The sequence below is a fragment of the Aotus nancymaae genome, unplaced genomic scaffold (genome assembly GCF_030222135.1).
Source record: "Aotus nancymaae isolate 86718 unplaced genomic scaffold, 86718_ANA_hifiasm-v0.15.2.pri h1tg000002l, whole genome shotgun sequence".
Taxonomy (NCBI): domain Eukaryota; kingdom Metazoa; phylum Chordata; class Mammalia; order Primates; family Aotidae; genus Aotus; species Aotus nancymaae.
The window spans coordinates 432,182-541,444 of NW_026988413.1; the positions used below are offsets into that span (position 1 = coordinate 432,182).

Genomic DNA, 109,263 nt, shown 5'->3' on the forward strand with positions numbered 1-109,263 from the left:
TGCAGCCTTGATCTCCTGGGCTTAAGTGATCCTCCCACCTCAGCCTCCTGAATAGCTGGGACTACAGGCACTTGCCACCATGCCAAGATAATTTTTAATTTTTTTTGTAGAGAGGGGGGTCCTACTCTGTTGCCCAGGTTGGTCTTGAATTCCCGGGGTCAAGCGATCCTCCTGCCTCAGCCTCCCAAAGTGATGGGTTACAGGTGAGCTACCACACTTGGCCTTGGACATTCAGTTTCAACGTGTGAATTTTGGAAGGGACACATTCAAACCATAGCACCCCAAATACTCCAAAAACAAGGATCACCTCCACTACACAAGCCTCCCAATGGAGAAATCAGTATTGATACTATACATCGTCCAACCCATAGTCCCCATCCAAGCTTCATCAACTGTGCCCACACTACTTGTCCCATGTCTGGGACCTCCCAGGAACATACATTGCATGCAGTTATGTCTCTTCAGTCTTGTATGATCTGGAACAGTTCTTAGTCTTTTCCTGTCTCTTACGACAAATTTATTTATTTATTTGTGGTTTCCCTCTGTCACTCAGGCTAGAGTGCAGTGGTGCAATCATAGCTCACTGCAGCCTTAAATTCCTCAGCTTAAGCAATCCTCTTGCCTCAGCCTCCTTAGTAGCTGGGACTACAGGCTGGTGCCACCATGCCAGGACAATTTTAAGATATTTTTATAAAGATGGAGTCCTACTATGTTGCCCAGGCTGGTCTTGAACTCCCAGCCTCAAGCTATCCTCCTGCCTCGGCCTCCCAAAGCGTAAGCCACTGCTCCTGGCTCATGACAGTAATAAAAAAAACAGAATGGCCTTCCTTCTGGGTCTGATATTCCCTCAGGCTAGATTGAGGCGGTGGTTTCTGGCAGAAGAGCGTCAGACATGCTGCTGTGGTCCTCTCAGCACACTGCATGAGGATTCAGTTTCAGTTTTTCTCCACTGATGACAGGTACCTCATTACCTGGCCATGCTGGTGTCTGCTGGCGTTTCCCACCAGAAAGTCTCAATTTTCCTCTTTGTAACTTGTAAGTATCCTGAAGAAAGGTGTTCACTCTCACTCCTCCTCAAATCTCCACCTACCACCCTGAACCTCCATTTATAGCTCACTCCTGCAACAACCTGACTACAGTCATTGATAAATGGTGATTTCAATTTTCATAATTCCTTCTCCATTTATGAGTTCATATTCCATTGAAAAGAGCTTCCCCTTCCCCACTATTATTTTTCCCGCATTCATCACTGGTTTGTTAATATACATCATCAGTATGGACTCCACTCATGGGTTTCTATTTTGCTCACTCAGTGGCAATCTGCCAGTATCATTGGTACTGGGGTACCATTGCATCCAGATGCTCAGCAGACAGAACTATGTTACATGTAAATTTTCTGTAGCACCAAAGAAGTAGCACTCGAATATAAACTTCCTCAGCAAGGCAACTTACTTCTATAGAAGGGTGTGTCTCACAAATGGAGCAATAGTGAGCACATAACTACACAAGGGAGGAGAGGAGGTTCTTATTCCTGATGCAGGTAGCCCCTACTGCTGTGTCACTCCCCTATTGGCTAGAGTTAGACCACACAGTCTAAGCAGATTCCAAGTGGCTACTTTAAAAAGAGCAGGGGTACAAGCCAGAGTGGCAGCGTGGGTAGTTCGGTGGGAAGGGCAGTTAGGGAACAGGTCAGAACAGATAACCAGAGCAGGTGACTGGAATGAGTCAGGACAGAGCATGGGACCGGGGGAACTGATGTGAACTACTGATTAGAACTGGTGGAAAAGGTTGTTTACTGAAACTATAAGGAAGTTAAACTTTAAAATGGAGAATTAAAGAATAAGAGAGATGAACATATTGACATACTGAATCTTAGAAGAGAAACTTGGAGTTCACTATATCTAACAACTAGAGAATATGTGTTTATATGCACATATATCTACATACATGTGCATACACATGGAACTATCTCTATATCTATATATACGTAATTTTTAAAATGAGTTCACATTAACACTTCCAGTTCCAATCCAATACTACAGTGTTCTCCGTAGCCTTCCCTCTTCCATGTTTCTACCTTCTCCAACAGCAAGCAACCTGGCTTTCACTGTCCCCATTATATTTAATTTGCTGGTATAACCTCCAAAAGGGAGCGGCGCAGAGCACGTGCTCCCACACTCCACAGTGAGACGTATTTAAGGTATTGGGGAGGATCCGAAAGCAGGAAGAGTTGAACGTAAGCAGAAGCGAGCGCTTTCCTCTGAAACCAGAAGACTAGAACTTTGCAGTTGTGCACGGGAGCACTCGGAATGACACTCCAGAGAAAGCAGCACGTTTCCTTGTCTACAGACTTCTTCTTGTCTACAAGAATGAAAGGATGGAGGGGTCATAAAAGGTCACAGGAGACTGAGGGGTATAATACTAGCAAAAATCTAAGAGCCAGGCAGGACCTACAGTTAGACTGACCTTGTGAGAGTGAGCTGTGGCAGGGCCTTAGGCTCTGCTTTCTGCAGGCATTAACCACAGGGAGGGGCCGGAAGCCCCAGGCTCACAGAGAGGGACGATGAGGACACTCGGGGCTGACTGGTAGGCAACATGGGAACTTCTCTTCAATCTAGTTTACATTGTTGGGTCAACCACTGGATGGCACACGGTACAGGATTTTTTATGTGGCTTATATTTACGCAAGTCTCTGTAGGATGCGGTCCTACAACTTTCCAGCAAAGTTGCAAAAGGGCTCACGTTCCCTTTCTGTGTCAACAAGGCAAGTACTTGCTTTTGTGTTGAGATTTAGTTTGAATGAAAGGTGGCCTTAGGAGCCTTAACCGGTTGCATATTCACAATCAACATAATTTGGTGCTGTGGCAAACCAGGGACTGTGAAGAGGAAGAAAAGGGAAACCACTCCCATCCCTTGCTTGGGGTTTACCGCCCTTGCCTGGAGTCGCGTGTTTTACGTATGTGATATAATCTCCACATACATACGCATACAAAATTACGCAGACATAGGAACGAGGGGAGAGAGACTCCTATGTAAAGGTGACCCTGCTTCGGGGCGTTTGCTTATTCATTCCGTACCTGCCAGTGCCCTACTTTGTTACAAATTCACTAAACATTTCCTTGGAATTCACTGAATATGCTCAAAAACAGTCAAATGGGATGTTCTCTGCTACTGTTTGAAGTTTCCTTGAGACTATAAAACAAATACAATTAACTCGATTGAATTCACTGGAAAATAAAGTGATCGATTAGTTGTGTTTCTGAGTCAACTGAAAAATGATCCCAGAAAGAAATCACAGGCAAGGCCTACATGAGTCGTCCGAAACAGCTATTAATAAGGGCCACAATATTAACACCTTTGGCGAAGCCGCGTGGTGCGCGGGGTGGGGGTCCCGAGGGTCAGCGGCGCCTCCTGCGCGCTCGCGGTTGTCTCTGCCCGGCTCCACGAGAACCCCTCAGGGAGCGCTTCTGTGATCCGAGGCATCTTCAGTGCCGGCTGAACCGTGTGAGAGAGGTCAGGCTCACGACGGAGTCGTTAGCGTTCAAAGCCCTGACGAGCAGCGCAGGGAGGGCCACTGGCGCAGCGTTCTCCCGCCGGGACGCCTGGAGCAACATCATCTCGCGAGACTCTGCGAGAGCCGCAGCCTCACCCCGAAAACACCAAAGACTGCCGCCAACAACGCCCGCCCGCCTCCGGCGGGTGGGGCCCTCGTCACCGGTCCTCGTGGCCGCGGAGTTACCGCAAACGCGGCCGCCGCCCACTCATCAGCCCGGCTGCGCTCAGCGGCCGCGCCCCCGCGCCCCCTGCCGTGCCCACCCTCACGCCGGCCAGCTGCTCCCAGAGGCGGTCGGCCTTTGGGTTTGACGACGGCAACTTCCCGAGCTTTGGAGCTCACACACCCGGGAGCCGCCTCGGGAGTCCCAAGACGGGGCGCGACCCAGTGTCAGAACCGCCCGCGGGCCCCGAGGCCACCGGGGAGTGGGGCCAGTGCCCCGTGGGGCTCGGAAGCCACGCCCGCTGACGCCGTGCGCCTGCCCCGCCCACTCCAGTAGTCGTCGGCCCGGCACACGGCCCGCCTCGCGCGATGACGCCACACGCCCCGCCCACTCCCGGTGGCGTGCCCAGCCCCATGCCTACGCCGCGCCCGCCCCATGCCTACGCCGCGCCCGCCCCATGCCTACGCCGCGCCCGCCCCGCGTGATGACGTCGCCGTCCCGGGCGGAGGCGGGCGTGCGGCGGAGCCGCGTCCCCTCAGAGGGGCGCTGGCGCGGACCTGAGCCGCCCGGGATCCGCGCGAGCACCCAGCCCGCCTCGGCCGGGAGGGCGGCGCGGCACGGCGGGGCGATGAGCGGCGCCCGGGGCGAGGGCCCGGAGGCGGGCGCCGACGGGGCTGGGGGCCGCGCGGCGCCTGAGAACCCCGGGGGCGTGCTGAGCATGGAGCTGCCCGGGCTGCTGGCGCAGCTGGCGCGGAGCTTCGCGCTGCTGCTGCCCGTGTACGCGCTGGGCTACCTGGGGCTCAGCTTCAGCTGGGTGCTGCTGGCGCTCGCGCTGCTCGCCTGGTGCCGCCGCAGCCGCGGCCTCAAGGCCCTGCGCCTGTGCCGCGCGCTGGCGCTGCTGGAGGACGAGGAGCGCGCCGTGCGCCTGGGGGTGCGCGCCTGCGACCTGCCCGCCTGGGTGAGTGCAGATCCCGGCCCGCCCTGACCCCTGACCCCTGACCCCAGCCCCGGGCCGCGATACCCCTCGTCCCAGGCGCTCCCCTCCCGGCGACCTGTCCCCGGCCCTGCCCGGGGACCCTATTCCCCACCTACCCCGGTGCAGGCAGGCGCTTCCCTCCCGCCTGGGCGAATGCACACCGCGGCCCAGCCCCGGCCCTCGGGCCGGTTCCCGCGACCTGCCCGCCTGTGTGAGTGCAGACCCCAGCCCTTCCGCGGCCCCCGACCCCCCCCCCGCGAACCTGTCCGCCTGGGGCCGTCGCCCGCTGCTCCCGCCCGAGTCCTGAGCGGTTGGCGCCCTCCCGCTGTCCGAGTTGCGTCCCCCCGTCTGCCTCCCCGCCTGCCCAGGCTCCGGCTCCGGGGCGCGTCTGCCCTCGCGAGGCCTCCCCTCACCGTCCCGCGCATCTTCCCGGAGACCCCTCCTTACAAAGCTCTCTTCCCTCTCCCGGCCCGCGGACCCCGCGGCAGGTACCAGGCATGGCGCCCCCTCTTCGGCCGCGACCCTGCCCAGAGCGCGCGCTCCCTCTTGGTTCCTTCCAGGGAGTCTCCTTAGGGTCCTGAGCGCCAGTTCGGCTCTCGGAGCGCCCAGGGCTGTTCTCGTGCCGGTTCCCAACGCCCTGCGAGCCTGGACATGCTCCGGTGGCTTCAGCTTTTCCTTCTCTCTGTTTTAATAAAATGTAATGACAGCTGGTAGGGGAGAAGTTAACTTTTTCTTCTAGCCAGAGAAAACTCACTCCTGTCATGGTTGTTTCTGACGTAGTTCATGGGCTGTGAGTGACTCACGAAAGGTGGAGATAATAGATAATTGAAAGATTGTTTCACTTTCTTGCAAGTGTTAATCGTGAGGCTGAGCATTTTTATGCAGAGTCGACCCGAATCCAGCGTGAATCTGTGTGTGCGTGGCAGGAAGCTTTGGAAGAGTTGCAGTAATAGCGAGAGTCATAGTATTATTTTATTTTTAACTCCGGCAGTTCTCTACTTCATGTATTTATGGACTACAGACACGGAGAGTTGGCTTCATGTTTTTTTTCTTGTCATTCCCTAATTCTTAGCCATGACTTGGCGTCACAGCTTCACATTGCAAGAAATGGGATTTTAATGATGTTTCCATTAGGCTTAATGTAAACTTTGGGGTGAAGGTGGCCAGCAATGGGTTTCGGAAGGGTCATCATTTTCCCTTAGAGGAGAAAAGGTCCCAGTTTCCAGTCAGGAGACACATGAGAAGTGAGGCATGACACAATGGCAAACAAGAATTAGAAAGGAGGCGTGCGCAAGACAAGAAGATAGTAGATGCTGCTTTGTGACGGCAGATTCCAATTGGAGTAAGAATATTAACAGTAAGGGGCTTGGGAATTTACAATTCTGCCCATGCGTGGTGAGCATGTGGGACAGTAGTATTTCGAGAACCAAAGTAACTGGCATGGTACAGCTTTTAGCTAGCAGCGACAAAAACCCGAGGGGCCTGTAGAAAACAGGAAGTTTGAGGAGCCAAGGTGGGAAAACCCAAGAATAGAAGAGGTGCACTTTGCAAATGCAAAAGGACTTTAATTAAAGTGATGTTTTGTGTCTATATTACACTCAGATACATAATATTTGAAAGTAGCTAAAAACGGAGTCCATTACCATCCATTACCAAAACAGCAGCGTAATCAGTGCTGAAATTTGCAGGAAATGATGATGCTGATTTTCATAGATACTTGGTTTATTGGCTAATATCAAATTTGCTTGTAAAAATCTTTGTGGGCTGGGCGCGGTGGCTCACGCCTGTAATCCCAGCACTTTCGGAGGCCGAGGCGGGCGGATCACGAGGTCAAGAGATCGAAACCATCCTGGCCAACATGGTGAAACTCCGTCTCTACTAAAAAATACAAAAATTAGCTGGGTGTGGTGGCGTGCGCCTGTAGTCCCAGCTACTCGGGAGGCTGAGGCAGGAGAATTGCTTGAACCCGGGAGGTGGAGGTTGCAGTGAGCCGAGATCATGCCACTGCACTCCAGCCTGGTGCCTGGCGACAGAGCAAGACTCCGTCTCAAAAAAAAACAAACAAACAAACAAACAAAAAAAGACTTTGTGAAATAGACTATTTTCTCATGATGATAAATTAACAGATGCAATTGCTACCCTATTGAAGAACTGAAAATCTTTTTTTTTTTTTTTTTAAAATACAAAAGTAATTTAGCCAAAGAATCTTGCCGAGTTTTTTATCTGTGTGACTTCAACTGATGAATCATAGTGTTCATCTCGTGAAGAATTTATATTTTCTTGTTGCTCAGGCTGGAGTACAATGGCATGATCTCAGCTAACTGCAGCCTCTGCCGCCCAGGTTCAAGTGATTAACCTGCCTCAGCCTCCCGAGTAGCTGGGACTGCAGGCGCGTACCACCACACCAGCCTAATTTTTGTGTTTTTAGTAGAGATGGGGTTTCACTATGTTGGCCAGGATCCTGATCTCAATCTCTTGACCTTGTGATCCACCGCCTCGGCCTCCCAAAGTTCGATTACAGGCATGAGCCATCATGCCCTGCCAAAAATTTGTATTTTCTCCAGAATGTTTTACTTGTTTATTCCAAATTTGTACCTGAGCTCATACCACACATGTGTAGACTTCAATGTACCTATGTTGCTTAAGACAATTTTTGAAGGATTCACATGAAGCTTGACAGTGAGTGTGTTCAGAGTTTTAGAGAGGTTTTTAAAATATCTTTAAAATTGGTTGGGCATGGAGGTGTGCGGCCTGTAGTCCCAGCTACTTGGGAGGCTGAGGCAGGAGAATCGCTTGAACCTGGGAGGCAACAGTTGCAGAGAGCCGAGATCCTGCCGCTGCACTCCAGCCTAGGTGACAGAGTGAGACTCAGTCTCAAAAAAAAAAAAAACCATATGTATATATCTCTTTTAAGTTATACTATGTATTTTATTATATTTATTAAAAGTGTAACATACTTTATTTTAGTAATAAAAGCAGCAGGTTGCGTGGTCTCGAAGTGTGCCTGAAATTGCGCTGTGCCGCAGGGGCTGTAGGGTGGTCAGAGCACATGAGTGGCAGAAGAAACCATGAATGAGAAAAGCTAAGGTTTCAGTATGACTTGCACTTTGGCTTTGTTTCTGTTTTCATTTTTCTTTCCTTTTTGTTTTTTTGAGACAGCATTTCACTCTTGTTGCCCAGGCTGGAGTGCAATGGCATGATCTCAGCTCACCACAACATCTGCCTCCTGGGTTCAAGCGAATCTCCTGCCTCAGCCTCCCGAGTAGCTGGGATTACAGGCATGAGCCACCATGCCCTGCTAATTTTTGTATTTTTAGTAGAGACAGTGTTTTGTCATATTGGCCAGGCTGGTCTCGAACTCCTGACATTGTGATCTGCTCGCCTTGGCCTCCCAAAGTGCTGGGATTATAGGTGTGAGCCACTGTGCCCAGCTGTTTTCATTTTTCTAAAGATAAGTTCTTACCATGTTGTCCAGGCTGATCTCAAGCTTCTGGCCTCAAGGGATCCTCCCCCTTAGACTTCCTAAAGTGTTGGGATTACAAGTGTGAGCCACCATGCCTGGCCAGTTTTACTGGCACTTTGATTTTTACCGTACATACATAGATTCTTGGGGTTTCTGAACTTTGGGCTGGCGTTTTACCTTGAACGGGATGTGTTGTACATCCGAAAGACTGTACTCATTTTCATAGTGTGTCGTTGCCAACTGTGAATTCACAGCAGAGTGGAAACATAGGAAAGCGTGAATTAATGAGATACTAGTTTCCTAACCTCACCTTTGGATATAGTCACTGACAGCTTTTCTTTTTTCTGAGTAAAAACTTAAGCTGGATATGGAAATGAGATAGAGTATTAATACTTTGCGAAAAACTATATACTGTTTTTTATTGAGACTATTAGGATATGAAAAATGGCTCTCGCTTAACTGTGATAATTCTGTAGGAGTTTGGTCCTGCAGCTTTAATATAAACAGTGTTATTATTATTCACTTGTTTTCCCATAAACAGTTATGTTCCAGCCGTTGAGGGGAAAGGCCTGGCAGGCTGGATGCATTGAGGACAAGGCTTTTTGTTAAGTGTCTACCCTGGGTTAATGGGCCCTGGACAATTAGACTACTCTGGGTGAAGGAAGAGAAGATTTTTTTTCTTATTTATTTTTATTTTATTTTATTTTCAAGACCGAGTCTCACTGTCACCCAGGCTGGAGTGTAGTGGCACGATCTCGGCTCATGGGTTCAAGCCATTCTCCTGCCTCAGCTTCCCAAGTAGCTGGATTGCAGGTGCCTATCACCATGCCTAGCTAATTTTTGTGTTTTTAGTAGAGACAGGGTCTCACCATGTTGGCCAGGCTGTTCTCAAACTCCTGACCTCAGGTGATCCACAGCCTTGGATTCCCAAAGTGCTGGGATTACAGATGTGAGCCACCCAGCCTTTTTTTTTTTTTTTTAAGAGAGGAGGTTCTCGATATATTCCCCAGGCTAGTCTTGAACTCTTGAGCTCAAGCAATCCTATGTGAGCCTCCTAAGTAGCTGGGATTACAGGTGCATGCCACCATGCTCAGGGCTGTGCAGAAGATTCTTGAATAGTTTTTATAGGGATAAATAAGGGCAATTTATCATTGCTGTTTTTGTTTATTTTTAAATACTAGATGTTGATAGGATACTGTTGCCAATAAATGCTGATTCTATGGCTGCAAGTAAATACCCACACCTGTCATGGATAGTACTCCTTAACTGTTCTGACGGTTGGTCTTTTATTACCCTCATACTTGGATTATTGAGAATTAAAGCATATTAGCTTCCTTGGTTATGTTGTTCTGTACTTTGGTATACAAACTTTCTCTGGGGAGAGCTTTCTTCCCATTACCTTTCTGGGAAGTTCAAGAGAATTCAACTCTAGCCAAAATAGTTTAAGAACCAAATGAATAAAAAAAATAACGCACCGTGGTCTCATGTAAAGAAAGGGCAAATATTTATTTTTTATTCTCAGTGTTAATCATTGACTTAATACTTTAATAAAATGTTGTGAAGACTTGTAACTGAAAATAGTTGGCACGGCTAATTCAGGAGCCACAATTTAGCTATTTTAAACGAGTGCTACTTTAACACCTGAATCTCAGAGTGATCATGTGGTTTGAGGAAATACCAGAGTCCTCATCATAGATGCTGCCCTGCATTTCGGACAGAGATGCTGCTGTGGGTTTCTTGTTTACACCCACACTGCGGCTGCATCACAAAGGGGAAAGGACGTGACCATTGCATTGCTTCAGTTCTGTGGTCTCAGTGCTTCGTTCAGTTAGAACATTAATGCCCCAAGATGGTTACAAATAAAGCAGTAAATATCTGGTTTTTAGTTTCAGCTAAAAAATAGATTTAAATTCAGGATATATGCATCCATCAGCCTGTATGTGGTGGATTTAGTAAACCTTCTATTTAAGATAAATATTATCTTCATTCTATGTTTAAAGATGGGAGGATATAGAGCTAGGACTGAAATATAGTTTATATGAATATATACACTTGAAACATAAAATATTTTATAAGTACGTATTCATAAATATAAGTTTCCATTCTGTGAACGTCAGTTATGAAATAGTGTTGTTGTTAGACCTAATGAACCTGTGATCTTTTCTGTAGGTTTTCATGATTTCCACATTGGTCACAGCTTTTAACCTTGAATTAGACATTGTGAATGTACTAAAAGCCATCAAATTTTATGCTTTAAGTGAGTGAATTGACTAGTATGTGAATTATATCTCAGTAGCACTGTTAAAAAAAATATAGACATGGGATTTATTTTAATAATGGATGAAAAGTGAGTCGGTGATATTGCAAAATGAGTTAGTTTTACCTTTGCTTACATAATTCTAGCTAAAACGGTAAAAATTTTTAAGGAATGTTGTTCTAAGTTAAGTTTGGGGGCATTTACATTTTAAGGGATCTTTAATGAAAATGTTCGGTATATGAATAAAAAATCTAGGTAAATATTTTTTAACTTAAACCTGATACTACTTTATTTATTTATTTTCTGAGCTGGAGTCTCACTGTGTTACCCAGGTTGGCCTCGAACTCCTGGGCTCGAGGGGTCCTCCTGCTTCAGCCTCCTGAGGTAGCTGGGACTACAGGTGTGAGCCTTTGTACCCAGCTCTAATATTACTTTATTTTTTAATTTTATAAATCTATTTGAATATTTTTAATACTTGTAGTAGAGCCGAGGTCTTGCTATGTTGCCCAGGCTGGTCTCAAGCTCCTGGGCTCAAGCGATTCTCCCATCTCAGCACTTCCAAAGTGCTCTGATTACAGGTGTGAGCCACCACATCCAGCCTATAATATTACTTTAAGCACTGACACTATACTATGTTGGCTTAAACAAATACAAATTTTAATTGCATAACAATAGAAATCATGCTTCAAAAATATAAAAAACCTAAGTCTGTTTTTCTGTGAGTTATTCCAAACTCTTAACTCTGATTCAAGGTGTTAGTATATAATCATCACATACGTTTGAGTAGTTTAGCTGATGGATTGGTTTGTTTCCTGTCAGGTACGTTCTGTTAGAGCATGTTTTTATCATGTGTTATATAATACATTACATTGTAGTCTTTTGTGGTTTCTTGCATTTTGTTATGGTTTGGCAAGTCATTATCTTTTTCAGTTTTCATGACAATTCTGTCTCAGAGGAATTTTATTTTTTCCTTACGGACACGTTAGGGAAGGGCTTCTATTCCTATCCAAGGGCATGGCCTTATGTTCAGTGGCAACGGTGAAATACAGACTGCATGAGGTGGAAATCATGGGCATGTTCTGTGGGTTGAAAGCATCACAGCCTTGTGAGCAGCTGTGTAGAGGATGGTTGCAAAGGTGGATTTCTGAGCTGTCTCATCTGGAGGGAACTCCATGGAAGTTCTGATAGGGTTGTAACTCCTCCACTTGGTAGGAGGCTGCAGTGAGCTTGTGACTTACTCTGGGCCCAGCAGTAAGGAATGGAAGTGGTCCCACTAGAGCCCAGCCCAGGTCCCCAGGGGTGAGGAGTAGAATGCTCCTTCTGGATGGCTGGCCCAGGCCCTCAGGGCAGTTCTGATCTATACGATGTGAGGACTTGGGCGTGAATACTATTATGCTTTTAAGAAAGAGTTTGGGGCCAGGTGCGGTGGCTCACGCCTATAATCCCAGCACTTTGGGAGGCCGAGATGGGTGGATCACGAGGTCAAGAGATCGAGACCATCCTGGTCAACATGGTGAAACCTCATCTCTACTAAAAATACAAAAATTAGCTGGGCGTGGTGGCACACGCCTGTAGTCCCAGCTACTCGGGAGGCTGAGGCAGGAGAATTGTTTGAACCCAGGAGACGGAGGTTACAGTGAGCCGAGATCGCGCCATTGCACTCCAGTCTGGGTAACAAGAGCGAAACTCCGTCTCAAAAAAAAAAAGAAAGAGTTTGGACATAATAAGGGGTGAAAGCAGTGATGTATTCAGATCTAAGCTTGTGAAATCAGAAAAGGAAAGCTACTGTGTAATGCAGTGTAGTTCTGTTCTCGCTGTAGCTACCAGAAAACTCATAGCCAGAATTATTGCTGGGTTGTTGGGCCCTGTACTACTGTAATAGCTGGGAGTACCCACTGCACCTTTCTTCAAATAGACGATCTTCTTTTACTCTCAATGATCTTATTGTTCCTTGAACACTGAGTCACCTCATGTTCTCTTGGAATTGGGTGGGGCATAGTTCTTACGCAGATGGTGAATATGTTGGTAGTTGTCTTTTGCATGGGATCATTTTTCCATAAAGCATGTTTTATTTACAGAGGTATTTCCTGAGTCTTTCTCCCTGTCACTGATTTTTTTCTTCATTTATTTTTCTTAACTGTTTTCAAAGTTCTATAATGTTTGTTAAAGCAAACTATTTATTTTTCTAAATTTTTCCTGGATCACATTTTAAGAAACTAGCCCAATTTATATGTAAGGATTAAAAATGAGTCTTTATGAATTTATGAACATTTATTAGGAATTTGCTATGTTCTGGGTGCTATGTTCCAGGTACTGTGCTAGGTACTGGTGACACAAAATATGTGTCAGACAAGGCCTTAAACTCAGAAATTTACTAACTGGCAATAACACAACAAATCTGTTTAATCCTAGCTTTAGTCATAGTATGAATTGGTGGGTTTTTTAAAAAATTGTTTTTATTTACTTTTGACACAAGGTCTTGCTCTGTTGCCCAGACTGGAGTGCTGGTGGCACAATCGTGGCTCACTGCAGCCTCAAACTACTGGGCTCAGTTACCCCTCCCGGGTCAGTCTCCCCAGTAGTTTGGACTACAGGCATGCACCACCATGCCTCGCTAATTTTTTTAAAAATTTTTTTCTAGAGAGGGGGTCTTGCCATGTTACCCAGGCTGGTCTTGAACTCCTGGGCTCAAGCGATCCTCCTGCCTGTACCTCCCAAAGGTCTGGGAATACAGGCGTGAGCAATTGCATCTGGCTTTTGTTATTTTTCAGCTGATAAAAGTATTATTTTTATTGTGTTCAGCCTGTTTTGAAAATGTATACATTGTGGAATTTGCTAAAGCAAGCTAATTCACAAATGTATTATGTCACATGCTTAACCATTTTTTGTGGTGGAACACTAGAAAATCTCAGTGATTTTTCAAGAATGTATTACATTGTTGCTAACTATAGTTACAGTGTTGTACCATAGATCTCTTGAACTTATTCCTCATAATTGAAATGTTCTGTCCTTTGACTAATATCTCTAGATTCTCCCCCATTCTTTTAGTAAAAGTAATACATATTCATTTTTTTAAAAAATCCAGGAAAAAATGTATTAACATCACCTAAAATACCAAACCACCTGTAATGGTAGTTGGTGGAAAATTACAAATTGAATAGGGTTTAATGGATTATAGCAGTGTCTAGATCAAAGTATCAATACATGTCTGGGCGCAGTGATTCACGCCTGTAATCCCAGCACTTTGGGAGGTTGAGGCAGGCAGATCAGGAGGTCAGGAGTTCGAGACCAGCCTGGCTAACATGGTGAAAACCCATCTCTACGGAAAATACAAAAATTAGCCAGGTGTGGTGGCGCACGCCTGTAATCCTAGCTACTCGGGAGGCTGAGGCAAGAGAATCACTTGAACCGGGAGGCAGTGGTTGCAGTGAGCTGAGACTGTGCCGTTGCACTCCAGCCTGGGTGACAGAACAGAAAAAGAAATGAGGGACGGAGGGAGGGAGGATAAAGTATCAATACAAAGCAAGAAGCACAACCCACATGCTCTTGTGTATCCACAGCAGCAGTGTCATTTTGGGTAACAACTTTAGTTTTGTGCCTGGTGACTGCATACTAGAATTAGTGAATAACCATACCAACAGCAGCTGTGGAAATACTAATATGATGGTTTTCATTACACTTTCTTTATGACTTGTAACATTGTCGTTGAAACAGCTTGATTCTTTTTTTAAAATTTGTTCAGTTACATAGTGAAGTCTCCTATCTTTCTATTTTTAATGAACATGCAGTTGTATTTTTCTTCATTTCTTAGCTTATGGCTAGACAGGTTTTAAAAACATAGTTTTTCTGATTTGAGAAGAAAGCATGCTCATTGAAGAATAAGCTTTGGAGAAGAATGAAGGGGAGAAAAGTCACCTGCAATTCTATTAACTAGTGATCACCATTAGCAACATTTGGTGGATTTTGCTCATCTTTTAATGACATGTTTGGATGTATATGTGTTGTGTGTATATATCCTCCTTTCTTAAATACTATATTATAGATATTTTGTTATTCTTCAGTAATATGAGTTTGACTATTGCGATATCATCTGTCTTATGGAACTATCAGGCTTTATTTAAATGATGTCTGATAGACATTTGAAAAACTAGATTGTTAGATACTATATGATGAGAAGAGATAAAAATAGAATTTGAGATATTTAATTTCCTACTCTTTTTAAGTTATGAAAACTTATTTACTTGAGCTATTTATTAGATCTGTGTCTAGGATGTATGAATTATTTTTGAACTCATTAGACTGGCATGTTAATTTCATAAGCAAAAGTCTGGCCATGGAAGGCAGTGTTTGTTTTTGCATGGTATGATATTAAAAGACAGAAGATTTATTCCCATCGCTTTTTATCCGAATAACCTTTGGAAGAAAACATTCCCTCCATAATGAGTCACAGATTCAGATGGCTTTTCTTCCCTGTGCTGTGTTGGTATATTAAAATTTGTTAACAGTTACAAGTATTTTTAACTGCGGTGGTTTTGTGTAGCACAATTGAGTGATGGCTACTTTGAGGTTCCTGAGATGACTCGCTGAATCGGTTTGTCCTTGCCTGGACGTGACCAGTCATGTGGCCAGCGCCCATTTGAGTGGGCTGCCTTCATCCCTGTGGGGTGTGCTGAGGCGTGGCTGCTGGTGTCTCGTTAGCTTTGAGGCTCCCACCATCTCTGCAGAGCCCACAGCTCGGCCCCTAGCTCTGGTGTGTGTGGGTTCTGCCCTGAGACCCACCCCTTTCTAACACCCTGCCCTTGGGTGAGTCAGGCACAACTCTTTAACTAACCTTGTTTCCTCTCCGGTTTCATGGGGGTTGAGCCTGACTCTGTGCTGTGGTTATGAGGCTGGAATGGGGGGAAGCCAGTGAACACACTGGACACGGGCGGACGGCGGGCAGCGAGGCATGTCCTCAGGTCAGCCATCTGAGTCACAGGCCCGAAGATGCACAGCTGTGACCGATGCTCCCCTTGCAGGCAAGTCCTGGTGTGGCCTTTGCTACCTCCCTCCCCCACTTCTGCTGAAATGGAACAGATGAGCCCTGGGGTTTTTCTTTGTTTCTGTTCCACTGTGGTTTGTTTATGTTGTTGCTAAGAATTTATCTACCATAATGCTTTGTTATTATTAACACTTGCAAGTATGTATACCTTAACATTGCACTTTCTCTCACTTTTTCTCTGTATATCCCTAAAATAATATCCAAGGAGCCTACATTGTCACTCTTCTTCCTTGCCTTGATTTGCTCTGTGTCTTCCTCCTTAAAACAAATACTGTTCCAAGGACATGACCCATCCTTCTTGGCTCCCCTTCCAGGAGACACCCTGATGCCATAGATAATGATAGTTAATTTTACATTTTGTACGTATATATAACATTTAATTATTCTAATATTCCTTAACGTCCTTCTGCGAGTAAGTGCTGGTTAGTGACTAAAAAGTGGGGACTTGAAAGTGCACATCGTATTTCGGGGTGGGTTGTAATAGTTTAATTTTAACATGTATCATGTGGAGTTGTTTCCTTCTCTTCATGTCTCAGGGATTGATATGTTTTAAGTTTCCCAGAGTAAGGTAGATCTGTAGAAATTAAATCCAGTGGCAAGGGAGGAGAACATTATCTGACTTGCTTTACGCCATAAATATTATACTGGAGTATATATTATATGCTAGTTTTTGGTTATGGTGCTCACATTTCTGGAACCAGTATCAAATTGCTAAAATTATTAATCTGAATGATACTTTCACCTTCTTTTTCTCATGAAATTTTGTTACATATTTTTTAAAGCATGTAGTTTAATCTGTAAATCAAAAGTATCTGAAACAAGTCTCAATTAATTTAGTGTTTCATTTTGCTAGGGTTAATGTGCCCAAGGTGGTTGACCTGTAAGTTTCAGGGATTCATAAGATATGAATCAATACACGAACGCTGTACGTTGGTTTAGAAACGTGGGACAACCGGGAGCCAGTCTGTGGCGGGGGCGCTCCAGATCATAGCTGGACTCCTTCTGATGGCAGTTGGTTCAGTTGCTATCTAGAGACCTGGAATCAACAGAAAGGAATGTTTGGGTTACCTTGTGGAGACCAAGGTTTTACTGTACAGATGAAGCCTGCTACCTGCAGGCTTCAGAGAGAACAGATGATAAAGGTTTCCTGTCAGACTTGGAGTCTCTTGTGTCAGTCTTAATCTCTGTGTTGATGGTGATGGTAATGAGGTGTGTCTGATGCTCCCTCCCCCCACCGTCATGGCCTGAAGTAGTTTTACAGGTTAACTTTGGAATGCCCCTGGCAGAGAGGAGGGGCTGTTGAGTTAGTTGGGGGCTTAGAATTTTATTTTTGGTTTTACTTCTTACCCAATTTGTAAGTTGTTATATAAAGCTGATGTTGACATTCATACACAGTCAGAAGTGAAGAGCCTACTGAGATCATTAACTTGTTTCATTTCTGTTACAAGTCTTTAAATGGCTACTAAGTGCATAAGTAAAATTTGTTAACACTGTCTACCTTAATATCTGAGTGCTGGAATTTTGAAACCAAAACCCCAAACATAATCCAATACAAAGTAACAATACTATTCCTACTTATTCCTCCCCCTCCCTCCCGCATGTATAAAGATCTTGGAATTTATCCAGGAATTGATTTCACTTAATAACGAATGATGTGTATGAAGCGACGTTTTAAAAGAAGTGCTCCGTAGATGTTAACGTCATTCCTGGAGCAGTAGGGAAACGATGACATGGTCAGTCTTGCTCTGTGTTGGGGCCACTGTGACAAAGTGCCATAAACTTGGTGGCTTCAAACAACATACTTATATGGTTCTGGAGGCCAGAAGTCCAAAATCAATCCCTCTGGGCTAAAATGAAGGGCTGGGCAGGTTGTGCACTCTGGAGGCTCGGGGAGAAGCTTTTCCTGCTTTTCTAGCTTCTCAGCCTGCCGCATTCCATGGCTGCAGGCCCTTCTCCCTTCAGAGCCGGCAGCTGCTTCCAGCCTCTTAGGGCCTTTCTGCTTTCTGTTTTGTCAAACGTCTGTTCCTCCCTCTTTTCTTTCTTCTCCGTAGACAAGGGTCGAGGCTGCAGTGAGCTGTTTGCGCCCAGGCTGAAGTGCAGTTGCATGATCATAGCTCACTGCAATCTTGATCTCCTGGACTTGAGCACCCCTTCCACTTCAGCCTCTTGAATATCTGGGACTACAGACCTGCAGATAGCTTAGATAATTAGCAAATTAGATTAGATTAGCTAATTTGCTAATTTTAAAAATTTTTTAGGGAGACGGAGTCTCACTGTGTTGCCCAGGCGGAATTTCCTCCCTTTTTAAGAATACTGGGGATGGCATTTAGGGCCTCCAAGGGTAATCCTCCTCCACCGAAGAACTTTTATTTTATCACATCTGCAGCATTGTTTTTTGCCATATAAGGCGACACTCACAAATTCCAGAGATTAGGACGTGACCATCTTTTGAGGGCTGTTACTCAGCTTCCCATACAACCCTGTAGCTTGGAGCATTCAGGAGTCAGGAAGGCTCAGTTCTAGCATTTTTCCTGTGCCTTAGCGTCTCAGAAATCAGATTTATTTTACAAGGGTGTCATTGTTAATGGACAGTGCTCTTAGTGGCACCTAAAGTGTTGGTGCAGCTTATAATTGGTCACATCTTGGATTCAATACTGAGGGTTTTTTTTCCCATTTTTGGCTGTAGCCCCCGTGCCTGAGGTTGGGTGTGGTCTTTCAGAGGTGGAATAAGCGAATCCACACAGGATAAGGAGGAGCTGTGCAGTGGGAAGAAGGGTTAGGAACTGTTGGGAACTGAGATGACCACAGGAAGCAGCACCGTGAGTTACACGAGGGGAAGAGTTGGGGCTTGATCCCTAGACACAGGGCAGCATCCAGGTATCAACTAGAGGGATGTGTCCCTATTTAAAAGGGGGATTTAGCAAGATACTTTTGGCAGGGATATCCAGAGGGACTAGGGGTACAGATCTAAGCGTGAAGCCGAAGGAGCACCCGAATCTCATGGGACTAGCTTTGGGGAGGAAGGAAGATAGATGAGTGAGCCGGGGATGGGAACGACAACCCCAGGGTGTAGAAATAAAGCTAGAACGATAGGAGCAGTAGTTTGAAGCTGAGGCTGGGGCGGGAGATTAATTTAGTCTTTAATGTTGGTGTAAGAAGCCCAAGGAAGTTCCAGGAGGACTCAGCCCAACAGCAGCCAGAGCCTCGCTGGCGAGACAGGAGACAGGCAAGGGAGAGGAGGAAGATCGTGCTCGTAGCTTCACAAGGGCTGACTGCGCTAGGAGGAGTGTAACAGAAATCCCGTGGAAAAACAGACGGGGAGTGTGCTTAGCACTCATTGCAGGCTGTCTTCTAAACTCTTAACACAGAAGTCACTTAAACCTCACAGCTAACCTGCCACCTTTGCTTTATAAGTAAGGAAACAAGCCCTGCTAATGTCAGAGGTGAGCAGAGGCAGCCCTTGACCTGTGAGGTCTGAGACTGCTGTGCATTCTGTGCTCTCCTCTCTCTCGATGGCAGTAGAGGAGGAACCGGGGGTTTGGCACCATCCAAGTCATTTTTACAACCCTGAGAGAATTGTATGTCTTTTCTGCTGTTAGAGAAGGAGCTAAGGTCTGAGAGAGACTGCAGTCACCCCAGTAGAAGTCAGGTGACCCTGCCTGGCCGTACTCAGTGCCCCGGGAGCTGGGCCCAGCCCTAACACCTGTGCTTGTGGAAGGCACCAGAGATGCCAGGGTGGTGGTGGGTTACTGTTTCCAGAAGAGCAAAACCATGCAAGTGAATGACCCAACTGCTTGTTGGCCAGTGGGAGCTTCTCCAGGTGTTTTAAGCTTATATACTGTCAGCATTCTTAAATGCATTATGAGGTGACAACCAGACTGCCATATATTTTTTAAATGTTTTTGATGTGTGAGAGTAATCAGGACTAGTAACAGAAGGGCTGTCCCTTGTCTTTGTTTCTTTCTTGCTGTTACACGTTTTGTCCAGGATTATTTTCCTCCTGCCTAAAGAACTAACTTAAGTATTTCTTTTTTTTTTTTTTTGACTCTTTCTTTTTAAAAGGAAGAAAGAAAGGAAAAAAAGAATGAAGAAGAGGAAGAAAAAGGAAGAGAGAGAGAATGGGAGTACTGCTTTCTTGCCCAGGCTAGAATGCAGTTTAGAAATGGATATCGAAAACCTCTTTTATACCAATAATTATACTTAATGATGTAGACAGGAAGGAATAAGGGAAGAAAATAACAAACAAGCAGCCAACCAATAATTCATTTAAACCTATGAAATGCTATGCGATTACTGAGGAGTGATTTACTTCCAATTATGTAGTCACTTTTGGAATAGGTGTGAGGTGGTAATGTATGTTTTGTGTATTTGAAGTGGAGAGTTCTATGAATGTTTATTAAGTTTACTTGTTCCGGGTCTGAGTTCAAGTCCTGGATGTCTTTGTTAATTTTCTGTCTCGTTGATCTATAGAATTGTTAGCTCTTCTAGTTGCATTGATCCTTTTGCCATTATGCAATGTCCTTCTTTGCCTCTTTTGATCTTTGTTGCTTTAAAGTCTATTTTATCAGAGGTGACAATTGCATCTCCTGCTTTTTATTTATTTGTTTATTTTTACTCTCTGGTTGGTAAATCTTCCTGCTTCTCTTTGTTTTGAGTTTTTGTGTATCGTTGCATGTGAGATGGGTCTGGATGCAGCATACCGATGGGTTTTGGCTTTTTATCCAATTTGAATATATATGAATTTAATACTGCCATTTGATGCTAGCTGGCTGTTTTGCCCATTAGTTGGTGTAAATTTTTCATTGTGTTGATGCTCTTTGCTTTTTGATATATTTTTGGAAAGGCTGATACTGGTTGCCCCTTTATATGTATAGTGCTTCTTTCAGAAGCTCTTGTAAAGCAGGCCTGGTGGTGGTGAAATCTCTAAGTACTTGCTTATTTGTAAAAGATTTAATTTTTCCTTCGCTTGTAAAGCTTAGTTTGGCTGGATATGAAATTCTGGGTTGAAAGTTCTTTTCTTTAAGGATGTTAAATATTGGTCCCCACTCTTTTCTGGCTTGTAGGGTTTCTGCTGAGAGATCTGCTGTAAGTCTGATAGGTTTCCCTTTGTGGGTAACCTGATCTTTCTCTCTGGCTGCCCTTAGTATTTTCTCCTTCATTTCAACCCTAATAAATCCGGCGATTATGTGCCTTGGGGTTGGTCTTCTTGAAGAATATCTTTGTGGTGTTCTCTGTATTACCTGGAGTTCAATATTACCCTGCCTTGCTAGGTTGGGAAAGTTTTCCTGAATGATATCCTGAAGAGTATTTTCCAACTTGGATTCATTCTCTTCATCACATTCAGGTACACCTATCAAACGTAGATTAGGTCTTTTCACATAGTCCCATATTTCCTGGAGACTTTGCTTATTTCTTTTTATCCTTTTTTCTCCAATCTTGTCTTCTCGTTTCATTTCACTGAGCTGGTCCTCAACTACTTATATCCTTTCTTCTGCTTGATCAATTCGACTGTTTAAACTTGTGCATACTTCGCGAAGTTCTCGTGTTGTGTTTTTCAGCTCCATCAATTCACTTATATTCCTCTCTGAATTGTCCATTCTCGTTAGCATTTCGCCAAACCTTTTTTCAAGGTTCTTAGTTTCTTTGCATTGGGTTAGAACAAGTTCTTTTAATTCACAGAAGTTTCTTATCACCCACCCACCTTTTGAAACCTGCTTCTGATAATGGAACACACTCGTTCTCCATTAAACCTTGTTCCGTTGCTGATGAGGAACTGCGATCCCCTGTAGAGGGAGAGGCACTCTGATTTTGAGTATTCTCTGCCTTTTTAGGCTGGTTTCTTCCTTTCATTATATATGTATCCGTCTGTTGTCTTTGTAATTACCGACTTTCTAACTAGGTCTCTGAGCTGACGTCCAACTTGTTGATTCCCAGTGCTGAAATCTGAGCAATCCACTGCTCCGGCCAAAACAGCGGTGTTAAGATTGATGGTGCTTTTCTGCCCGGGAATCTCCGGACTCTGCACCAAGAACTGCTGCGCTGAGGTGCCAGCAAAACCGCCGCGCCGGCCACAAGAGTTGCCCTGGCGACCCGTGGGGCTCCTCCGCTGGGGATCTCTTGGTCCGTGAGCGACAAAAATTTGTCTGAAAGTGTGGTGTCCTCTCGTTCTCTGTGCTTTCACTGGGAACTACGAGCCTGAGCTGCTAGTGGTCAGCCATCTTGGATCTCTCTCCCAAGTATTTCTTTTAGTGCAAGTCTGCCAGCAATGGATTTTCTCTAGTTTTGTTTGGAAAGGTATTTACTTCACTTTCACTTTCTTAAATTAATAGACTTCATTTTTCAGAACAACTCTGGGTTTCCAGAAAAATTGAGCAGATAATACAGAGCGCCCACATCCCTTCTTAGGATTTCCTATCCTACATTTCCCACAACTAATGAACCCACGTTGATATATTTAACAATATTAACTGAAGCCCACGGTTTACAGTACAGCTCATTCTCTGTATGGAGCATTCTGTGGGTCTTGACAAATGGATAGTGTCACAAATCAACTATTACAATGTCACAAAATAGTTTCCCTGCCCTAAAAACCTTCTGTGTTTCAGTACTTCCTCTCCGTCTGCCTGTGTTCACTGATCTCATCGTTTTGCCCATTCTAGAATGTCATATATTGGAATTATAAAGTATTGGCTTTTTCAGATTGGTTTATTTCACTTAGAAATATGCATTTTTAGGTTTGTCTGTATCTTTTCTTTGCTTGATAGCTGTTTTCTTTGTTTTATTCGTATTGCAGTAAATTCAGATGACGTAAAACCATTTTAAAGGACACAGTTCAGTGCCATTTAGTACGTTTACATGAGGTGTAATTGTCACTTCTGTCTGGTTCCAAAACATTTTCTCTGCCCCAAAAGGAACCCTGTTTTGTGCCCATTAGCAGTCATGCCCCGTCTCCCCTCCCCCAACCCACGGCAACCACGTCTGCTCTGTCTCTGTGGCTTTACCTGTTCTGGGTATTTCATGTGAATGGAGGCATGTTAACATCTGTGTGATCTTCTGTGTGTGGCTTCTTCCAGTTAGTGTAGCTTTGAGGTTCATTTACATTGTAGCGTACGCCAGTGTATCGTCTCTTCCAGGCTCAACATTCCTGTATGCGGCTGCACCACAGTTTCATTATCCATTCGCCCACGGATGGTCATTCGGGTTGTTTCCACCTTAATATTGTGAACGGTGCTGCTATAAACATTGATGTACGAGTTTTTGTTTGAATACTCATTTTCCGTTCTTCCAAGTATACATCTAGGAACAGAATTGCTGGGTTGATATTTACCATTTTGAGGAACGCCAGACTATTTTCACAATGCCTATACCGTTTTACATTCTCACCAGCTACGGATGAAGGTGGAATTCCTCCACATCCTTGCCAACACTTGTTTTTTTCTATTTTTTATTGTTACTGCTGTCCTAGTGGATGTAAAGTGGGATCCGTGGCTCTGGCTTAGATTGCCCTGATGATGAACTCACGCCACCTTCATGTGACTGTGCATTTCTTCCATTTCCACATTCAGTTACATCGTTTGGTAGCTTGAAATTGGCCATGGCGGGAATATTCACACCTTGGAAGTTAGTGGTTTCAGGGAGGTGGCTATGAGCAGGAGCTGGCCAAGCCCATCCCTGCTCAGAAGCCTGTCCTCCTCCAGAGAGACTCCCCTGTCCTCTGGAAGGCAGAGCGGGAGCAGGCTGGCTTCTCCAGGGCGATTCTGAGCTCGCCTGCCACTGTGTTGCAGGCGGAAGCTCTGGCTGCCCCGATCTAAAGCCCAGCCCTACCAATGTTGTGACTCGGAATCTGCAGTGTTTCCTGAGTGCCCCCGGTCTGTCCCAGAGTCCAGTTTGTGCTTTCTCAGTACAACATGCTTTTGCCAAAAGCTCTATTTTGCTCCTTGAAGGTTAGCTTCTTGCCCTGGGTAGCTTAGGAACTTAGCAAATTCCTCTTCAGAGAGTCTGTACGCTTCTTCCCGCTTCCCTCTCTCAGGGATCTGGGCCCTTCACATTCGGTTGTGCAGCTGACCAGACTCCAGTTCTTGTCCCGCCAGTCTCCCAAGACGGCTGTAAGCCCTGCTGGCTTCTTGGAATCTCAGCCACGTTTTTCTGGATTTCTCAACCTCTTGTAGCACAACCTAGAAGGAGAACAGCCACCGAAGTTGACTCCCTACTCTGTGGTCTCCGCCTCCCCTGAGCCCTGCAGTGTTTCCAGTGTTTTCAGGTGTGTGCGTGAGCTTGTGTTCATGTGCCTGTGTGCTTCTGTGTTTTCAGGTGTGTGTGGGGTTCATCTTTATGGTCTCACCAGACAGTTCTGATGTATTTCTCAGTGTTTAACTAATTTGGCAGATAATGTGGGACTCACAGTGGAATGGCTTTGCCCCTCATTTACCATTGAGGCTGAGCCATATGCTCTTTAAGGACCAAATAGATCGCTGAGGCACCTTTGTTGGTTGGTTAAGCCATGAACAAGGAGCTCTGAATTAGGCCACTGATTTACTTCTGGTCCTCTGGCTTTACTTATTTTGTTCTGTTATTATTTGGGGAGGTATCTGATTAAAGTCAGTGGGCCATGGTAAAAGCAGTATGTGTTTTAGAGATTGAGATATTCATTTCTTTTTCATAATTTTAATTTTCTTTCTTTTTTTCTTTTTTTTAAGAGGCAGAGTCTCATTCTGTTGCCACGCTGGAGTGCAGGGTGTAATCACAGCTCACTGTAGCCTTGACTTCCTGATCTCAAGTGATCTTCCCACCTTGGCCTCCCAGAGTGCTGGGATTGCAGACATGAGCCACTGTGCCTTACCGCTTTAATTTTTTAACAGCTGTATTGAGATATAATTCACATGCCATACAATCCAGCCATTTAAACTATACAGTTAACTGTTTTTCAGTATATTCTCATGATTGTGCAACCATCACCAAAATTTCTTAGTAGAACCTTTTGTCTTCCCTAAAGAAGGCCTACACCCGTTAGCCCACAATCCTCAGGCCCCTCCACTGCTCTCCCTGTCATGTCCTCGCTAGCCACCCACTCATTCACTTTGTTTCTATAGGAAGACACCTACACATCCTGTGTAAATGAAATCTTACAACATGCATCTTTGTGATGAGCTTCTTTCTTTAAAAAAAAAAAATTTATTCAAGAAAGGTCTCGCTCTGTCACCCAGGCTGGAGTGCAGTGACGCGATCATAGCCCATTGCAGCCTCCACTTCCCAAGCTGAAGTGATCCTTCCATCTCAGCCTCTTGAACAGTTGGGACCACAGGCGTGCACCACCGTGCACAGTTAATTTTTAATTTTTTTGTAGAGATGGGGTCTCACTGTATTGGGCTGCTCTTGAACTTTGGGCTCAAGTGATCTTCCTGCCTCTCAGCCTTCCAAAGTGCTGGGATTATAGACATGAGACACACCATGCCCGACACACTTCTTTTGATTACTAGATAACGTAACACATATTAGTGTTTTGTTTCCTTGTGTTAACATACAATTCTGTTGTATGAAAAGGCTGCATTTTGTTTAGCTGTTTATTAAGTAGTGATCCTTTGGGCTGTTTCCACTTTCTGACAAATATAAATCCTGCTGCTGTGAGCATTCCTGTACAGTCTTTGTCTGGATGTGTGTTTTCCTTTTTCTTGTGTATATACCTGTGGGTAGAGTGGGTCATATGTACCATATCTGTGTTTACATATTTTGAAGATCTGCTAAATTGTTTTTCAGAGGGTTACCACTGGCAACAAATGAGAGTTTCGATTTCCCCATGTCTTCTTCAAAACTTCTTGTTAAAATGAAAATCTCAGACAAATTAAGTTTAACATAGTTTAATTGAGCAAAGACCAATTCATGAATCAGGCAGCCCTTGAACCAGAAAAGGTTCAAGGAGGCTCCAGTGCATCCATGTGTGGAAGAAGATTTATGAGCAGAAAAAGGAAGCGAGGTTCAGAAACAGCCAGCCAGGTCACAGTCTGCATTCGCCTCACTTGGATGTGGTTTGAACAGTTGGCTGCCTGTGACTGGCTGAAACCTGATGATTGGCATTAGGCTCAGTCTGTTTACGCATCCAGTTAGGAGACCTTTAGGCTGAACTTACAATAATATGTAAGGAGGCAGCTTTAGGCTGAATTTAACATTGTCTATATTTTTATTTTAACCATCCTAGTGGACACAAAGTGATATCTCATTGTGATTTGATTTGTATTTCTCTAACTGATAATGTTGAGCATCTTTTCCCGTGCTCATTGGCCATTTTATATCATCTTTGGAGAAGTGTTTATACAAATACCTTTTTTTTTTTTTGAGAGGGAGTCTTGCTCTGTCACCAGTCTGGAGTGCAGTGGCGCGATCTTGGCTCACTGCAATCTCTGCCTCCCAGATTCAGGCAATTCTCCTGGCTCAGACTCCTCAGTAGCTGGGACTACAGGCATGTGTCACCACGCCCAGCTAATTTTTGTATTCTTAGTAATTTTTGTAATAAGTAATTTTGTAATTTAGTAATTTTTGTAACGAGGTTTCACCATGTTGGCCAGGATGGTCTCGATCTCCTGACCTCTTGATTTGCCCGCCTCGGCCTCCCAAAGTGCTAGGATTACAAGTGTGAGCCACCGCCCCCTGGCCACTTTTGCCCATGTTTTAATTGGGTTAATGTGATCCAGAGTTTACTACAATAGTCCCCCCTTATCTACGGTGGATGTTTTCCAAGACCCCCAGTAAAATGGGGTGGTACCAAACCCAATTGCTGTCAATCAGAAGAGCTGTTTTGTCTTCTACCCACAAAGTTATGTGTTGATTTATTATTTTTTGAGACAGAGTCAGCTGTCACCCAGGCTGGTGTGTAGTAGCACTATCTCAGCTCACTGCAACCTCTGCCTCCCCAGTTCAAGCAATCCTCGTGCCTCAGCCCCTTCCAAGTAGTTGGGATTACAGGCTACCACCACCACGCCTGGCTAATTTTTTTTTTTTTTAAGTAGAGATGGGATTTCTCTGTGTTGGCCAGCCTGATCTTGAACTCCTGACCTCAAGTGATACACCCAGCATAGCCTCCCAAAGTGCTGGGATTACAGGCAAAGTGCTGGGATAGGCGTCAGCCACTGTGCCAGGCCCCAGCCACAAATTTAATGCCTTTTCCATCTTAAAGTTTGACGTGTGACAGCAAAACTAGCATGAAATTATTTTTCCTTCTTGAGTTTCACAGATGGAAGATTTGTTCTTACATCTTAGCAACCTCGTGTTTTTCCTTCGTAAGTCAAGAACTTTTATCTTTTCACTTAAGGGAGGCTAATGGCTTCTCTCAATTGCCAGCATCACTACTCGTATATTTTGGGCCATGATTAAGTAAAATAAGGTTGACTTGAACACGAGCTCGGCAATACCACGACACTTGAGCTGATCACCAAGACGGCTCAGGTGAGCGGGTGGGAGCACGTGCCATGTGAACATGCTGGGCAGAGCAGACTCATGTCTCCAGCAGGATGGGGTGAGATTTCATCACGCTACTCAGAACAGCATGCCATTTAAAACTGATGAATTGTTTATTTCTGGAAGTTTTCCATTTAGTATTTTCTGACCTTGGTTGACTGCGGGTAACTGAAGTCCCAGAAAGTAGCAATGGAGATAAGTAGGGAATGTCTGTAAATAGGTAACAAATTGGAGGTCAGAGGGTTCTTTTCAAACTCTTTAGTTACCCCAATTTTAAGATTATGGAGCATTTACAATAAAAAAAGGAGCGTTTGGCCGACATTTTTCCGCACCTGGAGCTGTGGGGCCTGCTCTGTGGGCGGCTGCGCGGCCCCACCCTGCACTGCCATCCTTCTTTTGCTGGTGTGCACGTGCCCCACTCAGCAGGCAGCAAGCTCAGCTCATGGCCTGGCCTCCTGTTTGTTTTTGTGGCCAATGAATAGCTTTTACATTTTTTAATAGCTGGAGGAAAGTAATTTGTGTCAGGTGAAAATGTTATGAAATTCAAATTTCAGTGACCATATTAAAGTTCTGTTGGAACACAGCCATGCTTGTTAGTCAGCACACCAACTGTGGTTGAGTGGTTGTGACAGAGACCTCACGGCCCGCAAGTGCCCCGTATATTTCCTTTCTGACACTTTATGGGGAACGTGTAACAGCAGACAGCAGTGTGGCACACAGGCTGTAATCAGGAAAGATGTTCTGCAACCTGGGTGTCAAACATCCAGTAATGGCCATATCCAGGAAGAGGTCCTAGTGTTTTCACGTGCCTGACTATTTACCGTTTCTTCATTGTGTACAAATAAAGAATTAAAACGGAAGCAGGTTTTAGGGTGGTAAATTTCTGACTTCCTTCTCATAACTTGAGATAATTTACTATCTGCATGAGAATAAAGTTAAGCTCTTAGGAGATGTATAAACTTATTTCTGAAAATATAAAATTCACAGATAAGTTACAAATCCGATGTTACTTCTGAATCCATGTAGATAGATTTTTAGTATTCCTGTCACTTCTGTAGTTCTAAGGGATTTTATATAACCCCGTTTTTACCCTCTCATATAGTTTCTCTTTTTATATGTATATTAGAATAAACTATATATACTATATATATAGAGTGTCACCCAAAGCTGGATTGATTTTAGATAGTATACAAAATATATGCAATTAATTCAGTGCTGCAGTTGCTCATCTATCTTTTAACCCATTCCAGTCAAAACATAAGCGTGTAAACTTGAATTAATATTCATTTGGTTTAAATTTAAAATCAAAGCAGCCAGATTGTGTCAGGTGTTTGAGTGAAGGGGATGAGAAGACAGGTTTCCTACTCATGGACTCTTTTTAACTTGTATTACTGATGTGACTCGTGCTAGAACTTCAGCTTAAATCATCAAATAATTTACTTACGTGACTTTTCTTGCTAAAAGCAGAGACAGGAATATGTCTAAAGGACTTCAGAATGTTGTGAGAATACGCTTCAAATCTTTGAAAAATACTATTCATAGGCATGTGTTTATATGTAAGGTACTAAGTGTGTCGATATTAGTGTTTTCATGAAGAGATATTCTGTTGTTCTGAGTAGAAGCTATGAGGCGTTCTTGTTTTGACTCTGCCATTGAATATTAGTCCTGGCTAAAATTCTCCTGTCACTTCACGCATGCATTGAAAGGGGACTTAACCACTTTCAAAAATAAATGGATAGATGATTATATGTCAAATGTCACATGAAATTCAGCGTATGTTCTCATATGCATTAAAACTAAGAATTGGATTTCGAGTAATTTAGACAGCTTTGTTATGGAAGGTATGCTGGGATAAATGTTTTTAAATTTTCCTTTTACTCTGTTTTCTAATCTACAAAAATAGATAATGGTCACTTGTATAATGAAGAAATAGCAACACAGTGTTGAAAATAGTGTGGAAGCCTTCTTTCTCTAGGCCAGTGCTTCCCACGCAGCGTGTGGAAGCGCCGGCTCTGCTACTGCTGTTCTCCTTCAGCCCAGAAGAGCCTGCGTCCCTGGGGCCCGTGGTGGTCACAGCTGTGGCTCAGCCATCATACCTCTCATTGGCAGGCAGTCCTTATTTTAAACTGTTAGGAGTTTAAGGTGACATAAGAAAGCAACAATTTGCTGTAGCTCTGGTAGACACCATTTGATTTGTGGTGAGGCAGTCAGGGAGTGACTGATCACTGCCTGTGTTCTCAGTTAAAAACTTTAGGGATATTCATGTCTTTTCAGATTTCCTAGTGAAGTTTCTCACTAATGTAAAAAGCACCTGGGAAGAACTTTGAAAATGTTTTCTGTTAAGAAATGACCTTAAACAGATAGATTTTTAAGCAATGTCACTGCACCAAAGCGTTCTTTTTGGTGTATCCAGTGACTCTGTTGCAGTGATCGAAGCCCATAAACCACAGAGAAAATTATAACCTTGTGGGTTTTCTAAAAGATCAGTTGCTTTATTTACTATGTGAATTAATTGATTGCCTGCTTTTATATTTGTGTTTCTTTTTCTTTCTTTCTTTCTTTTTTTCTGAGATGGAGTCGCGCTCTGTCACCCAGGCTGCAGTGCAGTGGCATGATCTTGGCTCACTGCAACCTCTGCCTCCCAGGTTTAAGCGATTCTCCTGCCTCCACCTCCCAAGTAGCTGGGACTACAGGCATGTTCCACCACGACCAGCTAATTTTTTGTGTATTTAGTGGAGATGGGGTTTCACCGTGTTACCCAGGATGGTCTCAATCTCCTCACCTCGTAATCCGCCTCAGCCTCCCAAAGTGCTGGGATTACAGGCCGATTGCTTGCTTTTTATGTACATGAGAAATAGATAAAAACGGTTATTTGGGGTAATTTCCTTTTACTGTTTGAAGTAGTAATTTGACCATACTGTGACAGTTTATGACAGAATTGGCAGATGTTTTTAGATTCCTCTCTACCTTTCTAACCTTGAATACTTTCTTCGTAAAAGCAGCAATTTGGATAAAGCCTTCTAATGTCTTTGAAAAAAATACCATTATTAAGATTTCTGACCTGCTTTTTCAGTTTCCATGAATACTGACCAAAGTCTCTACAGAAGACAGGAGACGGGCAGTTAGGATTTGAGGATCTTGAGGAGGGATAGATCGTTTGGGAGATGAGTAAAGACATTTGATTATACAAAGATGAGAAGGCACAAATTTGTGTTGGTACCAAATTACATTTAAGTCTCCTCTGCTAACTTCAGCAGCCCAGCTGTAGGGGCGAGCAGAGATCCCACTGGTATGGAGAGGTAACAGGTGCTCTGTCAGATCCTCATGGCTTGCAGTTGTAAACATTGAAACACCGTGTGCCTGGAAGTCTTGTTCACTGTCAGGAATTCTGTCCCTAATATTTTTTTCTCATCGTAATCTGATAGTATGAAGAGGTGGTTCTGAGTTGTTCTTCCCAGGCCCCACATAACTGCTTCTCTCCCCTCCAGTGTGGGGCACCAGCCTTCTCAGACAGCACTGAATGGAGCCTGGGGTTTCTCCTGCTCCTCACCTTTATCAGCCGTCCCGAGTCCTGGCTGCTCCAGGAAGGTGTTCTGTGTGTGTTAGAACCTTGGACTCCTTCTGGTTGTGCTGCATGTGAACCAAAATTTTCTGGGCAGCTGTAACTTTCTGCAAGCCTTTTTGACCATTTGCACTGACTTTAATTCATATGCAGACAGAACAATACAAAACATTTTAAATATTTCCCTGGACTGAATTCTGTGAATGCAAGCCACGTCTGTTGAAGTAAACCTGTAGTATGCTGAGCGCTTCCACGTCGGGGTGTGTTGCTTGCCCAAAGGCTTCTAGAAACCAGAGTTTCAGATTTCTCTTGTGATGTAACTAATAAAGAAGAGGCAAGGCGTCTCATGTTCTTGTAGAACCGTGGTTCTCTTGTCCTTTTTGCCTTATCTGTTCTGTTTTTGAGATTCTGTTGATTTTAGACAAGGAAATAAAGCTACCTGCTTAGATTTTTTCATTTTATAGGCTTAAAGTAGACTTGCCACATGGTGTAGGAAGGTTGGTGTTTTCAGACGGCCAGTGAATGGGTGACCCTGTGACTTAGGTGTGCTCTGGGAACAGTGGGGTTGACGCCCACCTGTGCTGGTGGGGCCTGCCTCAGGGCACACTCCGGGATGCTGTGCCAATAACTCAGGTTCCTTCTTCCTTCCCCCTTAGTTGTGGTCCAAGACAGGGAAAGAATTCTTCCCTGCAGCCAGCCATTGCTTCAAGTAAGAATTTTGTGGGTTTTGTTTTTTTCTTTTTAAAATAGTGCCTAAAGGGTTGTGCGGCATTGAGCAAAGCTCAAATCCTTCTTGGAATGAGGAAGAACCTTGAGTAAATGGACTTGATTGGCAAGTTTGTGATTTCAGGTTTAATGGCATTTTGTTTCTAAAAGAATCGTTTTATCAGTTTATGTTTTAAATTTTAGAGTTATTAAATCAGCAATGCCTCAGGTATAATAGAATTAGACATAGCATCTTTGTATTTTCTCACATTACCTATCTAAACTTATTCTAGGTTTCTACTTTAGAAAAGAAATGAATCAACAGGATTAATTGATAACCACATGTTTCAGTGTTACAAATGCTAATGGAATTTTAAAATTACTCTTCTACGTTGCCGTGAAGTACCTTCTGTACTTTTTTTTGTAATTAAAAATGCTTACTTAGACTGGGTATGGTGACTCACGCCTGTGATCCCAGCACTTGTGGGAGGATCACTTGAGGCCAGGAGTTTGAGACCAGCCTGGTTAACATGGCAAAACCCCGTCTCTACTAAAACTACAAAAATTAGCCAGTTGTGTTGGGAGGGCACCTGTAGTCCCAGCTACTTGAGAGGCTGAGGCAGGAGAATCGCTTGAACCCAGAGGCGGAGGTTGTAGTGAGCCGAGACTGCACCACTGCATTCCAGCCAGAGTGACAGAGTGAGACTCTCTCTCAAAAAAAAAAAAAAAAAAAGCTTATATCATGCATTGGACATGGAATTTATGAACAATAAAATCCTATGCAAGTTCTGATTGTTAATACTGGTCTTCAAGGAGAGTGTTGTTTGAAGAAAGACATTTATTTTATTTTAAATGTTAGCTCCCAATTTTTTTTCTGTTTGGAAATGGGAAGAATATGATTTAATTGGCAAAAAAAATTTGACCATTTATGTCAGTTCCATCCTGTATACTTCAGCAGGACATAACAGGAAGGACTCTGGAGTCCTTTGGATCTGGATATCTTTATGCTGCCTGTTCCCCTGAGGCATTTTGTTATCTGTTAGATGGAGCCACTAATTGTTAAAAGGTTCTGGTGAGGATTAAACAAGAGTTCCTGGAGCACAGTTCAACATTCTGTTTTTGTATATTTGTTTTAATTTTTCTAAACAAAACAACTTCAGTAATAGCAGCATATTAGAATCTAAAATATGCCTTTGTTCTTTTAAAAGATAACATTAAAAAGATTTTCACAGGTGGTGTCAACTCAAATAGAATCTTTAATCATACAATGATTATTTCTAGTTCATAGAAATAATAGAAATGTAAAAATTTGTTTTATAATTAGAACTTAAAAGAGTTTTTTTTTAGATGGAGTCTAGCTCTGTTGCCCAGGCTGGAGTGCAGTGGCGCGATCTCGGCTCACTGCAACCTCTGCCTCATGGGTTCAAGCGATTCTTCCGTCTCAACCTCCCAGGTAGCAGGGATTACAGGCGCCCACCACTACGCCCAGCTAACTTACATATTTTTAGTAGAGATGGGGTTTCACTGTGTTGGCCAGGCTGGTCTCGAACTCCTGACCTTGTGATCTGCCTGTCTTGGCCTCCCAAACTGCTGGGATTACAAGCGTGAGCCACTGCGCCTGGCCTTGAGTCTTTTTTTTTTTAAGTTGAAAGATAAGATTTAAAAGCAAATATGTGTTCATGTGTTCCTGTGTGACATAGGACAGTGTTTTTTACGATCCCTGTACATCCCAGTCTTTCTCTGTGATGTTTGTGCGACTTTAGATTCTGTTTTATGCAACATAAGCAAATGTTTATGAATATGTATTAGTGAGAAGCAGATTTTTGACTTAGAATTTAAAATTTGGTTACAGATTTGCCTTGTTCAAATTTGATATATTCTGTTTCTCAATTTCTTTGGCACTTTGGAATAATCACTCATAAATTAAAACTTCAGAACTATTGAATGCCTTGGGATATCCCTACTAAGAGGTGGCTTGATTTTCAAAACCATGTTGTGTAAATTCTAGCACAGTGAGCCAGTTCACTTGTATTCAAAGCTTATTTGTGCAGAGGGTTTCTCTATTTATTCTGGAATAGAATGGGCACTACAGGCAGCTACTCCCACGCTCCTGCTCCATCACTGCCTCACTGCAGGTGTGGGGCCCACTCCTCCCACGCTCCTGCTCCATCACTGCCTCACTGCAGGTGTGGGGCCCGCTCCTCCCACGCTCCTGCTCCATCACTGCCTCACTGCAGGTGTGGGGCCCGCTCCTCCCACGCTCCTGCTCCATCACTGCCTCACTGCAGGTGTGGGGCCCACTCCTCCCACTCTCCTGCTTCATCACTGCCTCACTGCAGTTGTGGGAGCCAACCGTTGCCTGTGCAGTGACATCAGCAGCCCCTGAGTGGCACAGAAAGCACCTGCAGAAAGCATCAGCCTTGACCTGATGTTTCCGCTTCCTCTCCTGTTACTCCTCCCACCTCCTCATCCAGCCACAGTAAATGACTTGTAATTATTTTTGCTTAGAATATTTTCTTTGCCTAGTTTAAGAAATAGGAAAAATCTAAAATTTTCCTACTCTAACATTCAATAAAACACTTCACCTGTAGTCACCAAAATGTGCATGGGTTTTTTCCCCCACACATGAAGCGTTCTTCAGCAGACCCTAACTGGGTGTCCTGTAAATCAGCTGCTTTCTTACACTTTCTATCTGGAGATAGCATCAGATCCCACGAGTAAAGGTTCAGTCCCACAGGACTGTCCCCCACTTCAGGTACCATTCACAAATGTAGATTGTCACCTGTACTTCTGACCAATCGGCTCGAAATAGGGGTTCCCAGAGCCCCATCTTAGGTTTAATTTCCTAGAGGGCTCACAGAACTCAGGGAAACACTTTCCTTACGTTAACTGGATGATTATAGAGGTTATTACAAATGGTACAGATGAAGAGATGCATGGGAGAGGTGGGAGGAAGGGGTGTGGGCTTCCTGTGCCCCCTCCAGACGTGCCACGCTCCAGAGCTTGCCCTCCTGGAAGCTCTTCTAACCCTGTCCTTTTGGGTTTTGATGGAGACTCTGCTGAGTAGCCATGATTGATTAAATTATTAGTCATTGGGGATCAACTCAACCTTCAGCACCTCTTTACTTCCCAGGGGTGGTGTGTGTGTGGGGGCTGAAAGTTCCACTCCTCTAATCACATGGTTGGTTCCCCTGCAACCCGCCCCCATCCTGAGGCTGTCCAGGAGCCCACCAAGAGTCACCTCATTAGAACAAAGGTGCTCCTATCACCCAAGAAATTCCAAGGGATTTAGTACCGCTGTGTGGGGAATCAGGGATGAGAGACCAAATATTAGAACAAGAGATTCTCCTAGCACTTCTACCTGCAAGGGGTTTTAGGAGTTCTATGTTAGGTTCTACGGACAGAGACCAAATATGTATTCCTTATTGTTTCACACCTGGCCAACCCCAGCTCACATATGCCCTGTTTCTGATTTTTTTTTTTTTTTTTTTTTTTGAGATGGAGTCTTACTCTGTCGCCCAGGCTTCAGTGCAGTGGTGAGATCTTGGCCCACTGCAACCACCACCTGCTGGGTTCAAGCAATTCTTCTGCCTCAGCCTCCCGAGTAGCTGAGACTACAGGCGCACACCACCATGCCTGGCTAATGTTTTTGTAATTTTAGTAGAGACAGGGTTTCATCATGCTGGTCAGGCTGGTCTTGAACTCCTGACCTCGTGATCCACCTACCTCAGCTTCCCAAAGTGCTTGGATTACAGGTGTGAACCACCATGCCTGGCCTACGGCCTAAATCTTCCATGCACCCTTCCAGGTAGCAGCAGACTCTCTCTCCTCTGCTGGCACTTTTCTCCCTCCTGGCTGGCAGTCACAGCTCCCCACACCAGCCCCTTCTCCAGCCATGACCCTCCCAAGGACTAGCATTTCTGCTAGACCTGGAGGAAGTGCTTGATAAATAGCTTCTTCAGAAAGAACAGTCAACACATGTGCAGGAGATTAAATATGGCCCAGTAACTAATAAAATCAGAACTCAAAACTGTCAGGGCTTATAACTGGTATATGACTGAGTAGCGAAACTTTATTATTATGACATAAGTATAATTCCATAGGTGATTCTGGGACTGGTAGATGTTTAGCTCTCTGGTGTTACTCAGGCGTTAAGGATGCCAGGATGAGGGGGACTTTACTAGCATTCTGTCAGACCAAATTTGAGAAATATCAGTAAACTTAGAGAAATCTAATGTTAGAGAAGAAAGAATGTTTTCATTTTTGAACATTTTTTACAGGAGTCATTTTAGCACTTGATGTTCTGAGGGCCGAGTGTGGTAACTCACAGCTGTAATCCCAGCACTTTGGGAGGTCCAGGCAGGCGGATCACCTGAGGTCAAGAGTTCAAGACCAGCCTGACCAACCCGGACAAACTCCGTCTTGACTAAAAACTTGATGTTTCAAAAATTTTTCTTTCCAAATCAAATTTGGAGTATATTACTTATGTTGTAAGATAATCCTGTTTCCAAGTGTCATTCTCATTTAATATAATTAAAATATGGTTTAATTTATGGAAATTGCACTTTCACATAATTTTGGTCATTTGTTATATAAAAATAGTACTTCTGTATTAGAAATATTTTATTAATTTTAATCCTAAATTACAGTATTAGTTCATGCATACAAGGATTTCAGAAGTAGAAATACATAGAGGGAAATATAAGAGCCAAGTTTCCTCATTACTAGTTTTGTGCATATTCTTGCAAACTTCTTTTCTATGCGTTTATAAGCATGTGTAACTTACATTAGAACATGTTTCTATATACACATGCATATGCATATGATGTTTTCAAGAATATGTGGCCTCTTAACTTTCATTGGTTGGAAAATCTGACTATATCTTGTCTTTTGGTGTTGTTTTGCTTTTGAGACAGGGGACTGGGACTGCAGGCGTGCACCACCATGTCTGGCTAATTAAAAAATTTTTTTAGAGATAGAATCTCACTAGGCTTGTCTTGAACATCTTGTCTCAAGCGATCCTCCTGCCTCAGCCTTCCAATGTGTTGGGATTACAAATGTGAGCCACCGTGCCTGGTCCACATTTTTTCTAAATAGGTTTCTTTTTTTCCTTTTTTTTTTTTTTTCTTGAGACAGAGTCTTGCTCTGTCACCCAGGCTGGAGTGCAATGGCACAATCTCAGCTCACTGCAACCTCCACTTCCCAAATTCAAGCAATTCTCCTGCCTCAGCCTCCCAAGTAGCTGGGATGACAGTCATATGGCACCATGCCCGGCTAATTCTTATATTTTAGTAGAGACAGAGTTTCACCATGTTGTCCAGGCTGGTCTCAAACTCCTGACCTTGTGATCCACCCGCCTTGGTCTCCCAAAGTGCTGGGATTACAGGCTTTGGGAGACCAGGAGTGAGCCACCACTCCTGGCCACTCTTTGCATCTTTTTTTTTTGTTTGTTTGAGATAGACTCTCCTCCTGTCACCCAGGTTGGAGTGCAGTGGCATGATCTCCACTCACTACAACCTCTGCCTCCCAGGTTCAAGCAACTCCCCTGCCTCAGCTTCCCAAGTAGCTGGGATCACAGGTGTCTGCCACCACACCTGGCTAAGTTTGGTATTTTTAGCAGAGACAGGATTTCACCATGTTGGCCAGGCTGGTCTTGAACTCCTGGCCTTAAGTAATGCATCTGCCTCAGCCTCGCAAAGTGTTGGGATTACAGGTGTGAGCCATCGCCTGGCTCTAAATAGGTTTCTTCCCCTATATGAACCCTTTTCCAGTATCCAGGCCCTACCTGGAGAACTGTAATGGGGATGCCCATCTGGGTGAAGGTGGCAGATGGTGTGGAGAGGAGCCAACTAAGGAAAAATGTATCTTGGCTAGTTTGGGCCAAAAGAGAAAAGCAAAAGGGAAGAGTGAATTTTATTTTATATTTTTTACTTTATTTTACAGAATCTCGTTAATGTTGTCCAGACTAGGGTGCAGTGCTAATCACAAGCATGATTGTTCCACATTGCAGACGAGCTCCTGAGCTCACGTGATCGTCTCGAATAGCTGGGACTTGCAGGTGTGCGCCACCACACTGGCCTGGGAAGGGCAAAACTCTGAGCCTAGATTTCCAGAACACAATGAAAATACTACTGACAGATTAGAAACGTGGTTTTTTAAAAAGGAAGAGGTCAATTTTTTATGATGTTTCAGATTCCAGTGACTTTCCTCTGGACGGTCTGATGGCATTTGTCCACACTCGACTTTTCTGCTCATGGTTCTCAGGATATAAAGAGCTGGGGTGCCATGCATTTCACTTTCCCTCCTTGGAGACCAGTTTCCAAAGCTTTAGAGCAGAGTATTTTAAAGAAGCATCATGTAAACATAGGACATAGGATGAGAATATGAAATTGCTTGCTTGATGTTTTATTTACAGTTGTTGGGAGTTAATAAGTCATATGTGTGTCTTTTTCTCCTAGGTTCATTTTCCAGACACTGAAAGAGCAGAATGGCTAAATAAGGTAAGAGTGGAGTATACCAAATACCATCTATCAGTGGAATTGGAGGGTGAGATACCATCTTTCCATGTTTGGGAATTTGCATGTTGGTAACATTTAAGCTTGTTTGTACTTTAGTGGGTTGGCTTCTGCTCCCCAAAGACCTCAATCATAACTAACACGTTTTTTCCTTTCCAGAGAGTGAGAACTGTGTCTTTGACTTGAGAAAAGTGTAGGCATGTTCATATTTGTATCTCTGGCCACGTGTCTTCTTTTCTGAACAGCCAGGGCTCAAATCTGTTTTGTAATAGTTGTAAGCTTTGAGAAGCATTACAAATAAAGAAATAAGTTTCAAGAAACCAAGTAATCCGTAACAATTTCTCTTTTTTTTGAGATAGAATCTTGCTCTGTTGCCCAGGCTGGAGTGCAATGGAGCTATCTCGGCTCACCACAACCTCCGCCTCCCAGGTTCAAGCGATTCTCCTGCCTCACCCTCCCAAGTAGCTGGGATTACAGGCATGTGCTACCATGCCTGGCTAATATTGCATTTTTAGTAGAGACGGGGTTTTTCCATGTTGGTTAGACTGGTCTCCAACACCCCACCTCAGGTGATCTGCCCACCTTGGCCTCCCAAAGTGCTGGGATTACAGGCGTGAGCCACCGCGCCCGGCCCAACAATCATTTTTTTGAAGGTTGCGGTTTTAGAGCAGTATACCTTGAATGAGATCTCTTTTATCTCTGTATTTGATGCATCTTTAGGGCCACACAGTGAACTCATGTCAATGATCACTTACAGTGCTGGAAGTTCTGCTGTCGTTAAACAAAATAGGTGCTTATTAGTATTTATACAGCTTAAGAAAGTTTTCAGCAACAAATTTAAACCACAGGATTTTTAGCAATCTTTAAGTGTGCTGACATAGTTAAACAGAATATTTAACCAGAATAAGTAGTTTCTGCAGCATATTGGTTAATCAGTCGTTGGTTTTTCTAATAACTTTTTAGCATTTAGATCATGTTGATCTTGTGTAACAAGAAGATCCTCCCCTCCTTTATTTTTAAAACCAGGTTTTGGTCAGCTACGAGCGTTTCTTACGAGCACTTGTGAGTGTCATGCATTACAGCATTTTGTTTAACCTGAGTTCTTTTTCCTTTCCAGACTGTAAAACACATGTGGCCTTTCATTTGCCAGTTTATAGAGAAGTTGTTTCGAGAAACTATAGAACCAGCAGTGCGGGGAGCAAACACCCACCTTAGCACCTTTAGTTTCACGAAGATCGACGTGGGCCAGCAGGTCAGTTTCCTCTCAAGTGTCTTCACATGCGCACACAGTCAGACTACTGTGAAAACATGAAAAACATTTTCTTTTCTATTCCTTTTTTTTTGAGACGGAGGCCTCACTGTGTTGCCCAGCTTGGCCTCAAACTCCTAGGTTCAAGTGATCTTTTCACCTCAGCCTCCCAAGTAGCTGTTGTTTTTAAACAACTTCATCAGGGCACAGTGGTTCACACCTGTGATCCCATCACTTGGGGAGGCCTGAGCTTAAGAATTTGAGACCAGCCTGGGTAACAAAGTGGGACCCCAACTCTACAAAAAATTTTAAAAGTTAGCCGGGTGTGGTGGCACATGTGTGCAGTCTGAGCTACACGAGAGGCTGAGGCAGGAGGATCACTTGAGCCCCAGGAGGTTGAGCCTGCAGTGAGCCATGATCACACCACTGCACTCCAGCCTGAGTGACAGAGGGAGACCTTATCTCAGAAAACAGACAGCTTCAGATTATGTTCTGAGAAAATTGTTCACCAAGAAGGTCTGCGGGGTGCACCTGCAGTTCCCACTCAGGCTCTGCCTCCAGCCAGGGTGCCTTTCCCGTCTCTGTCACTCAGGCTCCGCTCCAGCCACGGTGCCCTTTCCCATCTCTCGGGAGGCCGTCCTGCTGTCTTCTTGCCTGTCCTGCTATCCTCTCGCTCGTCCTGCTGCCCTCTCGCCCACAGTGCCCTTCCCGTCTCTGTCGCTCGGGCTCCGCCTCCCGCCATGGTGTCTTTTTCCCGTCTCTGTTGGGAAGCTGTGCTGCTGCCCTCTCACCTGTGGTGCTGTCTTGGCCATGTCAGCCTCCATACATGGCTTCTCTTTAACTCTGACTTTCTTTCCATAACGTGTCCTTCTGCTGCACGTTCTTCTGTCAGCATGCCCTTTTTGGAAGCAGTAGTTTTACGTAGTCTTTCCTGTGAGAGAGTTTGACCTGTGAATTCATGCTAAATGTGCAGTAATTGACAAGCTTACGGTGTTTATCCCTTTCGGGATGTTAAAAGAAAAAACAGTTAATGACTCTAATGCTGGTATGGTAGGCATAACATTAACTACACAGGTGGAAGGAAAGACAGATTTTGTTAATGGAGTCACGTTATATAAAAAGGAAAGCTGCTGCTTCCTAATAATACTTCTGGAAGAAGCCTCAAGAGTACGTTTAGTTGATCCTGGTAAGTTTTCCTTTTTTATTTTATGTTTTTAAATCGGTATTTAAGTAAGTAGCAATAGTCCGAGGTAACGTTGTTTAATATGCCTACAGACTCCGGACGTCATAGTTCTCGTAAACACACACACAATCCGCACACGCTGGTGCGCACAGCAGAGTCCACACACAGATGTCGCCGCATGGTGCGCTTCAGGGTTATGATCGATGTGGCTGCGGGAGGAGTCTAGCGTGGCTACTGTGTGTTTGCCACCTGTTAGTGGGCGCCAGTGTCCACCCCACGCTCTGCAGGCTGCTGCTCTTCCTGTGATGAGCCTGAGGCGTGGCCATCCTGTGCTAGAGCCCATGTCTCTGCACAGGACACCTGTGGGACACTTTCAGTGTTGACTTTACCTTTCAGCACCTAAAATGGTAACCACAGATGGGGAAAAAAACACAATTAGAAGTTAAAGTGCCGTGTGAATGCAAGTAAAAATCCCAGTGACAAGTTAGATGCTGTAAAGCAAGGGCTGTGTGCTGTGTCTGTCCATGGCCAGGTCATGATGTTTTAGCTCTGATTCCACCTAACGTCTTTGTGGCACAATTTCCTGCTATCCCTCCCTTTTACAGCCCTTTAGCCAGGTGAAAACCATCTTAGCTCCAGGGCTGTAGAGTCAGGCCAAAGGCTACATTTAGCCTGCAGACCATAGTCTGTTAATGCCCTAAGTTGCAGCATGCTCATGTTTGTGGATATTTAAAATTCCAGCCTCAGCCGGGTTTACTTTAGGAATAATTTAATTATGTTCGAGTTCCATCACACACACTTTAAGCTTGATACCAACTCAATAAGAAGATCCTTGGAGAATAGCAAAAGAGTATTAAGAGGAGTACTGATTCAGTAAAGATAGCTTTGGCATTTTCATCTACTGTACCAATGTCTTAAAAATGGCAAAACTAGGCTTTCTGATGAAGGGATGGATAGAATGGCATTCAGAGTCCCGTGCAGGGTCCTTGGCCAGACTGTGTGCTGACCAGACTCGCAGGCAGCTGGATGGTGTTGCCTCCAGTTGTTTGTCCTTCATTAGGTAATGCCCAGTCATCTGGAGTGGGTCGGTCCCTGAATCTCTGTGTCATTTGGGGAGTATGTTATCTGATGCACATGATGCATGCGCCGTTTTCACTTGCTAGCATAGCGTGTTGGTTGTGTTTCTCAGCGCAGTCTGTACATTGCTTAGCTAGTATAAAGAAGAAGCCTGGAAACTTGGGAGCATAGGAGGTGGCTAGACTCTCAAGTAAGGGCTTAGAGTTCCATTTGACAGCTAGTTGAGAGGTGTGATTTTAATACACTCCAGCTTGTCACAGTAAGCAGTGTACTCTAGAGGTAAGGTGTTTCTTTCTTTTTTGAGACAGGGTCTCACTCTGTCACCCAGGCTGGAGTACAGTGGCATGATCACTGCTCACTGTAACCTCAACCTCCCAGGCTCAAGGCATTCCTCCTACCTCACCCTCCCGAGTAACTGGGACTACAGGTGCATGCCATCGTGCCTGGATAATTTTTGTATTTTTTGTGGAGATGGGGTCTCCACTAAGGCTGGTCTCAGACTCCTAGGCTCAGGTGTTTCTTCTGCTTCAGTCTGCCAAAGTGCTGAGATTACAGCTTTGAACCATTGCGCCTGGTTTTTTGCTTGTTTTAACAGGTGGGGTTTCACGCTGTTGCCTAGTCTAGAGTACAGTGGCACAATCATAGTTCACTGCAGCCTCAAACTCCTGTGCTCAAGCAGTCGCCCCACCTCAGCCTCCTAAGGAGCTAGAACTATAAGCCTGCACTACCATCTTAACTAATTTTTTTACTTTTTGTAGAGATGAGGTTTCACCATGGTGCCCAGGCTGATTTCAATCACCTGGCTTCAAGCAATTCTTTGTCTTGGTATCCCAAAGTGTTGGAATTAGACCTGAGTCTCTGTGCCTGGATGTGAAACTCTTAAGAAATAAAAAATCATGAGACATAAAGAATAAATGAAAGGAAGTTATGTTTCAAACACAGTAGTAAGGATGGAGTTGAGGGAAGGGGTGAAGTTAAATGGGAAGAGACGAGAGTAAGAGGCTTGGAAAGAGCACGTGTGTAATGCTGCATGTGCTGACAGCAGCAGTCATACCCAGTGCTTGTTAATTACTGTCAGCAAGCCGTGCACTTCATTCTTGACATTTATTTTGTCACCTAATTTCAAAGTAATCTTATGAAAAAGAGGCCGTTATTGTCTGCAGCTCATGAGAGGAAGCTGAGGAACAGGCGTTAAATAGCTGAAAATCAAGCTGCACTCGGTTTTGAAGGCAGAATTTTAATTCCTGAAATAGTCTGAAACTTAAAGCTTGTTCTCTTTATACTATGTTACAAGGTTTGATTTTTTTTTTTGACCTCTGTATTTTAAAATAAGCTACTTCTTATTTCAGCCCCTCAGGATCAATGGTGTTAAGGTATATACTGAAAATGTAGACAAGAGACAAATTATTTTGGACCTTCAGATTAGGTAAGTTTTTATTTGTTATATTTGTGTCATGGTTAATGGCGTGTAATGTCACTTAGCTGTACCTGTAAGGTGGAGGATACAGTGAGCACACATCATACCTGCTGTGGTTGGAATTTGACTAAATTCTTGTTAGACATCCAAATATTACTTACCTTCTGGGTCCAGTTTCTAGTAGCCTAGATAATTGCTATTCATAAAATGTGTTACATAAAAAGAAGTTAAAGACATCACAAGAAAACTATGGACCAATATCTTTTATGAACACTGATACAAAGATCCTTAACAAAATACTAGCAAACCGAATTTAGCAGCATATTAAAAGGATTTTCTCAGCTCACCATGCCAAAAAATAATTTTTTAAAAAAAGGATTTTACACCATGACCGAATGGGATTTATTCCCAGAATGTAAAGATGATTCAGTGTACAAAAATTAGTTGATGTAATACGCCACATTAACAGGAAGGCAAAAACCAAATCCCGTGATTATCTCAGTGGATGCAGAAAAAGCATTTAACAAAATTCAGTACTCTTTCATGATAAAAACACCCAATGAACTAGGAATAGAAGGAAACTATCTCAACATAATAAAAACCATATAAGAAAAACCCACAGTTAATATTATACTCAGTGGTCAAAAACGGAAAGCTTTTTCTTTAAAACCAGTAAACTGCAAGGATGCCCTCTTTCACTACTTCTCTTCAACACAATATTGGGAGTTCTAGTTGGAGCAGTTAGGCAAGGAACAAAGGGCATCCAGGTTGGAAAGGAAGAAAGACGTGTGTGTGTGTGTGTGTGTGTGTGTGTGTGTGTGTGTGTGTGTGTTTGGTTTTTGGTTTTTTTTTTGAAACAGGGTCTTGGCTTATCATTCAGGCTGGAGTGGAGTGGTGCAGTCTTGGCTCACTGTAGCTTTGACCTCCTGGGATCAAATGATCTTCCCACCTCAGCCTCCTGAGTAACTGAGACTACAGGTGTGTGCCACCATGTGTGGCTGATTTTTGTATTTTGTGTAGAGATGCGGTTTCGCTACGTTTACCAGGCTGGTCTGAATTCCTGGGCTCAAGCGATCCACCCACCTTGGCCTCCCAAAGTTCTGGGATCACAGCCATGAGCAACTGCACCCAGTGGGAGGACTTAATCTTTCTGTTTACAGATGAGATGATCTCATATGTAGAAAACCCTAAAGATTACACACACAAAAAAAGAACTCTTGGAACTAAGAAATGAATTCAGCAAAGTAGCAGGATATTAAGTGAACCCACTAAAATCGGTTGCATTTTTATACGCTAACAATGAACAATCCAAAAAGAAAATGAAACATTTTCATTTATAATAGAATCAAAAAGAATAAAATACTTAGGAATAAACTTAACTAAAGAGAAGAAAGACTTGTAGACTGAAAACTAAAATATTGCTGAAAGAAATCAAAGAAGATACAAATAAATAGCAAAACATTCTTTTTTAATTAATGGATTGGAAAACTTAATATTGTTTAGATGTTAATACCACCTAAAGCAATCCGGGATTTAATGCATTCCCTGTAATCATGAATAAACAGTCATCATCCAGAATATATAGAGCACTCCTGAAACTCAACAACAGAACAACCAAACAGCCCTATTCAAAAATGTAGAAAGAACTTGAATAGACACTTCTCCAGGGAAGATATACAAATGGCTAGTAAGTACATGAAGAGACACTGACCACTAACCATCAGGCAAACGCAAATCTCGACCATAATGAAATACCACCTAACACCTATTAGAATGGCTACTGTCAAAAGAAACCCAGAAAATAACAGGTGCTGGTGAGGTAGAGAAACGGGAGTCCTTGTGCGCTGTCGGTAGGAATGTGAATTGGTACTGCTGCTGTGGAAACAGTTTGGCAGTTCCTCAAAGCCTTAAACAAAATTACCATGTGATCCAGAAATTCCGCTTCTGTTGTACATACCTGAGAGCATTGAGAGCAGGAACTCGAGCAGATACTTGCACACCCACATTCTTAGCAGCATTATTTATAGTAGCTAAAAGGCGGAAGCAGCCCGAGTGTCCGTGGGCCAATAAGTGGATAAGCAAAATGTGGCCTATATGACCTAGCCTTAAAAACAAGGGCCTCCTGCTCCAGGCTGCCACATGCTGGACCATGAGGACCTTATGCTGGAGGAAACAAGCCAGACACAAAGGGGCAGCATCTGCGTAACTCCACTTGTGTGAGGTTCCCAGAGGAGTCTGACTCCTAGACACAGAAGCAGAATGCTGGTTGCCAAGGCCTGGGGGCAGAAGGAATGGGCAGTTAGTGTTTAATGGGGGAAGAGTCTTCGTTTTGCAAGATGAAGAAAGTTCTTGAGAAGGATGGTGGTGATGGTTGCATATTATGGATGTATTCATTGCCACTGAGTTGTACGCTTAAAAATGTTAATGAGGGTAGATTTTCTGTGTGTTTAATTAAAATTTATTTATTTATGTTATTTATTTGAGACGGAGTCTCGCTCTATCACCCAGGCTGGAGTGCAGTTGCGTAATCTTGGCTCACCGCAACCTCCGCCTCTTGGATTCAAGCAATTATCCTGCCTCCCGAGTAGCTGGGATTACAGGCACATGCCACCATACCCGGCTAATTTTTATATTTTTAGTAGAGACAAGGTTTCCCCCTTGTTGGCCAGGTTGGTGTTGAACTCCTGACCTAAAGTGGTTTGCCTGCCTCAGCCTCCCAAATTGCCAAGATTACAGGCCTGAGCCACCGTGCCCAGCCAATTTTTGGTGTATTTTAATACAATATTTTACATCAGAAAAAAAAAATTGAAGATCTGGTAACTACCATGCCTAGCATGATAAAAATAGGCTTCCTTTGCTCCCCCGCAACTAACCCCAAAAGGGTCTCACTCTGTTGCCCAGCCTTGAGGGCGGTGATGCAGCTGTGCTCAAAAGTGGGCTTTCCTTGTCTTTTGTCCTCATCCTTCCTTGAGCTTGCTCAGGGCTTCCTGCTCCGTGTGGGGCCTCACAACACACCGTGTGGTGCGCAGTGAGTGCTGTGCACTCCAACCATGTGGTATCTAGCCCCTCAGAGCTGTATGCTTTTTCAGGTCCTTGACTAAGGATCATTTTATTAAAATGATCATCTTTGAGTTTCCGAAGTGTGTAAATACAGTGAATGTACAGAGTTGGTACCAGGTTACCTTTATTTCAGAAAGAAGCATAGACTTGCTTCAATCTAATAAGAAAAAAATCTGCATCTTTAAAATAGTTGGTGCTAGAGCAAACACCATTGTCATCAGTGGAATAAAAGAAGAGTCCCATGTATGTCTCAGGTCAGGTTATGCTCCAGGAGGGACTGTCCACTGGGCTGCTACTGGGCTTCAGGAGGGTGGAAGCTGTCTAGTGTCCTCAGCGCCAAGCAAGTTTAAATTCATCAATCAGTGGACACCATTCTGAAGTTGAAGTCTGGTTTCATGGTTAACTACCATAACTTATGCAAAGTATCCTCAGATTTATGTGTCTGAACAAATCGGCGTTCTACTTTGTTGTGAGTTCTAGACAAGCACTTTAACTAAACTGGCACTTTAATTGGAAGGAGTAATTGAAAAATACTAGGAAATAAAATGATCAAGGCCGGGTGCGGTGGCTCACGTCTGTTAATCCTAGAAGTTTGGGAAGCCAAGGTGAGTGGACCCCTTGAGGTTAGGAGTTCGAGACCAACCTTACCAACATCTACTAAAAATACAAAAATTAGCTGGTCATGGTGGTGCACACCTGTAATCCCCACTACTCAGGAGGCTGACGTGGGAGAATTGCTTGAACCTGGATGGCGGCTGTTGCAGTGAGTCATCGCACCACTGCACTCCAGCCTGGGCGACAGAGCAAGACTCCGTCTCAAAGAAAAGAAAATGATCAAGTCATAGGATGAAGAAAAGGAAAGTTTTTAATAGTTTTGTAACAGGTTATTGGTGATTTTACCAACTAGGTAGAGAGCAGTTCTCAGTGAGAAGAATCTGTAAGCATTGGCTTTAACACCAGGACAATAAATACTGGAAGAAACTTATCCCAGATTCCTTTTGTTACAATTTTGCTTATCTGCATAGACCTTCCCTTTCTAGGATTTATCAAACTTCTCCACAAACATTGTCAGGGAGCAGTGTGACGTCCTACCTCCGCGAGCCAAGGGTGGGGATCAGCACCTACACTAACCCATGCAAAAAGTATTTGACATTTCATGTTGATATTAAAAATGGATGCAAATCTTGCCTTTAGCATTATGTTTGTTTCATATTAATATTTGATATGACTTAATCATTGAATAAAATTGAGGCCCCAAACAGATGCACTGTTTCTAGTCTTTGATGTTACAGAGGCCTGGGGCACTGTGAGATTTTTCATGTTTTGGAAGCAAAGTGTGAAAGTTATTTGTGTGAAATAAAATTAAACTTTCTAATGTTTTAAACATCAGATTTGTAAGGTAAGGAAAACTACATTGCACCAAAAGACTGCTTCAGAAGTTGCACTTTGTTGTCTACATTTTCTTTTGAACATGGATATTTATGTTTAGTTTTTTATATATAAGACCACCACCAACAACAAACATTTATTTATTAATTGATAAAGAGTATTCCTCCCTGTGTCATAGCAGTGTTGTATCTGATGACGGCCTGCAGACCTGGACCAGTAAAATTCTATGATGTGATAGGCCACATTTTATGGTTTTTACCTACGATCTGATTTTGGTTGCTTTACTGTCATGTTATTCAGATTCTATATCTTGCAGGTCTGTATTGATTAACAAAATAGTTCATTTCACTCACATTATGTAATGCAGAATTTTTTCTTTGTTAGTTTTGTAGGAAATTGTGAGATTGATTTGGAGATCAAACGCTATTTTTGTAGAGCTGGTGTGAAAAGTATTCAGGTAAGGTTAAAAAAAAGGTTGGTAGTTTTCTAAAGTTCTTTAAGCTGTATTCAAAAAGAAAATCAAGAAGTTTTTTTAGCTTGGAGTTTTTCTGAAGTTCAGTTTTTAACTGTAGGTCATAGTTGAGAGATATAAGCCACATGCTCAGAAGTTACTAAGATGCACATGCAAACTCCTTGAGTTAAGTGGCCCTGCAGAATTGTTTTCTATTACATGTTCTGGTTTCCTGTTTTGAGTTTAGATTCATGGTACCATGCGGGTGATTCTGGAACCGTTGATTGGAGATATGCCTTTAGTTGGAGCTTTGTCTATCTTCTTCCTTAGGAAACCAGTAAGTCCATATTTATTTCATTTTTTTTTTCCCCATTCGGGACAGAAATACGTACCCATGGAAGAATATATAAGCAGAGAAACAAAATTTTATCAGCTCATTGTCCCTTTCTGTTGCATGAATCTTGTGGGGTTTTTGGTATCTCTTTGTGCCTTAACTGAGAGCTTATCTCTTGATAAGCAGCTCTCTTTCCTGCTTATAAAAATGTTACAAAAATTTGAACACAGACTTCTTCAGAAGTGTAGGTCTTAGCTCACATTTTATTTAGCACCTCACTTAATATCATTTATAGATATTTTCTCATTTAATCCTAACTGTACTAAATATTAATGTTGTTTCCTTTTACTGTTCAGAAACTAAGACTTTTTTCCCCTTATTTTTCAAAATCATACAACTAGTAAGAGCCTGTGTACAGATCCAGTTTAGTCTGATACAGAGCTCATGTTCCTGAACACTGTTGAGAAGACTCACCTGTAAACCTCCCTCTTTCCCCTCCAGAGATAAGTGCTGCCATCATTTGGGTGCACCTCCTTCCTCATTTGGGGTGTGTTTAATGAACTCTACATACAGTTTTATATGCAGGTTGAATATTTCTTATCGGAGATGCTTGGGACCATATGTGTTTCAGTTTTTATACTATTTGCATTAGACTCCAGTGAATATTTCCTTTGAGCATGATGCTAGTACTCAAAAAGTTTCTGATACTGAAGCATTTTGGATTTTTACATTAGGGATGCTGAACCTGTACTGTGTGTGTGGTTTTTTTTTTTTTTTAAGTAGTTAATACTTACTGTCTGCTATTTCCCACAAAACTAAGACAACAGAACTGTTACTCCAACTAGACTCCTTCCTCCTTACCTGGGCTCCTGCAGCCTCTGGCTGGTGTCTCCCTTTGCTGCCTTCCGTGTTCATTGTCACCCGGGTAATCTCCAGGTGCGCGCTGCCCATCTGGTTGTCTCTGTCGTCCGGGTAATCTTCTCCAGGTGCGCGCTGCCCATATGGTTGTCTCTGTTGTCTGGGTAATCTTCTCCAGGTGCACGCTGCCCACATGGTTGTCTCTGTCGTCCGGGTAATCTTCTCCAGGTGCGCGCTGCCCATCTGGTTGTCTCTGTTGTCTGGGTAATCTTCTCCAGGTGCGCACTGCCCATATGGTTGTCTCTGTTGTCTGGGTAATCTCCAGGTGCGCACTGCCCATATGGTTGTCTCTCCCTCGTGTTCACTGTCGTCCAGGTAATCTTCTCCAGGTGCGCGCTGCCCATCTGGTTGTCTCTGTTGTCTGGGTAATCTTCTCCAGGTGCGCGCTGCCCATATGGTTGTCTCTGTTGTCTGGGTAATCTCCAGGTGCGCGCTGCCCATATGGTTGTCTCTGTTGTCCGGGTAATCTTCTCCAGGTGCACGCTGCCCACATGGTTGTCTCTGTCGTCCGGGTAATCTTCTCCAGGTGCGCGCTGCCTATCTGGTTGTCTCTGTTGTCTGGGTAATCTTCTCCAGGTGCGCACTGCCCATATGGTTGTCTCTGTTGTCTGGGTAATCTCCAGGTGCGCACTGCCCATATGGTTGTCTCTCCCTCGTGTTCACTGTCGTCCAGGTAATCTTCTCCAGGTGCGCGCTGCCCATCTGGTTGTCTCTGTTGTCTGGGTAATCTCCAGGTGCGCGCTGCCCATATGGTTGTCTCTGTTGTCTGGGTAATCTTCTCCAGGTGCGCGCTGCCCATCTGGTTGTCTCTGTTGTCTGGGTAATCTTCTCCAGGTGCGCGCTGCCCATCTGGTTGTCTCTGTTGTCCGGGTAATCTTCTCCAGGTGCGCGCTGCCCATCTGGTTGTCTCTGTTGTCTGGGTAATCTCCAGGTGCGCACTGCCCATATGGTTGTCTCTCCCTCGTGTTCACTGTCGTCCAGGTAATCTTCTCCAGGTGCGCGCTGCCCATCTGGTTGTCTCTGTTGTCTGGGTAATCTTCTCCAGGTGCGCGCTGCCCACATGGTTGTCTCTGTCGTCTGGGTAATCTCCAGGTGCGCGCTGCCCATATGGTTGTCTCTGTTGTCTGGGTAATCTTCTCCAGGTGCGCGCTGCCCATCTGGTTGTCTCTGTTGTCCGGGTAATCTTCTCCAGGTGCGCACTGCCCATATGGTTGTCTCTCCCTCGTGTTCACTGTCGTCCAGGTAATCTTCTCCAGGTGCGCGCTGCCCATCTGGTTGTCTCTGTTGTCTGGGTAATCTTCTCCAGGTGCGCGCTGCCCATATGGTTGTCTCTGTTGTCTGGGTAATCTCCAGGTGCGCGCTGCCCATATGGTTGTCTCTGTTGTCCGGGTAATCTTCTCCAGGTGCACGCTGCCCACATGGTTGTCTCTGTCGTCCGGGTAATCTTCTCCAGGTGCGCGCTGCCCATCTGGTTGTCTCTGTTGTCTGGGTAATCTTCTCCAGGTGCGCACTGCCCATATGGTTGTCTCTGTTGTCTGGGTAATCTCCAGGTGCGCACTGCCCATATGGTTGTCTCTCCCTCGTGTTCACTGTCGTCCAGGTAATCTTCTCCAGGTGCGCGCTGCCCATCTGGTTGTCTCTGTTGTCTGGGTAATCTCCAGGTGCGCGCTGCCCATATGGTTGTCTCTGTTGTCTGGGTAATCTTCTCCAGGTGCGCGCTGCCCATCTGGTTGTCTCTGTTGTCTGGGTAATCTTCTCCAGGTGCGCGCTGCCCATCTGGTTGTCTCTGTTGTCCGGGTAATCTTCTCCAGGTGCGCGCTGCCCATCTGGTTGTCTCTGTTGTCTGGGTAATCTCCAGGTGCGCACTGCCCATATGGTTGTCTCTCCCTCGTGTTCACTGTCGTCCAGGTAATCTTCTCCAGGTGCGCGCTGCCCATCTGGTTGTCTCTGTTGTCTGGGTAATCTTCTCCAGGTGCGCGCTGCCCATATGGTTGTCTCTGTCGTCTGGGTAATCTCCAGGTGCGCGCTGCCCATATGGTTGTCTCTGTTGTCTGGGTAATCTTCTCCAGGTGCGCGCTGCCCATCTGGTTGTCTCTGTTGTCCGGGTAATCTTCTCCAGGTGCGCACTGCCCATATGGTTGTCTCTCCCTCGTGTTCACTGTCGTCCAGGTAATCTTCTCCAGGTGCGCGCTGCCCATCTGGTTGTCTCTGTTGTCTGGGTAATCTTCTCCAGGTGCGCGCTGCCCATATGGTTGTCTCTGTTGTCTGGGTAATCTCCAGGTGCGCGCTGCCCATATGGTTGTCTCTGTTGTCCGGGTAATCTTCTCCAGGTGCACGCTGCCCACATGGTTGTCTCTGTCGTCCGGGTAATCTTCTCCAGGTGCGCGCTGCCCATCTGGTTGTCTCTGTTGTCTGGGTAATCTTCTCCAGGTGCGCACTGCCCATATGGTTGTCTCTGTTGTCTGGGTAATCTCCAGGTGCGCACTGCCCATATGGTTGTCTCTCCCTCGTGTTCACTGTCGTCCAGGTAATCTTCTCCAGGTGCGCGCTGCCCATATGGTTGTCTCTGTTGTCTGGGTAATCTCCAGGTGCGCGCTGCCCATATGGTTGTCTCTGTTGTCTGGGTAATCTTCTCCAGGTGCGCGCTGCCCATCTGGTTGTCTCTGTTGTCTGGGTAATCTTCTCCAGGTGCGCGCTGCCCATCTGGTTGTCTCTGTTGTCTGGGTAATCTCCAGGTGCGCGCTGCCCATATGGTTGTCTCTGTTGTCTGGGTAATCTTCTCCAGGTGCGCGCTGCCCATATGGTTGTCTCTGTTGTCTGGGTAATCTTCTCCAGGTGCGCGCTGCCCATCTGGTTGTCTCTGTCGTCCGGGTAATCTCCAGGTGCGCGCTGCCCATCTGGTTGTCTCTGTTGTCCGGGTAATCTTCTCCAGGTGCGTGCTGCCCATCTGGTTGTCTCTGTTGTCTGGGTAATCTCCAGGTGCGCGCTGCCCATCTGGTTGTCTCTGTTGTCTGGGTAATCTCCAGGTGCGCGCTGCCCATCTGGTTGTCTCTGTTGTCTGGGTAATCTTCTCCAGGTGCGCGCTGCCCATCTGGTTGTCTCTGTTGTCTGGGTAATCTCCAGGTGCGCGCTGCCCATATGGTTGTCTCTGTTGTCTGGGTAATCTTCTCCAGGTGCGCGCTGCCCATCTGGTTGTCTCTGTTGTCCGGGTAATCTTCTCCAGGTGCGCGCTGCCCATCTGGTTGTCTCTGTTGTCTGGGTAATCTCCAGGTGCGCACTGCCCATATGGTTGTCTCTCCCTCGTGTTCACTGTCGTCCAGGTAATCTTCTCCAGGTGCGCGCTGCCCATCTGGTTGTCTCTGTTGTCTGGGTAATCTCCAGGTGCGCGCTGCCCATATGGTTGTCTCTGTTGTCTGGGTAATCTTCTCCAGGTGCGCGCTGCCCATATGGTTGTCTCTGTTGTCTGGGTAATCTCCAGGTGCGCGCTGCCCATATGGTTGTCTCTGTTGTCTGGGTAATCTTCTCCAGGTGCGCGCTGCCCATCTGGTTGTCTCTGTTGTCCGGGTAATCTTCTCCAGGTGCGCGCTGCCCATCTGGTTGTCTCTGTTGTCTGGGTAATCTTCTCCAGGTGCGCGCTGCCCATCTGGTTGTCTCTGTTGTCCGGGTAATCTTCTCCAGGTGCGCACTGCCCATATGGTTGTCTCTGTTGTCTGGGTAATCTTCTCCAGGTGCGTGCTGCCCATATGGTTGTCTCTCCCTCGTGTTCATTGTTGTCTGTGTAATGTTCTCCAGGTGCGCGCTGCCCATCTGGTTGTCTCTGTTGTCCGGGTAATCTTCTCCAGGTGCGCGCTGCCCATCTGGTTGTCTCTGTTGTCCGGGTAATCTTCTCCAGGTGCGTGCTGCCCATATGGTTGTCTCTCCCTCGTGTTCATTGTTGTCTGTGTAATGTTCTCCAGGTGCGCGCTGCCCATATGGTTGTCTCTGTTGTCTGGGTAATCTCCAGGTGCGCACTGCCCATATGGTTGTCTCTCCCTCGTGTTCACTGTCGTCCAGGTAATCTTCTCCAGGTGCGCGCTGCCCATCTGGTTGTCTCTGTTGTCCGGGTAATCTTCTCCAGGTGCGCGCTGCCCATCTGGTTGTCTCTGTTGTCCGGGTAATCTTCTCCAGGTGCGCGCTGCCCATCTGGTTGTCTCTGTTGTCCGGGTAATCTTCTCCAGGTGCGCGCTGCCCATCTGGTTGTCTCTGTTGTCTGTGTAATGTTCTCCAGGTGCGCGCTGCCCATATGGTTGTCTCTCCCTGGCAGATGAGATTGTGGTGATTTAGACGGGCTCTCCCTTTCCAGCCTGATTTCCCCCTGCTGCCCCAGTGAGCATCCCAATCTTCACAAATTATACCCTAGGAATCGTATCCGCCTGCACCTCGCTCCTGCTTCCCTGTGTCTTTTCCTTCGCTGCACAAGGCTTTCTTTGCCCCTTTTGTTTCACTTACTTTCAGCAGTTTCTGCACAGTTATTGTTAGCTCTTTGAAGCAAGGACCATAACTGTCTCCTTAGAGTTTGGTAAATGAATGATGGATGAATTGATCTGTTTCCGAAATATCTCTTCAAGATGTGCCGTTGATGAGTCTTTTATGGAGATACCTTCAGCATCATATATAATTTAAAGGAGGAATATTAACTCATACAATTTGATTCAAGTAACCTATTAAAAAATGTGATTTGGCTTTTAAAATACGGGTTTATCTACACCTGTCATAAACTAAGTTTACGACAGGTTGTACGTTTTCTGTATGAAAACAAAATAATTAAGTGCTGTCACTTCCTGTTATGAGTAAAATCACTGTTCTGATTTTCTTATTACTGAAACAATGGGCTTATTTTGAATCGAATTTAAGTACACAAAACATTGGAAATTCCGAAAACTTCTAGGTCATCTCTGTCAAATTTTACTGTTAAAATTTCAGGAAGTTAAGAGATTCAGAAGATTTAAAATTCATGGTTTGTTTTTTTTTTTCACATGCCAGTCGTTAAAAGTCCAGTATATTTAAGAAACCACCTTCATTATTGACCAAAAAAAAATCCCCATTAATCTTAACTAATTGCTAAGTATTTTTAACTTACCCATTTTTAGCCAGGGACATTTTTAACAATTTAGCGAAAACATTGATTTCAGAATGTAACAAAATCCAAATCTTTAAATCTTCCTTAGCATTTGATAGTACTCTTACTTAGTTTGGAACTTCCATAGATGACTTTACTTTTAAAATAGCATATTAACTTCCAAATGAAATTTCGTGCTCAGAAAAGAAGGATGGGGCTGAAAAGTTCAGAATCACTCATTTCCTTATATGGTGAGTAAAGTAATCAAACATGTGCTTCAGTGAAAAGGAAATTTTTCTGTTTCTTTTACTGGAAAATATGAGAACAGAGTTCACTGTCAGCTGCCAAGTAATTCCTCCTCATCCTGGTGAAAGATATTTCTAGAAGGGTTTTTTATTTTGTGTGCTTCTTTTTACTATCTGGATGATTTAGAAACCGTTAGGAAACCTTTACACATTTTTCTACTTGCTGGTTTGTTTAGCTGTTGCAATGTAGAACTTGTCGAAGAGGGAAAAAAAACCATCAGCATTGCTGAGGTGATGAACTTGGAGCCTAGGTGAAGACGGCAGCACAGTGCCTTGGTTAGGTGACAAGAGTGTGTGTTGGACAGCCTGGCTTTCCATTCCCAGTTCTTTCTCTTACTGTATCTTTTAAACAACTTATTTTATTTCTCCAAGCCTCAGTTTTCCCATCTGTAAAACAGGCATGACAGTATCACACAATTAAATCAAAATTAAATGTCAATAAACGTAAACTACTTAGTACAATACCTAACACGTAGTAAGTCTTCAGATTTTAAGAACTTAAATATTTGTCTACATGCAGGTTTAGCATTCTAGTAAAGTCATGACACTAGAGGTGTTTGGTGTTTTTTTTTGAGACAGAGTTTCACTCTTGTCTTCCAGGGTGGAGTGCGATGACGTGATCTTGGCTCACTGCAACCTCTGCCTCCCAGGTTCGAGTGAGCAATTCTCCTGCCTCAGCCTCCCAAGTAGCTGAGATTACAGGCAACTTCCACCATGCCAGGCTACTTTTTTCTATTTTTAGTAGAGATGGGGTTTTTTCATGTTGGCCAGGCTGGTCTTGAACTCATGATCTCAGGTGATCTACCCACCTCAGCCTCCCAAAGTGCTGGGATTACAGGCGTAAGCCACCACACCTGGCCACTAGAGGTGAATTATAGGTAAGGAGAAAAGCTTGGATAACTGTTCCGATAAGAACCTGAGCAATTGGCATTTGCCATTGGCTGTGCATAGGAAATCACTCTCACTTGGTAGTTGTTGGGCAGCATACAGTTTTAAGGTTGTTTCAGAGCCCTTAGTCTTGTTTGGATTATCCCTCGACTAGAGGGGATCCAGGAGGTCTTTCCCAAAACATCCCTTAGAAATGGTCCTAAGCTACTGGGCACGGTGGCTCACACCTGTAATCTTAGCACTTTGGTAGGCCAAGGTGAGCAGATCACAAGGTTGGGAGTTCCAGACCAGCCAGACCAACATAGTGAAACCCCCATTTCTACTAAAAATACAAAAAATTAGCCAGGCTTGGTGGTGGGTGCCTGTAATCCCAGCTACTCAGGAGGCTGAGGCAGAAGAATCACTTGAACCCAGGAGGCAGAGGTTGCAGTGAGCCAAGATCCATTGCACTCTAGCCCTGGCGACAGTGCGGGACTCCGTCTCTAAAAAAAAAAAATGATTCTAAACTTACTCCAAATATGTTCATCCAGCCACATTCCGGGTCTTCCAGTTGAATGTGGAGGTGCTGGCATCTTTTGAACCACAGATTCCATTTCTTCCTCTGTAAAAATGGAAGCAGTGTCTTCTGTTATGAGAAGAAATTGAATCCTGTTAGCCAAGGACTCCAGAAATTGATGTGGCTTAAGCAGATGGGGGTACAAAGGAGAGGAATTTCTCTAAAAAATAAATAGCATATATTGATGTCTCATGAAACGTATACAGCGGACTGCAGTTGAGTCTCAGGAACAGAATGGAACCAGGAATTTGAAAGCCTTCGAGACTGTCTCCCCCTCTGCGTTCCCCTCTCCCTGTGAGACTCATGCCATCTGGTTCTGCAGTCCACGTGTGGAATAGCATGCCTGCCAGCATTCCAGAGAAAGCATTGAGTCTTCATGCATCCTCAGCCTCTCCCCTCCGCTCCCCATTCCAGCTGGGTCAGATACTGACCCCTGGACCAGCTGTGGGTAGGAATGTGGCAGCGTTTGAACAGGGCTCCCAGAAGCCCATTCCTTACAGCCTTGCAGGTGAGGCAGAAGGAGGGATTTCAGGCTGGCTGGTGGCTCAGGACGTCAGCTCTCCCTTGTGGTCAAGAGTGAAGCTCTCAGAAGTCCTGGGACTTAAAAACAAGAAAAACATTCTTGAAGTTTACTGACAACCCAAATCTGCGAAATAAAAAACTGGGGAAAGGTGGGAATGCTGAGTTTGTATTTCCAACGGACTTCAGGTGATTCTTGTTCTGACTGTGGAGCTTCATGCACCCAGGATGCCAGGCATGTGCTCAGCACGTGCTCAGGTGCTGAGCTGCGGTCCCGGAACTGTTAACATCACCACACCCGTCACAACGGAACATGGAGGGCACCTCTGTGGTCTTCCTGAAATACATGGATACGTTTATGTCCTTTTTGACAGCTGACATTGTTTTATGTTTGTTGACCATAGTACATGTTCTGCTTCTCAAAGAAGAGCCACAACAGCTCAGAGGTGACTTCTCGTCCTTTGGAAATGCGTGTTCCACTGGCTTTTCAGTTTCCTGAAATAGCTTCAGCATCCAGAGGCAAAGGCTCCCAGCATCCTGAGGCGTGTGTCGCGGGGAGGGAGGGGCACGCTAATTTTAGTTGCTTTTCCAAAGGCGCCTTCTAAAGCCCAGCGTTGATCGGGCCCTGCTGGTGGCTTCTCCATGGTGCCCTCGTGTAGAGGGCTGTGGAGCCTCCCTGTCTCACACAGCCATTTTGTCCTTCCCACGCACTCGTTCTTTCTCACGCTCGTTCTCACACACACTTGTTCTTTCCACACTTGTCTGCATACTCATTCTCTCACACTTGTTCTAACACACGTTCTCACACATGCTCATTCACACACACTTGTCCTCACACTTGTCTGCACACATTCACACCTCACGTGCTCGTTCTCACACACTTGTTCTTTCCACACTTGTCTGCACTCATTCATACTTGTTCTCACACTTGTTCTCAAGCTCATTCACACACTTGTCCTCACTTGTCTGCACACATTCTCACACTTGTTCTCATGCTTGTTTCACACTTGTCTGCACACTTACACTTTCTCAGTTCTTTCACACTTGTCTGCACACATTTGTTCTCACATGCTTTCACACTTGTCTACACATTCTCACGCTTGTCTGCACACATTCTCACACTTGTTACGCTTGTTCTTTCACACTTGTCTGGACACTCATTCTCACACTTGTTCACGCTTCTTCCACATTTGCACACATTCTCACATGCTTGTCCACACATTCTAATACTTGTTCACACACGCTTGTTCTCACACATCCTCACACTGGTCTACACACTCATTCTCACTTGTTCACACGCTTATTCTCATTCACACAATTCTCATTTGCACACTCATTCACACTTGTTCTCACACTTGCCCACACTCACTTGTTCTCAGTTCTTTCATACTTGTTCTCATTCTCACTTGTTTCACACTTGTTCTCACGTTTTCATTCTCACTTTCATGCAACACATTTTCACACTTGTGCTCACATGCTTGCTCTTCTGTACTCGTTCTCACACACTTGTTCTCATGCACTAGTTCACACCCATTCTCACACTTGTCCTCACGTACTCCCACTTGTTCTTTCACACATTTAGTCATTCTCACACTTGTGCTTTTGTGCTCTTCTCCATTCCACTTATTCTCACACTTGTTCTTTCATACTTGTGTTTTCTTCTCATTTCACGTTCTCATTCCTTGTCATACATACTTGTTCTTTCACATTCTCACTGTGTTCTCACACACTCTTTCACACTAGTTCTCTCATTCTCCCATTTTCTCACTTGTTTCAATTGTACTCATTTCACACTCCTCACATTATCACACTTTTCACACACTTTGTTTTCATATACTCACACTTATCCCATTCTCACACATTCTCATATTTTCACATTCACTTATTTCATGCTCACTTGTTCTCTCACTCCTCACACCTGTCACACTTTGTTCTCACATGCATTCATACTTTTTGTCACATTCACACTTGTTATTTCACACTCATACTGATTCTCCTCACACCTGTCACTTTATTCTCACATTCTTTCATTCACACTTGCTACTTTACTCATACTTGTTCTCACACTTATCACACTTTGTTAACACATTTTTCTCTCACATTCACACTTGTTATTTCACACTTATACTTGTTCTCACACTCCTCACATCTATCACACTGTTCTCACAGTCTCATACTTTCATATGCAAACTTTACTCACACTTGTTCTCACACCTCACACTTATCACACTGTCACACATCCTTATATTTTCTCTCATTCACATTTGTTATTTCACACACTTATTCTCACACACACCTATCACACTGTTCTCACACATTCTCATACTTGCATTCACACTTATTTCACTCACTTGTTTTCACACACTCCACTCCTATCACACTTGGTTCTCAAACATTCTCATACTTTCTGTCACATTCACACTTATTTCATGGTCACACTTGTTCTCACTCCACACCTATCACACTTCGTTCTCACACATTCTCATACTGTCATTCACACTTGTTATTTTACTCACACTTGTTCTCACATACTCCTCACACCTCACACTTTGTTCTCACACATTGTTTCTCACATTTACACTTATTTTACACACTTGTTCTCACACAACTTTCACACTTTGTTTACACATTCTCATACTTTCACTTATTTCACTCACACTTGTTCTTACACACTCCTCACACCTATCACTTTGTTCTCACACATTCTCATACTTTCTCACATTCATACTTCACACTCACACTTGTTCTCACCCACTCCACAGCTGTCACTTTTCTCACTTTCTCATTTCACATTCATACTTGTTTCACTCACACTTGTTCTCACCTATCACTGTTCTCACACACTTGTTCTCTTGCACTTGTTCTCACATTCTCTCACCCTCGTCACACTTGCTCTTATGTTCTCACACTTTCACACTCTTGTTCTCACACTTATTCTCAGTTATTTTCCCTTTCACACTCATTCTCACATTTGTTCTTTGTCCCTCTTTCTCACACAGCCTCTTACACTCTTGTCCTCTCACACATTCTCTCTCATACACAACGTGTTCTCTTTCTCTCTTCTCATTCGCTCCCTCCTTCATTACACCCTCTGGCCCCTGCTCCTTCACCATTCACCATGCTCAGGAACAGACCTTTTAGTGCCTTCAACATGGGGATCCCTTTGCCTGGTGCCTTCTTTCTTGCATTAAAATCTTTTTTCCTTTCAACACCGAGTCCTTTCCTTCCACAGTTCCTGCTCCTGGCTCCCTGACAAGTTTCTCTGAACTTCAGCAGCACTTAAATGTATCTCAGTCTTTTTAGCAAGGCTCACGTGGGCATGCCCTCTGTCACCTGACAAGCTTATGCTAAAACTGCCTTGTTTTGTGTTTTTAATACTTCGTAGTTGATAGTTAACATTCTTTTTGAGATTTTATTCTAGACAAAGTAATGAAGTTGTTTTTCTGAAATGATTCTAAGATAAGTTGTCGAAAATAGTCCCTGCTTGTTTGGTCAGTTGTGCTTTGATTATAGATGTTCCTCATCTGAGATTAAAGCGGGACAGAACTTCAAAAGTAAAAGGATAAATGTTGGCTGTGATGCTTACGTGGCACATGTGCTAGTCCTTGATATTGGTGAGAAGGATCTTCGTTGCTCAAAGGAGTTTCCGGGGAAGGAAGCCCTCAGGTGGTGACTGCAGTCACCATCACGTTGTCTGGTGGCGATGGGCTTGGAGCCAGCTGGCAGCTTCTGTGCATTGTCTGACTTAGTCCCCACAGGACTGCCTTTAGTCTTGTTCCCATATTACTAGTGAGGAAAAGAAAGTCCAGAGAGTATCTTTAAAATGGAAACTTTGGTAGGGATAGTTCTAGTATTGAAATTTATTTTCTAAAATCTCCAAAATTGTATTTTAAAGTTTAGAAATTTTATTCTTTAATGGTTTCTCTAGTAGGTGGTCATTCTCAATGAGAGATTTGGAAATGGGTATTTAGGGTGTCAGAATAATGGGGGCTGGAGCCCCTATTGCCATTTACTGGCAGAAGCCAAGATGCTGACCATTTAAATGTCTTGTGCCTGTCAGTGTTGTGCAACAGAGAACGGCCCCACTCTAGGGCCAAGAACCCCCTGTTCAGAAGCTCAGCATAGCCTCTGTAAGCAAATACCACCCAAGTCAAGGTAGCTAGGCTTCGAAGCAAATACGGGCTGGGGCTCTCTGCTGGTCATTTCACGGAGAGAGACTTGGAAGCAAGTGAGAAGTCGGTGAGCAAGATGAGGCACAGCAGAGATAGGAGCAGACTGAATGGTTTAGAACAGGAGGGGTCGCAGCACCACCTGCACAGCCATCCTTGAAAACCAGTCGTTTCTTCCCACGTGGGTCGAGTGAACAGATGAGGACCTCATTCTGTCCTGGGCTTACCTAGTTGTGAAGATTACTTACAAGACCTACAGATAAGATTACTTCCTCTAGGTCTTGGTTTTCTTAACTGGAAGACTGAAAGAAATGATTTTCTCAGTTCTAGGACTAACCCTAAATTTGAAGACCCACTCTTTGACCTACTTTTATATGTAATTTTCAAAATGTATGTCTGTTTGGCTTCTTTTTTTTTCTCGACATGGAGTCTTGCTCTGTTGCCCAGGCCAGAGTGCAGTGACTGTTCACGGAAGCAGTCATGGAGTGTAGTGCACTGCTGCCGCCCCAGACTCCCGGGCTCACACAGTCCTCGTGCTGCCACGCCTGCCTCTTTTCTTTGTTTTTGAGCTTGTTCCAATAATCCTTTATGCTCTTTGCTATAAATAGAAACTTCTTCCTACATTTGATGCCTTTGATCTTTTGTTTTGATAGGCAAGAAGGCATCTTTCAGGTTTCTAGATAGCCTTAAGGAAGTTTCATCTAGATACTATGCCTACAAGAAGAGCATTAATACTACCCACTTTGGGAGATTTTACTTGCCAACTTTGGGCAGTTTTTATCATTTAAAATCTAGCAAAACGTTTATGTCAGTGCCCTCCCAGGCCTTTAGAGTCTTCATGTAACAGGAGGCTGTAAAGTCATATCTTCTGTTTCTTCAAACAGAAACATACTTTTTAATCTAAACAAGTGGTACTTTTCTTGGGACCATCTTAAAAAACAGTGGAGGCCAGCCAGTCACATAGTGTGATGTCACTTTTGCATAGCACCTTTATACACCATGTTAAAAAGTAGGTTTCCTGCATCAGCTGCAGCCATGTTTTGTACTCTGTGGATCCGAGTCTTGGTGAGGAATAGCAGTGCCTCCGCAAAAGGCTGATGAGTCAGTTAGCTGGAGAGAGAGCGCCATCATCATTCTGGGTTGTAATTCTGATGAATTAAATGGGATGTTAACACTGCTAATGGAAACATTTTTCAGATTGCTACATGGAATAATAGTATGGAATGTGAAATTTCAGGAATAGGAGGAAATTCTTTCATTATTTTCCTCCATCCACTTTGTACATTTTTAAAAATAGCCTGCAGCTAGTTACATTTGTCTTTTTTTCCCCCCCATTTTTATCCACTATACAATTAAGTTGGGTAAAGCCAGTGTCTGTTTGACGTAAATATATTAACAGGTCCACAAACACCAACTGAAATTAGCTTTATATTAACTTTTTCTAAAGTTGGTCCTTGTTTCACACAAATATTTTAACAAGTCCAAAAATACCACATAGCTACTTGGAACCATATTTAAATCTTATTATAACATGAATTTCAAGTGTTTTACTTTGCATACTTCTCCTTGAACGATAATGACATTGAAAAATGCTGTTAGGAGAGTTGTTAATTCTGTTTCCCAAAACTTCCTGGATAAAACAATTCTGTCTTAATGCTATTAAGACTATATTAGGTGGTTTTTCTTTAAGTCATGAGACTGACGTATATAATACGGACTCGACATTTAAGATGAAAGTGTTCATAGGCACAGCTCGCTTTACTGTGTTTTGCTTTATTGCACTTTATAGATACTGTGTTTTTACTAGTTGAAGGTTTATGGCAGCCCTATGATAAGCAAGCCTGTCCGTGCTCTGAGGTGAATAGCCTGTGCTCACTTCATGCCTCTGTGTCATGTTTTGGCAATTCTCAAAGTATTTCACACTTCTTCTTTATTACTATATCTGTGACTGTGATCTGTGGTCAGTGATCTTTGGTGTTCCTGATGTAATTGTTTGGCCATGTCTGTGTAAGATGGCAGATTAGTCCATTCTCATACTGCTATAAAGATACTCCCTGAGACTGGGTAATTTATAAAGAAAGAAGGGTCAATTGACTCAAGGTTCTGCATGGCTGGGGAGGCCTCAGGAAACAGTCATGGCAGAAGGCGAAGGGGAAGTGAGGCACGTCTTACTTAGTGCCAGGAGAGAGAGAATGCCCAGGAGAAACAGCCACTTTTAAAACCATCAGAACGTGTGAGAAGTCCCACACTATCATGAGAATAGTATGGGAGAAGCCGCCCCTATGCCAGTCACCTCCTCCCATGTCCCTTCCTTGACACGTGGAGATTCCAGTTCCACATGAGCTTTGGGGGCGCACAGAGCCAAGCCATATAAATGGCCGAGTTAACTGATAATGTTGTGTCTTCTGACCGCTGCCTGCTCTTCTGTCTCTCCCTCTCCTGGATTTCCCTGTTCCCTGAGACATAACAATACTGAAATTAGGCCAGTCAGCAACCCTGCAGTGGCCGTTAAGTTTCAAGTGAAAGAAAGTTGCACGCCTCTCACTTTCAGTCAGAAGCTAGAAGTCAACCAAGCACGGTGGCTCATACCTGTAATCCCAGCACTTTTGGAGGCTGAGTGGGGGCAGATCACGCGAGGTCAGTTCGAGACCAGCCTGGCCAACATAGTGGAAACCCCATCTACTAAAAAAAAAAAATAACAAAAATTAACTGGGCATGGTAGTGCATACCTGAAGTCCCAGCTACTCGGGAGGTTGAGGCAGGAGAATCACTTGAACCTGAGAGGCAGAGGTTGCAGTGAGCCAAGATCACAGCATTGCACTCCAGTCTGGGCGACAGAGTGAGACTCCATCTCAAAAAAAAAAAAAAAAAAAGCAAACCTGGAAATGATTAAGCTTAGTGAGGAAGCCATGTTTAAAGCCAGTGTAGGCTGAAAGCTAGGCCTCTTGTGCCAAACAGCCAAATTGTAAATGCAAAGGAAAAGTTCTTGAAGGAAAATAAACGTGCTGCTCCAGTGAACACACCAATGATAGAGAAGCAGCCTTCTTGCTGATAGGGAAGAAGTTGCAGTGCCTGGATAGATGATCAGCCCAGACCTTGTATTTCCTTAAGCCAGAGCCTATTTTTACAGCACAGTCCTTACTGTCTTCAATTCTGTGAAGACTGACAGGTGAGGAAGTTGCAGAAGAAAAGTTTGAAGGTGTTGGTTTATGAGGTTCAAGAAAAAACGCCATCTCTATAACATAAAAGTGCGAGGTAGAGTAGCAACTTATCCAGAAGATTAGCTAAGAGCGTTGATCAAGGTGGCTCCACTAAACGGCAGATTTTCTATGTATATTAAACATCCTTCTGTTAGAAGACGATACCAGCTAGAGAGAAGTCAGTGCCTGACTTCAAGGCTTCAAAAGACAAGCTGTCTTCTCACAGCTAATGCAGGTGATGACTTGAAGTTGAAGTAAGCACTCATTTCCCATTCTGAAAACCCTAGGGCCCTTAAGAATCATGCTAAATCTATACAACCTGTGCTCTATACCTGGAAGAACAAAGCCTGGATGGCAGCATATCTGTTTACAGCCTGGTTTACCGAATATTGTAAGCCCACCATTGAGACCTACTGCTCAGAAAATAAAATCGTCCCTTCAAATATAACTGCTCGTCGGCAGTGCATCTGGTCACCCAAGAGCTCTGATGCAGATGTACAAGATGAGTGTTGTTTCTATGCCTGCTGACACCTCATCCATTCTGCAGCCCAGGGATCAAGGAGAAATTTCAACTTTCAAGTCTTACTATTTAAGAAATACATTTTGTAAGATGATGGCTCCCACAGACAGTGATTCCTCTGATGGATTTGGGCAAAGTAAGTCAAAAACCTCCTGGAAAGGAATCACCACCCTAGATGCCATGGAGAACACTTGTGATTCTTGGAAAGGGGACAAAATATGAACATTAATAGGAGTTTGAAAGAAGCTGATGCCAACTCTCATGGATGACTTTGAGGGGTTCAAGACTTCCGTGGAAGAAGGAACTGCAGGTGGAATGGAAATAGTGAGAGAACTCTAGTTAGAAGTGGAGCCTGAAGATGGGACTGAATTGCTGCTGTCTCAGGATCAAACTTTCAAGACCAGAAGTTGCTTCTTATGACTAACAAAGAAAGTGGTTTCCTGAGATGGAATCTACTCCTGGTGAAGATGCTGCAAACATTGTTGAAATGACAATAAGCAATTTAGAATATCACATAAATTTAGTTGATAAAGCAGGACAGGATTTGAGAGTGTAACTCCAATTTTGAAAGAAGTTCTGCTGTGGGTAAAATGCTATCAAACAGCATGGCATGCTACAGAGAAACCTTTTTTGAAAGGAAGAGTCTATCGATATAGCAAACTTCACTGTTGTCTTATTTAAGACATTGTCACAATCACCCTAACTTTCAGCAACCACCACCCTGGTCAGTCAGCAGCCATCAAACACTGAGGCAAAACCCTCTACCAGCCAGATCATCACTCCCTGAAGGCTTAGGTGATTGTTAGCATTTTTCAGCAATAAAATGTTTTAAAATAAAGGTATGTACATTTTTTTAAAGATATAATGCTGTTTTGCACTTAATAGACTATAGTATAAACATAACTTTTATATGCATTGGGAAACCAAAAAATATGTGTGATTCACATACTGCAATATTCCCTTTACTGCACTGCTCTAGAACCCAGCTCACAATATCTCTGAGGCATGCCTGTATAGGAAAAAATCTTATTATTCTTTTTTTGAGATGGAGTCTCACTCTTTTGCCAGGCTGGAGTGCAACCTCCAACTCCCTGGTTCAGGTGGTTCTCCTGCCTCAGCCTCCTGAGTGGGATTGCATGCACACACCAACACGCCCAACTAATGTTTGTGGATTTTTTTTAGTAAAGTCAGGGTTTCACCATGTTGGCCAGGATGGTCTCGATCTCCTGACCTCATGATCTGCCCGCCTTGGCCTTCCAAAGAGCTGGGATTACAGGTGTGAGTCACGCCTGGCCGAAAAATTCTTTCTTTATTAAATAGCATCTTTGAATTGTATTCTCTTCACTGTTCTTTTAACTACAGTGGCCTCATCTAATTTTATTTAGAAGCTTACCTGCCACTTACCTTGTCACAGCCGTTCTTTCCTGAAGTTCATGTGGCTCTTGTGTCTCATGGCTCTGCAGATGGAGCAATCACCCTTGGATGTCCTCTGATGGTTCGCTGTATGAGGTGCTTGCATTTTAACCTGAGTCGATTGCAAGATTCTGTGCTGTATCTTTGATATATTCTCATTTCCTGAAGTAGATTTGTGATCAGGAGTAACAGCCTTCAGAACTAAATGGTAGAATCCTGTTATAATGCCCTTTTAAATCTTAGTTTGCTCATAACAGGTATTTTTGTATGACCAGAATATTTTGTTGTGGCAGGGAGTACCTGTTCCTTTTTAAGTTCTGTAAGAGAAAAGAGAAAGGAAAATAAGCACTGAAATCAGCGTTTATAAATGTATTCATATGATTTAAAATGTTGAGGTTTAGGCAGGTGGTTCAGTTGGTGGACTAGGGAAAAACATTTATTTTGAGGGGGAGGTAAAGCATGGGTTGATACGATGTTTGCAGTCCAGTTTGAAGACTAGTTGCCTATTTGTTCCTTCCTGATTTTTATATTTGTATTTCATTTCTGTTACGCTGAGAAATCTTAGTCTTTCAGCATCTTAAAAATTGTTGCCTTTTTTTTTTCCAGTTCTTTTTAGTTTTGGTCTATCCATAAGAATGTTGACTCTTCCACTTTGTATTTACTTACAACCACCACTTCCTAAAGGGATTTGAGCAGTTTTGTTACTCAACTGTATGGGGAATTGAGATCAGGCAATTTTCCTTAGAATTTCTTCTACAAATATAGAACACAAATAATTCTATTATGCGCTGTTGCCGTTTTGGTAGGAAAAGCAGTGTTTCTAATCAATAGTTTTCAGCAATCCACATCTACTTAATGGAATCTTAGCTAACTGTATGGGAATCATTCTGAGATAAACACAGATGTCAAACGAATGGGTAGAGCACGGTCTGATCATGGAAAAATACAAAGTAAAACAATGAAAAAGTCCCATTATTTAACCACCAGACTGGGAGGGTTTTAGTATTGCTTTTGGTGAGGAATGTGAAAAGGACATTTTTATACACTTTTGGTGGGAATATAAATGGGTACAGTATTTTTGGAGGGCAGGTAGGTACTGTCAGCATGAAAAATGAACATAAGTCTTTGACCCCAAAATCTCACTTTTTGAATGCTAGTCTGCATATGTATACAAGAACATGTGTGTAAAAAGACAGTCCCTGAATCATTCAAAATTCTAGGTGTCCTTCCATAGGAGAATGAGTAAATAAATTATTTTATGATTTTCCTGGAGAAAACTGTGACTTTATCAAAAAACAAAAAGAGGCAGGTCTCCATGAACCACCAAAGAAAGATGTCCTTGGTATATCACAAAGGATGAAGGGTGTAGGTCTGTGTTGTGTGCTGACCCATTTTGTTTATAAAGAAATAAGCCTGTGTGCACCGGATTTGATAATTGGAAATTGTTTGAAACTTAATATTTTGCCCTTGTTTTAAAACAGCTTTTAGAAATTAACTGGACAGGACTGACGAATCTTCTGGATATCCCTGGATTGAAGTAAGTCTCATGTCCGGTCCCCGAGGCTTAGCCTGTCGAGGGCATCTCGTGCATTTTCTGTGTCTTGACAACAGCATGAGAATGTTAAGACCTGCGTCTGCCAGGTGAATGGGTGCCTTCTCCACAGGCTGTCGTGAGAAACGAGCAGAGGGCACAGGGGCTTTGTTCTGTCCACAGAGAGCTACTTGGAGGCAGCGAGCCAGGGCGGGAGGGCTCTGAGTGCCAGACTGAGCACTCGCCCTTCATTTGCTTTCGTTTACCACAAGGCGCCTTCCTGCCCTTGGCGTTTTAGAAAAGTAGAGACCTTTTAATATTTTGTAAACCACTTTGTAAATGTGGTTTTTATTATCTTCTCAGAAACAATAAAGGATACTTTAAAAGCAAATGCTTTTCAGCGTCTCTCCAGCCAGCAGCTACCCCACCGTTTCTGCCTTTTTTTTTTTAACCTTTATTCCATTCCTATTTGAAAGGGGCTGGGGTCAGTATGGACTTCTCCAGGATTCTTGAGTGTGAGAGGTGAGGAACTTGAAGTTTTGTATCATTTCGCTGGGAGTCCCTTCATTAATGCATAGCAATCTCATGTCTAAAACAGGAGGAAAATGTTCTGTAACAAGCGTCTGAGGCCCTGGAGGGTGTGTCCCTTTGCTCAGAGACAAGGCATCATTCTAGTTGCCATGGTCCCGTTACCTGAAACAGCATGGGGCTGTGGGCGGCAGACCTGCGGATCACCACCAAATAGGAAGTTTCGAAATTACAGCCTCTGAGTGCTTTTGCTGGCTTGCCGTTCTATTTCAAAGTTAAAATGCATCACCTGTGGGTTACAGTTGCATGTTTCTAGTGCTTATTTTCTAGTGTGATTTGTTTTTCCTAAAATAGTTTAGAAAATTTCAGACTCTTGTTTTAAAACAAGAAAATTTCTGCCCTTGTTTTAAAACAGCATGGAGACCTGCCCATGTTTTTTAATTCCTGTATATTTGTTTATGCCTCTGAATTGGACTTTCTAAAGAGTTTTGTTTCATTATTAGGGAAAAATTAGGACTTTACTTATCTGAAATATAGTCATAAGAATAGTCCTTTTTAGGTGCTGTGGTTTACTGGATATAGAAAAATGCCGTAATCTTTGAAAGATCTGTGGAAAGAAAGCACAACTTTAAAAGATTGGTTAGAGTTTATTAAGATTCTGGTTACAAGCAACAAACCTGACTCAGATGGTCTTTACATAGGTAAATAAGTAAAATTTTTTTTTTTTTGAGATGGAATCTTGCTCTGTTGCCCATGCTGGAATGCAGTGGCTTGATCTCAGCTCACTACAAGCTCCGTCTCCCAGGATCAAGCAATTCTGCCTGCCTCAGCCTCCCAAGTAGCTGGGATTACAGGCGCCCGCCACCATGCCTGGCTAATTTTTGTATTTTTTTTAGTAGCAATGGGGTTTCGCCATGTTGGCCAGGCTGAACTCCTTGACCTCAGGTGAACTACCTGCCTCGGCCTTCCAAAGTGCTGGGATTACAGGCATGAACCACTGCACCCGGCCAGTAGATAATATTTTTAAAAGGCAATTTACCACTGTCTACCCTGAGCCAGCCACAGCTCTTCAAGCATGGGACACAGCTGTGCTTGTTTCCTGGCTCAGCAGCTGGAAACCTGGCACGTTTTGTGAGGCATTTCAGGTGGAGCCCGTGTTGGGCGCTGGAAGGGCTCTCTCTCCCCTGCTCCTGACCCACGCAGGGTGGGCGTGTTCCTCATGGACTTGTTTTCAGGCAGGCTCTTGCTGTGCCTGTAGCTACAAGCCTTTAGTCTGCGGACTTAGCTGCCTTTCCCACCAGGTCATGGGCTGACTTGTCTGTCTACCACCCTTGGACAGGTTCCTGTGACTCCGATGATCAGGTTCCAATCTCATGCACATCCCTAGAGAAGGCAAAGAAATGGATTACTTGCTTGAAAAAAAAATCCAGTGAAAGAGGGTATCCCCCAAAGCAAAAATTTTCACTAGAAATAGGGGAGTAAATACTGTGTAACCAAACAGAACAAACATCCACACAGGTAAGTAATAGAAAAAAGTATTTGTTTGATTTGCCTTCCTTCAGCATCATACGAGGAGTGAAATAAGACAGCATTATTGAGCATCTGCTCTGTAAATATCATCAGATTAATACTGGCAACCTGAAAGGGCAAAGTCAAAGAATGTGTTCTGCCCTGACAAGCCTACCATTTGGGGAAGTTGATCCCTGATTCATTTTATTTAAAAGGCATTCACACACACCCGTGTAAATACGGACATGCACATACATATATGTCTCCATTCTAGTTAATAATTTATATGTAGGCTCTTTTTATACAGTAGTCGTTTCTGGCTATTTTATTTTTATTATTTATTTATTTATTTAGAGATCTCACTATGTTGCTCAGGCTGGCTTCAACTCCCTAGACTCAAGGGCTGTTCCTGCCTCAGCCTCCCAAGTAGCTGCACTGTAGATGTGTAGCACCGCACCCAGCTTCTGTTGTCTTGTACGTAGATTTTATATATGTAATACAAAAATATACTCCTGTATGTATATAGAGAATTATGTCATTAAAAATACTTACCTAACATACATACACATACATTATTCAAAAAATAGGCTGTTGTATAAAAGGGAGATGTAAAAACATTTATAAGTTTATATGTATAGCTATATATAATTTATACACAATTATATAGATTTTATATAATACAACTATGTTTACGTAAATGTTACGTACTAAAATTTAATAGATATGTATGTAAAATTGGAGCTACTGGTTCTCAGTCTTTCTATCAAATAAATCACAGCTGTAAAAACCCTTAGGTTATAAAAGTGAATATTAAATAACTATGAGGCCAGGTGCGGTGGCTCACGCCTGTAATTTCAGCACTTTGGAAAGCCGAGACGGGTGGATAACCTGAGGTCAGGAGTTCAAGACCAGCCTGGCCAATGTGGTGAAATCCCATCTTTACTAAAAATACAAAAATTAGCTGGGCTTGAGCACACGCCTGTAATCCCAGCTACTTGAGAGGCTGAGACGGGAGAATTGCTTAGAACCTGGGAGGTGGAAGTTGCAGTGAACCGAGATCGTGCCATTGCCTTCCAGCCGGGGCAACAGAGTGAGACTCCATCTCAAAAAAAAAAAAATAATAATAAATATGTACTTAACATAATGAAATCTTGTCCCAAGCTTTATAAAATGAGCATCCACATGCTTTATTAATTGATTACAAAAAGAAATCCCAGACATTATAGAGTAAGAATAATGCCTGAATTCCTTCACTGCACCATAACTTTGGGCTATCCCTATTAAATATCCCTGTCATGTTTTGATAAGTGGCCCTAAGCCGATTGTTGAAAGTGTAAGAAGGGCAAAGATTATGGTGGAAACAAAATATGGGCGATGAGCGGTTGTGGTTCCAAAGGACACACAGGGAAATAGTGATTCCCAAGAAAGTAATCACTGCAGGTGACGCTTCTGTGGAGGCCTAGGGGAGTAGCATCCACACCCCACAATTTGGGGGCTTGCAGGCCTACTGGGGTGAGGAGGTGCAGAGAGGGGAGCCCCACCAGGGAGGTCTGTCAAAGCTGCTGTGGCCTCTGAGGCTGGGAATCTGTGCAGGAGGAAGGTGGGTGGGCCCTGCCCTGCTTGGTGAACACACAGCCAGTGTCTGCTGGCTGAAGCCCTGCAAATCTCTGAAGGTATTAACTGTCTGAATAACTGACCTGTTCATAAGTAGTGTTATATGTGGTTTTTCTTTTTGGGGGTTTTAGAAGTTTTTTCCCATATTAAACTGAAAAGTCCTTGAAGTTCTGGGTCATCACGTGGACACTTTTCTTGCAGTGGGTGCTCAGACATTGCTTGTTGACTGTTGATGGTTATCACTGTCTCGGTGGGTATTTTTGTGTGTAATTATGTGTGTTAATACTTTTAGTATCTAAAACATTACTGGCGAGAAGTAAAGCACTTTTGCAAGTTCACAGTTCAGCTAAAGGTGTTATACACCAATGAAACTTAACGTTTATAAATGCTTTTAAAAGTGCTATCATATACACATTATTTAATTCTCACATGTACCTTAAAGAATAAGATATATATATATATGCTTGTTAAAGTAGAGATGGGGGGCCTCGCTGTGTTGCCCAGGCTAGTCTCCCACTGCTGGGCTCAAGTGAGCTTCCCACCTTAGCCTCCCACAGGCGTGAGGCAGCACGGCCGGCCAAAAAAGATCTATTAAAGGTGTATCTTTGACCAGGTGTGGTGGCTCATGCCTGTAATCCCAGCACTTTGGGAGACCAAGGCAGGTGGATCACCTGACGTCAAGAGTTTGAGACCAGCCTGACCAACATGGTGAACCCCATCTCTACTTAAAATACTAAATTAGCTGGGCGTGGTGGAGGGCATCTGTAATCCCACCCACTTGAGAGGCCGAGGCAGGAGAATTGCTTAAACCCCAGAGGTGGAGGTTGTAGTGAGCCGAGATTGTGCTGTTGTACTCTAGCCTGGATGACAGAGCAAGATTCCGTCTCACAAAAGAAAGAGTACATTTTTTCCTTTAGCCTACACAATTTTATTCACCTTACTGAGTTTGCTGTGCAGTGATGTACAGTATCAAAATTACTAATGTGTTCGGTACTCAGAAGTGTTGGATAATGGGTAAAGAGAAAGCAAACTAAGTTCTCTCCAGTGGGGGCTAGTGTACAACAACAGAGAAATGGAATGTGGGCATATAAACATGGACGGGGCCAGGGAATGCTATGTTGTTCTCTGTACTTATGTGTCTGTCTGAAATATTTTGTTAAATGAATGAGTCGTATTTTAGTAATTACGTGTAAATTCTGTGATGAAGTCGGAATATATGGAATGTTGTGTAGGAAATTCAACTGCTTGTGCAGTAACTAGAATTTTACCTTATGTTCTATGAATAAATTCTGTTTCAATAGTCACCATAGTGGTGTCACAGCTGAAGTGTTGAAACGCTGGTTTTAAATGTCGCACAGGAGAAATGAGATAACTCCTACACTCTGTAAACAAATGGGACATGGTATCGTATTTGTGATGAGTGTTGTCAAGGGTGAGGGAAGTGCGCACATGCCTGACCGTCCGTTTGTTCTTTTTGTCTCCCAACTAACAGTGGTTTATCAGATACTGTCATTTCCGATGTAATATCAAATTATCTGGTGCTTCCCAATCGAATCACCGTTCCACTTGTCAGTGAAGTTCAGATAGCTCAGTTGCGGTTTCCTGTACCAAAGGTAAGCGTGTCCTGGCATCCGTTCACGAGGCCTGCATGCCTGTGGGTGTGGCGCTGCGTGTTGTGACTCTGTCTCTTCCCAGCAGCCAGCTTGCACCTGGGTCTTGATGCATTGACTGCTTGTCCATCACTCTCCTCGAGAGACTTGACTGACGTGCGCAGACCCTAAAGTTTGTCATGGAGACAACAGGATGGTTCTCACCCCATCGCTGTGTTCTTCAAAGGCGCCGATAGGGATTTAAATCTGCAGAGGTACACAGCACAGACATCTTAGTTACCTCAGAAGGCAAATACAGCATTTGTTTTTATTAAAATGGACAGCCCTCAGCAACAAGCACCAGTTTTCCTGGCAGTCATGATGAGGCTTCATGTAATAATTTGTATATTTTCTCTCAGATGTTAGAATTCCATTGCCTTTGAAGCCATTTAATGGGTAACCTGGTAGAGGAAGCACTTATGTAACAGCTGACCTGGATAAAATGGAAAGAACAGACCTAGATTTTTGTTGCAGCTCTTGAGTTTAGCTATAGCTTTGTTTTTTTGGGCACATTGTTTGTCATGTCTGGGCCACAGTTTCGTCATCTGTAAAACAGGACGGTACCCAGCACACAGCACTGAGTTGCAGATATTGAAGTCACCTGCATTTGAGCAAACTAAATAACTGCAGAGTAGCAGTCAAGAATGTGAAATTCCTTCTGATTATGGAAGGGGTGGGAGGAGTGAAGGATCTCCCACAGGCTAAGGAGAACTTGTCAGCAGCTCAGGTGGTGGATTCCATGTCTGTTTTGGAAGGGGTGGGAGGAGTGAAGGATCTCCCACAGGCTAAGGAGAACTTGTCAGCAGCTCAGGTGGTGGATTCCATGTCTGTTTTGGAAGGGGTGGGAGGAGTGAAGGATCTCCCACAGGCTAAGGAGAACTTGTCAGCAGCTCAGGTGGTGGATTCCGTGTCTGTTTTGGAAGGGGTGGGAGGAGTGAAGGATCTCCCACAGGCTAAGGAGAACTTGTCAGCAGCTCAGGTGGTGGATTCCGTGTCTGTTTTGGAAGGTGTGGGAGGAGTGAAGGATCTCTCACAGGCTAAGGAGAACTTGTCAGCAGCTCAGGTGGTGGATTCCGTGTCTGTTTTGGAAGGGGTGGGAGGAGTGAAGGGTCTCTCACAGGCTAAGGAGAACTTGTCAGCAGCTCAGGTGGTGGATTCCGTGTCTGTTTTGGAAGGGGTGCGAGGAGTGAAGGATCTCTCACAGGCCAAGGAGAACTTGTCAGCAGCTCAGGTGGTGGATTCCGTGTCTGTTTTGGAAGGGGTGGGAAGAGTGAAGGATCTCTCACAGGCCAAGGAGAACTTGTCAGCAGCTCAGGTGGTGGATTCCATGTCTGTTTTGGAAGGGGTGGGAGGAGTGAAGGATCTCTCACGGCTAAGGAGAACTTGTCAGCAGCTCAGGTGGTGGATTCCCTGTCTGTTTTGGAAGGGGTGGGAGGAGTGAAGGATCTCCCACAGGCTAAGGAGAACTTGTCAGCAGCTCAGGTGGTGGATTCCCTGTCTGTTTTGGAAGGGGTGGGAGGAGTGAAGGATCTCTCACAGGCCAAGGAGAACTTGTCAGCAGCTCAGGTGGTGGATTCCGTGTCTGTTTTGGAAGGGGTGGGAGGAGTGAAGGATCTCCCACAGGCTAAGGAGAACTTGTCAGCAGCTCAGGTGGTGGATTCCGTGTCTGTTTTGGAAGGGGTGGGAGGAGTGAAGGATCTCTCACAGGCTAAGGAGAACTTGTCAGCAGCTCAGGTGGTGGATTCCATGTCTGTTTTGGAAGGGGTGGGAGGAGTGAAGGATCTCTCACAGGCTAAGGAGAACTTGTCAGCAGCTCAGGTGGTGGATTCCGTGTCTGTTTTGGAAGGGGTGGGAGGAGTGAAGGATCTCTCACAGGCTAAGGAGAACTTGTCAGCAGCTCAGGTGGTGGATTCCATGTCTGTTTTGGAAGGGGTGGGAGGAGTGAAGGATCTCTCACAGGCCAAGGAGAACTTGTCAGCAGCTCAGGTGGTGGATTCCGTGTCTGTTTTGGAAGGGGTGGGAGGAGTGAAGGATCTCCCACAGGCTAAGGAGAACTTGTCAGCAGCTCAGGTGGTGGATTCCGTGTCTGTTTTGGAAGGGGTGGGAGGAGTGAAGGATCTCTCACAGGCTAAGGAGAACTTGTCAGCAGCTCAGGTGGTGGATTCCATGTCTGTTTTGGAAGGGGTGGGAGGAGTGAAGGATCTCTCACAGGCTAAGGAGAACTTGTCAGCAGCTCAGGTGGTGGATTCCGTGTCTGTTTTGGAAGGGGTGGGAGGAGTGAAGGATCTCTCACAGGCTAAGGAGAACTTGTCAGCAGCTCAGGTGGTGGATTCCGTGTCTGTTTTGGAAGGGGTGCAAGGAGTGAAGGATCTCCCACAGGCTAAGGAGAACTTGTCAGCAGCTCAGGTGGTGGATTCTGTGTCTGTTTTGGAAGGGGTGGGAGGAGTGAAGGATCTCCCACAGGCTAAGGAGAACTTGTCAGCAGCTCAGGTGGTGGATTCCGTGTCTGTTTTGGAAGGGGTGCGAGGAGTGAAGGATCTCTCACAGGCCAAGGAGAACTTGTCAGCACCTCAGGTGGTGGATTCCATGTCTGTTTTGTCTGTGTGGACTTTGGACTCCAGAAGCCAGGTGAGCAGCACTGCTGTGGTGGTGTCTGTAGTAAGCAGTGCACGCCACACTATTGATTTTTACTAACACGGGATGTGGTGAGTTGGTCCCGTTTCAGTGGGTATATTGTTTTTATTTTTGTTCTCTGAAGTAGAAGTAGGTCACTTTCTTCTGATGCCTTTTTACTTTTTCTGGTTTAATTAGCTCTAAGTGATGGTATGCAAATTAACAAGCACGCACAGGCATCCTTACATTTTTTAAGAGTAACAATATGCCAGTTAATTTGGTGCTTAAGTTGGTTATATCGTTGGCATTCAGCAGATTTAATGTGACACTGTACATTAGAAAAGAATGTCTTTTTCCCTAACTTCTGACGCTCGCCTCTGGAAATGCAGGAATCCCTTTACATGTGGAAATTCTTGTGCTCCTCTTAGGCTCTGAGTACAGGTGAGCACCTGAGCATGCCTGGATCTGGCTGCCTTTAGCTACATGGGCTTAACAGCCAGTGCCATCAAGAGATGTGGCCAGATTATCTGAGCTTTAGACATAAGAAAATTTAAGCAAGAGTTGCTTCAGGTTTTTGAAGTGTGTTAATCTGTGGAGGGACATGTATTCCTGTGCTGATTGAGTCTGGAATATTACTGCGTAATTTTAAAAAAGGATGTGTGGAGGCAGAATGCTTCCTACCGAAAGGTGACCTGAGTATCTTTGTTTGCTTTGGAAGAAATGAGTGAATTTTTTTTTCTTTTAACAATAAAACAATATTTTAGGGATAGGACTATATTTGTTTGTTTTGAGACAGGATCTCACTGTCACCCGGGCTGGAGTGCAGTGGCGGGATCTCAACCCACTGAAAGCTCCGCTTCCTGGGTTCAAGTGGTTCTCTCACTTCAGCCTCCCGAGTAGCTGGGACTGTAGGCATGCGCCACCATACCCGGCTAATTTTTTGTATTTTTAGTAGAGATGGGGTTTTTCCATGTTGGCCAGGCTAGTCTTGAACTCCTGGCCTCAAGTGATCTGCCCACCTCTGCCTCCCAAAGTGCTGGGATTACAGGCGTGAGCCATTGTGCCTAGCCAGGACTGTGTTTAGAGTTTATGAATAATACATATTTCAAAGTTTTAGTTTTTTCCTCTCTAAAATAAGTGTAATGACAATATTTCATAGGATTATTCTAAAAATGGAATGGCAGTTACTGCATGTCTAGTGCTTAGTAACAGGTCTGATGCAACCTCTCATGTTATTTCTCAGTGTAGCACCAGGATCTAGTAGAGCTTGGTGGCCTGTGTCACCAGCCCCCGTGAGATAAGCACGGTGCTGTGCTGGGTCCTCTGCACTCTGTGTCCCTCTGCCAGAAGCACTCTTCGGGGCTGCATGGGCTGCCCGTCCTCGTGTCTCTGTGGAGGGGCCATCCCTCCAGAAGCCCATCCCTTCTCATCTGAGCCAGCCCCACCCGGGCATTCCTGCCTTGCCCTGCTCTTGTTTTTCTTAGCATCTGCTGCCTCCTATACACATTGACTGCTTTTTGCTGCTGCTGGGATGTACTCAGCGGCAAAAGAGGGTCTTTATTCCCTCTGCAGCCCCCGTTCTCAAGACAGGGTCAGGCATGTAGCTATCTTCCACGCCAGTTAAACGAGCCAGCCAAGGGTCTAAACTTGAGTTTGTTCTTCTTTTCAGGGTGTTCTAAGGATACATTTTATTGAAGCTCAGGATCTTCAGGGGAAAGACACTTACCTTAAGGGACTTGTCAAGGGAAAGTCCGACCCCTATGGAATCATTAGAGTTGGCAACCAAATCTTCCAAAGCAAAGTCATCAAAGAGAACCTCAGTCCAAAGTGGAATGAAGTATATGAGGTGGGCCTTTGTGTCAGCTCTGTCACTGGGGTGGTGGGTTCAGCCCTGAGCGTGGTGGCCGAGCTCTCATTCCAGGACAGTCACGTGGGAGTGTGACTAATTTTGACCATCATTTAAATGTTCTTTAATTTCCCATCTTTTAAAAAGTGTCGTATCTCCTCTACCTACTTCTCAACATTCTTGTCATGCCAACAAGTAATGTTTTAAACCTTAATTACATAATGCTATTATACTAAATGATCAGCAAAATATTTTTCATAATGTGAGTTGCTTGTCTTTCTAAGTTTAAAATGTTACGTGAGGTTATTAATGCAGTAAATGCAAAAATGAGATTAGTTATATACCTCCTTGAAAGCCTTTTGTTAAATTAATCAGGACATCTTTTGCAGACACAGTTGCCGGTAATAAATAAATAAAAATTAAAATTAAAAAGTCAGGACATCTTCAGATGTCAAAGAATAGAGATCCACATGGGTTTTAATAACGTTCCACTGAACAGACACCGTCACCGTTTGCCCAGGGAGGCCTAGGCTGTTCGGGTCAGCGTTACCAACAGTGCTGTACACGTACCTGAGTGTCTTTACTCACCCACGTTTTCCCCGGATAAAGCTCTTTAAAGTGAAATTGCTGGATGAAGAGGTGTGTGTTTTTAAGGGCTGAACTATCTTTCTAGAATTGCCCTACGGCACGGCCGTAGTAGTGTGATTTGTACCCTACCAGGTTCCTCTCCCCTACTCCTCTGTCACTCTGGTCTCTTGCCAGTTTCTTACTCTGAGTGGTGCTAAGCAGGTAACTTGTAGTTATTCCAAGATAGTATCTGAGTGGAGACACCAGGACTAGAGGGATGTGTCCCGGAGCTTTGGTCCGGCTCATGCCTTGCACCAAGGTTGTGGATGACGTCCTATGACTTTGTTTTGGAGTGATCGAACTTGATCCATTGGGACGCAATCCAGGATCCCTAGAAGCAAACACAGTAGACTGTTACTGTGTGGCAGGTGTTTCAGTGACCTCCTGTCATCAAGAGGTATGTGTGATTCAACAATAAAAAAATAAGTGCTTTAAAAAAGGATTTACCGGCTGGGCATGGTGGCTCATGCCTGTAATCCCAGCACTTTGGGAGGCCAAGGGGAGTGCATCACTTAAGTTCAGGAGTTTGACGCCAGCCTGGCCAATATGGTGAAACCCCATCTCTACTAAAAAATACCAAAATTAGCTGGGCGTGGTGGTGCACGCCTGTAATCCCAGCCAATTGGGAGGCTGAAGCAGGAGAATCCCTTGAACCCGGGAGGCAGAGGTTGCAGTGAGCTGAGATTGCACCATTGCACTCCAGCCTGGGTGACAGAGTGAGACTCTATCTCTAAATCAATAAATAGGATTTACCACCAGAGAAAAGTACATGGTCATATTTACTACAGTCATCATACTGTGTGTGTGACTATATTAGTAAAAATGCAATTAACTACCACCCATTAATGTTTTAGGCTTTAGTGTATGAGCATCCTGGACAAGAATTAGAGATTGAGCTCTTTGATGAAGACCCAGACAAGGATGACTTTTTAGGAAGGTAAACAAAACCCTTGCTGATTATTGGAGGAGGGCCTAGGGTTGGTCTTGGTTTTTTTTTTAACAATAATCAAAAATATGTTAAAATATGTTTGTATACTTGTTATGTGTTAAATGGTTCTTAGATATAACAATTGTTTCACTTTTAAGAGAAGAGAATCTTCTAGATCTGTGCTGACCATTACTGCAGCCACTAGCCTTAATTAAAGTTAAATTAAAAACTCTTTCAAAGTGGCACTCTCTTTGTTTACAAGGCTTAATAGCTATATGCAGAACCTGCCCCTGTACTGAGCTCTGGTGGATACATCTTCTATTCCAGATTGCAGCAATGGGTTTTTGAAGTTTCTCGAGTTGCTGGATTAATTTTTGTCAGGATATAGTAATTTACGTTGGGAAAATAAATATTGATTTGTTCACTTCAATTGAACAACTAGTATAGCTTTAAAAATAAGCTTTTGGCCGGGCACAGTGGCTCACGCCTATAATCCCAGCACTTTGGGAGGCCAAGGTGGGTGGATCACGAGGTCAAGAGATCGAGACCATCCCGGTCAACATGGTGAAACCCCGTCTCTACTAAAAGTACAAAAAATTATCTGGGCATGGTGGCGCATGCCTGTAATCCCAGCTACTCAGGAGGCTGAGGCAGGAGAATTGCCTGAACCTGGGAGGCAGAGGTTGTGGTGAGCCGAGATTGCGCCATTGCACTCTAGCCTGGGCAACAAGAGCGAAACTCCATCTCTAAATAAATAAATAAATAAATAAGCTTTTAAAAAGATTATTGTTTGACCACCATTTATTAATGATGTCAGTTATTTCTAATATATTTAACCTAATTAAGTTATTATTTGATTGGATTTATTGTGACAGAAAAGATGTAGAGATTGAATACGTTGGAGAGGTTCATACCTCGTCAAGAATGGCCTTGCGTGTTGTGGCCTGACTTCAGAGTTTTGTGAGATTTCCTAGGACAACTAGGAACAATTGAGAGATTTTAAGCCGGACAGTGATAGATCAGCTGCGCCTTCTAGAAAAATTAGTGTGTGGATTGGGTTGTCGGGGGCTGAGCTTAGAGACTGGCAGACCAAATAGGAGAGCGTGTCCTAGACCAGGACCAAGAGAAGGTGGTGTAGACATACATTGTCGGGCGGAAGAGGCTACAAGTAAAAGTGGGACTATAATCATCCCATCTAGTCGTGTGTGGTGTCTGGGGGTGGTGCCAGTCTTGGAAGTAGAGGAGGTTTAGGGAACTGGAACGGGCGTCTTCTCAGACTTGCCAAGTGAGGGCCTCCATTAGGCTTGAGGCAGCACGGGTCTAGAGCCTGGGAGCAAGGACCAGAGAAGGTGAGATTAGTGTTCACTGTGTGAGTGATGGAGTCCACAGCAACGTGCAGCCCTAGCAAGAGGACGTATAAAATAAGAGGGTCAAGATGCTTTTAAACACTGTAAGGAAAATGAGTTGTTTTTGTTTTTTACAGCTCTAACCTCAACTGGGCCAAACTCAGTATTCTGAGCTCACAGAAAATCCCACCTCACTCTCCTTTACTCTCCTGACACTGGGGTGAGCTGGAGGAAACTTGTGCAAGAATAGTCTGTTCCTTCATAAGTTACGAGCATTTTGTTGTGTTTTTGGAGTGCTTGCTCATAGACAAATAAATGCTTAAAGTTGTTTCAGGAAGAAATGTGTTTCAGTGTTCTAAAGCTATTTCAGTAAGAAATGCGTTTCTATGTTCTAAATTGTTGTATTATTATTTTTATAGTCTTATGATTGATCTTATTGAAGTTGAAAAGGAGCGCCTTTTAGATGAAGTAAGTTTCCCTGGAGTGTTGGTCTATTTACAATTGTTGACTGAGTCCCTGCCCTGTGCTGGAGAAGCCACGAACCACCACTTCAGCATCGCACAGTGTAGGAATGCCAATTAATATGACATGAGCAGCAGTTTCTTCACAAACACTAAGAATTTAGACCTTTTAGACATAGCAAATGAAAAGAAATAAATTTAAGAGTCCAGTGAGGTGTGTGTCAAGTACCTACCATATGCTTGGGATTCTTACTGATAGGAAGCATAAACTGACTTTATTGCAGACAAACGTGATCCCTTGCAGGAGTTAGGGCAGGGCTGTGCGAGACGCCCCCTAGCGATGGAGATTTTCAGATGGTTGGAGGGAATAGTGGAGAAGGCACAGTGTGGTCAGTGAGGCGTCTCATGGGACAGATGCCTGTAGAGATGGTGGACATTCATGGCAAGGAGACTCAACTTCCACCTTCTATTGCTATCAGAATAGAAAGTATCAAAAAGGAAACATTTGTGGTGGCCTCTAAAAGATGGGAAAGATTTAGATAAATGAAGCAAAATTAAACAAAAGCGTTGAATTCTGCTGCTTTCATAATCACACGTTTCCCTCCCTTGAGCGTTCAGCATTCGTTGGCCGTGATATCTCCTTGTCTTGGGAGTGCCAGGCACTGAGTGGATTGTCCTGCTCATGACTTCTCTCACTTAGCATTTCAGGAGCGTCTTCAATTAATTATTTCATGGCTTTTAAGCTGATATAATTGTATACTATTTTGTTAATTAGTATATAGTGATGAATTCAAACAAACAGATTATTTGATACTGAAATTCAGTGTTTGGAATCATTATTGTGTTATCTCTTGTCCTGTACGTTCCATTCAAGGCCATTTGGTGGGGCATGCTTGCCCACACCTGTGGTTCTAGCTGCTGAGGAGGTTGAGGCAGGAGATCAGTTGAGCCCAGCCTGGGCAACATAGCAAGACCTCCATCTCACAAAACAGAAGTCCATTCATAGAAGACGTTCTGTCTCTAGGTATTGCTAGAAAACATTTGAGTTCTTGTGTGTAAAGTAGGGATAATGCTAGTACTTACTTAGGGTTTCCTGTGGGGTCGAGGGCTTGGTGCATGTAAAGCACTTAGAGTGGTCTGCTCACCCCTGCCACTGTCATTGTCTCCAAACGTGAGGTCACAGGCACCCGCAGAGCGTAGAGCTGGATATGGTGAGGCTCAGTCTTCATGTCACTGAGAACTGTTGATGCCTCACAGTTAGCGAACAGCATGTAGCATTTGTAGAGACTGGGTTGAATTTGGATTTTTGATTCAGAAGAACTTTTGCTGAACTTAAGCATTTTCTCTTCAGTGGTTCACTCTGGACGAGGTTCCCAAGGGGAAGCTGCACTTGAGACTGGAGTGGCTCACGCTAATGCCAAACGCATCGAACCTCGATAAGGTGCTGTGGAGTGTTTTCTCTTGAAAACTGCTTAACCAGCTATGCGTCATAACGGACATTGGTCTCTTTAAGTTGTGTTGCTACTTTATTTTTTTAACAATTATAACGGTAATTTTCATTATTGTGTAATAATTCACTACAGGAGCATCAGGGATAAATTAAAGATAATGGAATTTTTAAAATGAAATTTTATAAGCCATTCACACCTGTTTTATGAGATCTTCAATTTTGTGCTTGTTACAGTACAGGGATTTGTAGAGCCAGAAATCACCTGAGTGCTTAGTTTAATTGATTTCTATGGAATAATAGTCTTGTTATTTAAAAGTTAGTTATTGTTTTAGTTCTGTCTCTATTGCATGGATTGGATGGGTTCTCACCTTTCTTATTTTTAATGTAATCAATATTTAATGTAATCAGATAGAAATCATCTTCGATCCTGTGGAAACATGGCTGCTAAGGCTTTTTTCCTTTCCCTTTAGGTGCTAACTGACATCAAAGCTGACAAAGACCAAGCCAATGATGGTCTTTCATCTGCATTGCTGATCTTGTACTTGGATTCAGCAAGGAACCTTCCGGTAGGTAACACAGTGGTAACACATTTGGGTGCTTACTCCCTAGCAGCTGCTCTTCCTCATAACCACTGCTTTGTGCAGCACTCTGCGTCACCTGTTCTCGTCTTGTGTTTTCACTTCACATCCTTTCACGTCCTGGTGCGAGAGAGTGGCAGCGAAGAGGAGGGAGTTAGTGTTTGCTCTGGGAGTGCGTATATTTACATTTACACGTTTAGTTGGACTTATCCAGTACATAGGAAAAGAAGATGACTAGTGGTTAGGAGAAGGTAACTCTCTAGATAACCACTATTAAAACTTAGTTGCCTTAGGATGGAAATTGTCTCTATTTGAAATGGGAATAAAGTGAAGCAGCTCTCATTACAAAATCCAGACTCATCCTGGCTATCACAGGGCTGTGCGTGAGCTGCTGGGCCTTGGTGATCCCCGGGATGTCAGGTGGCAGAATGGTGCTGCTGCACGAGCGTGCAGCCTCTGGGCGCCTGGGATGTTTCTACAGAACAAAAGGAAACCTTGTTTCGGAATGATCTGCCAAGTACAAGACACTCTGCCTAAAAGCATACACTTTTGCTTGTATCAGAATTGTTTCATTCTTAGAGAAAAACTGTAAAATACTGTTTTATAGATAATGACTGTAACCACAGAGAAGGAAGATCTTACTAATTCAGTCTTGTGAGGCATAGTGTGACCTCCCGCCACCCTACCTTAAACCCCACTACTGAGGGCAGTGGTGTGAGCCTTCGTCATGTCTTCTTGTTGGATGATTCTTGGGAGTGCCCATGCACTTGCTAACTAGACACTCAGTCTTTTATTTCATCATGTCCACGGCTGTTTTTATTGGAGGAAAGACTGCTGCCACCGATGCAGAGTTTCTTTCCTCCCAACGTTGTCCATTGCATAATTCTTCCTCCACAGTAAATACTCACGCACCCAAGTGCATTTGTAAGTAAATCATCTTCATGTGTTTTTCCTCCCTTTGTCAGTGTTTACCAGGGAGATAGACAAGAAGGCAAAGCAGCGTTTAACTCGCTTCTCAACACACATCCTGGACCTAAGTTACGGCCTTTCATCCCCATGTAGTCTTGCCTTGCCGCTGTCGGACTGTGCTTCACAGTTCACGAGATGCACACCCTTGGCTTCCTCCAGCACCTTCCACGTTCTGAAAACTGCATTTCCTTGAGCTTTGCCCAGAAGTGAAGTAAATATTTGTGCATCAGTGCATTTTATTTAAAGTTACCTACAATTAAGATATGATTGATCACTTATATTTACTACTGGGAGGATGTGATTGTACTCTGTTGTATGTAATTGTATATATTTGCACTGTTCATTTCAATGAAGCTTTCTTGACTGATTTTAACTTTCCTTAAATTCTTACATTTCTCTTATTTACCTTAGCCTTTGACCAGCCTTTCAGTCTAAAGTCTATGACTTTGTTACAATTTCAATTTGGAAAAAGTTATTTCATTAAGTATTTAATCTTTCCATAGAATTTCTATACAGTAGAATGTTTCACTTTTAGCCACAGTAGTGTTTGTTATAAAGTCTTCCATAATGCCTGATGGAAGTGAATTTGCTTTCTATTTTAGGGTAGAGAGAATAGTATCAGTGAATTAGATACAGAGGATTAGGCCTCTTTAGAACTATGTGTTTTGCCACATTAAATTGAAGTTTGAATAATGTCACATAAGAAAAAAAAAACCCATAGAGAATGTGTTGATTTTCTGTTAAAAGGGCACTTTGTGCATGGAATGTTCTGTGGCCGTCAGAGGCAAAGGATCTTTGCAGAGCGCGCCGGGCACTGGATTAAGGGGCGTCCCCGCGAGCTGTGGGATTCTTTGGCTCTGCCTCTGCACTGTGTGTGGTGCTCCTGGTGCTCTCATTGACCACAATCCACCGTTCTCTGCTTTCTCCCCTGGCTCCACTGCCCTAAGAGCGTCTACGAGGGAAACTTTGGGTGTGGCTACTTAAAAGAGAGGCGAGCGTCGGGACTAGTGTTTTGTGAAAATACCACCTCAGTCTATAGAGCGCTATTTGTGAGTCCTCCAGGGTTCTTTTTTCCTTTGTCTGTTTGGAGACTGCCAGAATGTGGACTGGAACTTCTAACGCAGTTGGCTGGCAGTGGACTGATGTCACATGCTTTTATTTTCTTGCATGATTTTAATTATTGTGTGTTTATTTTGTGCTTGTTTTGTGAAACGTAACACTGTTGTAACGTTGGCGAGAATATCTGACGATGAGGTGAACAACCCTGGCAAGTGGAGAAACAGCCTTACGTTCCTAAACTGCTACTGGCTCATTACAAAAAGGCTCTTCTGAGGAAGAAATGAAGCCATAATGATTAAAGTTCATTTTCTTGTGGTTCATCTCAATGTGAGATATAAATTTTTTGGTAAACGTTCTCAAAACTGTTTAAAAAACTACTATTCCTTCCTTTTTCCCCCCGCACTCCTTTTTTTTTTTTTTTTTGAGATGGAGTTTTGCTCTTCTTGCCCAGGCTGGAGTGCGATGGTGTGGTCTACGCTAACTGCAACCTCTGCCTCCCAGGTTCAAGTGATTCTCCTGGCTCAGCCTCCCAAGTAGCTGGGATTATAGGCACCTGCCACCATGCCCGGCTAATTTTTATACTTTTAGTAGAAACAGAGTTTCACCATGCTGGCCAGGCTGGTCTCAAGCTCCTGACCTCATGCAGTCTGCCCTCCTCAGCCTCCCAAAGTGCTGGGATTACAGTTGTGAGCCACCACACCTGGCCCAGTATCCCCTCCTGACCAAATATGGAAGAGTCAGAACTAGGGCTTTCTTTGAAAACCCTGCTGTGTAATCAACTCTCAGTCACTTGGGGGATGGTCATGAGAAGACAGAAATTTGCCCATTTTTTAATAAAAATTTGCCTTCCCTCACAGGGTTTACCTGGAGCTTCTAAGGGAGAAGAAAACTGTATTAAGTTTGTGATTCGCTTTCTTTTAAGATACACAAAGAGCGTCCTGGAGTGGATAATCGAGCATATCTTTGTTCCCATCTCATTAGATGTTGCCTGTGGTCTGTATATCTGGCACCTGGACTCCTGTGCTGTTCTCGGTGACTCTGCTTCAGGAGAGAGCCATTTTCACTTGCTTCAGGGTCACAGGGGCCAGCAGCGTCTTAGTCATTAGCCTAGAAAGTCACTCTGCAGACTTCGTCCAGTAGTCAGTGAGATTCCTACGGCCCAGTTGTCCCTTAGTAGAGGAGTGATAGTGCTTTGCATTTTTGTAGTTTTCATTTCTGTTTCCAAAGGACTTCCCTATGCATTCTCAGTTTATTCTTATTTTTTTAAAGTAGGGGAGGGGAAGGGGCAAAACTCGAAGAGCAAGTATTTTGCCCTGTCTTACAGATGAGGAAAGTTAAGACCCTGAAGGGCTAGATGAGCTGTTCAGAGTCACACCAATAATAAGTGGTAACCATGATCTCTCTGACTATCTGTTCATACATGTCCAAGGCCTTTGGAAAAGTCAGAATAAGGTCAGTGGTGCATCATGGCAGCACGTTCTGTTACTTTTAAGAAAATAATTTTCTACTTCTGGTAATTGTTAGCAGAAAACTTCACCACAGACTAGTATACATGTGACAGTACCGCTCCCCTGTGTAAGTCGTTAGTTTATCCCCAGTAGCTTCTCCCAGTTGCTTTTTCCCATTCTACAGCTGCCTTTCGCAGGAAGGAAGTAGCTCTGAATTCGGATCAGGAGGTTACCAAAGTCAGCTTTCCTGCGGCATTATGAAAGTTCCCTGCTGTGCTTCATCTTTAGAACATACGCGTCACCTAAGGTGTTCTGTAAAATAAATTCAAACTTTTTTCCCACCCATTGGTTTTCAACATGAAGTCAGATCAGTGCTTCCTCCTTTTTCCCCAGAAGACTGAGACCATTTTGCTATCACTGGTGAAGGCTTTGACAGCTGGCAACCCAATGCTCTCTTACTTCCTGCCACTCAAAATCACCTTTAATTCCAGTTCCGGAAGTGCATTACCACCAGCACTCCCCATCTGCAAACTTAAGACAACAGGAATTTCTCCTAGGCTGGAAACGACCACTTCATCGTGTGGACTCTTAGAACTTTGCCTTCCTTCTTTTGATCAAATCCTGGGCTTTAATTTCAGGCTTTAACAAGAAGGACTTTCTCTGACTTGTGGTGGCCGGCTTTGGCATCTTAAGCTTAATATGACAGCATACTTAAAAAGCACATTCCAGGAGCCAGGCAGGAATCTCAGGGTGCCAAATGGTTAATCTCCAGACCCTCATTATCACTTCACAGACAAGGAAATTCAGACAGCACCAAGAACCCAGATGACGCAGACTAGAGATTCCCAGGCGTGGGGTCATGGCAGAGCTGGGATTGGAACTCAGCGTGGGCTCAGAGTCTGGGTGCTTGGCCTCTCCTGTCCACTCCACCCTAGTACAAAGTAAATTTATTGTCACTTTATTAAGTTGATAGATTAATAAGTCTGTATGTGGAATTCATCTGAGGTGAATAGTATTTGCACTAATGCCTTAAACATAGCAGTGCTAGCTGGATAATAGTCACCACTGTGGAGGGCCTTAGGCCTAATGATGCTAGGTGTCTTGTGCGAGTTATTTTGGCTGTCATTAAAAAAAAAAAAAGGACTAGGTCAGTGGCTCACTCCTGAAACCAGCACTTTGGGAGGCCCAGGTGGGCAGATCATGAGGCCAGGAGATTGAGATCATCCCAGCCAACATGGTGAAACCCCGTCTCTACTAAAAAATATATATAAAAAATTAACCAGGCATGGTGGCACATGCCTGTAGTTCCAGCTATTCCAGAGGCTGAGGTAGGGAATTGCTTGAACCCGGGAGGCGGAGGTTTCAGTGAGCCAAGATCATGCCACTGCACTCCAACCTGGTGACAGAGCAAGACTCCATCTAAAATAAATTAAATAATTAATTAATTAAAAAAAATAAAGAAACCGCAGGTGGCTACCACTGCCTCCTGATGGTGAGTAACCCAAGGCCACAAGACATGTAACTCCAGAGGCCTCGCGACGGGACACCTGCCTGAAGCACTTGCATAGTCTAGTACGTCTCATCCCCAGAGCCACACGGCTGTCCGCGGCCTTATACGGCTTCTCCTGCAACCACTACCCACACACCACAGCCTCTCTCCTTGTTCTACTTCAGTTGAGGCATGTTAGAATAAGTGTCTTTGGTGCAGGCCATATCTATCCAAAAGTGAGCCTCAGGAAGGGTTCTTAGGATACCTGAAGAATGTCAGTCTGCGAACTTCAGGGCAACAGAGTTCCAGCCCTCACTGTATATGAGCACCTGGGAAGTTGTGTGAAGAATACCCTTGTCCAGGCTCCACCCAGAGATGGGCGCAGTGGATCCAGGGACCTTTGAGAGCTCCACCAGCAGCTTTAGGTCACGTTGAATTCTTGCCTGTCTGCATGCTCCATCTTCTCTCCTGGCCTGGCCTGCCAGTCATGGAAGATTGAGAGGCTAATTAGTAATCTTTCTTTCTTTTTTTTTTAAAGATGGGGTTTCACCATCATGGCCAGGCTGGTCTTGAACTCCTGACCTCAGGCGATCCACCCACCTTGGCCTCCCAAAGTGCTAGGATTACAGGCGTAAGCCACCGCGCGCAGCCCTAGTAATCTTTCATCATTATAAAATCTTCTGTTTAGTTAAAAAAAAAAAAATCAGTTCAGCTTGTCACAAGTTTGAAGTTAATTACAACTTAAATGATAAATGATTTAATCTTGAATACTAGTCGTAGAAGGAGCTTGCTAAACAACTCAGCCTTGCCCTTTTGAGGGCAAGAAACGAATGAATTGGAAAAAAAATCAATAAAAGTAAACGTAAAACCCATAATCATAGGACTATATTTAGAGCCCGAGAAGCTTCTGCAGGGATCCAGCCAGCCTGGTTCCTACCCCTGAAAAGGACGCTGGGTGTTGGGTGGACAGGTGTGTCTCAGCAGCTTTTCGAGGACCTAACCTTGCTTGAGAGTGACTTGGACGGCTGTGGACCATTGATTGTACTTCAGATAAAACCTTTAATAATGATGGGTATTTTAGGGGTTTATTCAGGCAAAGAATAGTAAATAGAACCCTTTCCTAAAGTCTCACTCTTCTATTTTTAAAACCACAAAGGATCAGGAGGGTGGGGGTAGTAAAAGATTATTAGTCACAGAGGATAAGGAGGTGTCTTTTGGCATTTATAGATTAAAGGTTCATTCTAAGGGAAAGTCTTGTGCATAAAGAATTTTCTAGGTGGCTTTTTGGTTGTTTGTGTAATTCTTAGTGGTTTTGTTTAAAGATTTTTCTTTGTTTATTCCCATAAATTGTCATGTCTTTAACCTTACATAAACTTCATTGCATGTTTTATTAACCCTTGGCATATTCGTTTTCTTCTGACTTGAAAGAGTAACCCATTAGAATTTAACCCTGATGTCTTGAAGAAGACTGCAGTTCAGAGAGCTTTAAAGGTAAACTAATAGTTTTCCCTTCAGGTTACAAAGTTAATTAAAACATATTGAAAGAGATGATACTTTGTCTCAAAAGTTTATTGGCAAATTATCTCCCATATTAATATAGTAATTAATTGTCTAGTAGAAGAGATCCTACTTTTGTTATCAAATAATTAGTAGTTAGAACAATTTAAGCCCACTTTGAAGGTAAATTTAATAGAGTACTAATATGATAAATTATTTTCCTGTTGGCCTTAGGTAACTCTCTCTAAAGTGAATTAAAGATGTCTATTTTAATTGGCTTTGAATTTGTGAAAATTGTGATATAGAAGTTCTATTTAAAATCTTAACTGATGTTTAGATCATGACTTAAAGGTATGCCTTGTGAACTGTGAATATACATTTAAATATCACCTCTTCCAATATATTGAGTTAGGGTCATCTCTGAGTCAACAACTTCATGGCTTTTGGTGCTGCTGGGTTGGGTGATAGATCTTTTGAGAAGCTTTAAAGTTCATTAAATGAGGTCTATTGAAAACTAAGCTCCACTCCCTAAAATATGACATTTGCATGTGTTCTCTGGTAAATTGGTAAAAGTTTTCCTAGGACTTAATGTTTTATTTTTTCTCTAATTTCTTTGAACATTTTAGGCTTAAATTTGGGGGTGAGGGAGGTGGGGAATTTTTAATGTAATTATTTAAAGAAAATTTTATCCCAAAGAAGTAGGAATCATTTTAAATCAGTTTCACCTGGGAAAATGACTTAGATTTCAAAAGTGCGGGAGACTGGCAGAGTCTGCTTTTTAGTGTGGTATTTGTGAACCCTCACTTCGTCCTGCGCCAGGGAAATAAGATCTGGGTTACTAGGGCTTCCTCCTGTGGAGTACTAGTTAGCACAGTAGTGGAAATAACTGTGCCCTCCAGAACATTGAGAGGAATTACCTCAACACCCTTCTTTGCTACCTGAAGGATATTGACCAAGAGAACACAACATTAAGGCTGAAAGTCCTGAAATCAGACTGGATTTGAATTGCAGTCCAACTACTCACCAAGCAGTGTGACTTCCAACAAGATACTTAATCCACTCTGTTGTGTTATTTATGGAATGGAAGGAGTATCTTCTTCATGGAATTATTGAACACATTAAATAAATATTGTAATTGTTATGTTATTACATTAGCTCATTTGGGTTCCAAAAATGCCCCTTTTGTAAATATGCATGAGGTTCAAATAGAGGCAGTAGTTAGGTCTCAATAATCAAGTGATAAATAGAGCTGAGGTTTAAGTTCAAGACAGTCTGACATATGCTTATGTTTTCATTATACTTTGTGCCTTTGAGTTGTACTGATGTATTCTGAATATTGCATCATGGTAGAAAACTTAATAATTTAACCTTATTTCATCGAATTGAAAACATCCATTTTAAGATGCACCATTATTTTATGAACCACTAAGAAAGATTTTTAAATGTCGTTAAGTTTTGACAGTGTTTATTTTATACATAGAGAATTTTAGACTTAGGATAAATGGAGTTTTATCATGTCACTGACAGGTATACCTAAACAGAAAATATAAGCAAAATAAATTGGTTAGGGCAGTGACAACTCTCACTACTGCCAACCTCCCCCAGAAAGGTATATATTATCATCGATTTAAGTTTCATTCTGTTTTCAGCGATGTTAGAAAGTTGGAAAAAAAAGTATATATTTTAAAATTGACGGCCAGGCACGGTGGGTCACGCCTGTAATCCCAGCACTTTGGGAGGCTGAGACAGGCAGATCATTTGAGGTCAGGAGTTCCAGATCAGCCTGGCCAATATGGTGAAAGCCCATCTCTACTGAAAATGCAAAAATTAGCTGGCTTGGTGGCGGGTGCCTGTAATCCCAGCTACTTGGGAGACTGAGGCAGGAGAATCACTTGAACCCGGGAGGCAGTGATCTTGCAGTGAGCCAAGATAATGCCACTGCACTCCGGCCTGGGCAACAAGAGTGAAACTGTCTCAAAAAAAAAAAAAAATTGATAAGATGCAGTCAATCTAAATGCGTGGCTGCTTTTTCAGAGATGAAGTGTTTATATTAGTTAAGAAGCGAGCTCGGCTTCTGTATCTATAATCATAAAACTGACTTTCCAGCAGCAGTAGTTGATCTCCCTCTAAATTCAGGGAGTTCTGGCCTGGGGCTCTGCCATGAGCTACCTGCGGCAGTCTCCTATGAGGCCAGAACTTAATTATTTGGCTGGGCCTGACTCCAAAGGAGGTTTGCAAACAAAATCTTTATTTACAGAGGACTTGTGCTCAGTTAAAACTTGGGAATTGTAATATTAAAGGAAAAAGGATAAAATTAACTTAGGAGGAAATTAGTATTCTCTGCCACAGTAATCTGTAGCCTTGGAAACTTTTTCAACAGTATTTATTTTATTTTGCAGAATTCATTCACATCAAAAAGATGAACCAGAAAATAAATTATCGCAGTAGGTTTGAGCTAGTAATTTTTTTTCCAGTAATGATAGGATTTTGACACCTATTTCTGTCATTGCTGTAGTGTTGAGGCTTCACTCTAAAATTATTTAACTCAAAAATGTTTTTGTGACCTTCTAATTAATTCCACTAACACAGATATTTAACTGCATCTTCTTGTGGGGCTAAGTTATAAATAAACCTCATGTCACACGTATGTGCTGTTTTACTCTTCTCCCATCGACTATCTGTGCTAATGTATACGTCTTTATCATTTTTCCTTTTCCTGAATTTTTCTTCATATTTATATCTGCTTAATTTATTGTGATTCTAAACTGATGTTTATTCTTCCAGTCAAAATTATTTAGCAGCTGGTAAGCAAGATTTGATATCCGAAAGCTTAAAAATGCTTGAACAGAAGACACTAAGACCATAAAACTATATATCTGACACTCTGTACTATTTTTATTCCAACCAGAGAAATAATCTGAATTTTAAATTCTTTTACATTTGTCCTTTCTCGTGGTTTTTTGTTTCCATTAATTGTACTTTATTCATTTTTATTACCTTCATAAATAAAAGAACTTTCGAAAACTGTAATTAACATTAAGAATTTTTAGAAAATTCAGTTTTCCAAAGTAGTTTGCTTTAAAAATACAAGACCTTAACCTTTAAAATTTGTGTGCAAATGAACATTTTTCTTAATTTATTTCATGGCAGATGTAGTTACGGTTTGGGATGTGGGTAGCATATGTTTTCCCATTACATTGTTCCCAGATGTTCCCATAAGTATCAGAGATAAATAAAAATGACTACTAATATAAGCCAATAATTTTGTTTTTGGTTAAGACCCATTTCAAAATGTGTTTATTTACTTTGTCTGTTTTCTGTTTGTTTTGGGTAGTCGGGGAAGAAAATAAGCAGCAACCCAAATCCTCTTGTCCAGATGTCAGTTGGGCACAAGGCCCAGGAAAGCAAGGTAAGGCGCCGGCCGGCCTCCGCACTCAGCCTCGGTGCTTGTCATGTGGGCGCTGTCTGTGTTGCCATCTCACGTGGGGCTCCAGGTTGCAAAATGCATTCAGTTGTGTGATAGTATGGGCGTTGAGATAATGGCTTTTCAGATCTTTTCTTTTTTTCTTAAGTCAGTCATTTGATAGATAACCAGCTACTTGATTTAGTAAGAAATATACTGTTCATTTTTAAAAATAACTTTAACGGCTGGGTGTGGTGGCTCACGCCTGTAATACCAGCACTTTGGGAGGCCGAGGTGGGTGGATCACTTGAGGTCAGGAATTTAAGACCAGTCCGGTCAATATGGTGAAACCCCATCTCTACTAAAAATACAAAAATTAACCAGGCATGGTGGCAGGTACCTGTAATCCCAGCTACTCGGGAGGCCGTGGCAGGAGAATCACTTGAACTCAGAGGCAGAGGTTGCAGTGAGCTGAGATTGCACCACTGCACTCCAGCCTGGGCAACAGAGCAAGGCTCCGTCTCAAAAAACAAAACAAAAATAACATTAGAAAATGATAGATGAATATGCTGTTGCTTGGTCTTATGAGTAGACACATGGGAACAGATCCTAAGTTTGTCTTGAGCACTCTATAAATATTTGAAAGATGACCAACAGTGCCTAAAATTCAACCAGTACAGTTAGAATCAAGACTTGAAAGGAGAGTATTGCGATTGCTGTCATGTGTTCTACTTTCCTTGCCGGAGAAAGAATGTTTTAGAAATTACCCAACGCTCTAGGCCGTCACTCACTTGGAAGTGTTAACAGTTAAAGAGACGTTCCCATGTGCAGCACCTCCTCAGTTTGGAGGAACTGTCACGTTGGTGCAAACATAATTGCAGAACCGAGGCCGGGCCACACACTCGAAGCCTTTATCAGTGGACACACAGGTTGGGGCCTCGTAACACGCTCCAAAGGCTTTAGACTGTCTCTTTATCTTTGGAACACTTGCATGATCAGTAGTTAACAGTGCATACCGGCAAATGCATGTCTTGGAATTTAAAGTCATCCTAAGCTTCTAGTTTGTTGTTTTGTCTTCTTTTTGTTGATTTTTCGTCCTAAGCTTCTAAACGCATTAAGTGAGTAGCCCTTTTCCACAGAAAATATCACAGAGCTGATAACTGGATATTTCTTCCAGATTCGATACAAAACCAGTGAACCTGTGTGGGAAGAAAACTTCACTTTCTTCATTCACAATCCCAAGCGCCAGGACCTTGAAGTTGAGGTATTTTATTTGCATTTTTTTTATCGAATGTGTTGAGATTTAATTGACTGTTTAAAGTGTACAATTTGCCAAGTCGTAACCCCTGTATACACCTGGGAATCCATCGCCACAATCAAGAGAATTAGTAGACTGTCCCCCAAGCTCCCTTGTTCTCTCTGTAACCCGGACCTCCCCCAGCCCCAGGCAAACACAGACCTGCCCTCCGTCACTGTAGACTGCTGTTCATGTTCTCCAGAATTTTCTATAAACTTACACGGTGTGTCCTCTTGCTGTCTGTATTCCCTTGTGGTAATCATTTGGAGGTTTACCTGTGTTGTTGCAGATATCCACAGTTTGCCTTTTTTTATTGCTAAGTAGTATTTACGGAAATACCACAATTTGATCATCCATTGACCTGTGAATAAGACGTGGATAAAAGATTGGATTCTTTCCAGTTTAGACCTGTTACAGATAAATCTGCTCTGAATGTCACATACAGGACTGTGTTTACATGTGCCTTCATTCTCTTGTGTAAAATACCCAGGAGCAGAAAGACACGTTCGTGTTTAGCTTCTTAATAAACTGCCAAATTGTTTTCCAAAGAGATCGTGCCACGTTACATTCCCACCAAAGTGAATGTGAGTTGAGCTGGCTCCGTGTCTTGCTTGTGCTGTGCTGTTGGTGGGTAGATAGGAGTGTTTCCTGGTGGTCAGTGGTTTCAGTGTCATTACTAATGACAATGAGCATCTTTTTATGTCTGTTTGCAGTCTGTGTATCTTCTATGGTGAAATGTCTATTCAGTTTTTTTGCCTGTCTTTTTTATTAGGTTATTTGTCTTCTTAATACTGAATTTGTAAGACTTTTTGTTTTTTTTCCTTTTTTTAATTTTTAATTCTTTTTGAGACAGAGTCTCTGTCGCCCAGGCTGGAGTGCAGTGGCACAGCCTTGGTCACTGCAACTCCACCTCCCAGGTTCAAGCGATTCTTCTGCCTCAGCCTCATGAGTAGCTGGGATTACAGGTGTGCACCACCACGCCTGGGTAATTTTTGTATTTTTAGTGGAGATGGGGTTTTGCCATGTTAGCCAGGCTGGTCTTGAACTCCTGTGCTCAAATGATCCGCTCACCTTGGCCTCCCAATTATAGGTGTGAGCCATCGTGCCCCGCCTCTTTGTTTTTGTGTGTGAACAGCTGGGCTTATGAAAGTGCCACAGAGACCTGGTCATGCTGGGCTTGCTTGCCTGGCCTTGTCTCGTTATTCTGTATTGGTTGTTTTATTAGATTGGTGCAAAAGTAATTGTGGTTTTTGCCATTGGAGCTGCAGTTACTTTTGCACCAACCTGATACAAGTGATTCTCAGGCCTCAGCTTCCCGAGTAGCTGGGACTACAAGCCCCTGCCTATTTTTTTTGTATTTTTAGTAGAGATGGGGTTTCACCATGTTGGCTAGGCTGGTCTCGAACCCCTGGCATCAGGTGCTCCGCCTGCCTTGGCCTCCGAAAGTGCTGGGATTACAGGCGTGAGCCACCGCGCCTGGCCCCTTTCTATGCTTTCTGAGTTCCTATCTCTGAGGACAAAGGGTCAGGAGCTTAGAAAACATACAATGGTCCTGCAGATATTATCCTAGTTATGCCAGTGTTTCCACCCTGTGTTTTGCAGGTCAGAGACGAGCAGCACCAGTGTTCGCTGGGGAACCTGAAGATCCCCCTCAGCCAGCTGCTCACCACTGAGGACATGACACTGAATCAGCGCTTCCAGCTCAGCAACTCGGGTCCAAACAGCACTATCAAGATGAAGATTGCCCTCCGGGTATCGTGTCGTCCTGCAGTGAACACCATAGGGGATGGGGAGGCAGATGCTGGCAGGGATGCTCATGGGCCCTGGGCATGAGGCAGGTGAAGAAAGCTCCGTGTCACCTGCAGCTCTGGGCCATAGGAGGGTGCCGGCCTAGGGAGGAGATGCTTTTGGGGCATCAGAGGGCGCCCGGGAGAAGACACAGGCTGGACCCAGCCATAGAACAGGCCACGTTTCCAGGTTTCCTTAGCTGGCCTACGGCTACTCAAAGTGCTGTCCTGTGAGCCTAGCCAACCTTACCATTACCCTTTGGCCCAAGAAGTGTTACTGTTGGTATCAACAAGGTTTTCTCCTAAGGCTAAATTTTCAAAGGTTGTTCAGGAGAGAGAATTTAGTAAAACTCCACAAGACAGTAGGACTTACAGGAAAAAAATATATTTTGTCCAAAATAAACCATGATGCATTTGTAAATAGCTAAGGAAATGGTGAAGTAAAACTGGCAAACAAATGGGGAAATACTAAAACTTATGAATCAAAAGAAATGCAAATTAAAATGAAGTGCCAGCATTTTTAGAAAAATAAAACGTGTCTTCTATTGAGGGGGCAATGGGAACAGCCTCCTTGCTCCTGGCAGAGACTGGGGGTGTCACACACCCCTCCACAGGGAGCTGCGACGTCCCCGAGCCACTCATCTGAGGGTTCCTTAGCTTCTCTTCTAGAAACCTGACTTTTGTTTTGGTGATACAAAGTATGGGGAGACCAGGAACATAAAGATGTTCACTGCAGCATTATTTCCTAAAAGCAGAAAAAACTTCAAGCATCACAATCACCCCAAAGTGGAGCAATTTACAAGGTATAGACTCTGCTCAAGCCAGCCTGGGACCAGCTTCTGTACTCACACAGCTGGGAGACCCCAGGCCTTGTGGGTACCCTGCTCCTGCGCTCACACAGCTGGGAGACCCCAGGTACTGTGGGTACCCCCTGCTCCTGCACTCATGCCAAGTTCTTTGGGGTGATCTTGCTGGATAGCAGAGGTTCTGGACTTCCCTCCTTCCTCTGGAGGCTCCACATGGAAACCACCTATGTAGAATATGGTGGATTTGGTCTTCTGTCTAGGAAACGCGACTCTGGGCTTTTGCAGTAAAAACATTGTCCCACAATTGTGTAGAAATATGTGCAAACGTAAGAGACTACAGGAATACACAGAAGTGCTATGGTGGGCTCCTTGACTGAGGCGTGGCCTGGGGAGGCTGGAGGAGCTTCTGCACAGGTCGTGTGGTCCCAGAGGGTCAGCTTCAGGGGCTGGCCTTCTCTTCCACACCAGACTTATCACTGCCGCCATCCTCTTGCTGCCACCAGAGCCTGAAGACACAGGCATTGAAGTTGCCCCAGCTACTTGGCAGGCTGAGTGGGGAGGATCTCTTGAGGCCAGGAGCTTGGGGTATAATGTGCAACAGTTGTGCCTGTGGACAGCCATTACATTCCGGCCTGCGAAGCTTAGAAAGACCCATCTCTGGGGAAAAAATGGTGTTTGCATCACAGAAGTGATATTTTGGTTACTTACACTTTCCTTTAAAAAAAAAAAAAAAGTTTTGAGCTAAGTGTTAAATGTTTGCAGATAAAGACATCCCAAGCTGTTCCAGTGTTAGGATGTTACCAGTGTCACCAAGTTTAATTTTTATGTTCATCTTCACCTCTAGGTGCTCCATCTCGAAAAGCAAGAGAGGCCTCCAGACCACCAGCACTCAGCTCAAGTCAAACGGCCCTCTGTGTCCAAAGAGGGGAGGAAAACATCTGTCAGATCTCATATATCTGGGTCTCCAGGCCCTGGCAGCAGCAACACAGCTCCATCCACACCAGTCATTGGGGGCGGCGATAAGCCTGGTGTGGAAGAAAAGGCCCAGCCCCCTGAGGCCGGCCCTCAGGGGCTGCAGGACCTGGGCAGAAGCTCCTCCAGCCTCCTGGGCTCCCCAGGCCACATCTCAGTCAAGGAGCCCACCCCCAGCATCGCCTCAGACATCTCGCTCCCCATCGCCACCCAGGAGCTGCGGCAAAGGCTGAGGCAGCTGGAAAAGTAACGTAAAGGCAGCAGAGCGCAAGGCCAGCTTGCTTTGGGGAGGGAGCTAGGAGACCCCAGGCCCTGTGGTATTTGCTGTTATAGTAAGAACACTGGTTTTAACCTTGCGCGCTCAATTGACGTAATCTTACGGTAGCTGGAAGAACTTGAGAGTGTGCTGCTGTTAGTGCTCACTGCATCTTGGACTTTCGAAATGAAACCTGCTATTTTGAAGGATTTAATCATTTAAAGATGAGAACATGATGGCGTAATAGGTTTCACAAATAGGAAAGAGAAAGACAAGAGGCGATGTTGGGGCACTGCTGTGTGCCTGGGCTCCTGCTAGGAAGGCAGACACAGAGCTGGCCTGCAGGCCTCGCTGCAGCTATCTGAGGAGTCCTGGCCTCCCATTGTGTGGGGACAGAGCCTGCTCTTCCGCACGGTCAGATCCCGTCACCACTGCCCGGTCTCTTTGGTTGGTCTTCGGATATGTCTGTGTGAGTTCCTGATTTAAGCCCCAGGACTCATAGGTGTGTTAAGGGTTTCTTTAGATAAGGAGGAAAAAGTCATCTGTAGTTATCACAAGCTTCAGATGTTAACCTTTTCCTCTTGGTGGAAGAAACAAAATTGACCTTTGAAATAGTTCTCCCTGTGTGTTGTTATAAGAGGTGTGTTGAGTGATAAGAAAACAGTAAAAAACAGAGGCAAAGGTGGAAGCATGTTTGCTTCTGAGCCGTTAGAAAAAGCGCATGCAGACTGTGGGGCTGGCACAGCCACCCTCCTCCGAGCCACACTCACTTTTTTCTTTCATGCTTTCTCATGTCCAAACTATTTTGGAATGAAGAAAACATTCTCTCTCTTGCTCCAAAAGGAAATCGAATTTTAAACAAGGAACCACTTTTTCTGAGGAGCTCAGTGACAACTGGTCTTGTTCCATGGCCCTACTCAGGAAGTAGAAATGATCTCAGGGGCCACGGAACAAGACCAGTTGTCATTTCGTGGATCTGTGTTCTCTCCTTGAGCAGAGAGAAACTGAAGGAAGCGTGCTGCGGTCTCATCAGATGGAAAGGGAGCACGTGGCTTGCATGAGGCTTTGAGGCGGGACACGCAGATTCGGGTAGGACAGGCTAGAAACTTACCAAGGACCACAGAGCTGATGCTTGTAGTAAGGACACTGTGGTTTTAACCTCGGGCACTCAATTGGTGAATCATAAGATCTGCACATTAGAAAGGAGACTATTTCTTAATAAGGTTGCAGCCTGCAGACCAGCCAGCGTGACAGGCCGGGAAGCAGGCACGTCGGAGGAGGAAGGATAGGGCAGGAGCTCGGTGCAGAGCACACGTCCTCAGCAGGTTCCAGGAGGAGCTGTGAGTGCCACAGAGCACACAGCCTCTGTGGAACAGCCAGCGGCAGTCCGTGGCCAGGGTCTGTCATCAGGAGAAAGTTCTGAAATCAGCCTCTTGTCAGTCAAAACTGCAGTTACCTCTGTGGAGCAGGGCTCAGTGAGTCAGCGTCTGGAGCAGGACAAGGTGTGGTTGCTTTAACACTGCTGCTCTCGAGGCGGGTGCTTGTTTGGCTGCTGGAGAAAGAAACGCCTTGTGCCAGGTAGAACCCAGCTTATTCTTCAAGTGTAGGGCGTGGAGCTTACCCTTGCCTGGGATGGCCCCAGGTCTTCTTTGTAGCCTGGTATCTTACTGCCACAAAGAGTGCTTTCCTTCAGTCTTCAGATCTCTGTTGTAGCATTAACGTCGGTCAGTTGTTGTGTCTAAACTGCAGATGGTGGGGTGTAACCTCCTATCCTGTCGTGGTCAGGAACTCAATGTTTAAGGTTTCTCTGGGGTCCCCTGCGTCCATTCGTTGGGGGTGGGGTGGAGTGGGGGCTTAGGATTTCATTTTTAGTTCTGAGGGCCCTAACTTAAAAACTGTCAGTTGACTGGGCGTGGTGGCTCAGGCCTGTAATCCCAGCCCTTTGGCAGGCCAAGGCAGGCGGATCACCTGAGGTCAGGAATTCAAGACCAGCCTGGCCAACATGGTGAATCCCTGTCTCTCCTAAAAATACAAAAAATTAGCTGCGCATGGTGGTGGGCACCGGTGATCCCAGATACTCGGGAGGTTGAGGCAGGAGAATCACTTGAACCCAGGAGGTGGAGTTTGCAGTGAGCTGAGATTGTGCCACTGCACTCCAGCCCGGGCGACGAGCAAAACTGTCTCAAAAAACAAAAAAAAAGCTGTCAGTTTTGAATAATGAATTTATATTGAGCCTTCTAGTGAAATATTCATCTGATTGACTTGTACCCAGAAGTTTCAGATGTTTGAGTTCATGGGTAATTTGACTTTTTTTAATCAGAATGAAGTTACCTTATTGTGTACGTTGGACCAGTGAGTCACAGCGTTTTCCAGTCTCAGGCAAGCTGGTGACTTTCTGCTCTTTTCCCACAGCGGGACGACCCTGGGACAGTCTCCACTGGGGCAGATCCAGCTGACCATCCGGCACAGCTCGCAGAGAAACAAGCTGATCGTGGTTGTGCATGCCTGCAGGTGGGGCTGGGTCGCCAAGCGCCCGCTGCTCAGCTGCTGAGTATAGACACTGGATAGGATGACCCAGACATATGCCTCTAGGATTACCAAATAGCCACTTATGTTTCATTTTGAAAGGACAAAGCAATTAGACCCCTAGAGCCGGTGCTCATAAAGGGTGTCACTGCCTCATGCGTCACATGACAATGTTTTGGTCATCAACGTACAGCGGTCCCCTAAGATTGTGCCATATTTTTACTGTACCTTTTCTGTGTTTAAATACATGAATGTGTTATGTCACAGTTGTCTGCAGTATTCACAGTAGCATATGATACAAATGGGTAGCTTAGAACAGGAGGGATATATATATATATGTGTGTGTATATATGTTTTTGGAGGCAGAGTTTCACTTTGTCACCCAGGCTTGAGTGCAGTGGTGCATCTCAGCTCACTGCAACCTCCGCTTCCTGGATTCAGGTGATTCTCCTGCCTCAGTCACCCCAGTAGTTGGTATTACAGGTGTGCACCACCTCGCCTGGCTAACTTGTATTTTTAGTACACACTGGGTTTTACCATGTTGGCCAGGCCTCCTGAGTAGCTGGGACTATAGGTGGAAGCCACCAGGCCTGGCTAATTTTTAATTTTTTTGTGGAGACGCTGGTCTGGCCTCCCAAAGCACTGGGATTATAGACATGAGCCACCATGCCTGGCCTAATCAGGAAAACTTTAACTTGTTCATTATATTATTTTTATAAGTATAAAGTCAGGAGACTCTGTTGCTTTAATTGCATTTGGTTAACGATGATACTGTGGGCTTAGGAGCTATTTTCCTTTTATGCAATTTTCTCTGTCCCATTAGTGGTTTAAAATGCGATATAAAAATCGGGAGCTTATAAATAGCTGTAGGAAACATAGGAAAAATTAGTGCCGTTTGGAAAGATGCTGTAACTGTAGAGTTCAACAAATCACTCTTGAGAAGTTCATATGTTCTTGCTACTAAGATAATGACCGTGGGGGATACTGTTTTAGAGGAGTCTAGCAAAACAATCCCTACTAGACTTTGGGTTCAGTCAGCAAGTGAAGAGTGTGGGGGTCCGTGTAACTGGCCACTTGACCATGTTTATTGCAAAGGAGGCAAGCAGCCCAGGCAGGTCTGTGGGCAACTCCTGGGGGCCTGGCTTGCTTGGCTGGGAGAGAGAGAGCCGCAGAAGCGTTGTGAAAAGACAGCTGGTACTCTGTGTTACAAGCAGAGACCAGGGACTTAGAACGTCCTTCAAACTCTGGGCTCTAGAAATGGAAGCAGAAGTCGCCGCTGAAAGCCACTAAGAAGTTTGGGAGATGCCACCAGGCAGCTGTCAGGGGAGGCAAGAGTGTTTCATGCATTCTGTTCCTTGTTGCTTCTCGGTTTTTGGATAAATATGAAATTTGAGCTTGATAACGCACATCTGAATGTGCTGCTAATTCTCTTTCTGAATCCTAATACATAGTCTTCTCGGTTTGTGTTGTAAGAAACCTCATTGCCTTCTCTGAAGACGGCTCTGACCCCTACGTCCGCATGTATTTATTACCAGACAAGAGGCGATCAGGAAGGAGGAAAACACATGTGTCAAAGAAAACATTAAATCCAGTGTTTGATCAAAGGTACGACATTTTATCCAACTGAGGATAGACTGCCTGGTCGAAATGACGGATCAGAAGGCCCGTGACTGGAGCTCATAAATCAGCTGTTGAGAAGTTCAGTCAGAAACCAAATTTTAGCAAACATACTTCTCAAAACAAATAAGCATTTTGAACTTCATGTAGAAGCTCTAAATGTAATAAATTTAAGTTATAAACCCTGTGGACAGGGAGAATAATGATTAAATAAAGATCAAGTTATCGATGGCCCTGAAGAACTCATTTTTGGGGGTAACAACTATGTTATCAATTAAAACTGAGAATTTAAGGATACATATATTTTTAATTTTATTTTAAAATAACAGCCCCAAACATCTTAAAATATGACATGCTGGAAAAACAGCTGTATTTCCAAAAACAAAAAACATAATAATGAAAAGAATGATATTGTTCTGCATTGTTGCTAATCTCTTTAGTGGTCTGGCTTAAGAGAGGCTGGAGTCTGCTTCTGTGGTCAGGCTGATTTGGTGACCTCTTAAGGGGGTCTCAAAGACTTCCTAAGGGTCGGCCACCCTGACTTAAAGAGTCACCAATCTGTACCAATTTGGTATCTTGCATAATTGTCCCTGGTGCTTCAAAACCCACCCGTGTTTTGGGAAATGATAATACAGTTGGATGGTGTTGCTATTTGTTAATTCAGTTTACGTTTCATCTTTAAACATCCTCCTCCTTCGTTGTACTTTCTTAGCAGTAGCTTTACCACACATCAGAAACTGGCAGGCATGCATCAACCCCTGATGGGGGTATGCAGAGTGCTCCTACCCATCCGAAGCATTTAAACATCTGGAGACTCCACATGCCCATCTGGGTTTCCAGCACTGTGGCCTGAGGCAGGCACCCCCAGTCCCAGCAGACGCCCTACAGACGCTTTAGTGCAGCATCTGGCTGAGCATCAGGAGTGCTTCGGAGGCCTTCTCCCTTCTGCGAAGCTGCAAGCACAAACTTTTTTTATTGGAGATAGTGGAGAAAGGGCCTGAAGGCTAAACCAGAGTGACTGGAAAGCCTGTGTGAGTGGGCTGTTCTGGAATTGCTGTTGTGTCAACACTGTCCCATATTTTAACCCCCAGGAAGAGTCAGATGTGTTCAGAGATGCTCCCCACCCACTCATGAGTGAGCCAGGGACAGTGGGACCCAGACATCTGTGGGATGCCAGAGCCTTCACTTACGTGTGGGAAATGATGAAAAAATGTTGGTTTTTGAGTCTTCCTGAAATGCTAGATTAAAACATTTAGTAGAAGAACTCAGTTTTATAATAGAAAACAAACATGACATTTGGAATGGTTTCATGAGCAGAAATGACATTTTTAGTTATAAGAAAATAGAGCAGAATGATGGATAAAACTAAGTTAGGCTCTCGTTTCCCGTTTCAGCTTTGATTTCAGTGTTTCGTTACCGGAGGTGCAAAGGAGAACTCTCGACGTCGCCGTGAAGAACAGTGGCGGCTTCCTGTCCAAAGACAAAGGGCTCCTTGGCAAAGTAAGTGCCACAACGAATCCTCCATCGGTTCCTGCGCTTTGTAAAAATGAACGTTTACCTGCAGGGTGTTCAGACCGTATCTGTGTAAGCAGAAAGGGTGAACTTACCAGGTCAGTGCTTATTTATAAATTGTGGGCTATAAAGACAGTCAACTAAAACATCTGTGCTTTCTGAAGATGTTTTAAGTTATTTTAATTTTTTTACCTTCAGATTACTGAGTCATTAATTGTACTAATACCATGAACTTCTAGTACAAGAAAAGATGATTTTTTTTTTAAGTATTCAAATTTTTGTTCAAGTATCACATTGAAGGGAAACGCACAGGAAAATAGTCTCTTACAATTCTGTCTCCTCAACTGGTGGCACTGCTCTTTTCCTGAAATTCATTAGCTTTATTGATCTGCATTTCTTCCAGTCTTTGTTCATATTCACATTTAACTTTGGCACGTGGGTGTAGGTTATTTAAGAGTGAACGTAGGGTTCAGCTAGGGAGGAGGAGATTTGAGTCACAGGTATCTTTTGTGAGGTGAGCTACCGTGGAGGGCACGTGGGCAATACTCCTGTGAGTCTTCTCCACTGATACTCCATCATAGCTAAATTTTAAGACTGCTGGTTATATTAAGGATTTCTTAGATGTAGTCACCCATATAGATTACAGGTGCTCACAGGGGTAGAAAAGACTGAAAAAATAAGATCCCAGGCCGGGCATAGTGGCTCACGCCTATAATCCCAGTACTCTGGGAGACCAAGACGGGTGGATCATGAGGTCAGGAGTTTGACAAAAATTAGCCAGGCTTGGTGGTATGCACTTGTAGTCCCAAGCTACTTAGGAGGATGAGGCAGGAGAATCACTTGAACCCGGCAGGTGGGAGTTGCAGTGAGCTGAGATCGTGCCACTGCACTGCAGCCTGGGCAACAGAGTGAGACTCTGTCTCAAAAATAATAATAATAATAATAGGAACCTCCAAAAAAGAAGAGTCCGTATTCTAGATGAAGACAGACGATTAGAGAGATGAGAAGAGGTGATAAAAGATCTAAAAGACACTGCTTTAGCCTTTCTTTCTCTCTCTCTCTCTCTCCCCCCTCCCCCTTCCCTCCCTCCTTTTTCCTTCTTTCTTTGGAGGCAGGGTCTCTAGAAATACAGGCTGAAGTACAGTGGCACGATCATGGCTCACTGCAGCTTCGAATACCTGGGCTTAAGCAATCCTGTCTCAGTCTCCGGAGTTGCTGGGACCATGGCGCATGCCAGCGTGCCCAGATAATTTTTTTTTTTTTTTAATTTTTAGTAAAGACAAGGTTTCACTATCTTGCCCAGGCTGGTCTCAAACTCCTGTGCTTAAGTGATCCTCCTGTCTTGGCCTCTCAAAGTGCTAGGATTATAGGCGTGAGCCAGTGCCCCCAGCCCAGGCTACTTTAACAGACTACTATTTTAAAAACCCACAGGTATTGGTTGCTCTGGCATCTGAAGAACTTGCCAAAGGCTGGACCCAGTGGTGAGTGTCCCTGCTGCAGACAGAGAACCCCAGCCTGTAGCTAAAAATGCCTTCTGGGGCCCGGTGGGTAGTGTCCCCCACAGACAGGGGCGGAACCCAACACGCATCTGACAAACTTTTCATACTTGGCCCTGCATGTGTCACCACCTTCCCGTCACTGTCATTCTCAGGTATGACCTCACGGAAGACGGGACGAGGCCTCAGGCAATGACATAGCCACACCAGGCGGGAGGGAGGCGCCCTCTTCGGCGTAGCACCTCCACCTCTACCCGGAACACACCCTCTCACAGACGTACCAATGTTATTTTTATAATTTCATGTATTTAGTTATACATACCTTAATAGTTTTATACAATTGTTGACATTTTAGACAAATTTGGCCAATATTATCGTTAAATTTTATATGTTGGATTTCCTCTAGGATTTCGCCAGTTCCTACGATGTGCAATAGGGTGACGGTAGCTCTTGTGTCTGTGGACTCTGCTCAGCTGTGTCTGTGCTTTACTATGGCCTTGTTTATGTATCACTCAGTATACTATGCCATGTAAATAGACTCTATTTTTTATAATCTTTACATGCTGGTTTAAATGCAGAAGAAAATAGATCAAGGAAATATATATTTTCTTCTAAAACTTAATAAATTCTTGCGACAAATAATCATTTTCCTCTTTGCAGCAAAAAGTTCTCAGTGACCTATTTTGTGGCATTTCTTTAAAAAAAAAAAAAGCTGAAAGTTTAAATGTTAGTATGTTTCTGCTCATTAAGAATGATGAAATAAAGTATTCAAAATATTAACATTTTCATAAATATAAGGACGTATTATTGAGAAGTAAGTTGAAGGGTTTATAAGGAAAAATGTTTTATAACTGAGTAATATAAGATATTAAGAGAATTGTCATGGTTCATAAATTATATTGTACTAATCTGAAATTTCTTACATAAAAATGAAATGTCTTGTTTATTTTAATTGCTGTTATAACTTACTTATGAAACAGTATACAGACACCTTGTTCTTTTCCTAAAATATAAGGACAGACTTTCAATGTTAGCAATCAAGCTACTGCCAAATAGTCATGACCTTTGTTAATTTTCAATGTCTTCCCAGCCTATAAAAAAAAGAAAGTGCACGTTGTCCTTTTAAAGGTTGTGAGGTAGATTGGGATTCGTAGCTAGGAAATTACATTAGAAATTGAAAGCTCGATCTCATTATTGTCGGGAACACCCAGTGTGACGTCACACATAGGATGTGGGACCTGTGAGCCGATGTACACCAGCCACCACCAGGGTTGGGGCGTCACAGCTGCGGGCACAGCCCCTGCTGCTCTCGACAGCCACTTCCTAGCTGCCTCACTTGATGCCGCGACTAACCTTAATGTTGGGGTGCTGTTATGCAATGTTTATTCTGTTAGACTATTAAAAGCATGCTTATGTGCTTGAGTCCCCCAGACCTCCTGTGAGGCGAGGCTCTGTGGCAGTGTCATAGCCTGCGGTGTCTGTACAGAAAGAATACACATATGTAGACGATTAAGTGTACGTTATAAGGTCTGTGCTGAAAATGGCTTCTGTGGCCATGAGAACATCTTAAAACTATGTATAAATGTACTGAGGAAAATACAGCTTTGTAATTGAAATCAGAGCTCTTAGCTTGTTTCATGGAACTATACAACTTGTGGGTGACTCACATGACCAAACAAACCAAAGTGCCTGTGGCAGAGGCTGGTGGCTGTCTCCACCCACCTCTCCCTTCTAGCAGATTGTGATTTTGTTTCCATGTATAACTTACACTTTGAACCATGGGTTTACTTATAATGGAGTCTGTAGCTTCACAGCACATTTCATGTCATCATAAGACTATAATCTGTCTTCTACATGATGGCATTTGACTGTAAAGCCTCTTCGTACACCACTTCCAATGTTAGTATATAGGGTTATTCGGGAAACATATGAATACCTTTAAAGACACATATGAACCTCTATGCACACAGAACACTTAACTATGGTATTTATGGAAGATAGGTAATAACATGAAATCTAGTTGCTTTCCCATGCTATTAGAGTTTTGAAGGTTTTTTAAAAATTAGGTATTCTGAAAGTCTTCTGTCGTAATCTATAAAGAAGTGCTCATCGAAATTGTAGCAGCCAGTAATTTTTGCCAGCATCCCATCCATCTAAGCTCTGCAGTCCTGTGTGTCATCTGCTCCATGCGTATTTTGCTTGATGGAATGCTTTATTTAAGCACTGAGGCAGAGTGGACACAACTGAAGGTACAAAGCCCAGAGGAAGCGGTGGAGTAGCACCGTGCCTGCCCGAGGCAGGAGAGTCAGGAGAGCTGCCTCGGGGGCTGGGGGGCTGGAGGTGCTTGCCTCCAGTAGCCGTCTCCATTCTCTTTAAAAGGAAGGAAGGAAAACGGGTGATTCTGAGGCACCAAAGTACCTCCCAGGCGCTTCGCACTCCAGGATCCCAGTGATGTCGGACACTCTTGAGTTGTTCTCAGAATGTTAATTTTCAGTTTTAATCAGTTTATCTAAGAAAAGGGAATTTTATCTGTTCTACCTTGAGCCAAGCCAGTGAAGGGAAAATTAATTAACGTAGTAAATTCGAAGTGCGGCTGTCTTAGCTCGTACATATGGGTTCTTATCCTGTGCCTTAAAGTAGGAAGGTGTTTCCAAGTTCAGATTAAAATAGAAGCAGCCAGTTGGGTGCAGTGGCTCATGCCTAGCACTTTGAGAGGCGAAGGCAGGCGGATCACCTAAGGTCAGGAGTTTGAGACCACCCTGGCTAACATGGCGAAATCATGTCTCTACTAAAAATAAAAAAATTAACTGGGGGTGGTGGTGGGTGCGTGTAATCCCAGCTACTACTTGGGAGGGTGAGGGGGGAGAATTGCTTGAACCCAGGAGCAGATGGCGCCATTGCACTCCAGCCTGGGCAACAGAGCAAGACTCCATCTCAGTAAATAAATATATAAATAAAATCGAAGCAGCAGCTCTGTAGCTGTGTTTACCATGCACGGTAAGAATTCCTTTTTGTCAGCCCTCCTTTTTCAGGCACCTAAGCCAAATGCAGGCCTGTGTGTAGCTGTGTGTTTATTCTGTGATTGCCACATTTATTCCACCTCCAGCTGGACCCCCCCACTGCAAATAGCAACAGTGGGGGGCGGGGGTTAAAACTTACGAGACTGTCCTTTCTGTTCAACTAATTTCACATGACAGTGCATGTATTTATTCAATAAAACTTTTATGTTGGCTCACTTGTGATTTGTTTTTTGTCTTTTGAAGGGAAATGTTCAGTGTGCAGTTAGATCATTTGAAAGGAGACGTCGTGTACTGTTTTCATTTGCTCTATGCACATGCACTGTCAGAACAGCTGACGTTCTTCCTGTGTTTCCCATCTCAGTCTGACTGTCCTCTGCCTAGCACATTACACTCTGCGTGTTGAAAACAGCTCTTCTAAAGGATCATCATGAATAGAAAAAATAGACTTTAAATGTGTTTTTTAACCAGGGCACTGAGAAGGGCAGCGGGGGCTGCTAAGATGTCTGAACGTTTGAACACACTGAGGGTGTTACTGGAGTACCCCTTACGGTTCCGTTCGTCACTGGTGGTTGGGATTGATTCAGTGAGCCCTTGTTTTCCTTGTAGCAGCTCAGCATTTAACACTCTGCACTTCTTTCTCCTTTGTAGGGCTATTGGCCCCACAGGGTCGTGGGGTGTCCCTTATGCTGTGCTGAGGTGCAGGATCCGAGAAGTAGAGACAGGACACTGAAGAACTGGAGAAGAGCAGCTGGACTTGGGGGGCCATGCCACCTGTGAGCGGAGACAGGCAAGGCCCCAAATGCCCAGAAGCATCGGTATTTATTGGGTACAAGCAGGGGGCAGGGTTGTGAGTGAGGTCATCATCTATAGGCTTAGTAACAGGGCGCACATAATCACGTGAGTCACAAGCGAGGGGGCCACCCCATCATGTCACCTGGGCAGAGAGGTGGGCCGTGTGCAGTAGAGGGCCGTGCCATGCACAGTAGTAGAGGTTCGTGTACAGAAAAGGGGTCCACCCCCATTAGGTCACCCAGGCAAGGAGGTGGGCTGTGTGCAGCAGGTGTCGTGCACGACACTTCTTATCTGGGGGCTGGAGACTTCAAAGGGTTTCTAATAGAAGGACACTGTAAGCCAATGCAGTGGGAGCTGACAGACCTGTGCTCTTCTCTTAAGATATTTATGGGAGGATGATTTGAGCCAGCACAGAAAAGACTGACAGGGTGTACAGTTGCCGTGATTGGTGACACCAGACGGGTTCTTCTCCCCCGGTTATTTGCGGGATCTCAGGCCTGAGGCCGACTTCCCACAGGAACTTCATGCAAGGTGCTACAACTCCTCTATCAGGAGGAGAGGCTCTTGCTCCAAGCCTGCCATAGAGCGTGTGCCCTTTCAGGCAGGGCCACCGCCGCCTGGGTCTTTGGTTCTCGTCCTGGTCTTGCCGTTTTCCCATGTACGGCTTCTGTTCTGTGACTGCTCTAGGCATTCCTCCTTCTACAAACTACTATATGGTTCTATGGAAGGATTCTATAAATCAGCACTAAATGTGTCGGTACAGCTCCGACTACATCCGTTATATGATTATATAGAAAGAGTATACGGGACTAAGTGTGATTATATATACAAGCTAGATATAGTAAGCAGTGAGTTATATGATTATATAGAAAGATTATACGGGACTAAGTGTGATTATATATACAAGCTAGATATAGTAAGCAGTGAGTTATATGATTATATAGAAAGATTATATGGGACTAAGTGTGATTATATATACAAGCTAGATATAGTAAGCAGCGAGTTATATGATTATATAGAAAGATTATATGGGACTAAGTGTGATTATATATACAAGCTAGATATAGTAAGCAGCGAGTTATATGATTATATAGAAAGATTATATGGGACTAAGTGTGATTATATATACAAGCTAGATATAGTAAGCAGCGAGTTATATGATTGTATAGAAAGATTATATGGGACTAAGTGTGATTATATATACAAGC

General features: G+C 43.9%; 2 protein-coding genes and 1 long non-coding RNA gene across 5 annotated transcripts; 2 read left to right on the forward strand and 1 right to left on the reverse strand.

Moving 5' to 3' along the window:
- Positions 1-1,776: 1,776 nt before the first annotated feature.
- Positions 1,777-3,348, reverse strand: LOC105712301 (uncharacterized). The gene is made up of 2 exons (XR_001106287.2): positions 2,467-3,348; positions 1,777-2,361 (listed from the first exon to the last, which is right to left on the reverse strand). It is a non-coding gene; the product is annotated as an uncharacterized LOC105712301 (long non-coding RNA).
- Positions 3,349-4,329: 981 nt separating this feature from the next.
- On the forward strand, positions 4,330-107,478 carry ESYT2 (extended synaptotagmin 2). 3 transcript variants are annotated; one of them, XM_064366832.1, is made up of 23 exons: positions 4,345-4,674; positions 37,627-37,668; positions 38,801-38,935; positions 42,542-42,618; positions 47,443-47,515; positions 47,757-47,846; positions 66,911-66,966; positions 72,104-72,224; positions 76,543-76,719; positions 78,201-78,283; positions 80,040-80,088; positions 81,433-81,522; positions 82,002-82,097; positions 88,503-88,565; positions 91,906-91,980; positions 93,152-93,238; positions 94,874-95,023; positions 96,709-97,082; positions 99,505-99,603; positions 101,092-101,223; positions 102,630-102,735; positions 104,179-104,228; positions 104,399-107,478. In XM_064366832.1, exons 1-23 carry the CDS (start codon positions 4,345-4,347, stop codon positions 104,442-104,444), a joined length of 2,601 nt encoding a protein of 866 aa, XP_064222902.1. In that variant the 3' UTR covers positions 104,445-107,478. The 3 variants fall into 3 exon arrangements, with proteins under 3 accessions (XP_012300716.3, XP_064222902.1, XP_064222939.1); XM_064366869.1 differs by lacking the exon at positions 4,345-4,674 and adding an exon at positions 18,237-18,272; XM_012445293.3 differs by lacking the exon at positions 88,503-88,565 and having other exon boundaries at positions 4,330-4,674.
- On the forward strand, positions 72,231-76,307 carry LOC135277447 (uncharacterized). The gene is made up of 4 exons (XM_064383488.1): positions 72,231-73,239; positions 73,408-73,575; positions 73,743-74,888; positions 76,221-76,307. The coding sequence occupies exons 1-4, from the start codon at positions 72,925-72,927 to the stop codon at positions 76,305-76,307; spliced, it is 1,716 nt and encodes a 571-aa protein (XP_064239558.1). The 5' UTR covers positions 72,231-72,924.
- Positions 107,479-109,263: the final 1,785 nt, after the last annotated feature.

What these genes read in the sequence shown, in the direction of transcription:
- ESYT2 (XM_064366832.1), top strand. Translation starts at nt 4,345, where the DNA reads ATGAGCGGCGCCCGGGGCGAGGGCCCGGAGGCGGGCGCCGACGGGGCT. An exon ending in AGATCGACGTGGGCCAGCAG is followed by an intron (nt 38,936 to 42,541) that starts GTCAGTTTCCTC and finishes TTCTTATTTCAG; the next exon opens with CCCCTCAGGATCAATGGTGT. An exon ending in GTGGTTGTGCATGCCTGCAG is followed by an intron (nt 99,604 to 101,091) that starts GTGGGGCTGGGT and finishes TTGTGTTGTAAG; the next exon opens with AAACCTCATTGCCTTCTCTG.
- LOC135277447 (XM_064383488.1), top strand. Translation starts at nt 72,925, where the DNA reads ATGGAAGGGGTGGGAGGAGTGAAGGATCTCCCACAGGCTAAGGAGAAC. An exon ending in AGAACTTGTCAGCAGCTCAG is followed by an intron (nt 73,240 to 73,407) that starts GTGGTGGATTCC and finishes TCAGCAGCTCAG; the next exon opens with GTGGTGGATTCCGTGTCTGT. An exon ending in CTTTGGACTCCAGAAGCCAG is followed by an intron (nt 74,889 to 76,220) that starts GTGAGCAGCACT and finishes TCCCTCTGCCAG; the next exon opens with AAGCACTCTTCGGGGCTGCA.